Genomic DNA, 125,302 nt, shown 5'->3' on the forward strand with positions numbered 1-125,302 from the left:
TTCTTGTTTCCTGTCTGCCCGAACTGTAAAAGTAAAAGCAAAAATCCTATAAAAAAAGACTTCGAACACTTTACATATAAAATCCTAATGTTGTTGTTATACCCGATTTTCCGAAGTCTTAAATAAGAAATTCACAAGTTATTGCGGTCAAATTAAATTTGGCCTTTTTGTACCTTGGTATATTTTATCTAATTATGTAAAATGACCCCAGCTTCTCCTTCGCTAGCACCTTCAGTGGTATGTCCCATGCTGTTTTCCTTCATTTATAAAAAGTTTTTCAATTGGTTTATTGGGTGATTATGGCTAAGGAACCTTTTTCCACAGGTCATTTGGCCTATAGTTGGTAGCATTTTATTTCCTGTCTGCCCGAACTGTAACAGTAAAAATCCTACAAAAACACTTGAGATATAAAATCATAAAATGTCGGTGTGATATCACTACCCTATTTCCCAAAGTCTTGAATAAGAAATTCACAAGTTATTGCGGTCCAATTCAAGTTCGCCTTTTTGTACCTTGGTATATTTTATCTGCCACATCTAACTATGTAAAATATCAAACACACATGGTCTGTTTTGTACACCTCTCTGCACAGATCTCTGCTTTGTTTTAAAAAATAATAACCTAAAGAACAGGAACTATGACCTGCTTTGGCTCTGGCACACGCACCCTCTGGAGCTGTGCTGAGTAGGTTAAATAGTTCTGGGTGTTTCTCTCTGAATGTCATTAGGTATTTGGTTTGTGAAATATGGTTGATTTATTCCAGGGATCCTGGGAGCCTCTGAGGCAGGAGGTGTATCAGCCCTCTATCCCAGCTTCCTCTCTCTGCAGCTGCTTTGAGCATCAGCATTTATCCCACAACGCATCATGTTTGGCAGGAAATCATTCAATTAGAGCCAAACACTCACGCAGTTTAGACCCCAGTAGAGACATTCAACACATGGACAAAAGACAGAACAATACTGGAACGTCCTTAGGCCTGCAGAAGTGTATTGTAGATAACTAAAAGACAAAAGGACATTTTGGGAGAGATTTGAGTTTTTTTCAGTTCAAATGTAAACTTTCAAAACAAAGAATGTGTAAACGCTGACTCGGCAGATTTGTTGGCCTTGTCAAAGTCAGCAAGGTTTTGTAAGATGATCGGACCTTTGGAATTGAACCTCCTTAAAGAACTGCTATCTTCAGGATTTCTGTTTCCGTCTCTGACCGTGAACACTGACCTCTCTATAGATTTCCACTCTTCAGGGATCAATGGTATGCAAAAAGCAGACACTGTAGAAAAAGATACACGAGTCGACACAAATACAGACACAGGCATAAATATAGAGCTTAACCAAAAAAATATATATATCATAAAAAAATGAAAATAGAGAGGCCAAGAAAGAAACAGTAAACGATGATGAATCAAGCAAATAATGATTTCCTCTTCTACATTTCGGGATCCTCTCCCAAAAAACACAAAGCTGTCATTACCAATTTTAGAATCTATTGTGTGAACATGACGTTATGTGTGTGTGTTTTAGTTTTAAGGTTAAAGAAGGGGTGTGTGTGTCTTACTAATGCCTATTTTCTTTTCTTATGCCGTAAAAGATCATCATCATTTACACCAATGAGGTCACTGTCTGTGGTCAGATGTCTTGCTTCATTGGTCACTGTGTTGGGAAAGGCTTTCACTTATATCCCTAATAATTCTTCATTATGTGATTGGTGTTGTAGGGATTTCCGTCTTACCGCTAGCTGGGGTTGCTTTCTTTTCTAATGACGGATTACCCTGGCTGCTTTAGGTTTTTCCAAAGGTTTATTTACTGTACTGTATATGCTACAGGAAAGATTGTATATCTTTAGGCCGGAAAATCTATGTTCTGAGTTGTTGAAATTTAAACTGAGTCTATGCTTATGGTCTCTGTGGAGGATGTACTGTACGTGTTTGAGTTTCAGATTACTCTCCCGGTGTGCTTTGAATTGGTTTCATTTCCATTTCCTCTTTCCTTCCATGCTTCATTTGCTTCTACTGCAAATCCTGTTTTCAGTCACCCATGATTTCCCTATTGTAATTATGTGCCAATCTTTTTATTTATCCCTAATCCGTTTCCTTTATTGCTGCTGTTCTTTACTCTGCTGTATTGACCCTTCTTCTCCGTCTCCCTCCACCTCTGTCATTGCCTCTCTTCAGGTGGGGAGCTGTATACTGCACTGACGGCAGACTTTCTGGGTAGGGACTCTGTGATCTTCAGGAGTATGGGAGGTCGCTCCACCATGAGGACAGAGACTGACCAGAAACTTCTCCACGGTAATGCTTCACTGTTTAATCAACCTCTTCCATCAATCATGGCATCTTCATCCCTTTGCTCAGACCACATGTGTTCTCTTCTTTAAATAGATTACTTTAATACTAACGTCCATGTCTCTTCTTCCTCTGCAGACCCTAAGTTCATCGCTGCGCACCTCATCCCAGACAATGATGACAGAGACAACGACAAAGTGTATTTCTTCTTCACTGAGAAGGCCACGGAGGCAGGGGACAGGGAGGGGGCCATACACACACGTATTGGACGAGTGTGTGCGGTGAGATACTTTATAAACACTTCACAGTATACACATTTACTTTGCGACCTGGTGGTGTTTGCATTAAGTCTGCAACAGGTATCTAGCCATGCAGATACTTTTACGTATCAAAGTTATTATTGAATCTCTTACCGAGCCTTGTGCTGTCAGAAATGACACATAACTAAACAGAAAGTGGAGGAACTTCTGCAGTATGTAAATGAAAAACAATCCGTTATCAGTTATAGAAAATAATTAAATACCCCACTTGTACCAGTAACATATTATAGTCAGAAAATCAGGTTAATACGGGTATGCCGGAAAAGATTGAGAGATGATCTGTTGTCAGGTGGGGATGAGTGAAGCCAGATGGTCAGGTGAGTCACGTAATGCTATTCCTCATGGCCTGACAAATATCCAGTCCAATATATGAGACATCTGCAGGCGTGTTTCATTTGAAGAAGAAGTTATTATCTGGGAGTCTGGGAGTCCTTCTGGGCTCATTTGTTTTCTGGAGAATTCCGTTGGTGTTCCTAAATCTCCAATCTCCACCCATGCTTTCAGTCTGATGATATTCACATTCTCACTAAAGTCCAATGGACGAATGTGATATGAAAACACAGATACGGGTAAAAGTGATCGAAAAAGACATTTCACGGGTTTATATTTTTTCCCTCCTTGAAAGAGACAAATGTCTTTCAGAGCAATCACATGTTAACATTTTCCCAATGGACTGTGAAGGCATCATGATATTCAGAATCATATGAGTTCTTTCTCCTCCTAAAGCTCGTACAGCTGTCAAATAAGCCAACTGATCCCCGTCTGCTCTGCACGCTCTCTCACGCTCTTTCACGCATTGATATGTCTTGGAAAACCATATGTGTGCTGCGTGCACCATACACAGAAATAAGCATGAATCGAAGAATATGCACGCACACAAACACACACACACACACACACACACACACACACACACACACACACACACACACACACAGCTACAGGATTTCCTTAGCGTCTGTTTGACTGTGCCAGAAAAGTTTGCCAAAACTTCTCGTACAAAATCCCACCTAAACCTTCAAATTATAGCTTTATTTGTCATCCTCGTCTCCCTGTATCCTACTCCTCTTTCTCTCCGTCTGTCACTCATTCTCTCCCTTCACACATTATATTGTTTTCTCCGCAGCACTCTTTTCCTCCCTCAGGCAAATCCGAATAGTTGTCTTCACTTCCCCCGTGGTGTTCGTGCCAAGAAGCTCATTATCACCGCCGATCCCCATCTCACACACACCCTCCCTCGTGATGTATTGCACACTAATTCTCTGCAACAGACAAGCGACTGTGTTCTGGAAAGGTTTAAAAAGGCATACTTTAGTGTATCCTGGTTGTGTACAGAAGTATTAGTCTATTGTTAGGTAGTGTAGGTTTTGTCAGTGCCAAAATATTTGAAAAGAAAACAGTGATTACAAGATTTGAGTGCTGACTTTCATCTTTCATTTGATGGCTTTAACTACTTAAATCAGATATACTGTACAGCTTCAAGTCGTGTATTTGTAATCTTTCAACAAATCAAAAATGTGCATCAAAGGGCTTTATAATCTGTACAGTATCTGTCTTTAGACCCTATATTTTGGATTAGAAAACGTCTCTGGTCGACAACATTCTTTTATTTCGGTTTAGGTTCATGTTCTGGCTCCATTCTCCTAAGGGGACCATGTCCAAAAAGAAATCCAGTCCTGCACTGTTTCACCCACTCCAACACACCTAAAGCTGCTCTAACCTCAGCGTTTCAATCAAAATCCATTTTGCTAGAGTACAGAGCCAAACAATGAAACTGTGTGTGTGGAATTGAAAATGCAGCTGTGTTTTATAGATTATATTTCTCTCTTTTTCCTGCCAGAACGATGTTGGAGGTCAGAGAGTGCTAGTGAACAAGTGGAGTACCTTCGTAAAAGCCAGACTGGTCTGCTCTGTCCCGGGACCTCACGGCATCGACACACACTTCAACCAGCTGGGTGAGATACACACAAATATTTTTTGTACACACTCTCATCCTAATTTAACATGCATTCTTGGACACATTCAAGCATTTTACTACAAAGAAACACACGTTCTAAAGGGGATTCTTTGTTTAACATAAAACAGAGGATGTTTTCTTGCTGAGGACCAAGGATGAGAGGAACCCAGATGTATATGCAATCTTCAGCACCATCAGGTGAATAACCATGAAGCATGCTACTCAATGTGTATACCGGTTATACCAACACATTAACAACTCTACCTTATGTAACTGATGTCTTATTAAGCTTTCCCTTTTCTTATCATCCAGCTAGTACTTGTGAAGTAATTTGTGGAAATGTTTCCCTTTTCTCCTCCACAGTAATGTATTCCAGGGTTTTGCCGTGTGTGTGTACCGAATGGCTGACATCAGAGAAGCCTTCAACGGACCCTTTGCCCATAAAGAGGGCCCTGACTATCAGTGGGGGGCCTATGAAGGCAGGGTCCCTTATCCAAGACCAGGCGTGGTGAGTGAGGGCTTACAAAATATATCACCCTCTAACCCTGACTTTACTCAAATGCTTCGGTTTCAAAACCCTAACTGTACCTCGACCTTACTGTACTTACCATGACCAAAATATGTCCCATAATACATTCTGTTCTTCTGTTCAGAAACATTATGAAGAAACATAAGATATCCTACACTTCATATGCTGATGACACACAGTTGTACAGTACTATAGCTTCTACTGATTTATGTCCTATTAACTAGCTGGCAAACTATATCAATGGCCAATTATTGAAAGCTTAAGTTTGAAGATAATATTAAGACATTTACATCATAGGTTTTGAATAGCGACAGAAAATTAAATACCGTAAGTCGGTACACTGAGCTGTTTTAAATGCTGACCTAACCTTTAGATACGCATCTTACTGTAACTCAATCAACTTTAAGACATCTTATTACATAACATACATTTCACATAGATGTGTCAGATTTAGCAAAAATGCAAATGTTTCATACCTTTTAAAAAACACATCTAACAGAAACTGGTCAATGCATTCATTTCAAACAGTGCAATGATATTTTTGTAGAATACCAATAGGTAAGCTAAAGGCTTTAGCTATTAAAAAACACAGCACCACAAACTACAGCCTCAAATATTAACATAAAATTGACAACTTCTCAAGCTTATTGCCAAAGCCTTGATTACGGTATTTATTCCTGAATGGACATGTTATGACAGAGAATGCAATAGTTCAGACCCAACAAGCCCACTCTGAACAGAGAGGCAGGAACAATATGAAAGGTGCTAAAAGCATAAGAAATGAGGTGTAGAAAGTTCCCTATCAGTAATGTTAACTACTGTATGTTGCAGTGCAGCTGTGCATACTTCTCCTGGTTTACATCCTGACTCTCAGTGGTGCTCTGTCATGTCCTCTCAACCACATCATTGTAATCAGACTTGTTTTACACACTTACACACACAAACGGTCGCGCGTTTTATTCCGCCTCATTACCAGACTGCAGAATTGTATGGAGGAAGAAGGAATATGAATAATGTGAGAACAGAGCAGACACCTCTGTGGTTCCACTCCACTGACTCTCTGATTAACAGGAATGTCTTGGCCTGAAACGAGAGAGAGAGGAAACAGGAAAAAGGGTGATGACTTAAGTTAGGCTGATGAAAAGGCACAGATGGGAAGGAAAGAAGTAGATATTCATCTAAACTAATATGATGAAGAACAGCTTGCTGGATGGCTGTGGATAACATATTCTCCCTCTTCTCTAGTAAAACAATTATAATGACCTACTTTTTTTTTTGTCTCACGCAACAGACAGAATATTTTTAATTTCCTGGAGTTTTCTTTGTAACAGATTCCTATTGTTACACTGTGTAATATCTATCATGTCTGCTTTCACACCTGTCAAAACTCATCCTGGAAAATAGAAGTGCAGTATGAGAGATTTAGTGGATTTATCCTCCCTGGATGTTTATTTTTGGATTGTCATAGCACTGCACATTGTTTGAAAGTCTGTAATAATCTATTCTGTGATAGAAAGAATTATAGGATAGTCTGGTTTCCAAGTTTCCAGAGCTTTAATCCTACTTGGACTGAGCCATATGAAGCTTTTCTCTGCCTGCCTGTCATTCATAATCATTTGACATAGAAAAGTGGTAGGTTTGATACTTCAAACTCAAGCTTTTGGCTTGCTACCAGAATAATTGTATCCATGATGATCCATGCAGTCTTTCAAGTAACTAGATGTTTCTCTTGGATTGATTTCTGACATAAAAATCACTTCCATAGTCTGTTTTAAATCAATAGAAGTGTATCATGCTGTCACATCGATAATCAGAGTGTCATCTGTATATTTTTCTTCATACTTTCACATGCATTTGTTCCCATAAAAAACATACATTGGGGCATTAGAGCTGCTGGTAATGGGGCTTAGGACCATGTATAGCATGTCATCCCCTTTCATTTTAGAATAAAGGCACTGGTTACCCAAAACAAAAAAAGACTTACATTTGATTAAAATATACTTTATCCATTACCTCATTGTGTCAGAACTCAACTATCTGTCAAGGGAGTGTACATTTTGGGGTTTGAGGCTTCTGCTAACTTATTTTTGCCAAATCATGCTCGTTTCTTTCCGTTGGGTAGCTTCAACTGTACATTTTTAGTAGGAACTAGATGATACTTTATTGGTACCTAATGTATACAGTACGTCAAAATAATACTGTAAACCATGGGCTGTATTGAAGTTTTACAGAAAAGTGATTTTCTTGCATTCTGGTCTGACATTGAAAGATTTCAGAAACTTAAAACCACAATTTGAAAGGTTGATATGGAAATAAGTCCTATTCCATGATTTGAACCTGAGCTCTCCTTATGGTCTGTTGCATGCATTAACACGCATGCAAACACAGTCACATACACAGTAAGAATGGGCGTGAATAGAAGTCTGCCAAATATGCTCACCTCTCCTCGCTCGCATTAATCCTAACTTGGCTCACTGTTGGTGATTGAAAGCAGTTGACTTGCTACAGCAAAGTTTGGATGAGTTGACAAGAGATTTTGGAGCTGGCCCAGTTTTACGTGCTGTACAAACAGATGAACATAGTATTTCAGTGAGCCGTTTAAAACGCTGACATATCAATGAATTGTATTGGCAGCTGCACAAGTATGAGTGATGGGGAAATCTTTCATAAATAAAATAGTGTCTTGCGTTCTGAAAGATATGTGAAAGTATGTTCTTTTTTTACATGTTAAAATGACAGTTATATTTATTTGAGCTTGAAGCTTACCAGAAGATAAGGTAAAGGTATGCTTGGATCACATTTTGAGTTATACCTGAACTTCACAATTTATCGGCTACTAAATCAAAACATACTGTTAAGAAATATACAATTTTTCAAGTCAGCATGTTTTGGAGTTGGATTTGCCTCCACATTCTGCACCCTCTGTAATAAATTGTAATTGAAGCCATTTAGTAAGTCATACTCGGAGGAATGTCATACATCAATACAGTAGTTTGTTCAGATTCCAGTCTGAGGTCCCCGCATAGTTCAGATCCACCCTCTGAAATAGAAACCAGATCATTATAGAGCTATTTTTGATCAGTAACTGTTGTGATAAGCAGAAATATCAATAATGCAGTATGGAAGTCTGGAATAGCAATATCAGGGAATGATTTCCTGTGTTTAGACTATATTCTACCCTTTTCTCATTTCATTTATGCTTTTTTGTCAGACTTTGACATATGCTTTCATTTAAGTCAGTCACTGTTGCTGTATTATTATCTTATTCACATCTTTTTGTCATCCCAACCCCAAGATGATAAAATGACCAGTTTGTCAGGCCCTAAAGCAACTTCTAAATATTTCAAAGCTTAAATGCAATGATTATTCCCAACAGAGCTTCTAATCTGATTTTGAAGCTCACTGGTACATTCAAGTGACACTATTTGAGTAAAATGAACCCCAAAAGCACCTTTGTATTGTGCCCTTTTGTGCTATTTTGCCAAATAAGCCTACATTTGAGTCTTGTAAACCCAGACACTGGCCTTCGCCCCATTGCTGCCCTTATTGATCTTAATTGTACAAAACTGCAAAGCTTCAGTTGAAACGCAGGTCATATGGTTTGCGTACATGCCTTTACTTGGACTGTGTTCAACCCTCTTGATTATTTGATTGATACAGTATCTCTGCCAAGAACCAGCACATTCAATTTGTAATTACAGTGACACGAATGGGAGAGTTTTGAACTAACAGCACACTCTGCCTCTATAAAGCTGGTTCCAAACCAAGGGCTTTACAACTATGGTTTTGAACTTTCATCCAAAGTTTTCAGGCACAATAAAAGTGCTAATGAGGGTTAATTGAGAAGTCTTTAAGACCATAATTATGCCACATTGCTTTTGGAAACACACCTAAAGTGGTGGAACATGGTGGGAATTAAAGTCGGGATGGAAAACGGACAGAAATAGGCTTTCTCATTATTAATTAACCAAGGATTTTGCCAACATCTTTAATAACCATCTCCTTTGTTTCTCCACATGTTTCCCACCTCCAGTGCCCTAGTAAAATCACCAACCAGCCTGGCAGAGAGTTTGGCAGCACGAAGGACTTCCCCGATTCAGTGCTGCAGTTTGCCCGCAGCCACCCATTGATGTGGCGACCGGTGTTTCCCGCTCTGCGTCAGCCTGTGCTCGTAAAGGCCAACTTGCCTTACAAGCTGAAACAAATCGTGGTTGACCGGGTCGAGGCGGAGGACGGGCAGTATGACGTAATGTTCATTGGCACAGGTAATATTGATGTGAATTTAAAGGTGGGGTAGGTAAGTTTGAGAAACCGGCTCGAGATATACTTTTTGTTATATTCCATGGAATGCTCTTAACATCCCAATAGCAATGAATATCTTAAGTGCTTTGACAAAAAATCCATTAAAAAATGTCATCTGTGGAAGCCGTAATACTGTAAAAAGCACGACCAATCATTTTAGCCGGCCCGGCTCAAATAACTGGATGGCCTACCTGCCTGTCAGCCTTCCATCTGTGCACAAACTTATCTCGTGCCCTCATTGGTCATGTGCGCGTTCGTGTGTGTTGGAGGAGGGGCTCTATAAGGAAGTGGCAGATTTTTTCCGGCTGTGTATTTTCAAATTCTAGCGATCTCGAGCCGGTTTCTCAAACTTACCTACCCTACCTTTAATATTAAACATATTACATATTGTGGGAGAGAATCATTTATATGTTTTATTCCCTTTTTTTAACTTTGTCATTTATCGGTTTGTGTCTTTCAGACGTTGGCACAGTATTAAAGGTCATTGCCCTACACAGTGGGAACAGCCTGGAGACAGAGGAGGTCACACTGGAGGAGCTACAAGTCTTTAAAGTACGTTTTACTCTGTCAGGTGTCCTATCAATAATGCTCTCTGTTATCTGACTCATCGTAATATATTATATTCATCGTATCAACTAAACCCTCTTTGTAGTCAGATAAGGATACACTAACATGGCTCTCAAGAAAAGCTGTTTCCTCCCTTTTCGTTAACAGTAATTCTACTCTTGAGCTTGCCACTTTTCTTATTGTAAGCTTCTTCACACGTAAAAGTTCAATCATTTTAATTATTGCAGGTGCCAACTCCAATAACATCGATGGACATATCCGTGAAAAGGGTAAGAGAAGATTACTATTATGAATGCTTCTAACCAATTCTATGATCAACATCATGCCTTACTCCCTTTCTTCTGTTCTCATTGTTTCCAACAGCAAGCCCTGTATGTGGGCTCCCCAGCAGGCGTAGCGCAGGTGAAGCTGCACCGCTGTGAGACTTATGGGAATGCCTGTGCCGAGTGCTGCCTGGCCAGAGACCCTTACTGCGCCTGGGACGGATCAGTGTGTGCCCGCTACACGCCCAACAGCAAACGGCGCTACCGCAGACAGGACATCAGGCACGGAAACCCCGTGCTGCAGTGTGTGGATCAGAATCTGAGTGGTAAACAACTAAACCCTTTATTTTGTAGCCTTCATGTTTGTTATGCACAACTACTTTTTAATTGGTTGCAGTGACAATCTGGACAGCACCTGGTCAAGTTTTAGTACCTTGTAAAAACTTGAGACTTTTTGGGCTGCCAGTTTCTACAAAAGTATGTTTTTGTACAAATTAAACAAATAATATGCACTGTTTTACCTAGCAAGCTTTAAAAGGGGAAGATACAAAAGGAAACGTTGTGTGTGTGTGTGTGTGTGTGTGTGTGTGCGAACTTATAGATTGACAGATAAGCAGAAACTGAGGTTATCTAAAGCCATCAGCGATCATATGAAAAGAGCAAACAAAAAGGGAAAGAGAAACTGTGGCTAGAGAGGGATGTTTGCTCGCCTGACGGAAGGTATGGTGGTGGCGAGGTGATGACATATACCTTCTTCAAGGCCTTTGGATGAACCCGCATTTTATAACGTTTCTTTGTGCCAAGGTGTCAAGTAGTTGCTGAAGTCAAACTCCCTGAGGCCTGTGTTTTCTTTGCTAGGATTGAAATATCCTCCCAACGTGAGACGTCTGCTATTTGTTAGAGTTTTATTCTAAATAACGAGTGAACTTTTCACAAGGTACTGGCAAAGACACTGCGATTTTTAACAAACTTTGTTTTCAAATCACTGTTATATCAACCGACATCCTCAGTATTTCCTGTATTTTGCCATTTAGATTAAAGCTTTCTTTGTTGCCAATACGTTGAGTAGCATTTTGGACTGACTAAACTGGCTACAATGTTATTGTTATTCAAAACAATCCCTCTTTCATCCAGAAGACCTTGACGTGACAGAAGACAGAGTGGTGTATGGGACCGAGAACAACAGCACCTTCCTGGAGTGTGTCCCTCGCTCTCCACAGGCCACAGTTAGCTGGCTTGTCCAACGTGATGACCGCAAGGAGGAGGTAAGATTATAATTAAATATATAACATCAACACCAATATCGTGATGATAAAATACCACCTAATCCCAATTTATAGATGATGGGAAGAAGGTTGGTTAGAATTTGGAGACAGATGAGTGAAGGAATTACATTTCTGGCCAACTGTGGCTGAAGTAACTGCCTTTAACTGCCGGACTAAATGTATTTTACTGCGGGAGTTTCTGCCTTTAAAAGTGAGATTTGTGTGTGAATTTGGCACATGGTTGACACATTTGACAGCCATTTGACATACGGTTGAAATTAAGCAATTATATTTCAAAGGAAAATGCACAAGTACTCTTTCTCTTAGATAAACAGTGAATTCCAAAATTGACCGCCGAAATCTGAAGTGTCACTCAATGTCTGCCTGTCACTGTGACTTAAACAGTGTTGCAAAGTCATTTAGAGCACTACTTATAACATTCTTTTTCCGTGTGTGCCCACACCCACAGTAATCGTTCATTTGTTGGAGAGTTTGTTTCTCCAAGCTCAACCGAGCATCTCGGGCAGCCGTGCGAGTATTAAGGCATTACCACCCCTATCCATTTCCCTGCAAATAAACATTTGGCTGCCACTTCAGCTGACAAGGCTGCCATGTTTGTGTTGGCACAGAGGGATAGTTCGACAAGCAGAGAGATGGAAGCCGAAGAGGGGGGAGGGAAATAGAGAAAAAATAGTCATAAATGAATAGAGGAGAGACTTTGGGTTGAGGTAGGTAAAGAAAGAAAGAGAGAATGAGAGAAAAGAAAAAGGCGGAGAAAAAGTACAAAAGAGCCCTTCTTCTGTCATGCTTCAAATTGGATTACATGCTCTTTGCCCAAATATTCCAGATTGCATTTTTCTACCCGAAAAAGACGTCTACGATAAATAAAGATGCTCTAGTCTCATGGAAACTACAAAGGCTTTGAGTGGCGTAAACTCCCATTTTTAGCCCTTAGACATTTAAAATCTTTGCAATTATAGTCAAAAGGTTATTGAACTTTGTTTAAACACTGCAAAAGCTAATTTGTTTTTTAGGAATCGCCATTCATAGATTCTTGGCAAAATAATCACATTGATCACTGTCCAATCTGAAATACAATTGTAGTTTTCAATTGTAAAGGTCCCATGTCTTGGCCATTTCTACTGATCATAATTCCATTGTCGTTTCCTGGTTGCTGCCTGGGGTCTGCGAGACAGCGAGACACCGCGTAGCTCGGACCCCATTGGTCTCGCAGACCCTACGCAGCAACCAGGAAACGACACCAGCTCAGCCTGAGCCCGCGGAGCTGGGGCTCCAAAAAAATGGAAAAAGGAAAATCTCCAACGAGGCGTTCTGGGGCAGCATAGACACGTCTTTTCTGTGTTAGAGTTTTACTCGCTACAGGGTGTACTTTGAGGGTTTGTGACTCTGCAGACCGTTTACATGCATAAAAAGCTACATAACACACAAGGGGACGGGTAATAACCAGAAAAGCATATGATGGGACCTTTAAGAACAAAATGATTCCCCAAAATCTTAATTCCGCTGCATCATATCTTAAATGTAAACAGTATGGTGTTATATCATGTATAGGAGTTAAATGTTGACACATATTATCCCTCTGCCCCATTCAGGTAAAGCTGGATGACCGTGTGATGTCTACAGAGCAGGGCCTCCTGTTTCGTCGCCTCTCCCGCCAGGACGAAGGCGTGTACATCTGCCGCTCCACAGAGCACGGCTTCACACAGACCCTGGCCCGCCTCAGCCTCGAAGTCCTCCAGGGGGACACTGTAGATGAGCTCATGGCACGAGACAACGCCGGCCTCTCTGATGCGTACAAAGACCGGTCCACAGGAAGCTACCGAGCATGGATGCCTTGTAGCACATACAGCAGGGGCGGCTCATCAAGCCAAATCGGCCAATCGCGTACATGGTTCAAGGATATCATGCAGCTGATTGGGCCGTCCAACCTGCCCCACGTTGAGGAGTACTGTGAGAGGATGTGGTGCAACGACAAGCTGAGGAGGAAACACAAAAGCATGCTGGAGAAAAACCGCCAAGCGCAGGAGAGCGCCAGGAAGGCTCGTAGCAAGAGCTCCGGCGAACGCAACCGGACGCCGAGGGATCTTAGCGCATGGGAGGAGTAACTGAAAGAAAGTGAGCGGGGCATAAAGTAGGAGAAAATGAAAGACAAAAAAAGGGACAAAGATTGCAGCAAAGGACAGGATAAAATGGGCAGCAAAAAGGCTGCTATTTGTGGAAACTCTAGCACTGAGATTTGTATTGTAACGACTCGGAAGTGTTTGGTTTTCTGGAATGATGGCACAAAAAGAGACTGTTACTGAACAGGTTGTTATTGTGAAGAGGAGTGGATGTTTTTTTAAATCTTGATATCCATGGACTTCTCCTGCTTTCACAAGTTTGCCCTTGTATACTTTCATGCTTTGAAATGACAGCTTTCATTTTATCAAGTCAAATAAGACTTTCGCAAAGACAGACAACGCATGCCTTTGGAGCAACTCTCTGATGATTTGTGTTAGATCTTGGCGAAGTGCTTCAAAAGAGAGGAACATTTACATACTTTGCATGCTTGGAGTATAGCAAGCCTGTCAAGGTCAGCTCTGAGACACAGACACATACACTTATTTTCCATTTGTTGTTTTCGCATTTCTCACAAGGCAATCACTGGATTCATCTCTTTCTCAATTGGTATTTAAGTGAACACGTTTCTTGCCCTGCTCTGCACTTGGCTTTTTAAAAATGAAATATTCATGTGTGACTTCAGCCAAGAAATAACTTGGTTTGCAGTGTATTAGTTGCAGCTAATGCTCCCAGGGTAAGACATCTGCCGCCTTTTAAATGCAATGTATGGTATGGCTCGACTTGCTTTGACTGTTCTTTTTTATTGTGGCAAAAGTTGTGGATAGCACCTGGTACTGTTTTTGGTTGCGCCTTGGTTGAGGGTCCAAGTGAACTGAACCAATATTAGAAGGCGAAGTTAAGTCATTAGTTTGGTTTCATTTAAAATGTGTTCCTTTGTTTGGTTGCCAATCGATCCAGCAAGAGTGGAACAAAGCACTATTTCGCGTTGAAGAAGAGGTTGCGATCATTTGAGGAACAGAAAATTGAGAAAAGCATCCATTACCAAACATGAGTCAAGTCGAGCCAAACCATGCAGTTCAAATTAGGCATTTCTGTATCTGATCTCTCCACTGTACATGCACACACACACAAACACACTCTTACATAAACGGAAAGCCCACTCACCCATCACACTGAATGCATAAGCTCAACTAGCTCAAACTGGAAGCTACCATGAGACGACTGTTGATGGTTCAACAGATTAAAGGCACATTGCTTTATTTTTAGTGTTGCGGGTTGAACTTTCCATTAAAACCAGCTACAGATCAAGATTCCTCCCTCACGACCCTTAAAGGGATATTTCACAGCGGTATACTTTCACGCTTTTGGGCACATACCATAACACCTACTGGAATGTACCTAATGGCCACAGTCGATCGCTGATAGTTGCTTCCCTGGGATTACTTATAGATTGAACCTCAGCTCAATGAAACTCAATTGGGATTTAAACACCAATTTAGAGTGCACACATTATTGTTCAAAATGTTATGTCTTGAGTAAGTGTCATTTTCAAATATCTTTTTCAAAAGACGGACCTCTTTGTCCTAGCCTCACCTCACACTTCCATCATCCCCTAAACTCATTTTCTCACAGTTCCTCTGTATGCTGTAGCTCGCTACTGACAAAAGAGGGAACAAAAGAAGGGGTCAGCTCTAATGGCTGACTCCTTGTGCTTTCTGCTTTGTAAACACTGGTTTTATGACGGTTCATGGTTTGAACACATGATACTCCACATTGTTATTCACTTCAGGTTTTGTTGTTAAAATAAAATATACTGTAACTTTGACCGTAATTGAATTTTTTTTCACAAGGGACAGGGCCATGGAGTTAGGGTTAGGGTTAGCATGGAATTAACTCTAATTTGTAAAAAAAAAAAGAGAAGAGAACATGTACAGTAAAGACAGGTCGCAAGATTATAAGATAAATGCCAAGCTTCAATTTCAGTAAGGGCTGTGTGTACTGAAGAAGACTGAAATACATTTTAAGAGTTAATTTCAAAACTATCACCCATGTAACAATTATAATATATTAATGGCGGCTTTGCAGGTGCATCACACATTGAGCAGCCCCTCCTGGCCACATCGATGAGGGCGAGTGGAGAGTTGTGAGAATGATGGGTTGGATATAGTTCACAGAACAAACAAAGTGTGTCTGTAATATGTCTTTGGTTCAAAGTTGCCAGATGATACCTTGGAACTTTGTCCCAATACAAGTTGATGTACGTAAGCAATCAAAGCTGATATTATCCACATTTATACTTTGATTAATCAAATGTTGGCTGTCAAGCGGTGAAGTAAGCAGTTTCCAAAGTATGAACTGGATAAACGTAAGCATTCTTAAAGGATCTGTTGAAAGACATATAAAGAAACACAAACAGATGTTCACAAAAAGCTGAGAAGAACGGAGAACCTACACCAATATGTCCGCTGGAGGGTAACGTCCCTGTAATGTGTACATATTAAAGATCGCATAGATATCCTGGGAGCCCTCTCACTGTTTAAAATGATCCAGGAAACAACATTAACACCAGTGAACTCGGTGACCCTTTGTAACCTTCATGGCGTGTGAATGGCTCCTGAGAGACAAATAAAAGGGAGAGTCGGTAATTGAAAAGAACAAAGGGGAGAGATCTTCAAAAAGTAAGGTACTTTGAGCATCTTGTGAAGGCATTATTTGCCTTTATAAAATACTATTACCTTTTTAAAGCCTGTTTCAAAAACATTCATCAGTATAAAGTGAGTATTTAAGAACAAAATCCCCAGTTTGTACAGCACTCTTAAACACACATTTTACTCTAGCAACGTTTATTTTCCTAGTTAGAGGATTGGGAGACCGGCTATTAGAGTCCACTTATGGTGTTTCCTTTACAAATATTGCTTCTGATGTATATCTATACTGGGGGATAAAAAGTGATAGAGGGAGAGGAGCATGGTTTGCACGGAACCAAGAGACAGTTAGCACGGTAACAAGAGATACAAATGTGTTTTATGTTGTAGATAACCTTCTTGAAAGTTTGTTTTCTAATAAAATTGTCACTTAAGTTTAGATTTCAGTCTTGTCATGATTTTGGTGAAAAGAGCTACACAATTATTTTGTCTGTTCTGCTCTTGTCTATAACAAATATGTTTTTGATGTGGTGGCATCATTGTGACGACCCCTGCTTTACTCCTCCCTGTTGTGTGTGGGGGGGGGTGTACCTTTTGCTCACGTGGGCCCATGTTGACCCTGCATTACTGTCATCAGGAATTAAAAACAGTTTAAGGTATTACTTGTGTTACTATGATTGCAAACTAAATGTGCAATTGTATAAAAATACAATTTTCCATTTTCAGCAAATGACATGAAGGAACCACCAAAATAAAGGCTGACACCACTTTTGCTGCAAAGTGATTTGATAGTTAAAGTGACACAAAGATCATACTAAAGGTTCATTAGTATTTATGTTTTCTTGCGAGGTATGGAATTTTTAGTTGCTGACCAAAAACAACTGGTCTATGTTTAAAACACCCATTGTAAATCCTTCAAATATATTAGTTGTTGTACAATTGTACAAAGTTTGATGTGGTATTTAATCTCAAACATGTTTTTTAAACTCTTGAACTGTCCAACCATCTAGCTAGTTCAGTGTAGTTTAATACTTTTTACATTTTATTTCAAACACATGTTAAACTTGCAGCACCTTTACTTTTTAAATATTCAACTGTTGTATTTTACAGTGTTGTAGAGAGAACACTTGATGGGTTTATAATTTGACAAAAACTCGACTATGGTCAATACATTGTGATAAGTGGTCACCTGTGGGCACCTGTCAAACTTCACCAGGTGATTTCACTAATTACTGATTGTCTGCACTTCGCTACATGAAGCAGATACATATATTTCGTCTGGTTCGCTTTGTGAAAGCAGATACTGCAGCAAACACATTTAGGAAATACATCTTATCTATCTCAGGACTATGACATCCAAGAACTTGGAGGGTCAGCTGTCCAATAGGCACAATAAAGCCATCATGAACTCAACACACATGGGTTTCCTACTTACTGAACATACAGGCAACAACACTCTCAGTGTCCCTTTTATTGTACTGTAAAATTGTGCTGGTTTTGGCGTCTATGACTTTGAAACAATATTTATGTTTTATTTAAGTGTCTTTGTACCATGCATGCTATGTACTTGTATGCTTTTTAACAGCATTAAAAGTTGATTTTCTAACAGAAAGTTATCCTTGACTGAGTGTTTGAAGTAATTACACTTAACGTTGTTTTAAGTGCAATGGCAGGGCAAGACTATTGGTGCCAGTGGTATAAACAGAAACAAACAATAATGCCCTGAAATGAACCACCTTTATAAAATACAGCATCGTCTGCTTTCATTTATTATTTATATTTGTTTATGTGTTTTTGTCTTTCTTTCTATACACATGGCCCACAATGTGCATCGCTAAACAGCAAAAATCCCTTTGGCAATTAAGGGGTATTTTAATGTTAAAATCAGAAACACTTTTGGGGGAACCTAACCTTGAGGTCAAAAATAAATGCTGGTAGTGAGTACTCCCCATAATGAAGTTACAACGAAAAAGGTGTATCTGTGCAACAGCTGTGGTATTTCCTCTTTCTGTGAGTGCTCTCAAAAGTGTTATTAACCAGGAGGACATGTGCCTGCATGAGCGGGTGATTGCAGATTTACAGACCGAGTGTCGGCCCATTACGTTAGCCAGTGCCTGGGTCTGGCCATGCATATGATTGCAGGGTAATTGGGCAGCCAGCATCTGTGGAAATGTGCAGTAACAATGGCTGCTTGTCGCTTCAGCAAACAGACCATCTCATAAAAACTAAACCTGCAAACGAACCCACTAAACGACTTCACACCCGGACAATTACTGCAGCCACATAAACACACATAAATGCAGGATGAATATACGCACATACATGGTCATACATAAAGACCAAACACACAAATGTTCACCCACGCTGCAAGGTATAAAACTTTCGGTGTCATCCACTACAGCAGGAATTCAGGTGGCCCTAGTGTTTATGTTATCAACAGTTCAGCTTTGTACGGGTCAATCCTCAAGAAATGCATTTTAACACTGACTGCTACTAATCAATCTTTTTATCAAGAGGAAAACACACACTAGAATAGAATAGAATCCTTTATTGTCATTATATACAATGAGATGAGTAGAGCTACTACTCCATTTTTTAAGGTGCCATCAAAAATACAAAAACCAACAAGGGACGTACAACATTCAGGAGAAGACAACATACAAACAACAAGCATTCATACTTCAATATTCAGATAAGTTTAAAGTGCATGAATATATCGGTTTAAGTAAAATATGTTTGAGTGTGTATACAAATATATATATATATTGTTTCAATGCATGCTGGAGTTAAGTGCAATTATTGCTCTGGGGTAGAAACTGTCTTTAAGTCTGTTTGTCTGTCCTTTAAGACATCTGTAGCGCTGTCCGGACGGCAGCATGTCAAACAGCATGTCCTTCACAATGTTCTTTGCTCTACTGAGGCAGCGGGAATTGAAGATGTCCATCAGGGAGGGGAGAGGGCAGCCGATGATTTTCTGCGCTGTGTTGATCACTCTCTGGAGCCTTTTCCTGTCTGCCGCAGTGCAGCTGGAGTACCATACGGTGATGCAGTATGTCATCAGGCTCTCGATGGCTGAGCGGTAGAAGGTCTCCAGCAGCTTGGGGTCCAGGTGGTTCTTCGTCAGCACCCTCAGGAAGTGCAGACGCTGCTGGGCCTTCTTGATGACTGCTAGGAGCCATAGTAACAACTTATTTCATGACCCTCTTATTAAAGCCTGTAATTTGTCAGGAAGTCAGAAATCCGTTTGAAATGACCTGCCATATTTGGTTATAACAAGGCTCATGTGATAGTATTTTCAATTTCCTTTCCATTTTTTTCTGTCTCTTTCACTGTTGACGATTATGGAGGCTGAATTGCCATTCAACATTTTGACAGCATTTTAGGTGCAATTTCAGGGAGCTAATATTGCTACACAGTATGAACGCCATAAAGCATTGCTTTTTAATAAAGACAAATGTAACGGCTCACATACAGTATTTAAACTCATTCATACACAGAAGAACACATCTCATGCTTCAGTACCAACTGTATAGAAACACTTATCTTCAGTGTTTATGAGAAATCAAATACACTTAAACAACCATGGCTAGCACAGCCCACAGCTGTCAGGAACAGAATACCACAATCCTTAACTCTGTAAACGGTTTTATATACATTCACAAGCACATGTATACAACCACAGACACATAAAAAAAACCTGCAAACAATTTTATCCAACCAAGTTTCAGACAAACAAACCCTATAGTTAAGTTACTTTCGGTTATGGTTGAGCACAAACTTTGTCTTTTAACTAATTTAGAATTTGAATGTTGATGATTAATGACCTTTTTATGATGCCCAGCACTACAGGACAGTGTAGGTTCATTGATTGCGGTTGACATTCAATAAAGTAAACCACCTTTGATGGTGGCAGAGGCAGATTAGAGCCCAGTTAGGGTTGAAAGGGGGGTTTCCTGACCACAGTATAGAGGCAATGTAAGGATATTGTTGCCTTTATTTTTTAAATATTCCTCACCACTAAAACTGTCTTTGAAAATAGTAGGTTTATAGGTCCATCTTTTACCTGCAAAATCTACTGATAATGTATTCCGCGTGGTGCAAAAAGAATATACTGTATGAAAATTGCAACTTGGCAACACAAAATGCAAAACAATGAAATGACTCAGTGGGTATTGGACATATTTCAGTCCCACAGTCTTAGCTGGACAGAAAAGCCATTATTTCTGTAGGAATATGACACAAAACCACAACTTTGTTATAGTTGTAAATATTCTAAAAAAGTAAATATGGATCTGTGATTCCAGTGTGCGGGGTCCCTCTTTTATTGCAGTTTTATTTATCTTTTAATATGAAGTATCACTTTTTTTGTGTAGATGTTCACATGTTAACTGTTTAGATTGAATCATTCTTAAAAGACGAAGGTTTATAAGACAAAGTAAAGCTTTGATTTGTCTCCAGTCTAAGAATACTAACAAACTTTGATGGCTTCATGTACTTTGTTTGCATTATTTATTCTTAGTATTGAAGGAAGCCAAATTGTTAGTTCTTTCTATTAAGCAGTTGAGTTTGTTTGTAATGACATATATACATTTCAAAACTTGTTTGGACTTTGAAGGAAAGACTAACTCTATTGGTTCATACATTACATAAGGGTTTTATTTAAAATCCTTATGTGGTAATACACAGTCCTTTTGTTGCTGTCTAAACACACTTGAACTATTTAAAGCACAGTAAGTCAGCAAGTCTCATTTATAGGTTTAATGGTATTAAATAGGTCCATTTGTATACATTACATATACATAATGGCCCTGAGTGACTTTTGGCACATAAATAAACCCGATAAAAGAGGATTACATTGTTTGTATAACAACACTTGACAGCAAAAGTGGTTAAATATGTATAATGCTATAATATCTGCTAAGAATGCTGTTGCTGAAACCTAGATGTTCCCAGGATAATAAACCCCTTTTAAAAGTTGTATACAGTAAGTGAGAAAACATACAATTCCAGCAGCAGTTCCCCGTTTCTTATTTTTGTACCTCTTTTGCTTAGACTAAAAATATGTTGTGTTCCTGTCTTGCATGAGTTCCCAAGACGAATGAGGCCACAATCCTGTGGCTCCGTGTCAGTTAAATGTATTCAGATTCAGCTGTGGGACAAAGCCACTTTATAACCTCTGATTTAGGTTTATTGCAGCACCTCACAGCAGTGTTACGCAGTTCTTCCCAGGCGGTCTCTGTTGGTCTACTTCATTTCTGCTCCACTTCAAACACATTCCCTCTGCCTCGTTGATCCTGATTGGATGCATGACGTTTCTCACACTTGCTGACTGCAGAGCTTACATTGCCCTAAAGTGTTAAACATTTTTTTATTTGTTTTGCTTTTATTTGAGCTTCCCAATTTTGACATATGAAATGACAATTGTCTATTTTGTTACACCTTTTAGCTTTGTCTCTAAAGTCTGGCAATATACCCACAATTACGCTTTTTTTAAAGTCAGAAAATGACCAGGGTAAAGTATTACACATATGATTCAATTCAAAACCTGCTTGGACATTTTCCATCTTGTTTACTGTAATCATTGTTAGACATAATGTTCAACACTTCCATATTAATTAATGTGCTTTATTTTTGTTGCTCCCAATGCAGTGATTAAAGAAAAGTGATTGAAGCTGCAGGAAATCTTTTGCTGATAGAGCTATTGTCGTCCCAATGCAAATAAATCTCATAAGGCAGTCAAAGTGTTCCTCCATATTTTCTCCACTCACAATGGTGCACATGGTTCAACTCATCCTTTCTTCCATTCTTTGTTGTGGATTGGCACTTTCTCAAAATATCAGTAAAACATTTTTGAATTGATCAAATGGTCCAGACGGAGACTCCGGGAATAAGACTTGCAGTTTGTCAAACAATAATTTAGACACAAAAGGTTTACATTTATCTAATTACAGCGCATCTCAAGTCTGACTCACACATGTATTTGTAGGAAAATGATGAACTGGATGCCATTAATCATTCTGTCTGCATTCTGAATCCTATTGTTGTCTTATGAAATGTTTGTGTGTTGGTAGGGACGGAAGATTTCCAAGGCATCCATCTGTGTCAAGTAGTTTTTTGGCTTCTTCTGTTCTTTTTTTGACCTTGGATAAGACCTTATTAAAAACCATGAAAACTGTTTTTCACTGAAACCTTCACCTTGAAGCAAACTTCTTTATTGCTAGCAAGTTGTTGGTGGAGAGGTTAAAAAAACAACAGACCTTTGGTGTTAGGTTTTAGGGTTACTGTTGTTTGTGTCTACGCAGACAAAAACATTGTGACACGGTATGCAAATGACCTATACTGTTGCTTAACGTACATTTGCAAAGAATGTAACTAATTAGGTAGCTTTACATATTAAAAAACCAAATGACAAAGATAGTTGATAATAAAGGTGTAGCACATCAGATTTTATCATTATTGTGAAAAACAAATGAGGACAAGCAGCAGGACAAGGGAGCAACACAAGAGGATAAAAACACTGAAGTGGTGGATGAAGATAAAGGGGAGGGGCTTTGGTACACAAGGTGGACTGATGAACAAAGGAGAGGAAACAAGAATGAGATAGGGATAAAGAAAGGAGCAGTAATGTGTGAGTAAAATGTTGAAGAGAGAAGGAGAGGGAAAATGATGATGGGAAGTTAAATGTGATTTTAGGACTGATTGGAGATGCAGAGATGCCTCAGGGGGGAGAGAAGGAGAGTTTGGTCATTAATCTCTCGTGTTCAGTCCCACTCATGCTCTGGGGAACCAAATGAACAATTTCTTGGTGCGTCACAACCTGTTTAGACTCTGAGCAGGGGCTTTTAAGGCATATTTTCCTGTCTTGATAATGCAACTCATTAGTCATTAGAAAGATAGTGTCATTGCACAGCAATCTCAAGGGAGCCACAGTCCATGCACAGGTTCATTACTGACCCACTTCAGGACTGTACATTAGACATAACTCAGTTTTCAAACCAGCATCATTTTTCACTTGCTGAGCTTGATGTTCCAGAACAACCACACAAACCTCACCCTCCCTCATGTTGAACGTTTTTAAGGTCATTCTTCCTCGAGGCTTATTCCACAAAAATACAAAATGATTTTTCACTGCAGCTTGGAACAATGCTTTATTCAAAACAAGATGTGTATGTTTTTGTTAATCCACCCTGAAAGGAGATTATCTGCTTTGTTTTTCAATCAAATGTTCAACTTCATCCAAGGTCACAGTAGTGCAGAAAGTGAGAAAACAGTCTAAATGGGAAAAAATATACAAAATACTTTCCACATGTGAGGTCCGTCAACAGTTGTTCTCCAATGCTAAACTTCTATTTAAACTGAAATATTGTATGTGTTGGCTATAAATCTATCTTAACAACAACATCTTTCAAATGCGTACCCTCATTGTAAAAAGGTTTCCATTATTGAAAAGAAACCAATCACTTCAACTTTGCTCAATAATAATAACTCAAATCTGACCAGACCTGTTAAGCCCCAAGCCTGTTTTTCAGTTCTCAGGCTCAAACATGACATTCCCAGAACAAATGACCATACCTTCACTTCTAAAAGGGGTAAATTAATAATCTTTTTTCTCAAAGCAATGATAAACCTGTGAGTTGGATATAGAAAAGTCAGAATCAATATAGAATCATTAGTATAAGTAAATTCAGATTGAACATAGTAAAAGAAATTAAATTATAGTGTCCGTCCAAAAAAAAACATTACTTATAGTGAAAGCCACACTTGGATGATGGGATAGTAGACTAAAAGCTTTAAGAATCCAAACTATAACATATAATAAGTACCCTGTATCAAGATTGATGCAAAACAAGTGACCTTTTTAGCGAGGTTTAGCAACAAAAAAAACACCTCCGGGGTCATTTGGGTGGATTTTCCATATCTCTGGCCCCCCTTGGTCGATTTTGATGATTGACACCTCTTTTGAACCGTTAGAGCCAATAGAATCGAGAGGGGGTTCCTAAATTCACCTACACGTTACCATAGAGTGGCGAAGTCCCTCCCACTTACTTCCGGGGTATGGGACCTTATTTCGGAAAAATTATGCATTGAAGTCAATGGGGAGAGAAAACTTATCTTTCGATCCCGTTTGAATTGTGCCATGAATTACACATATGATGTTTGTCAATCTTAAAAAATCATTTCCATGTCAAAAAAGTCACAGTTTGTCGTAAAACTGTTGAAATATAAGACTATGAAAAATACGTAACTAGAAAGACTACAAATCCCAGAGTCGCATAAGTGATGTCACAATTGTTTACCTCCACCATTCAGATACCTAAGATCAGCGCAATATAGATATAATCTATCTATATGGCGCTGGCTAAGATAAGATAACTTTAACAAGATGCCTGTGTGCTTAGTACCAGGTTGTTATTATACCAGCAATGGGTCTTGCTCGTTCTTTTGCTTCCCGTCTGATGAAACGACCAGGAGTGGCTTGATCAAGTTAGCTACCTAGCTAGTAGCTAGCACGTTAGTTAGCATTACAGCCTTGTCATTTTTATTAGCCTTAACATGAAGTAACATTAAGTAACCCAAAATGTTAAACAGTAAGAGTAGTAGTCATATTTCGTGAACCCTTTGAATAGTACTGTCACCGGTGTGATCATTCTATAATACACCATTTAATTCCGGGGGAGAAATGCTAACGCTAACGTTAGCCTCGGCGATCTTTTCTACTTCATGCTATCTGCACAAATGGTTGACATTAAACATTAAAACGACCAGGCAGTTCAGAGAGAATCAAATGAAGGCAGGCAGGCAGCTTTGCATGACATTCTTCAGGACGTGTTTCATTGTGGTGATAGTCAATCGTTTGTTGACAAGACAGTAGTGACGGCCATCTTGGTGACGTGTGTGGTTGACCAGAGATGTAGTTCATTTAGCGTTTCACACAAACAAATGTGTTACTTCACAGTTTTACGACACATTTTTTTTTTTTTTGACTTGCAAAATTATCTTTTAAATTGACAAACATCATATGTGTAATTCGTGGCACAATTCAAACGGGATCGAAAGATAATCTTTCTCTCTCCATTGACTTCAATGCATAACTTTTCCGAAATAAGGTCCCATGGGCTCAACCGGAAGGGGAGGGACTTCGCCACTCTATTGAAGAATGAGAGTGATGCGCACGCAGCTTGCCCAAACCGAAAGCTATGTTACGCTCTGAAAACTGAAAACTAGGTTATAGCCATAAATATGATGATGGATTATCAGTAATCATTTCAAATCATTTTTATCGTTTTAATGCCATTGAACACAACTTTTGATCAGAAAAACAGCAAAGGTAAGACATATTGGCCGTTTTGGCTCCGTAAAGCTACGTGGTGTGTTGTCTGGATTTGCCTTCGCTGCCCTGAGTTTTGGTTGTTGTTTTGCTTCGGTAAAAATTGTTCATATCATCAGTTAGCTGAGTTTCTTCCCGTTAAGTGGGTATGACACATTAATAGGTTGTTAACCTGTTACGCACCTTCCGCCCGGTACCGGGCGGATAAACGCGTCATTTGCAGGAAACAACGTCTAAGGAATCTTAATATTGAATAAAACTATGAATGTGTTATATCCATGTAATGGGAAGAAACTCAGCTAACTGATCTTTTTAATTTTTTTTTTCAAAAAAAACCCACAATGCTAGCACTCAGCCTCTGAATTAGCCACGAGCGAAAACATGTAACGTAAAGCGACACCTAAACTCACAATAACTCCCTTATTACTTATCCTAGATGCACAACCAACCACTCGTTTTTGGTGTCCTGGAGACACTGAATCTAACGGTGACCTCCTCATCACTCAGTGATAAACATTTGCGACGCTATAAACGAAAGCGTACATCATAACATGTGGAGCTAAGTAGCTAGAAACGCTAACATGGTTTACCTTGGTCAAAACTGATCTTCAATGGCATTTAAACGATAAAAAAACGATACTGCAGTTAATCCATAGGTTCATCCTATGTATCTGTGCCTTCTTTGAAATTATTTCTGATAATCCATAAGCAATAAAACGGCTTTTTAATTTCCAAACTCCAGAAGGAGAAAATCTGCAAAACTAGTTTCAGTTGTAAACGCTCAGCCCCCACCTTTTCTCTTTACAATGAGTGTGTGTGTGGGCCTCCCCCTTCGATTCTATTGGCTCTAACGGTCAGAAAGGTGTGTCAACGATCCCAATCGAGTAAGGGGGGCCAGAGATAGGTCAAATCCACCCAAATGACCCAGAAGTGGGGGGTTTTTGGCTAAATCTCTCTAAAAAGGTCAAATTTCACTTGTTTTGCATCAATCTTGATACAGGGTACTTATTATATGTTGTACTTTGGATTCCTAAAGCGTTTAGTCTACTAACCCATCATCCAAGGGTAGTTTTCACTATCTGTAAAAAAAAATGTTTGGACGGACACTATAATTTACAGTTTTTTACTATGTAAAATCTGAATTTTCTTTAAAATAAAAAACATTTATATTGATTCTGACACTTCTACATCCAACTCACAGATGTAACCTTGCTTTGATAAAAGAAATTATTCATATAACCCTTTTAGAAGTTAAGTTGTATTCATTTGTTTTGGGCATGTCATTTTCGAGCCTGAAACATGAAAAACAGGCTCGGTGCTTAACAGGTTAAATGTTAAGAAGCCCTCAGACGCTGTTTCTTGCAGATGTTGCGTTTTTGCCCCCGCCTGCGTGGCCGTGGCGCTCAACAGGTTACAAATAGCTTGTTTGTTGTCCTACATTCCTGTTGAACTCACTCACAAATGGCAAAGGGAAAAAAGTTGATTTATTTTCCATATTTCATATATTGTTTTCTTCCTTTGATCTGGTAATACAAAACCCACAACAAACCTCTCTTGACTGTAAATCATGTCACTGAAGGGCTCCGTGTCTTTAATCTTTTCCCAAACTTTTAGCGAACTGGCTCACATTAAAAATGGTTCCATTCTTTCAGGATACCATCAAACTTTTTCCTTTGAAATCCATGCTTCCTTTCAGAGTTTTTAATGATTGCAGGTGTTTGCAGGGCAGTGGATGAACCCTTTCAGCACCCTTCAGATAAAAGGAACCCTTTACTTGGCAAGCTGGAGCCACACACAAACACCCACACACACATAAAAGCCAACATTACTATACCTCTTAAAAATAAATGATTAGGTCTGGTTTTCTTATCAAAAGCAGACAGTGATCTGGTTTTTAGTCGGAGTAAATGGCATACAAGATTGCATTATCAGTGTTAATCATCAGATGTAGCACTGTAAGTTCCTTTTTTTATAACGTAAATGGAAGTAGGCCAGACAATAATCCCTGAGGGACACTTTATCAAGCATTTGGGAAATGTTTTGGCAAATCAAAAGCATTGAAAATATATACAGAGCGTGTGAACACACAGTTGCAGCAGTTATTGGATAAAGACCTGGCCAGACTGCTGTGGATACGAGTTACAAGCTCTTACGGTTTGGAAGTATATTCTTTAAAGCCATACAGAAGATTGTTGTTAATCTGGGAACCAGACTGAGTGTACTGACCTTTCCCTTGTGTGCCTGATCCTGAGCATCAAATCAAATCAAATTAAATCAAGTTTTATTTACATGTATATAGCACATTTTTAAACGATTTTTGGTCGAGCCAAAGTGCTGTACATATAATAAAAATACCCTACAGTAAAGACACTTTACAAGCATAATTCTTACAGCAATGAAGCAACTGGCGTCAGTTTATTTGCACTCGCGTCTACCATTCAGTTGATCCACTGTGTTGTCATCGTAAACAGTAGACAGCCTGTCATCAGGAACCGCAGCTGATAATGTTAGGACCTGTTATTTCCTGACATTAGCAAGATCCTGTCCAACAAATACAAGTACCTCCTTCAAGCTGTAAGCAGATGTTTGTTGCATCGGAGAACATGTGTTTTCAACTGGTCTTGCTGACGGAGTCATCCTTTAGGTATTAGAAACTGATGGAGACAGAGACAATGAGGTGCTGTTTTCACCCAGAGCGGAATAAACAACTGAGAGGAAGAAGAACACCTGGTAATTTGAGGTGGAAGTAAACACTTCGCCACAATTACAAGCCAAATGTGAACTGAATGTTGTCGGGACCCGGGTAAATAACTTGCATACCACTGGTTGTTTACTTTCTCACACACTTATAGTTCAGTTCCTGTCTTTTTTCCTGTTAAGGAAGAGTGCTCAAGCTGGATTTGGTCCATTTCCAGATTGCCTTGATTATGTCAGAGGTAATGACCTGCGAATGACTGGCTGTGTTTGTGTGTGTGTGTGTGTGTGTGTGTGTGTGTGTGTGTGTGTGTGTGTGGTGTGTGTGTGTGTGTGTGTGTGTGTGTGTGTGTGCGTGCGTGCGTGCGTGCGTGTGTGCGTGCGTGTGTGTGTGTGTGTGTGTGTGTGTGTGTGTGTGTGTGTGCGTGCGTGCGTGCGTGCGTGCGTGCGTGCGTGCGTGCGTGCGTGCGTGTGTGCGTGCGTATAGCTGCAAAGCTGTACTGGGTAAGAAGCAGGCACCTCTGGAACTGCCCACATGAGACCAATCCTTTTCTTACACTCTTGCCATTAAAGTTAATGTTGTTCCTTTCTTTCATACATTTCAATGAACCTAGATTGGCATACACTTTTCAAAACCGTGTAGTCAAACATTTATATATATTATATATGTGTCTAATGAGTCTGTGTATATAAATGACAACACAGAAAAACAAAAATGAAGAAAAACGATAAAAGCTCATTTTATTATCCAAACTTCTCTCTCAGTTCTCTCATCTCATTCCATCCCTTTGACTTGTGTACAGTTTCTGTCAAACACATATTGATTTAATCAATTGTCTAACTTGTATTCTTTACCCTCTCTCTATCTTCCTCCACTCACACATACACAAATCTCACTGCTGCAGCAAAGAAACAACTTTGTATTCGAGTAAGGTGAAGGGCAGTCCTGCGGAAAAATGTGTTCATTAAATATTAACCTCAACTTACTTTGTTTAAGCACGTTAATTGATTTCCCAGATAAGAGTAGAGAGAAGTGTGTGCGCGCTGCAGAAAGAGTCCTGTGTGAAAGGCAGTGGTGCCAACTTCCTTCCAAAAGGTGCGGTCATACGTCAAGCAGCAGGAAGTCATGTTCACATGAGGTCTGACTGAGTCATTGTCAACAGTGGGACCCCTTTTCTACTATATCTGTGTATTTTTGTGTTACTAAATTCCTGAATATAAGCTTGATTTCTATTCCGAAAAGAGCTGTATTTTCAATTTATTTTAAAATTGACTGATGCAAGAATGAGACTTATATCTGCTTTATTAGCCTTACAAGATGCAAGTTAAAGCATTTGTACAAATTAGTCACCTGTTTTTACTTGATGTAGAAATAGATGTTTTTTTTATACTATTTCGAAGTGTCAGATACAAATCAACAAGTTTTGGGGTTTGGAGAACAATGGTTAATCTGATAGGAATACATATATCTATCTAATGTAGTCACATGTTTGGGAACATTTTTGTTTTAAGGTCTAGCTGCAACCATCTATATAATCTTTCACCTCTTCAACAAGATAATTGTGGTTGCCAACTTTGCTTAACCATAAAAGTGGCACAAAACTCTCATATGAGTCATTTGTGGGACCATGATGAAGGAAGCACAGAAAAACACATTTTGTCATTTAGCTTTGAGGCATGAACTCCTCATTCGACCCCAACTTTTTCTGTCTAAAGAGGTGATTAAATGAAGTGCGATTCAGGGAAACAGCCGCCCTTTCGCTTGCCCAGATCATTAGATAACCTGATTTTGCTCAGGGGATATGTCACTTTGGCAGAACATGTATATTATTAGACCAAAAACCTTTTTTAAACAGAGCTCTATACCAGTCTAATAATCTAATTGCCTGCACATTACTTGCACACGGTATTAGCCTACACCTGACATAACAGAGACAGGGGGGCGTTGGTATTAGATGAGCCAATTCAATAAACACTTTCTTAGTCTTTGTAGTACAACGCTATTGAAACTCTAATAAAATGACTTGGCCGGCGGTATAGTAATTGCAGATAATTTAAGCTATGTAGTAATTGGAGATAATTTAAGGTATATTTATGTCTGTGTAGGATAAACTGTTCCATTCTGTCACCTAAATGTCCAAGCACACCAGGTCAAACAAGCCTTTAAACCCTTTCCTCTCAATATCCTGTTCATCCGGTCTTATATTTGTCGAGTGTTTTCTTTCTTTCCTTTCCTTTTGTTTTTTGTATCTATCTTCCAAGCTATTTGTATTCTGCCGTTACAATATGAGAGCGTATTAGTAGTGTGAACGTAGCTTTAGAAACAATTTGCTGTGGGAGTGTTTGGGTTTTCAAGAGCTGGTGGGCTTCCATCACCGTGTGTGTGTGTGTGTGTGTGTGTGTGTGGTGTGTGTGTGGTGTGTGTGTGTGTGTGTGTGTGTGTGTGTGTGTGTGTGTGTGTGTGTGTGTGTGTGTGTGTGTGTGTGTGTGTGTGTGTGTGTTGTGTGTGTGTGTGTGTGTGTGTGTGTGTGTGTGAATGAGTGACTATAGTTAGCAAGTGGGAGCCCTGTCTCCTTTGTGTCAACAGGCTTTCTGACTCGCTAAGGCTAATCACCGAAGTAATTACTGTTAAATTGGCTCATTAATCATTTGACCTGTCAGACTGCTTTACTGCCTTCTAGCTGGTGTGTGTGTGTCTGTTTACTATGCATCTTGTATAGGTGGGTAAAAGACTGGATAATTGGAGTTAATCCTTTTTAAACCTTTAGAAAAAAAAAAGAGTTATTAAAGTAAAGTAAAAGTAGCTAAATCCAGAGTTTTCCATTGCAAAGCTTTATATAATTATTCACCACCTTTTATTGATATATTGGTATCCTTTCAAGGGGCTTTCAAAACAAAATCTCCAAGGAAGAATGTGTGTCGCTTGAATGTTTAAGTTGAAAGATGGAAGCTTTAATGTGACTCTATATCCCCAACATGTATCCTACAGGGGGAATATAATGGAGAAATCATCTAAATGCCCTACAACTAAATGAGCCAAATCACTTCCAAATCAAAATAATTAGTGGCAGTGTTGCGGTTATGCATTCTATTGGTTAATTTAAAGTGCTTTCCATTTACCATACCATGTGTTTATTGTACAAGGCAGTGATGTAATCACAGGGATACACATTCTCCTGTTTCTCATTTAAAACCCAACATAAACAATCCTGCATAAAGTGGAAGAAAATTGTTTATTCATACTCTAAATGCAGTTGAAGCCTCTGTGCAGCTTTAACTCCAAACATGCTCTCATATTATTGAATCAGTGATGGTCACGATGGAAATTCAGAATCTGTGTTAGATATCCCTTTTTGTTTACCCCAGTCAGTTTCAATACTGAATTTGACAAAAACCTTGTATTTGAGATCATTTGAAAGGGGTAAAAAAGTTAATATATTCCCTTAGATCTTGTAGTACAGAACCTTTTTTGTACACAATACTTTTTTTGTGAAGAAAACGTATTTAACGGTGGCTTGAAGGCATTTTTTTATGTTTTTGAGCAGAAGAAGCACTATGGAATAAAGCACCTTCATTCACTGTTAGGTTTTATTAGAAAGTACACTTTATTTAACATGAAAGACAAACTAACTTAATATAGTGGGAAAAGAAAACCCAAGAATCTAAATAAATAAAAGTAGGAAAAAACTTGGTTGAAAGCAGCTGACATCGAAAAATGCTGAGGGGTTTGTTTCAGATCTTTTACAATACCATAGTAGCATTTCATTACTTTGATAAGGTTGCGTAAAGTGAATGATGTGTCAGAAATGAGCCAGGTTCTGAGTGCACTTCAATACCTTCCACTTAAGAAAAAACGGTCAAATATTCCAACAGCAACAAAGCTGTGTCTCATATTGGGTCAAAATGGCATGTTTGGAATCTAAATTGAATCAGGAGCTCGATGAGAACTGTAGCATTTAACCGGCTCCATATATGTCTATGTTTAATATAGTATTGAATAGCATTGGAATGACTTGAATAAGCTTTGACTATTCTACTTTACTTGTGCAAAACATTTAATGTAAACTGGCTGCTGTATACAAAAAGGGCTTGTGTGTGTGTGTTGAGGTCTGTGTGATATCATGTTTCATACAGAGGCCACTTTGTGCCAAAATTACATTTCCTCTGTTATGAAACACTCAACTATAAATGGAAATGTGCTTTGCTTTGAGAGACACCTGCATCAATGTATGTGAATTAATATCTCAATTAGGATGCTTAAAGAAGATACATTTACTTACACACATCTTTGTACTTGAGTACTTGTGAGGACCGTCACTGATGCAATGGCTTCACTTTCAGTATCTCAGTGTGTGTCTACTGCCTCCTGTTTGTATGTTTTAACTATAAGATTAGTTCCAAATGTGTACCGTCATACAGCCCTTTAGAGCAAGAATTACTTAAGGTCCTCACTTTAAAAAAAGCTTAGTCCTCACAAGTACGCACAAACAAACATACACACACACACACAGAAAGGCAAGTGGTCCCCTGTAAAATCAGCATACGGAAATGAGTCCTCAATTGAGACCCCACGGACCATTGGAGACCAATTTAACACACACGCACACTTACACAAAATACAGAAAACTGAAGGCCATTGATAACACTAATGAGTTGCCAGTTTGAGTAAAATGACTGGTGACTGCATACTGCATCAGTGTGTGTGTGTGTGTGTTTATGACCGGTGACTGCATACTGCATTAGTGTGTATGTGTGTTTGTGTGTGTGTGTGTGTGTGTGTGTGTGTGTGTGTGTGTGTGTGTGTGTGTGTGTGTGTGTCTTACTAAATACTTAAACATATGTGAATGTTTTCCATATGTAAAGGAATGCATGCGGCCTCACTTTGTGTGTGTGTGTGTGTGTGTGTGTGTGTGTGTGTGTGTGTGTGTGTGTGTGTGTGTGTGTGTGTGTGTGTGTGTGTGTGTGAAGTATGTTCCTTGGTGGATCTGTGTTCCCAGTGCTGAAAGGCAGCTCATGATGATATAGGTATGAAGAATGTGGGTCTTCATGTCAAAGATAGAGACACTGATACACAGATGGAACAGGGGGAACAGAGACGGATGTGGGTCTTTGGATTTCTTTTGTTCACTTCTTTCTTGAAAACCTTTGTGAGTGACAATTATGTTGTAGTATTTTTCATTCTTTATCCGTCCACCTCTGTAACCATCCATGTCTGTCTGACTTTAGGAGGATAAACAATAATTTGATGTACGTCTGTTGTGCAGGTTTACGTCATCTGTCAGATGATCCAGTGATGACTGTTTCAAATGTATGACCATTTACATTTGACACAATTCTGTGCAGAACTTCATCAGAAGAATCCCAACAAAAGAACAACAAATATATAAAGGAAATCAAACAAACTGCACTGTAACACCGTAGCATGTGACACAAACACGGTGTCATGTATACAAAGATTCAAACTTAGACTATACTTGGATTTACACTTTGAAGAATTTATACCATTTCTAGAAAGACCCACTTTGCTTGTTAATATGAATATGTTGAACCTGTCTAGATATCTTTTTTAAACCACCTGAGCAGGTAGGTTCCAGAGATGACAAACTGGCCTTAATAAACTTACATTATTACTTAAGCCTCCAAATTGTTGAATGTGAAAAGTTAAATTCTTTATTGAGATATCTCATGTATTAAAGGTAGGGTAGGTAAGAATGGAGAAACCAGCTCGAGTAAGCTAGAATTTGAAAGTACACAACCGAAAAAAATGTGCCCCTTCCTTCAGACTTCCTTACAGAGCCCCTCCTCCAACAGACACGAATGTGCACATGACCAATGAGGGCACGAGATAAGCTTGTGCACGAGATGGAAGGCTGACAGGCAGGTAGACCATCCAGTTATTTTAGCTGGGACGAGGCAAATAATTGGACTTGCTTTTTACAGCGCCACGGCTTCCACAGATGAAATATATATATATATTTATTGTCAAATCATTTAATGTATTCATTGCTATCAGGATGTTAAGAGCATTCCATGGAATATAACAAAAAGTGTTTCTGAAGTGAATTACCTACCCTACCTTTAAGGAAGTCTCATCATAGCGTGACTGCCACCATGTGGTCAAAACGCAGAAAACATAATTTAGAATCTGGAGTTGCAGTAGTTGGTCTATCTTACTTTATTTATGACATCTAATCCTGGAATAAATTAAACACAGAAATGCATCACATCCTAACATTGTCATGACTGTCATGACTTAAAATATGACTCATTATATTTGTTAATCATTAATAAAATAATGTTATACTGTTTTCATGATCCCCCTCCCAGCATAGTACGGAACAGATCAGAAATGTTTAAGTAACTGCATATTTTTATTGTGTTAATCAAAAACAATCTGACATGACATTTCACAAAGACCTCTGGGAGTATTACAGTGCACCACGTTAACTTTGGTCTTCGACCTTCGACCTTTGAACTCTCACCTACAGACCGCTCTACACACACACTGTTCCTTTGCCATTATATACAGTACAGAGCTCTGCTTTCCCCAAAAACTCTTTCACACACACACACACACACATACAAACACAAGCCTCTCCTTGTGAGCTATCGTACAGGGGTGCGTCACATGGCATGGGATACAACAGGAGTGTTGATTGGAGGGCTGTGTGAACAACAAAGACTAACTGGACACTGGATGAGGTTTTTTAACAATTGGCTGCAATGTCCAAAACAATTGTTGAGGATGAGTCATTTTCAGCAGAACATGAACAATACAGATGAAAATCGACATTTATAACAAAAAATAAAAGAATCCACCACAACATATCAGCTTATCTTTGCACATAAATACATAGGAATAATATTAATATTCAACTTTGTGCTTTCTTTCTCTCGCTCTTTCTCGCCGCACCATTGTCAAACGCGTTAGCCACTAACATTGGTCATGCAATTTCAAAAGAGCACAAAACAACAGCTGGCTTAAAAAGAGAGACTCAGGCAAATTTGACATCACTACCAATCATCTATTATTAAAGAAATAATACATCACTAATAATATCCATTTAGTTAATTAGTAGTCTAAATTAAATTAGTTCTGGGGTTTAAATGATGTCAGCATTTAAACAGTTTTTTTGCCAAAAAAGGATGTGGTGTCAAAATGCAGAGTGTCCCTTTTACAGTCAGTACTTTAGAGTCAGTCAGTTCAGTTCGGTTAAAAGAGTTAATTACATCTCTATAAAGAAGGTATATAAATAACAACGATAATGATTCCATACATCTAAAATCCACTCGCTGACTTAATTTGTGCTGCCTCCTGCTATCAGGGCCTGTGTGAATTAATGACCACACAAATAGTAAATAGTAAAACTTCAGTAAGCTGAAAATCTTTGAAACCTTGATATTTCTCTGAAATGTGTGGCAGCAACACAAATTAGACTATAAATTCATCATTAAAATCATACGATTTCATGAACGCAAAACCTAAATGCATGATGTGCATGACCAGTTACATGACCAGTGGCTTTCGTTCATGTGGATAGACTATGATATGATAAAGTATGGTACCACAGATAGGCTCCTCATCTGAGCCTGTACACACAATGGACACTAAGGGGAAGGCTACACACACCATGTCAGCACAGACAGCAACAAACATGTTTCTTTACAGATAATACACAGAGAAAGGGAGGACTAAAGACAGGAAGTAGGAAGACCTTATCGTACTAATTGTACATCAGGAAGATATGACATCATTAAGCAGCAAAAGTCAATGATATTAATGACTAACGTTGAAAGTGATTCCAACGGTGTATAGAGTCAGATGGAATTTGTTTTGTTTTTGCAAACAGTGAAATGCATTGTGGGTCGCGCAGAACAACAGCTTTCTGAGCACTTTTCGTGCTGGAGGAGGTGTCGGCATAACACTCATCTCATATTATTTGCATATATGTATTTATCACAAACAACATATGCAAGAACAGTGTAAAAGAGCAAGGAGTAGAAGTACCTTAGAATACAAAAAACAAAATCATAGTTTCACTCATAAATATCATGCTAATATATATACTGTACTGTAGCCCAGAAACATGGGTTGTCATACTAGAGTCCACTTCCCTCTATCTCCTCATCATATTAATGCTTTTCACCCAAAAACCACCATTTCTCCTTAATGTTAATGCACAAAACATTAAACACAGCCAAAAATAAAAACCAATAAATAGTGGATTTTAAAGGAAGGTATTTGGATTTTGTCAAAACTGTTTTATTTATGCACATCTGATGCTTATTACAATAATTTTGAAACTTGCTTAGACGTAATCCACGTATTATTTGGGCTTTAGTCACTTTTGAAATTGAACTTCTTTGAGCTCAAGCTTCATCTGCGTACTGTAAACTCATCTTTCTCTCACATCATGGAATGCCAGTAGTTTTTCCACCCCCAATTCTCTAGTGGTTTTTACAACACAAGCAGTGTAATCATATCTTGCCAGATTCGACGGCTCTCTAACCATAACTGCGTTGAATTGTGTGATTTATTTTTCTGCAACATGCCTCAATGTGCCTAAGGAAACCACAAAAAACCCAACTATATAATAAAAGCAGTTTTGCATCATGCTGATCTGTTCCACAGGCGGTCCCACAGAGCTGGTATCTGTATCTCTTCTGTTACTGCAATGTGTTATATGTACACAAAACCATGAACAAATTGAGGTTACTGTAAATATGTGCACCAACCCCACCTCAGGAGATTGATAAATGTGTGCTTATCATGTTCTAAAATGTTTCTATTAATCTGCATCATTGTGGAATTGAACATAAATAGTTAAACGTGTTTCCAGTTTGAGACCCTTACTAAGCAGAGTATTCCAGTTATTCCATTCCCGCATTTTACGCAGCACTCAAGTCCGCAATTTTTCTTCACTACTATGAAATATCCAGGTATGAAAAGCCATACGGAGAGGTCATCCAAACTTTGGGACGTTGATTTTGTTCAGAGTGGTATAGTCCAGAGAGTGGGTGTTCATACTGTGAGCCACATAGAGTATGTGTAGTAGGCCAACTTTAATTACCCAACAAAAAATGTGGTAATCCGGTGTTTCCATATACAGTCAGTGGCAAAGGGTAAGAAGGGTAAGTGTGTTTGTTGTCCACGGATAAAGGTAGGTTCACTCCCACATACCTGTTTGTACACTCAACTACGCTAATGGAACAGTGTAAAGGGATCGTGCAGAATCAATTTGGACAGCACATGCATCGGCTGGCCAGTGGTACCGTATAGTGGGGGAATCGATAGATAAATATACACAATGGAGGAGGTGCTGTGTGTGTGTCTGCATGTGTTTTTATGTGCATTGGTGTATTTGTATGCATGAACACCTCCAAGAGTTCTTTGTTTTCTCAGTCTCGTTCTATCATTCTTCTCAATTTTTTCTTGTATCAGTCATTCTTTTCTCCCTCCATCTATGTGTTGTTACAGCCCTGCGCTGCGAGGAGCCCGGGGGTTAGGTTTCCCGTCGTGGGTCCGGCGGTTTCTCCCCTTCCTAATCTCTTGAAGATGCTTCCACTTCTTGTTAGCTGGGCGGACAGCTGGGCCCAGAGGTGGGACTTCCTTCCCCGGAGTAGGAAAGGTTTTATCCGCTTGGTCAGCTCCGGCATTCTTTCGTGCCCACACTTGCTCACAAATCTGGTCGACGGTGCTCAGGTTAGGGTGGTCCACCAACTGCATGAAGTCCCGGTACCAAAGCTTTTGGTTGGTAACTGGGGGGCCACCTCCGCTGCGGGGTTCTAATCGGACAGGGGCATCGGAGGGTAGGTTGGAAACTGATGACGATGTTGAAGGTACCACTTCCAAGGTGATGCCTAGTAATGTTTGGGTGAAGCCGTGTTCCATGGCATGGCACTGGTAGAGGCCGACGTCTCTCTTAAGGACACGACGAACCAGAAGCCCTCTGTCTGTGTGGAGGACGCGGTCATCGAGACGCACCTAGAAAACATAAATGAATTGAAATGTCTGCACTGAATTATGTGGACTAATGCCCTTCAGTCTTATTGTTCAAGTTTGTTTTTGGCATAAATGTAACCTAGCAAAGTTGTATGTGGGCTACTAGCCCTAACGATGAAAAAAGAAAAAATCACACCAATAGCACATAGCAAAATAAGGGCTTTCTGGTTTGATATACACTATATATATACTACATTAACTTTGGCAATGTCCTTGTCAGTGTTATTGTTTGTAACCTCTTTCCTCTCCCCGCCATCCCTCTCACCTCTTCCCGTGGGTTCTGTGGATGTTTCTGGAAAGTCCATGTGACCTTGGCCTGAAGGGATTTGGGGATACACTCCAAGAAAGTGCTGCTTCCCTCAACTCCATACAGCTTCCTCTCTGCAATGCGATGCTTATGGTGGTCTGAAGGGGGCAGCAAAGACAAGGACATTATGGGGCGTACTGTTACTGACAATACAGATAAGGCAAGGCTTGAAAAGGCAACACATTAGGAAAGAAGAGGGCAGGATGACACGGGACAGGAAAAATAAATGTCAGGAGTACAAAAGGTCAAAAAATCCTTGACAAAACAAGGGCAGGGCAGACCAATAAATGATTGGATAAAACAAAAATACATAACCTGCATACTACTTAGCACAATTGACGTGTTAAAATAATAGTCACATATAACACTGAACAAAAGTCAATGTTGGCTGTTAATAGGACATTGTAATACAATCTCGCATAATGAGAGATTATCTAAAGGGGGTTGATTCAAACAAATGTTCACATGTTTGATGTTTGAGAACTCTTCTGGTCTTAACAACGACTCATAGTCTTGCATGTTGTCAATATGAGTGGTGAGTTTTAGCAATGGAAAAAGATCCAACCTCAAGACTGTGATTTGTTCAGAAAAATATCAGTTACTAACTATTCAAGCCACCAGCACCGCATACATAATTGGGGAAACCATAGTTTCTAAATTGCTAAACTGACCTCTGATCAGCGCTTTTGTGCAATGCCCCTCTCAGCAGAGACAATCACTCCAAATGTCATTAGTTTTTCACAACCCGGCTTGCATGCCATAGGATGTAATCGTATTACTCAGGAGCTGCTAAAGTTTGAGCGATTAGCTTTATTCAGTTTTGTGGCAGAAAGACAGATAGCAGCAGAATGCTGGTATTGTGGTCTGGGAAGACAGAGGTCACCAGGGGTGAAGGGGTGAAGGGTTTGGGCTTTTTTTGGCACAGGGACAGTGAGATGTCAGATGCCAAGAGTCTCTGTGAGTCAGAGCAGGATCAGAGTAAAGCTTAGATTGTTGTTTTCGAATAAACCTCATCAGCAGTAGGCCTTAAAAACGTTCATGTTTTGAACAACAAATCAAAGCAATTGTTTTGTAATCATACCTCCAGAGCACAGGGTGTTGGGGTCTCCGTTCCTTACATCCTGGCGACGGAAACGTCTGCAAAATGAGTATGTGTTGATTATACTAGCAGTCTTCTTCGTGTTATCCATGCTCAGTAAAATGAACTATCATCTGGTGAGTGCCATTAGTGCTCGTGTCACATACCTCTTGGTATTTGGCAGGTAGCGAGTACAGGATGTTCCATCCCAGGCGCAGTATGGGTCTCTTGCCAGGCAGCACTCAGCACAGGCCTTCCCATACACACTGCAGCGGTGCAGGGGGACCTGGGCAATGCCTGTGTCTGAGCCCAGATACAGCTGTTGCTAAAAGGACACAAAGTTGAGGGACAAAGATTAAAAGGGAGTTTTAAAAAGAATACAAAAAACTGAAGACATAATGTTAAAAACAAAACATTTATTTTTTGTATAAAACAACATACCCGTTTTGAAGATATCTGCATGTCGATGATAGAGGAGGCATCCTGAAGAGCAGAGAGATAGAGAAAATATATTACCATGCTACATAACAAATGAATTTGCATTATTAGAGATCCATTTAAGATGAAAGAATAGCACTGTATTGCCCCTCAATACAATTCACTTATTAATGCTTTGTAAACTACAATAAATGGGCTTTATCATAGTTTTCTTACTTTAAAGACCTCCAGCTCCTCCAGTAGAAGCTCCTCCATGTTGTTCCAGCTCTCCTTGGGGATATTGATCACCTTTAGTACTGTCCCTTTGTCTGAAATAAGAGATGCGATCCATCAAGTCACAAAACATATTATAGTTTAACTATTAACCCTCCTATTGTCTTCGTTTTCCCCCCCTTACTTTGGTGTTCGCGGTCAAATTTGACCGGTCCTGTTTTAACTGCTAACAACACAAAAACCATTTGTGTGTGTGTGTGTGTGTGTGTGTGTGTGTGTGTGTGTGTGTGTGTGTGTGTGTGTGTGTGTGTGTGTGTGTGTGTGTGGGTGTGTGTTTTATCTGATCCGGATGGTTACTAATTATTTTTCTTTATGGCGGTGTTACAAAGTTGACTAAATCATCCAAAATTCAATGAAAGTGGTGATCAGCATTTGTATATGTTCAAATGTCTACTGTGAAGGATATCATAAAGCCTTAATGCAATCGAATGTAAAACAAAAAAGTTATGATTGATGAAAGTAGTAAATCGGTCAGATTTGACCCGAAGACAACAGGAGGGTTAAGATAAGAGCCAGAATTGTATTTTACCTGTGCCAATAAACATCACATCATACTGTCCGTCCGCAGCGTTGACTTTGTCCACAGCAATCTGTGTGAAGCTGTAGTCCACGTTGGTTCTGACGAATACTGGACGTCGGCTCATAGGGTAGACCGGGTTATACATCAGAGGGTGGTGACGCGCAAACTGGATCACATCATCTGGGAAACCCTTCGTGGACTCAAAACTGCCAAATGTCTTGCTGGGACACTAATGGAGGGAAATAAAATTAATTAATATTCCAGCAAAAGGTCATATTTATACAAACTTGCAAATCAGATACATCACAAAATTATTAATTTGCAATAATATTTTTGGTTGTTGCGTAACTTTTTAGATTTGTTGTTTTTTCAAGGTCGCATTTTGGTTCCCTTGTGGGATGCAAAATGTTAAAAGAAACTTTCAAATATTCAACTTTAATACTGATTAAACCATCAAGAGTTAAACCATTTTATCAGTGGGAATGTACATAAAAGGATTTGGGTACTACCCAGCAATTCAAAGTACTTTAATAATTCAGCCAATCTACTTCTACTGTAAGGGATTTGTTTAAGCTCTGCACGACAGGCCTGCGAGTGCAAAACAGCTCCAGCCTTTTTGATGAGCAAGTTTATTTTGTGTATATAAACTGTGTCAGTCCAGCAGTGAGGTGATTTGATGTAATGGCTCACAGGAACGTGAGAGATTATCTCCAGGTCAGAGTCCAGCCTTCCTCTCGAATTAAAATTCCAGTCCAGTGTTTCTGTACAGATACTCAAATGTTACTTAAATAAGCTGTAACATCATGCAGTATTAATGCTTTTTATGTTGTGGACAGAAGATACACTTTCATCATATAGTGAAACACTTTTTATCTGGTTTCTGCATTTTAAACTCTGAATCAGCTTTTTTTAGGCAGCTTTGCATAGTTCACAAGTAAGCATGATCGGATTATTTTAATTGGATTCGTCCCGCTAATTTTACAACCCAGTGAGGTGATGATGGCGTGAGAGAGAGTTTACTGTGGGTCAAATACAATTACTATTCTGCAGTCATACAATGGGGATTGTTCTGCTTTGGCAGTAACAGCTGAAGCTATAACAAATCTTGCTGATGCCACGCTTGTGTGCTAAGCAGAACGTAAGAGCCCTGATAAGCACATATTGATTGGGAGGGCTGTGGAGTGCTTTGGATGAAATTAGGTCTAATGCTGCAAGTGTATGAAGTGCACAAAACTGAATATTAAAAACCTGGGAGCATAAGTATTCAAAGGTGCTACTTAAGAATTACATACAAGTATTTCAGCAATAAAAGTGACAACAAATGAAACTCTAGACCAGGGTGGGGAACCTCCGGCCTCCGGGCCGTATACGGACCGCGACACCATTTGGTACGGCCCTCGAGGTAATTTATAAACACACGCAAAAAAGAAAAAAATTAAAGAAATCTAGACCGCAAAAGAATTAAACAAGGGAGTTCCTGTTTTTCCTGGCCAAGGTCAGGGTCCTTGAACACAACACGAGCTTAACGTGTCATCACGTGGTATATGTCTCGTCTGACAGGGGTGTAGTGCTGACGGAGAGTACCGGAACACCGCTCCGGTGTAAGTACCATGGGTGTTTTTCAATCGCGAGTACGCTTGCTTGGTAGCACATGTCTGCCGGGCATCTTGCTTCAGAAGCGAGTCAAGAATACTTCCTGACATTTGGAAAACAAAGAGTAGAACAGGCTAGCAAGTGTGCAGGTGTGCGTCATATGAGAGGCCCCGCCTTGCATGTTCCGTCACAGATTTGGGGAAATTGGTCCGTGCGCAAAGCATTGTGGGGATTTTAAGACCGCGGAGTCTACTCATGTGCAGCCTCGATATTTCTCCAAACGGAGTACGCCGGGCTCGGTAGATTTCCAAGTATGCTGGAGATTGGAACAGTACTTTGGCGGCACTCGATGACGTAGTATGCTTGAAATAGTGGCTCTGGAGCAGCTTTACTCGCGATTGAGAAACACCCCATATGTGTTCGGCCTACCAGATGTGTTCGGGGTCCGTTACGCTTACCAATGACGTCACACATTGGCTGTACGGTAACCCAAGAGGACATTTTACACGGTCAAATTCCGAATGTATTGAAACTCCAGACTCAACGTAAGAGCTTGAGCCTCTTCGGGGGGTGCTAACATTTAAACATACACTTCATTCTTTACTTTGTCCGTTATTATATGTAGAAGATATTACTTTTTTCTCCGTCATGTTGTTTCCATAGCAACAACTTCAAAATAAATAAATCTAAATAGATGTGTGTTCTACACACCAAAATACGTTATTTGAACACCCCTCTCGATCGATTTACAAAAAAAAAATAACTGGCCCGCCCTAATACACCAACGCAGTTTTTAAAGATATACATTTTTCAACACAGAATCATTTACCAAATTACACCATATCCGTCAGAAAATGCTATCTGTTCATTGCAGTTATTGTTTATTGAATTAGATTACCATGAGCTCAACATAATTATGTAGAGTACAAGTCCACAGCCAAGAAAATGTTATTTGCATATCATTTTATTTATGAATATGGAATTATGGAATTTTAACACTGGAGTTTGTTATTATTTACTATAACTTTATTATAGTATTCGGGTACAGCCCTACTGTACCCGAATATCCAAATATCTGTTCGTTGGAGTACTATTTCGGGTTTCAATTTCGTTATTCGGATATTCGTTTTGTTTGTTTTTTCCCCGTTTTTTTTCAAATTGAATTTATTGAAATCTCCAATATCAACGTAAGAGCTTGTGCCTCTTCGGGGGGTGCTAACACTTAACCATAAACGTTATCGTTTACTTTCTCCGTCTTTATATGTAGATATTACTTTTCTCCGTTAATCTCTGTCACGTTGTTTCCAAAGCAACAACAACTTCCTGTCAACTGCGCTAACTCTCCTTCAAAAATAAAAGCATGTCCATAAATAGGAAGCCAAGCCAAATTACACTTAAGACGTATACAACTGCAACGAAAGTAACAAACACAATGCGATATCCTTTTCAATTTCAAAGAACACAAATTGGGTTACATTAACAAATAACTATAAAACAACAATACTGTAGAATAACTAAATGAATGCCGTGAATACACCGAAATACACGTGTTGAAGCAGTTCGCCGCTGATTACTACGCCCCCCCGCGCGGGCCGAATATTCGAATATTCGCTGCTGATTACTACCGAATATCCGGAGCCCGAAAAATGGCATTCGGGACAGCCCTAGATCATTCTGCTTCAGTTTGTTGGCTACAGCCAGTTTATGGTAGCAGCACGTTAACAGCTTCATCCTTTGATCAGACCCCAGGTATACCCTAGTCAGCGCCCCTAGTTACACCAATCAGCGTGCGATTACCGTACAGCCAATCACAATGCGTGACGTCATTGGTAAGCGACGGACCCCGAACACATATGGTAGGCCGAACACATATGGTACTGACACCGGCACTTCAGAAATTGCAGTACCCATAAGGAGCCGTACACATGCCGCAGTTTTTGCGTGGCTGTGTCTTTAGTTGAAAGCCCAGTGGAGATCTGTTCATCTGTCATACTGATCATACAGGCAATAACTTTGTTATTAGCATCTGGTTAGCTAGCTATGCTAACGAATATAAGAAGCTTTTTCTACAACCAGTGAGGTAAAGGCACATCTTTATATGATCATTATAGTTGTAAAAAAATAAGAGAATAAAGTAAACGGGTATAAAATACTATATGACAGTAAAAAAAAGTTGTTATTAATAAACAAGAATAAAGTTTAAAAGGGGAGTGATTTGTAAAATATCCATAAAGAAAAAGAAAATCTGCTTACAGTTCTGTTTCATATGGATGTTGAGAGATGTATCCATAGATCTCCTAATGTTGCTCTCAAAGTGCACCAGAATAAAAAACAATCTTCCCGGGGGAGCATGCCCCCCGGACCCCCCTAGAGGAGGTTAGGTCCCCCCCCACTTAAATCATGTTCACATGAATAGGAAACTAAATACATTTGCACACACCTTGTGTCCATGTCTTTCTGTTTTGGTGGTCATGCCACAACCGTGCACGTGAATGCATGCGCGAGTCATGGTAAGATATCTGGATTAAGAGGTTGCTTTTTCTTTGCACAGCATGAAAGAAAGGCCAAATGAATGGGCTGTGATTTTAGTATTTTTAAGCAGAGGTCAATAATTTGTACGGCCCTCGGAGGATGTTGAAAAAATTCAAATGGCCCTTGAGAGGAAAAAGGTTCCCCACCCCTGCTCTAGACACTACTTTGTACACAGCCCTATAGAGTTTTGGACATACCATTCCTGGGCGTGGGTAGGGGACTTTTCCCTGGAAGGGGACCCACTGGTAGTTGGGCCCCTCTTTGTGAGCGAAGGGCCCCAGGAAGGCCCTCCGGATGTCATTCATGGAGTAGACACACACGGCTGAGCCTTTGAATACACTGCTGCTGGGGGACAGGGGAAGCTGTTAGAAACATCAAAACACAAATGTAACACACTCTTGTCTTTCTCTCTCTTGCACTCGCTGACACACACATATCTACTTGCATAAACACACACACTATGAGTGGACTCTGACCTGGAAGTAGAGAAGACAGTGTAGACCAGAGGGTTCTTCCTGTCACGCGTCTGCAGCAGAAACACGTCGCCTGAGGACGGACACACACACGTACACACACACACACACACACACACACACACACACACACACACACGCACACACACACACACACACACACACACAGACACAAACTGAGGTCAGGTTGTGGTAGTCCAGAGGTCAAAGGTTGAGAGAAAGATAAGCAAAGCTTTATTGCCATGTCAACTTTAAAGAAATGTTTCTCTAATAACTCAAGCAGCTTCAAGCAGTGGTTCGTATACATTTTTTTATTTTTTTAAATAGTCTCATTTAAACATTTTCTTTTTGTAGAATCCACCCTTCCAACTGGTATCACGTGTTTCAAAAGTTATGTAGTCTAGGTATCTCAGTAGAATAATTCCAATGGTTTAGATACAAATAATTCTACAGGGAGGTCCTTTAAAAAGATTTAGCCTCAGGTATGGTCAGAAAACTCTTGGTCAAGAGATAAGGGGCTCATTGTTCATATGAGGGAATGTGACGGACTGACTTAGCCTCGGGTAGGGTTAGGTTTTAGATAAACTCTTTCTCTGAGATTGCCTTTCACTGCGTCACAAGATAAGCACACAGACATATCATATTATGGCCCACAGATATGGTCAGAAAGATCAATCAAAACCATCTTGATAGCTGAAACCGCTCTGTAAACCACATGATTGGAAGGTTTGGTGTTTTTCCTTTTGAGACATGCTATTTGGTTTAGAAAGAGTTACTAGCCAAATGGTTTCACAAAAATATGCACTCTATTTCAAGTTTACAGCATATCAGTAAACAATGATAATGATGAAAGATCTACATTTTTCGTAGTTTGAACAAAACAAATTGAAGCTTGATTTCACACAGCAGCAGATGTTATCAGGGGAAGCTAGTTTACAAGTTAAGCTACTGCAATGTTAACTCAATGCAGAGTTTTTAATATTTCCAGCTGGCTCAAGCCAAAGCCGCTAAAATAAACTGAAAAAAATAGTAGCCTGGCTTCAGGGAACATGCCTAATAGAAACATGATGTTAACTTTTGTCATACGAAGAATCACCAGAGACAAGCCTGTAACTGTCTCTGAACTCACAGCAACAACACTGGCTTCAGATCAAGCCAGGATATATTACCAATTAATCTTTTACTCATGCTTTTTCCAAGTCTGCAGGAATGTGGGTCTGAATGATAATCTACAATTTACGTCAGAAATCCTTGTTAATTTATTATGCTTTCCTAGACTTTCTCTTCCTTTGCACCCACAGAATGTGCTTCTGTGTAAAAATCGAACAAATCAAGTCAAGGATGGAAAATCATACTCTTTTTTGCCTTTTTCTAATTTCTGCAAAATGGGATTTCTTTATCACACTGATTTGATTGAATAGATTCAGAAATGGGGATATAAGGTAGCCCAGACGAGTCAAGCGATTTATAAGTTCACTGGACAAGGCAAAATTGTACTTTCTTCAAACTCAGGTTCCTACAGGGCTTTCACCTCGACACAATTGATGTGACCCAATGCTTTTTTGTAATCGTCATATTCATAAATGACTTTATATACAGTACAGAATCTGTCTGCATGCAAAGAAAACTTACGCAGCTCGTCAAAGTATGTGTCGCTGCCGTCTGCACCTGGCACCGAGCAGATCAGACGGGTCTTGAGGAATGTCGTCCACTTGTTCACCAGACTCCGCTGACCGCCCATGTCATTCTGATTTCAAGATAAAGTCCGTCAAGAGTTGTTAAACAGGGTATTATGTGTTAAAGTGTGAAGGAAGAGAGTATGAGCTGTATTAAATATTGGGCACAAACCACTTTCACAACCATCTTTAATTCCTAAACAGAAAATGACCTCATTTTTGTTATAGTATCTGTCAAATAACCAGGTTGAGTAGGCCTGATGCAGACTTGAATTATAATACTGAATTTAGGGGTCGAAACTTTCTCTTACCCTGCAGAGCTGTCCAATGCGGGAGTAAGTGGACTTTCCCAGACCCTGGGCCTCAACCGCCGTCTCACGGAAAAAGAAAAACACCTTGTCGTCATCAGGGTTTTCACTTTCTGGGACCCAAAAGGAACCAACAAACTTTGGTTCTGAGAGACAGAAACAATCAGGGAACAATGTCAGTTTCTGGAACAAAATAGAATAGAGCATTAGCTGACACACAAACACACACTGACCATTGAGCCAGCGGGAGTCGTGCTGTTCGGTGCGGATGGAGGGGCGTTTCCCCAGGCTTCTGAAAATGGTGAAGTCCCGTCCCATTAGGTCTGTAGCTACGCCTGCATATAGCTCATCACCTAAGAGACAGAACAAATCAATTAGTCCGTGATTGGTAATGTGACCTTAAATGATGACTGGATCTTTGTCATAAGCCAAAACCAGCTGAAAGTATGGCATGAAAATGTTTGAAAATTAGAACAACAATCAGTTAATCGCTCATTAGCATCATCAGCTAACATTAACATGAGTTATTTACCGACGAGTACAGATGCAGCGTTGTGGCGAGGATCATATGGACTCTTCCCTTTCCCGTCCTCCACCTTAGAGGGGTCAATCCTGAACACGTGGTCCTGACGGAGGGAGAGGACAAGCAGAAATGGATTTAAAAAGTGAAAAAACATACAATGCAATGGACTCAAAACTAATTTGCAACTAAGAACTTGACCTATAATGGAGTTGTCTGCATCCAAGGTTCAAGGTTCAAGGCTTTTATTGGTCATACGAACATAGCTACAGTCTAGTTGTGACGATGAAAATCTTAGGTCACAGGCTCCTCCAACAGTGCAACACAATAAAACAGATAAACAGAATGACCATACATTGTTAATTTGCTATATACTAAGCTTTCCAAGCATGAGCAACTGCTGCATTTTGTTAAACACATACATCTTGTGTGTGGAGGTATTTGCCTGCACTTTTTTCAGATTATGTTCTCACTTATAATTAACAGGTTGGCCAACCCTCTGAGACCCACGGGGCCGTATACGATCCCAAATGTCACGTTGTGTTCAAAGCGTCATAACTTCTCAGCTGTTTCAGCCAGAGACATGCCGTGTTTTTCCTCTTAAACTACAGAAACGGCAATAAACAACTCCATTAAGTTTTTCATTGAGAGGCGTTTACTTATTTCGGTGAAACTAATGTGCGTAAAGTTTTAAAAGATGCGGATAGTCTCACCTTGATTCTGACGCATTGCTTATCGTTTTCTGTTTTATAGATCTATTCTCATCCACCATCTTTGTTTGTGACGTCACGTTTCTGAATCGGACACTGTGGATGCAGTCACAGCCAATTGGAGTCTGATTCAGAGGGTTGCCCGTCAGTTCCGTTGTTATGTGTACTGAAACGAGAGCCGAGGCCTGTACGACGAAGCCGGTTCAACATAACCTGGATATGTTTGAGTTAGCCGGTTGGCCTAATCCAAAACATACGCGCTCTCGCCAAGCGGTCCTACGACGCGGGTTATCAAGTGGATCGCTCAAGCCAGCCGTGTCCTATCTAGTTAGGTGCGCGTTCACATGAAAGGGGTGGTATTTGGAGCATTCAACCAATCACAAACATGGACAAGCGTACTGACAGCGCAGCACGTCATACTTCCTGAATGAAAAGTCAACTATAATATTAGACAAATATGAAGACGTTAAACTTTAAACATCCATGACTTAAACACTTTATCCAGGATAAAAGCCACATAGCTGCACCTGCAAGGTGAATACAGCTGGTAAAAGAAAAAGTGTTTGAATGCGTACATTAACAGGTTTATGATATCACTGCCCCGTAAGACACGAGTGGATCTGACTTTAATTAGTGTTTCTTCAACTTAAAGGTAGGGTAGGTAAGTTTGAGAAACCGGCTCGAGATCGAAAGAATTTGAAAATACACAACCGGAGAAAATCAGCCACTTCCTTACAGAGCCCCTCCTCCAACACACACGAATGCGCACATGACCAATGAGGGCACGAGATAAGTTTGTGCACAGATGGAAGGCTGACAGGCAGGTAGGTCATCCAGTTATTTTAGCCGGCCCGGCAAAAATGATTGGTCGTACTTTTTACAGTATTACGGCTTCCACAGATGACATTTTTTTATGGATTTTTTGTCAAAGCACTTAAAGGTAGGGTATGGTAAGTTTGAGAAACCGGCTCGAGATACGCTTTTTGTTATATTCCATGGAATGCTCTTAACATCCCGATAGCAATGAATATCTTAAGTGCTTTGACAAAAAATCCATACATGATAATGGGACACATCGACGTCTGTACTCACAGTGCCGCGGACTGTACGTAATGTTAATATGATCCGGTTACTTGTGTTGTGGCAGATATTTAAGTAAGCTTTCTTAACGCTAATGTTATAATAGTCAGATTGCTCTGAAGATGGGAGGTGATATTCTATTAATTTTCACGTTCACACAGTCGGTGATTTTTGCCGGCCGTCTTTCCTGCAACGGCAGTTTAAACTATTTAATATTAGTAAATTTACTTTCTCCTGTAATATGACTTGATCGCTTTAAACTCCGCACACTGAGCTCTGATTGGTCAGCAGGCGGTGCTTTCACTGACTTGATTTCTTAGCCTGCAACCTAACCTGCTCCGGACCAGGTTAGCCGCTCAGCATAAGTTACCATGGAGATCTAGCCCGTTAAAAAGAGAACCAGTGTCGTAGGACCGGAAACCCCGAGTTTTCCCTGAAGTTAGCCCGCTAAGCGAAAATCCGGCTTCGTCGTACAGGCCTCCGGTATAATTCCACGCACGAAAACAAAATAAAAGTTGGAATACGTTCTTTTAGTGTTTTGAAAGTAAACTGAGGTATGGCAAGGAAGTTTACTACAGCTGAGGCTTTGGAGCTGATTTTTCAAGGGGACGATGTTGATGAAAATTCAGACGAATCTGCTCAGCATGCCATGTGTGATTGTGGACATGATATATCTCATGTGTACTCTTCAAAATTGGCAGGACAAAAAATGACAATTCCTCGCAAAAAAACGTTTCCCTGAGGGAAGATTACGCAAATGAGCCGCTGACGTCACTTCGTCTTCTTCTGCTTTGGGTTTACTGGCAGGCCGCAAACAACTTCACGGCGTATACTGCCACCTGAAGTCCCCGGCCGGAAGTCCCCGGAGTTGGGGACTGGCTTCAGTAGAAGCTGCTGGGACTCCCATCAGCTTCTACTGAAGCCTTCCGAGTAAATCGCCAGAACGCCGACACCTCCTCATCACTCCACCGCTCCCATGTTTTTTTTTGTGTTGCCATAAGTTATTCTCTCTCCGTTGGTGCGCGGGGCTAATGCTAATGCTAATAATGCTAATGCCAGCAAATACAATGGAGGCTTCAAAAGACTTTTCAGAGTTTTACGGGGCGTCGTTTGCAATTCGCCCAGCCAAAAGAAATTGGTACTTTTTTGGTACTTTTTTGGTACCACCTCTCTAGCAGGCACTGAAAATGGGGGTAAAAGTTCCCGGCACTAAGTACTCTTTTTGGTGTGATGGCGACATCAGGGGTACTAACGGAACTAAACGGGAAAAGTATGGGGTAAAAGTACTCCGGTGTGAACGCGACTAATGAGCACTTTCAGGCATTTGAACACTGTTTCTCTGTGTGTGCGCATGTATGGGTGTGTTGTAATACATGTTTGTTTAAGCAGGTGAGAACAAGCAAAGTAAGTAGTGATTCAAGTACTCTTTGCACCAAGTTTAGTAACTGATTAAAATACCAAGGAAATTGTTTTGCGCAAAATATTTGAACTGTCTGTGCACCGTCAAGTCTGTTAAATTATGTTGTACACAAGCTCTTCTGATACAGTTCAGTGTGAGTTATTTCATTTTTTATATATTACCTCCATCCTTTGTCCCACCTCCACGAAGGCACAGGTAGGGTGAAAGGCCCCGGTCCCACAGGCGTACAGGTGGGTGCGGTTAAAGTGGTGCACAATCTTCACATAGTTCACACAGTCGGACTGAAAGAAACACAGAACGACAGTTTCAGTTTAACTATGAAAAGCAATTTGAAGTGTTATAAATTGATATAATGTTTTGTAATGTTTTTCTTAAAAGCTTTCAAACAACAGAGGTACAATTCTGGTGAGGAAATGCTGTTATATTAATACACATTTTTGCGTTTGATGTCACTTCAGGTCACTAAACCCTTCAGAAATTACCAGAAAAATACCATGGATGTGACCTCAGTTGGTTGCAGCCTAGTTTCAAAGTGTAAAAACAATTTAGCATGACAACACAAGAAACAAAAAACCCTCAAAACACAAATCCAACGGACAAAACTTGGACTCTGTCTCTATTTTGTTTTGGTGATGTACATTCCTCACATAGCTCCTTTCACCCTGTCCGCCTGTGACAACACTGTTGAGTCCCCAGCTCACTTCCAACAGCCTGTTGTGACAGCCTTTGTGTCCTGGTTCTTCAGACACATGCCTTCAATGTTATTTTGTGTGTGCGTACTTAGGGTGAAAATTGTTATAAACCTTTATGTGAATGCATTAGTTAAGAAACCATTCGTTTTAATGCTGAACTAAGCTAGCTGTTAGCTGTAGCATTTCAGCCTGAACATTTAGCTTGCAGTTATTTGACTCTTGACAAAAGAGATAAATTGTTTTAAAATAACTATATTTTACAACTGTGTCATACTACTTACCTAGATTACAACATGCCTGCTTGAAATGTGTCTTTAGGAGCCATCTAACATCAACCAAAAGTATAAGAAATTACAAAAGTAAACTTGTGCTTTATTATTTTACTTTTAGCGGAAAAGGGACCCTAACTAACCCTAACCCATGTTTATTTCTTTACCTCCTTTTTTCTCCTTTCTTGCATCAAATTTCAGGACGCTTATCCCTTTTCTGTCTGATCCCTCCTCTTATTATCTAGACAGCAGGTTATTGACCGGCAGTCACATCTGTCCATCTGGGAGTCAGGTTACAGAAAGCTTGATCTCATGAGACAGCTGTAGAAATGATTTACTGTACACTATTAGCCGGGATAGAACACATTCCTTTTCTGTTCAGAGTACCGTCCTAACCACAGGCCTTGATGTGATTGGCCATTTTGTTCAACTACCCCTTATGGAGAACATGAATACCATGATTATTGGTGCTCCTCTGCCCTTGGGCACTGTAATATATGATGAGCTAATATTATGCTTTTGAATGTCTGGGTTGTCATTCCAGAAGTACTCAATATCCTAAAAAGAATACTCTACTAAATAAGATCCCACTCTGAATCCCTCCCTTTCCCCCTTTGTCTACTTTTCCCCAGACAGGCCGCTGTAACATCTGTCTGTCGATCAAGTTACAGACACTGTTGAACCCCCGGGGGCCTCTGGAGAAGAGGTTTTTAGAGTCAGGAATATGACTGTCAATGAACAATTGCCCTGTGCAGGTTTTTCACGATTGGATTTATTAATCTTAGGAGAAGAAGTTATTTGGTATTGGTATTAACCCTCCAAGATGGTAGCACTGTTAATATTTGCATTTTATATTGATGTGTTTTAAAAGATGCATGCTGTTTTTTGTCATTGCATTTCTTTGATTTGAGTGTTTAGGGCCGAGTGCACACCAAATGTCCTTCAAAATGAAGATTGAAAAATTAATGGATAACTGAAAGTCTATGGTATATATTTCCTTTGTTTCCATCCCCCTCTTATCTTTTTGACTTTCTTTCTTTCTTTCTTTAAGTTAATGTCTTGCTTTATCCCTCTGTTTGGTCTTTCGCCCTCATCCGAGGGTGACAGACAGACAGGACTGGTTGTGAAAACAGCGGCAAGCGGAATTGTGGCTCATTAGCCCTGACATACACACACAAGCACACCCACACACACACACACACACACACACACACACACAACCCTCAGTGATTTAGAACAAAGGCCTGCTTTTCAGCCTTTGAAAACCACTAGGAGGGTTAGAGTTTGAGTTGTCGGTGTGTAATACACAGATGCTTAGATGTGTGTGTGTGTGTGCATGTGTGTGCATGTGTGTGTGTGTGCACATGGGAAGGTGTTAAACCTATCTACAGGCCGATTAAGCTATTGACAAACACAGGAGACCTCTGTTGGCCATGAAAGAAAGGTAAACACCCACTACACTTTCTCAACCCTTGGGCTGTAACTTTAACACAATCAATGAACAGGTAGACCCTCACACAGCTCACTAACTTCCGTACAACCATGCTCCTCCAAAAAAGTCCTGCCAAGTTTCAACAGCCTTTCTCCAATCATTCCTAGTGTGTGTATCTGAAATGTATAGTTCAATTAGTCACCTTTAATTTGTCTGCTTGATAATTGAAGGTGACATTTCTGTTTATCTCCACTACAGGAATACTGCCTGATTTGTTTTAAGTTCTGTACAACCTTCAGAAAGGGTAGTCCCCAAAATCAATGTTCTGTTCTGGCGCCCCCACAACCCAGGAAAGACAAGAATGTATGTGTGGGTATGAGGGCAGAGGAAGGTGAAGGAGTCAGCTGAGTAGTTTGACGAAGTCAATTCTTTGATGTGACAAAAGAGAAGGAGAGCAAGAGGAAAATAAAAGTTAAGAAGAGCCAAGATGCTTCAAAGACCTAACAAAGATCAGAAAGGAAGGAGGAGAACAACGGAGGTGAATTATGCCAGCCTTCAGATTCCCTTAGTGTGTGTGTGTGTGTGTGTGTGTGTGTGTGTGTGTGTGTGTGTGTGTGTGTGTGTGTGTGTGTGTGTGTGTGTGTGTGTGTGTGTGTGTGTGTGTGTGTGTGTGTGTGTGTGTGTGTGTGTGTGGGTTGGTGTGAGTGTGAGTGGTAAAAGGTTCACCGGCTAACCTTTAACCTACCGCTGACTCATTAGTCGAAACAGTGAGCAAAACGCAGGCTATGACCTCACTGCGGCCTGAGCTTTAGGTCTTGCCTTCATGTCTTATAAAGCTGTATTGTTCCTCAGGGGATGTCTTTTTTCCCTTTTCTTTTTTTATCCTTTCTATTCTAGAAATGATTAACCCAATCGATCTATTTATAATTTCAGGCATTATCTATCCCTGGGCCACTTCCCTATATTCTTGTTCGTCTCAAGCATTTTGTTTTGAGTAATCACAGCTAAATCCATAGATAAAGATTAATTTGCTCTACTTCGTAATGACTTTTCATGATCCTATTTAAATGTTCAATTGTTATTAGTTAAATGATCAGGTGATTATGATTTATCACACACATTTTTAAGAATAACCCCCCCCCATTTTTCCCATTTATTTGGGGCTTACATTTTTTAACATATCCAAACATTTTAGGCAATCTTTTGTATCCTTATTAAAGTTTAGTTAGAAAACAAGCCACTGTTTATATCACTCTGCTTTGATTGTGTCTGGCAGCTGAGAGTCCCAGTGGTCAAGTAAACTTTTAATAAAGTTAATGGCTGAGAGCCTTTGACTGAACACACAGAGCAATGGCTCACAGTAGATGGTTATTAGATACACAATACGGCACAGTGTAATATCCCAGGAATGCCTTTGATAGCTCCAGCTGAACAGGACAATGAAGCTGCATTGACAATTTTCTGACATATTCATACCGTGAAAGAATAATTTATGGACTCTCCCTTCTCAAAAATATCAGTTAGGAATCCATCTATGATTTCCTTTTCTTTAATTTAATAGAAATGCTCAAATATTTCTGCAAATGTATTTTCAAATGTAAACATAGTGGCCACTCAGCTGTTTTAGGATTTTGAGTTTCAGGATTAAGTCCATTGCTCATGATCACTTCAGGTCCTATGAAATAATTAAATATAGGTTTTTTGGTGTGCCTCCCAAAACGTAAGTATTTAGCATACTAGTAGCTAGTGACATTTCTTATCCCTAAAGGAATATTTACTTCGCACCATGACCGGTGGAATTAAACCATTTTATGATCAATTGTGTTTTGTTGTAGTGAGGACAGTTTCCGTTGGTTAACCTCAACATTAACCTCTTTTCCTAACCAGTCGGTCAATCCATTTGAACAGCCGATCATCTTTTAACATGTAGTAACACGACACAAACACAATCCATCACTTCTGAAGATTTAAATATGGCTCCCGCTCTACACTCAAAGTGCTGAGTCAGACTGAGTGTCTGGATGAACTGTCAACTGTTTACTGCTACTGTCTGACTGTGTTTATGTACATGTGTCTGTGTTTGTGTTAGTGTGTCTGTGTGCATGTTAGGTGGCTTTGCTTTGGTCTATGGGTGTCTGTACAAAAATCATTTTGAGGTAGCTAACAGTGAACTTAATTAAGAGAAAGGTGAAAATGCAATAACCCTACTGTTCTGTATAGCAAAATGTAACTCATAAAAAAGAAAGATTTACACAAACAAGTACATAGAGACGGTGGGAGGACTGAGAGGGTCGTAAACAACATGAGAAACTTCTGGTTCCCAGAGAACCACTAATATGAGATAGGGAGAGAGCATGGGAAGAGAGCAGGAGTAGAAGAGAGCGGTAGGGAAGCCGGAGAGAAGAGATGCAGTGGGGGAGAGGGATGTTGGCTTCTTCCTACGGAGAAACACTTCTCTGTAATAAGGGTCAACGGTGTGAGGTCAGCTCAGTTCTCAGTGTGTGGGTGAGTGTTCAAAAAGATACCAAAAGTAACAAGGAAGAAAAGTCAGAGGGGCGTAAATGTTTAACAAAGGTTAAAAATAACATTTCCAAGGCCAGAAGGGCTGGAATAACAACTCATCAGGGGAAAGCTCCTTTCAATGCAACATTTGTCTTTAAAATTCAGGTTTTCTTTTGTTTCAATCAACATTTGTCTTTAAAATTCCCCCAGAATTCCCCCATTTTTCTTTTCTTATCTCTTTCTCCCTTGACGCCATCCCTTCTTCCTTTGGAGCAATTTTACTAACTCTCTCCATTACCCCTGCCTCTGTTACCCGTTACCCTCTGTTTGAAACACACACACACACACACACACACACACACACACACACACACACACACACACACACAAACACACACACACACACACACACACACACACACTCTAACAGACTCCTGGTCAGGTGAAACTGTAGCCTGGGGTTTTCAATGAATGGAGCCCGTTGTCTGTCTGCTACAGCTGTGTAATCACACTGATGAAGGGTTTGTTTTACACACACACACAAGAATTACACACACACATCGGATACTTAAACATACGCGGACAAACATATGCACATGGTTAAACTTACGAATACAGTATATAAAGGCATATGGGGAATGTCGCCATGTGCATATGTGAAGTTCACACACTCACACTCACACACCTAATCACACACACATATAAATGAGATCGCTAATTGTGAGTGATGTAATCCTGGGTGGTCTATAGGCTCCTGGTGGCCTTTACATGTCGGTAAAGCTGAGCCACACACATCATATTTAGACACATAATCAGCACATTCAATATTTACCTGACATATTCTTAGAAATTAAATGTTTCTCTTGTGTCAAAATAGAAAATCTTGATTTTCAAACCAAGCCGATAAAAAGAAGGAAGTAGCAGGGTGGCTTTGTTCAGGGAAATAGTCCTAAAAGCACTACAGGTCATTAGTTTAATCCTTTGAACATGTCTATTTTATATACAATTTATAAAGGACATATTTAACCTCAACTAGAATCGCACATCAAGAGTATCAGTGTGTTCCTGTGTTCCTTGGACTTTCCAGTTACCTAAGTTGTGCAGTTGAACTTCCAACTTAATGTGTTCAAGGCCTCTGATTCTAATTGTGGGAACAACACGGAAAAGGAGAGATGTGCTCAGAGTGTTTAGCTGTTTCTGAGTTGTTCAAACTTGAGTTATGAGATGTACAGAGTTGTATGTAGGGGCATAGGAGCCAGAAAGAATATTTTCTGTAATCCTGCAAACAGACAGACAAACCAAAAAACCAGAGACTAAAAAATAACCTCCTTGGTGGAAGTAATCATGCCTTCCTTGTTAAATAAAGGTTAAACATACACTGCATTCTTATGTAACCTAACACATGCAGCCTCCAAATTAACAGATTTCTCCCAAACATCCAACCTTATTTTGGAACCACAGCCTAATCACTTTGCTTTAAGTTTATTAGTGAGACAAGATACTCTGTTCAGCTGTAAAACTGACCTCTGGACACTACTTAGTTCCAATTCAGAATAAGTTGTAATGTTAACTAAATCATTCAAGGAAACACCTCTTCCTGTCCTTCCCTATATCCCTTTGTATTGCTGTCAAAGCAATACTCACCATCTGTTAAGTATTTGTAATGCACATGCTCTCTTGTTAAAACTCTGTAATGTGTTTACAACAGATCAGGTTCCTAAGGAATCTCGCTGTGCTAAATGGGTTTATCTAATTGTTTAACTACATTTGGTCACAGCCAAATCTTTGCCCCTTTCCACACTATTCCTGTGTCTTCCTTGCCTATTTGTGTGTGTGTTCCTGTTAGTGTGCATCTTGTTTTCGTTTTGCTAATCACCTTGACCCTGCCTACCATCATACTTGCCACCAACCAGCTGATCACCTCTCCTTCTTATCAACCCGACACTTCTCCACACTGGATTTTATTTCTCATCTGTGGTAGTTCCACTCAGGCCACTTGCTTATGAATTTGTGTGAATAGTTGTTCTTGTTGTCTGCTACAGGGTTCCTGTTTGACTGTTTTTCTCTGCCTATCTTGTTAATGTAACATTACAATAAACTTGATGAACTTATTTACCTCTGTGTCTCATTAATATTACATTTAAGGAATATATTTACTTCATAAAACCACAGAATGTACACTAAATCACTGAGTGGAAAGTGCAGTGGAAAAACACCTTAGCATTTGACTGACTAAGAATCGTACATATCTAAGATAGGGTTTGAGACAAACAGATATTGAGGAAATGATCTCACCAGGGCAGGTCCAAAAGTAGGAGTGTTGCTCCTATTATTACATGTTATTCATTTAAACATGGTGTTTCTGTCTTGTGATGACTCCCATGACTGCAGTGGATTAAAAGGTAGCATTGTGTTGTTCTGGGTAGGAGTGGACCGTCCTCCTCGAGGAGCTCCTCAGCCCTTCTATTTAACTCTTAGCGTTGTATGACGTCTGGGGGCCGATGAGTGATTATTAGAAAAGGATGTACAGTCCGCTTGTTTTGCTGATAGGTCGTGGATAATACAGTAAGTGTGGTCTGAATTCCATGAACCAATAAACAGCTTAGGTTTGATAAAAGGTGAAGGGTGTTAGAGACTTACCGTGATATCCTTGCCGGCCCAGTTACACTCCTCCCTCCAGTCGACCGGAGCGGGCCAGTAGATCTGAAACACAGCAGACAAAGGTCAGATGATCCTGTCTCTGAAATAAACATTCTAAATCTGTCTTAATTTAATAATTTTCAATCTGCTTGATTAACATTTTGAGAAATGATTTAAAACTTAAACTCGCTTCATCCCTCTCTACATCTGGTACTTTCCCATGTATTATATGGCAAAGATTGTTTCTTTCTATGGATAAAACTCAAAGATTAGAGCTCCAACCTTCTGTTATCTTTTCACCGTAATAGTAGATATAGTCTGATAACCCTGGCCAGTTTTATTTCCTTTCTTTTCCATCATCGCCTCCTCTCATCCTCCCTTCTCATTGTAAAGAAGGATGTCTTGAAAAACAGCTTTAAGTATTGTGAAATTGCACACACAGGTCATAAATCAAAGTCATCCATATAACCAAAAACTACAGCGGCTTCACATCTAACGCACCAACCATGTAATTTTCTCCAAACAGCTCTGAACAGATGTCCTGTATTTTGTTAGTATGTTTTTTGTGTGTATCTATGGATTGAAGTGCACTTGTTTTTGCCATTGAATACATTTTTGTGTAAATCTATTATCAGCTCCGGTGTATGTAATCAAGTTTCCGCAGGTGGGCCATGTCTGTGACTAATATTCTACTCCAAAGGTTTCAATCAAAGTACGTCATTTGGAAATTAATGACAACGTTATTTTGGATAAATGCTCTCTTTTCATCTCTCTCCATCTCTTTGATGTTCTACCTTTTTCTCTATTAATCCCACATTTCTGTTTCTACTCTTCTTACATGTGAACCCACACAGTAAATGGTCTCATATGTGCAAGATATGATTCAGTCGTTTTCAAAGGAGCATGTTAGTTCAAAGTTTCCACTGTTTCAAATGTTTCTCTTTCTTCATGCCTTTGGGTCCACATGAAAACAAAATCATAAAGTATCTGTGGCCCGAAAACATTTAGGAATTAGACAATATGGCAGTGGTTGTAAATGAAAAGGTATTTTAATTTCCATCCCGTGCCAGTATAATCTCCTCGATCTAGTTTGTCGTAAAAGTAATAAAGTAATTTTATGATAAGAGACCCATAAAGTCTCTAATCAGTGCAAAGTTCTGGTACTCTTCATTAATACAAAATATCGCCATGAAAACGTAAGTATGATTCCCTACGATGAAGAGTAATTACTGCTTTGTTGTGAAGATAAAATACACAATACAATCAAATAATGTTTAGAAAGTCGTTAGTAATCAACAGCCTTTCCAGACAGCCACATATTTTATGGTGACTGATTTTGTTTCTGACCAACCTTGTGTTCCTGCTTGGCGATGTTGTCCAGTGATAGCGACAGCAGGAAGTTCTTGGCCCCAACAAAGAGGCGGCCTCTCTCTTCGTCCAGCAGCAGAGCGCTGAAGCAGCAGGAACGCTCCAGCTCGAACCGGCGCACTCCATGAAACTGCTGCAACTCTGAAATCACAAAGAGGGTGGCAACTTTTAAATGTGCATTGTGTGTATACATACATGGATATACTGATGGCATCCCATAGCTTTACAACACAAAACTGCTTTCAGTTATTATGGTTAACGGTCCTCTGCAACTTCCATACCAACAGAAATATACCAGATGCATCCAATTAAAGCAGAGTCAAGAAAGATGAAGTAAGTCAGGTTTTGTCCAGTTTATACATCAGGATGATTGTCCTTGACCTAAGAAATACTTTGTGATCAAAGCTTCAATACAAGAACAACCTCAGGTCATCAGATTATTCAGATACGAACCAGTTAGTTGCCCCAAGGGTGCAACAAGTCATAAGGTTGATCAAGAACTGCTTAATTTTAGTATTTACATTTCTGTGTCCTAAGGCCATGTGACATGTTAACAGGCAGGACAAAGCCCTGACAGTAATGACACTGCATTGGGCTCAATGGAAAAATTGAGTGTCTTTTCTCTTTCCAACCTGGCAAGAAGTCATTCTAGGGAAACATTGCCCAGGAAAATTCTGCTTGTATTTGTTAACTTAAGCTATAGTTAACCCAAGCCAGTGGAAAAAGAGAAGTCTGAAGAAATAAAGGGACTGCTGCCCTGCACTTAAACCAGGAACTCACAAAAAGAGCAGGGCCCTCTCTACTCCGACTTTTAAATGGCTTTATTAGTCTGCCATTGTTCTAATGGCAATTTATAACTTTTATTAAGCCTCAGACGCCACCCAAAAGCCGCCTGCATGACATCAGGGGCTGTAGGTCTGCTATTATAAAAGTGCCATTTTCAGCAAATGTATTACTTTTCAGTTCCACCCTGATAACATATTGTGTGTTATTTGATTATAATAACCTTGGGGGCAAAGATACTGGTACTGAAAAGGACATTTCGTTTTTTATACATTTTAAAATAATTAATATTGCATTGGCATGTTAATTATCGGCATGATCAATTCCTTATGTTTACCAAGACAACTGACCAACTAACAACGTCATGCTAGGGTAGCCAGTTCTTCTTGGACTTGAATAACCACATAAAAGATTGTCTAATGAACGCAATATCATGCCTATTTAGATGATTGCAAGACATGACCTACAGTATTCATCAGACAGACATTAATTACTGTACTGGATAAATACATTAACTGCTGCTGTTTTTCTGCTGATTTCAGACATTCATGAGGTCATTGGGATCTCTTCTTGTCCTTCATGTGTCAGCTAAAACTAAAATATTCTGCTTTCTTTCGATCCAGCGTGCTTCTTGTTGCCTTCAGCCTAAATTAAAGGGAGCACATATCCCAGCTGGGCAGACGGCCTTCGACGAGCCTCACAGCCTCGGTGAGTTTGTTCAGCCTGTAATTGCCATCTTTCAATGATGGAACACATCCCTGGTTTATGTGGTTGTGTTGGGCATTGAGCTGCCTTCTTCTCATTTACAACACTCGGGATGAAACACAAAACCCTGCCACTAAGCTGCATTTGTGTGTGTGTTTGTGTGCGCATCTGTTTGTGTTTTGTTGTGAATCCGAGAGAACCACAAATTACAGCTGGCTGCTGTTCAGGACTGTTTACTTTGAAAAGGATATGATGGAATATCACATGAAACAGAGAAAGTGTGTCTGTGTGAGGGTGTGTGTAGACAGAATAAAGTACACATTATGTGCAGTGGAAGAGACAAAACTCCCCCACACACAAGCCAAATGTGCCTTATTACCTTTGTATGAGAGCTTCATGCGTGGTGAGGAGGAGGACGAAGAAGAGGAGGATGTAGAAGATGAAGAGGAAGTGCGTGTCATGGTAGGGGAGGAAGCGTGGGCGGCGGCGGCCAGACCCAGCAGGAACAAAGAGCTGCAGGTCACCATCATGGCCGCCATCATCATCATCATGGTCATCATCTTGGCACACTTAGAACAAACTGTTTCCTTTCAAAAGTGACAGTCTGGTAAGGGACTTTCAGCTGGATTATGGCCTAGTTTCCACTTAATGCTCAATATTTGTCTTATTATCTTTTGTTCGAGTCTGGTTCTGGTTCAGAGCAGAACGATATCCCTTGGACTTGTTCTGGCTTAGTCGTTGTTGGTGAGGATTCAGGATCTGCTAAGCTCTGTAAACCCAACACAGATTCTCCCTCTTGTTGTTTGCTTTTGCAGGAGCTCCTTTCAAGTTCTTGATATTCAGTGTAATCGTTATAAAACCCTCCTTGGTTCTGAAGAGTCTCTGAAGAAGCACTACTCCTCTGGTGAAGGACGACCAAGTTCACCTTTCACATCCAAGACTGGATAAAAACTTCACACATGGGAATAGAGACCTAAAAATAGGGACAGAAAAGGGAGAGGATTTAGAATTGGACACTACTAGCATATGTTTGCAAGTACCAGGGGAGGCCCTTGCACGCACGTACACGTACACATACACACACACACACACACACACACACACTCACACACACACACAAACACACAGCACTGGCGTCTGAAGTATATTTAGTCAGATTGATGCCACTGCCAGGCGGTGTTAATGCCAACCTACATTATGGCAACAACACTATAATCTCTTCACATTACAGAAATACTCGGGGACAGCTCCAAAACACACACACTGACCATGATGATGGTGTGTGTGTGTGTGTGTGTGATAGAGATATGCCATGCCGACTGCCAAGCCAAGCATAATCTCACCATGTCTGTGGCACTGCCAACTCAAAGTAGCATCCCTCTCTGTCTCTCTCTCTGCCTCCACAGGGGCAGACGGTGTCACCAGATGAGATCTTTTCATTGCTAATGAACCGACAGTGACGTGGATGGATGTATGAATGGATGTATGTGGATAGTATGTCAATTGTAATCCCTGTAATGCTACTGTATGATGTCCTTCTGTTGTTCTGTTTATGTTTTTAATGTTTCATGTGGAACCTACTTGAGCAGGTCTCCCTTGAAAAAGATATCAATGATCTCAATGGGATACAACCTGGATAAATAAAGGTGTGAAATGAAATGAAATGGATGTATGAGAGCATTGGTGCCCAACAGAAAGTCGCTTGTGAGCTAGTCCATTAAAAGCAAAAAAAGTTGCTTTTTGAATGAGACTTGGTGTAAATATTGAATTACACAATAATATAAAAATGACATTTCAAGTTATCCAAATCTTAAATTGTTTTGCTTTTTATAGTGTTTGCACACAGCTTCTGTGTATGGACAGGGTGTATAAAAAGGAACCTCTATAAAGTTAAAGAACTGGAGTTGAATTTAAAGTGACAGATCTGTTATTGTTTCGGAAAAATCCCCAATAACTTTGTGCCTGGGTTGTGAGCGTGTTGTTGTAAACCACAACTTTACCACAGCAGGGGCAGGAATGAGGTCACTGGTTTGAAAGCCTACATATATATGAATGTTGTGTAGTAAAAAGAGTGCATGCACGGCACAGACACACACTCACACACGCCTCTCTTTCAGTACTTTGGACTCTGTGGTCGGTCGTAACAATAAAGCCTTTCAGGAGAAACAGTCTCCTTTATTATATTACACCTCACAGTTGGCACTCAGTCAGTAACAGACAGACAGTCTGCTTTTTGCTTTCACAAACAATTACCTCTATCACTGTTATTCAAACTGGATGTGTGTCAAGGACTGTCTGCTGCAATTACAGTTAAATCATTTTTATTTGGCTTATAGTCTATATATATATAAGAAACTTCAAAATGTTTAAGGAAGACAATATGGAGAAAATTGGCACATCTGCTACCCCACGAACATATCCACATCGTGCAGTCATATATGGCGAGACCCATAAATTGCATTTGGACTTCTGGTGAAAGAACCAGCCAACACGCCACTGCTATTATTTCAACTCAGCTGGTAATGTTTACAGCCTCTAGGATACTTCCTACCAGCCAGCTCAAAGCAGATTTAGGATTTTCTAACTGTTTTACAAGTCTGAAGCAAAGATTAGAGCTAAGTTATTAGTTGAGTAAATATAATAAATGTTTTTAGTGTTCTGTTTTGTATTCTTTTAACTGGCTTTCTTTGGAGATTATCTTGGTTTTGATCAGTATGTGCCTTGATTTAGATTGTTACACTCATTCATCTATCGCTTTCAAGCACACATGTGAATACTGAAATATGCAAGATGACCATGTACACACAGAATCAACATACACACACACACACACAGACACACATACACACAAATGCACACAGAGACAGAGCCGTCGAGGCTGTTGGCACAGTGTTTTATGAATAATGGAGCTATTGAGGCGTGGAGACAGGAGAGCTCTCATAAGCTCACGGCTCCCAGGCCACAACACAACAGGACCGAGCTGAACAGGAACATAAACTCCCACATACCCTGCAGTATGTTAACACACACACCCCCACATACACATGTGAATGGACAAAAGCGGACATACAAGCTTCGAACAGCACAATACCTATCATCTGCAAGAACTCCCTAAATCAGAATTGCACTAAAAGGCGTTGTGAGGTCTGAATTGTCCTGGGTTACTTTTATAGTTCTAAACTGCTAAATAAGTTGGCTAATTTGTGATTATTAGTGTGAAATCCATTAACAAATGTGTGTGTGTGTGTGTGTGTGTGTGTGTGTGTGTGTGTGTGTGTGTGTGTGTGTGTGTGTGTGTGTGTGTGTGTGTGTGTGTGTGTGTGTGTGTGTGTGTGTGTGTGTGTGTGGGTCTGAAGCAGAATAAAACGCCTTAAGGTTGTTCATGTGTGTGTCCAACATTCTGTTCTGGGCTGCAAAGACACTGCAGTATTTCAAGGAGTAGGACGTCAGCGCACTTGTCAGCTGCAGTGGAAATGACACACACACACACACACACACACACACACACACACACACACACACACACACACACACACACACTGTCACAGTCCCTGGGAGTGACAGGGGGCAGAAGTGAATCTCCTGTCGGCTGCTATTAAAGGAATGGCCGGTCCCATTGTTCCTCTGAGTCTCCCCGAGCTGTGTGTGCGTCTCAGCGTGTGTTTCTATGTCTTCCGTCATGAGTTGAGGAGAGTTTTATTGTTCCTTATTGCACATCCTCGTCCCATCCCAGAGCCCTGAGCGAGCACACACGCACATTTATTGGCAAATGTGCTTATATACTCATCTAGTAACTCAGCACTTACCCCTGCAAACACACACACTCACAAATACACAAACTCCTTGCATGCTCCATAATGCATCTTAATAAAAAAAGCCATTGGGCCCGCTGACACTTGCATTCAGTGCAGCTTCAATAGACATGGAGGAGCGGCTTGCCAAGAGGGAGTGGATTAAAAATAAAGAGAAAGACAGAGAGAGATTCTTAAGAGGGGGGTGGAGGTGGGGGAGGCAAGCCATCCTGTCAAAAACCAGCCTAAATAGACACAAGAAGACAAAGCAGCGCGCCTCCAGGGTGAGACGTGCTTTTGAAAGGGAGGTTAGAGTGCAATCCTACAGTAGAGCACACTATAATGAATGAATGGATATCAGCAGTTTAACCTGTAGCCCTCATCTACCACAGGTTAGAGAGGAGGAGATGGGAGAGACACAGAGGCTCTGATAGAAAGGGACAAACAGAAAGGAGATGAGAAAACCATGATTGACTATAAAAGAGAGAGAAAGATAGAAATGATGCATGATTGGAGGGGGAGGAGGACATATGAAGGGCACTGGGGAGGAAAAGGAGGAAAGGTAAATTGAGATAGAGAGAGAAAAAGACAAGTAGGAGGATTAGGGTTCATGGGGGGAGGTGAGACAGTACAGAAGAGAAGAAGGGAAGGAAAAGGTGAGAAAAAGATGGAGAGAGAAAAGTGGGAAGAAGTTGGGAGACAAACTACAGTATGTATGGAGTAGTAAAGGGAGAGTGAAGGAAAGAGGAAAGGAGGAGAACAAGAGGTTGAGACAGTAAGGAGAAAGGAAAGCCCTGTCCCACGGAAAAAGAGAATACGGAAGAGGGAGGGAGGGAGGGATGGAGGAGAAAATAAGCGAGGCGAGAGTTGATGGAGAGAAAGGAGCCAATTGTTTCGCCTGCAGGGAGAAAAGAGTTTCCCTGGCCTGTGACCAACAAGTCTAAGCCTCCCTGCGACGGAGAAATTAAAGCAAGGAGGGATGGATGGAGGGAAGAAGAGGAAGAATGAGGTGGAGCGGGTGAGGAGGAGGGAGGGTTCGCAGCTTAACGGAGCAAAATGACTGAGACAGCAGGTTACTGGTGGCTTTTTGCACCAGCGAGTGTGATATGGGGGAGAGAGGCAGGGAGATTAAGCACAGTTTTGAGAAATGCAGGAATACAAAATCCAATTCACCTCAGGAAAAGTAATTGGCCCTGATGATCTGATACCTCTTTATCTTTTGCGTTATGTGTGAAACTATGAGACAAAGAAAAAACCTCAAAAGTACAACCCATGTGAAAAGGTGAAGACAGGTGACGTAGTATAAACAAAAACCGGACTTCACCCAGAAGAACGCTGTGCGTGTTCTATGAAAACTAAACTAGATGTCTTATTTTTACGGACGTAATCTAAGTTCTCATCACAGCATTCGTTTCGATGCCGAACTATGGGATGCGCCTCCGTGCGTAAACCTCGGAAGCATCAATCTAAATAGGCCAATCCTGATAGGCTGGTGATCATGGCGGCCGTGTCAGAGAATCCACCCATAAGCTTGTGCTACAAGCACCATTCGAAGACCTGTTCTTGCTTCGGACCTCAACTCTTCATGTAAGTAAGCTGGCTAGCTTAACTGTCCATAGACTGGAACTATTTTAAGCTAACATTCCATTGGCGGGTGTTAGATAGCTTGATGCGCTTTGACTTAAGGCGCATTCACAGCGCAGTACTTTTCCCACAAAGGTTAATCAGAACTTAGTTGATGAGAACTCTTTAGTTCTCATCAACTACTGTAAGTACAGATCGCGTTCACACCGGAATAAGTCCCTGGGGAAGGATTAGGCAAATAAAGCCGCTGACGTCACTTCTTCTTCTGCTTTGGGTTTACTGGCAGGCCGCAAACAACTTCACGGCGTATACTGCCACCCGAAGTCCCCGGCCGGAAGTCCCCCGAGTAAATCGCCAGAACGCCGACACCTCCTCATCTCCACTGCTCCCATGTTTTCTTTTGTGTTGCCATAAGTTAGTCTCTCTGCATTTCTGCGCTGGGCTAATGCTAATGCTAATAATGCTAATGCGAGGATAATAAAATGGAGTTTTACGGGGCGTGGTTTGCATTCCGCCCAGCCAATCAGACATAGGAACCTTTTTCTCGCACGAAAGTACCTGCTCTCTAGCAGGGATGGAAAAGGGGGTAAAAAAGGTTCTGATTAACTAATTTTAGTTCCGGCTCTTTTTGGTGTGAACGCGACATTTCGGAACTATATCGGAACTAAAGTGGGAAAAGTACTGCGGTGTGAACGCGCCTATAGACTGGAGGGTTAATCATTTTGTTTATTAGCATACCAGCTAATGACGTTCCCCTCCCTATTGGCCCTCCAGCTAACCAGGATGGATTGGACGCTATGAGGAGATAGGGGCTCCTGGTCTCGACTCTGCATCTGCAGAATGTTTAAACATATCCTATAAATGGTCTTAATGCCTGGTTTTAATTCTGGTTGCTTTATAACAAAAAGTTAAACTATGAAAATGTCAAAGAACTGTGTTATTTCAATGCTTGACACAACACATCTGAAATACTTTGGAACAGGTTTCACCAACTGTTTTCATTCTGGCATTTGACTGCCTCTATCATAAAAATTGCTCATAATATAAAGCATATCAGAACACAGAGGCGTATTGGTGTGTGCGTGCATTCTTTATACTCATCACAATGTCAAGACTAACCCTAGCCCATCTGCAGACCATTTTTATTGGAACCACCAGGGTTAGCCGTTTATCTTACTGTTAGGAATTGGTTTTAAGAGTTGAGGTTGGAAATAACAACAAAAAAAGGGTGGTTGTTCAGCATCTAATTGTGATGGTTTGGGAAAAGCATTCAGGGACTGAAGTGTCTTCACAAGTACTGTAGCACAAGAGCACCAAGCATGTAAAAAGTTGGATCCATAACTCACAATATTCCCACTTTGGCTGAGGAAGAAAATTCCTCCGCAGTGGTACCATTTGGTGTTTTGATTCAGCTCAGATAAAAATGTGCTCATCTTGCGGGTGTGATTGCTTCATTCCCAGAAAAACATACACAAAAGCACGAAGCCTTAAATCTACAGAGAGATGCAAGAGAGGAAAAGCAGGTGATGCATAGCTGCATGTCAACATGCTGCAGACTTTCACAAACAATCTCTAGAGGGAGCAGATGCGAAGTGCAGCGAGCATGCAAACAGGAGGACTATCACAATGACTGCAGCTACGGCATTTTGGTTTTGCAGAACTGACAATTGTCTCATTTCCCTTGAAAAGCGCAGGATTATATTGTTGTGAGTGTTTTTAAGTGGACCATAAATGTTATTCATTTTGGAAGTCAGGGCTAAGAGTGGAGATGAAAGGGAGGTTAAGAGAAGGCTTAACAATGATTTGCAGGCACACAAAAAGTAAAAAGCTCATTACAGAAACACTTCAGAAACAGTGTGATGTGTATTGTGGCTTAGACGTACAGTATTGTTTCAGTGGAGGGCCTTGGGACAAAGCTGGCTCCAGGTTAAATGGCAGTTTCACACACACACACACAAGTGAAGCAGCTACAAGCCAAAAGTGACTACGAGTCTTTATGGGATTTAAGCTGAAATAACAAAGTGAGAAAGCGAGGCAATCCGGGGCTAGAGGCTTAGTTGTTCTGAAAGAAAAGGAGTGAATGAAGGAGCCGGGGAGGCTACGGCACTCTGCTGGTCGCTGGTACCGAGCCATCTGGCCCAACATCATTAATGGAAAGTTTCCCAGCCTGTGAACCCGTGGCTAGTGTTTGTTCAGTTTGGCTAAATTGTTCTTACTCGTCAAAGTGTGAATGGGAAAAAGCAGAGTCAACTAAACCTGATTGACTGATGTCCAAAATGCAACCCTGTGCACCCTGCCACATCTCACCTGCTTATTCCTGATTATTTATATAATAAAAGGAATATTTATTTAAAAAATGTCTTTGGAGAACTACTATCCTTCCTCACAGGATTATCTGTTATAACAAGTTCTGAACAAATGAAGACATTAAGTAGACGCTAAGGCGAAGGCAGCCTGCTGGTAGCTGGTGGCCGTCCATTTGGCTGAGGAGCAGCAGTAAGTCAGGACCTTACAGAGCTGCCTCTGGTCTGCTGACTGGAGCTGCTCCAAACAGCTCTCCTAGGGAGGACAACTCACTCTACTCTCTATGAAACGGAGCCGATTTATGAAGAAGCCCACATGTGATCATCTTGATTTGTTAAAAGATACTTGACTTTCTAAAAAGGCTCAGGCACTGCTGCACAAGATCAAGTCACAAGCATAGGAGGATGAGCAAAACATGAACAAGACGGTTTTTTAATCAAGATTTCCTCTTTGGAACAGAGGTTTAAATTGTGTAATTTAAAGTTGATCCCCAAAACCCCAAATTCTTTCTTGTGCCACATCATCATCTTAAATATAACTTGTTAGGGATTCAAGCAGTGACCACAGTCAAAATGAACTCACCTGTCCATCCGTTTCCAGGGGAACTAAATTCCACAGGAGTTCAGAACATTCCAAGTTGGGATCAGCATCCACCTGAGCCCAACATGCCTCCGACAGCACTGACCATCTCCATAGTTACTGAACAGCTTTTTCCTGTTTTACCTCTCATAGCCTTTCTGTTGCAATACAAATCAAACTCACATGTCCCTATGAGCCTCTTGATTATTCACTCACAATACAGAGTGCATTTCATTCACACATAAATGCATTCACTGAGTTCTTGTTATATGCTTGCAAAGCACCCATTCTGAGGCTTGAGCATGTTAAAATTCAATGAGAATGCACAGAAAAGAGGAGCTGAATCTCAAAAGTTGAATCCAAAAAGTTTAAAGCAGATAGAATTTCTATTTAGAGATAATCCAAAACGTGCTTTAAATGATTTTCAGAAAGCAGTGGAAAAAAAACCTTCAGTAATTCCAGTGATGGGAATGATGGGAATGGTGCCTGGTGGGCAGAAAGAGAGCAGCGGCAAAGTCCCACTTTGGTGCAAATAGTCCAGGGAGTCTTAAAAAGAGTCCAAAAAGCAGCCGGTGTGTGAGTTAAAAAGCGGCGCAGTGAGATCTGAGTATTCCCCTGTCTGCAGTCAGCTCCACTGATGAACGGCTGCACTCCGGGTCCACTTAGAAAAACACACAACCCCTATGCACACACATAAAACTCTTCTTAACACACACACGCGAGGAGTTCACACACACACATTCAAAGAGTTTTCACAGGAACTGAGCGGAGTAGAAGTGCTCAGAGGGAGAGCAGGCAGGAATAATGGACTTAATTCAAGAGGGGAGAGAGCAAGAGAGGGAGGGAGGGGTTGCACAGAGGAGGTGAGAGGAGGGGAGTGGAAAGGGGCAGGCACATGCTGTGTTCTCAATGTGTGTGTGCCACTGTATTCATTTGCATTGGTACCTGTATGAAACTTTTTTTCTGTTACTCTTCATCAGCATGATCAGTTGATTGAGACTAGAAAACCTTAAAACAGCACTCTACAGACTTGTGACTTGGACTCGGGTTAGTCTTAAAGACCTGTATTTACTGTTTCTTTTAGGTCCGTCCCTGTTCAAAATTGACAATTGTGAGAGAACGTTGTGTTATCTTTGGTTGTCGATCCAAAAAACTCATCTTAGATCTCACTTTGAGAAACTGAGAGACAGACTTTAGACAGGCTTCTATTCACATTTTCAATTTGCACAAACAAAAACTTGTGAAATTGTTCTCATGCTTGCCTGAGGAGAAAACAATAAAATGCTAAAATGAACTTAAACCATTTATTTTTCAGAAATGGTTTAATGGCACTGGACTAGAAAATATTTGCTACCAAATGGCAGATTTGGTATTAAGTATTAAGTACAATCTGACATCCCCCAGATGCACAGTCTGATAACGATTGCAAACACATTTTATTGGACATATCTTGCACATCGTGACATGGGATGAACTTCTGTGGATCACTGTGGTTGCAGTGGGTAGCCTCAAATCACAAAAATGAAGCCAAACACTTGGATGTAACTGATCTGAGACGTGACTTGAATCAAGGCTTGACTTGGATCTTGCTCTGACTCATGACTTTACTCAGAAGACTTAAAAACAGGGTTGCAGTATATTGATGTATTATGATAAGACAGCAGTCTGGATAAAGGTCACTGCAAACACAAGCAGAGAGAGAGAAAGATTTCTAGACACAGGGAAAAGACTGAATGCTGGTGTGGACAGCATGTAGGCTGATAAGCTACTGAAAATACAGTAAGAGGGTAATTGGCACACATTTATAACATATGAGGGATGACATCATCCTCTGCAAGTTGAAGAATGGGTCACCTATTCATGACAGCAAGCCTTTGAACACACCAATGTATGAAAAGCACAGAAAGTAAGGACAAAGTTACAGTTTTATAAAGTTTAAAAAGTGTAAAAGTGATATAGTGTCCCTTCTCATGTAGAATTCCAGAGTTGATCCATTTAAGTGCCAGGCGAAAGATCAGAATCAGATCAGATCAGAATCCCTTTATTAGTCCCACAGAGGGGAAATATACGTTGTTACAGCAGAAAAAGAGCCACAGACAGCATATGTTGTAACATATGTTACATATGTTACATACTGTATGTTACATGCATTAAAAAGTATTAAAGTCAAAACAAAAAAGTTATAATATAATACAAAATATAATACAAATTAAAAGTTACACAATTTACAAAATACACATCCTGTAACAGTTCTTAGGATTTAGCAGCCAGGTATATATTGCACAGTTATTAACGGCATATAAATATATTGCACATATAGCACATATTGCACATATTTGGTTGGTAATTAACAGCAAGGGGTGTTATAGTCTGTGTTGTTGTGTGTGTTGATAAAGTTGAAACATTTTACCTCTTAGAATGGTTGCTAAAGGGATATTTTCAGGGAAAAGTCTTTGCTTTCTGATTTTAAAAAGAACACGTGGAATGGTTAGCCTAAAAAAAATCAACTACAATGTATTCCTTTGATGAAAAGTTTTCATGATGGAAAAATGAATCAAAGCATCCATTCAACTTGTTAAACAACTCCTGCGGCATAATGCTCTATCTTCTACTGGTGTGCGTGGTACTTTTCTGAGAATAATAAGTAGAACTTTAACAGATATGGTTATAGTTTATAGATAAAATTATCTTTGTCCTGGCCCTACTGTAGCCAAACCTTACACCTAAGCTGCATTCACATGACAAGCGGTAAAGTGGCTCTGCGCTGATGTTACCGTTGTGTTTCTATGGAGAGTGTTGCCGCTCGACTAAGTGGAAGTGTGACGTTCGAAATTATTTAAACTTTGATCCCATTTACCACCGACCCTTCGACACATAACCATCAGATGACAGCTGTATGTAGCGCCGCAAGCTAGCCGAGCTAACTGGCTGTTTTTCACCGAAAGGCTCGGTGCCCAACCTCGCAGTGAGCAAAGAGCAAATTGCAGAACATGAGAATGTTTACATTTTAAGCCCCGCTCTTATAGGGGAGAGAGCATTACATTACTCACATTTTAGCTAGCTTACGTATAACTTATGCTACATTATGTTACCTATTTCGAAGTTAACGTAAAAGAGTATATGGAAGACAGAAACCTTTGTTTCTAACACATCTTATGATAACATTAATTACCGTTAGCCAAAAAAGATTAAAGCTAACATTCCTCTCTTTATATTATCTCTCTTACTGTTGGTGTTATGTATTTGGATATATTTGACATTTAGCATGCCAATATGAGAAATCCTAGTCTTGCTGTCAGATCATTGAAGCTAATATTTCTTAACTTACACAAACTGCGGCACGCAACCAAACAGAAACACACAGCTAGCGCCTGAGATTTTAGAGGTGCGATTGATGTACAGTGCTTCACTCGCGTCACAATCACGATTATAATGTTGTTTGTGTTTGTCCATCTCTTCCCCACTTGCCCAACTCCTTTAGTCGTCATTCCAATGGCAGGTGCGCCGCTGTTCCTGGCAACCCCAACACACACACACACACAATCAAACACACTCTTACCAGGGTAGGGTCCACATACAGAGAGGTCAAGGGTCTCACTTTAGGGGGTTTACTGCAGTATGCATGTGAGTGTGTGTAGTATGTTTTCAGCCCACTGCCCGCCCCCTGCTGACCTGTCTGTCATAAACCAGTCTGATGTCTCTACAGACTGCAGAGTGAGCACTGTGATCCTGACAAAGGCTTTTGTCTCAGCTAAAGCCTCTGTGCTTTTGAAACAGATGAGGGCTCAGTTTCCTAATAGCGTCTTAGTGAATTTGAATTTTTATTGCAAGTCAATGAACCAAAATGATCTTTAGACCACAATCATGCTGGCGTCTCCCACGTTGGAGTCTCCCCCTGTGGTCCTTTTCAATTAAGGTATTTTAGAAATATATATACAACAGAAAGCAAAAGATAAAGGTTGAAATCTGATATTTATATTATTATATATTAGGGCAACTTCACATTGTAGCCTACAGCAGGCCTATATTATAATGAGTTAGTAATTAATTATGTTGGGCAGGTCAAGAATATTTGGTTGTGATAGAAATTATTATATCTTTCTTAGTGTCCTACAGTGTTTTGGTAAAAAAAAAAAAAAGAGGGGTATGTCAGGCTGTAACTCTCTTGGTGTGTGGATAAGCTAGAGAAAAAAATATATAATTTGTATATTAACATCACAGTGTTGACTACATTTAGATGTATATGCTATACCCCTATTGTTAAAACCAAACCATTGGGTTGGGTTTATTCCAATGATCAGAGTTAAATGTTTTCATGAAGTCATTCTTTTTTGTCATGTGATTAACATGCAGGAATGCTCACATGCCAAAACTAATTTCTGTACTTATGACTTACAGTATTTCAACTGTAGTATTTATGTGAATTCTTCAAGAAACATGTGATCAGGTCATTGAGTGTATTTTGAGTAAATGTAGATGTCACGTCTTGAACTGGTACATGATGTAAATAAAACCAAAGAATGTTGGTCTCATAAGATGATTAACTTAACCACATAGATGTCATATAATTAAGCAATAGCTCACGACAGGCCGTGGTATATGGCCATTATATCACAGTTAAGGGGCGTGGTTCGGCCCGACGCGAAGCGTAGTATACCGTAGTATACACTCAGTATATCACGGCTAAGAACCAATCAGATTGCTTGATTTGACTTGTCCGTTTTATAATGCTTAATATGTATAATGTACAACGACGTCACACACCAGCACCACCGAAACACAACTTCAGGATCATGCTGGATTACAACAGTCCTGCAAAAAAACACTTGAAATGTTCATTATATAAACATGCTTCTATAGTGCATGAATGTTCAAGACGATATGCAACGTTTTTTCCAGGAGAACTGTTATTATCTACTCAGCAGCTACACTAACCTGAGCGTAGCTGCACGATGGCAGCTGCCAACAATCTCAATTCCCTTCTACTTCTGGTACAAATTAGAAATATTCGGTCAGACTAGAATCTTTTTTCCAATCCAGAGTAGGTCTATCATGTATTTACAATTAGGTGTTCCAACTGCTAGGGCTTATTATACTAATATTAATGTAGCAATTAATCATATCTGAAGGCAACCTTGAACAAAACACCCAGAATAAAAGGAAAATACAAGTGTTTCAATGTTAGGAGGCCATGCTTCATTGAAGTTAATGATACCATATTGACTTTGAAAACTGGACCTATTAACAGTGCTGGAAACAGAGTGTTATTGTTGTAAGGGAATCTATGAGGTAAATATTGGCTTCGAATAGTAACTTCAACATCTCAAGATGTGTTCTGGTGCGGAAGTTGAGTTTTCCAGCCTCAAGCTTGTGTCCCTATTGTAATGCGTAGTGCACATAACTGATACTGTCTTCAATTTTAGTTGCTACCTCTTTCTGAAGTGGTAGACAGCAAATGTGTGGCTGTCATTGGATGAACGATGGGTAGGCTGGGCTACAGAGTATTTGCCATTGTGTCATCCCATGTTCTACCCTCATACAGTCAAGTAACCATCATTTTGGGATAGGCACTGGAACATGGCTTTTGACAATGTCAATTGATTTTTAATGGTCATAATTTGCAGCAGAAGCCTCAGGGCTTACTGTAATGGAGCAGAAAAAGCTGAATGCATAGTTTGTTGGCACAGAAGCTTTGTGGGTGGCTAATGTTGTGAAAAGTTCAAGGATAATGTTTAAACATATGGTTAACCATGTGAAACGGTTACATTTAGGTTAAACTGTTCATTTCAAACTGGACACAAGCGCGGATCATCTTGAAGAAATTCCTGTGTTTGTTTGACCCATAGACCAAAGCAGACTTTTTCAGTTTTAATACTACATCCTTTCCTCTAAACGTGTATTATGAATCAGGATGTTGTTGAGAAACCCTTTAAGGAGGCAACAAACACCACTTTTTCAGTGTTCACTACAGCTGTGATGTCCCTCCTTCAGGGCCAAACTTTCTCTGTTAAAGACTCCATACTTCCAATTTAAAATTCATGATAAACTCAGTTAGACCTAGTAGAGATGAATAGCTGACATAAATCCACAGATGCAAACTACATTGTTGCTACACCTCAACGAGGAATCCCAGAGAACAGATGCAATGCCGGGCAGATTCTTCATAACCAAGGGAGGAACAAAAGATTCAAACAGCATGTAGTTACAGCGGGCCAACAATAGCAGTTAAACAAGTGTGACGTTCCAGTGAAGTAACACCTGCCAACATTACAAGCGTTGCATTATAAACATTTGCTCAACAGATGCGGAAATATCCAGGCCTAGATGCCATGTCTATAAAATGAGCGGCATGAAATTCCATTGAGACAACCAAGAACTTTTCTCTGTCCCTGTGTGATATGAGAGCTCTGTGGGTGTTACACACTGACCCAACATAAAACAAATACCATTTTAAGTGGATCATTAGCATCATTGCAACAATGGAGCTAACTCTACCAGCTGTAACCACATGCTAATCTAATTGCACTTGTGTGTTTGTGCGCGTGTGAGGTCAATTCGTCTATACATAGCTCCAAGAGAAGGGGATCAGGAGCTGAGTTTAGATGGGGACAACAAAAAACATGTTGTGTTCTTTCGGGCTCTATGGTGAAGTAGCAGAAACAATTCAGGTAGTTCTCATTCACTTTTCATACTTATTCCTTAAAAAGCAATGCACTAAAAATCCTATACAATGTAGTCGTGATTCATGACATTTAGATGCCATAAAGAGCAAACAACTCCGGGGAGGCTGGGGTGGATGGACAGATCAAACAAGAACAGGACTTTCAACTTAAAGACCATTATTTACTATGTCTCCTGTGAAACCTAAAGTAAGTGTTTACTAGTTTTATGTACTTTTGTTACATAAATTATATTTAACTGTATCATACGAAACGTAAATTACTTACCAAAAGTACTTATTTGAACCCAAACAACAAACTTCTTCTAGACCTAACCAAGAGCATGTTGTTGCCAAAATAGGTTCTGCACTAACATATCTTAGGATCCGTTGGATGAGGGCAAGTTGAACATTGAAATGCTGCTTTGGTTGCAGGACAGAAATGCAAAGTGGAAAAAGAAAGAGGAAGAGCAGACACAAACAAATACATAAAGGAAAATTGAACAAAAGACATCAACAAAGAGGGGAAAAAAGGAGACATTGAAACATCAACGAGTCCTTTAGTCTTGTCAAGTCTCTAAGTTCAAGCTTAGCTAACTAGCAATCTATATCCAGCTGTACTATATGTGTCCTGACGGGTCGTCTATGACACGGTGCCCTGACCCCTGACACCACGGGGATTAGAGGGGCCCCAGTGGAGAGTGGCAGGAACCAGAAAGAGAGAGAGGGTGTTACAGTTTGAGAGAGAGAGCTTGGGAACCCTGGAGGCACAGGAACCTGTAATCCTCCCTGTTTCACTTTGATGTGATCACACCCAACTGAAAGGATGGAGGATGAAGGGGAGGGGGGGGGTGGTCAGGAGGGCAGCATGTGTGGGTGGGTCGGGGGACTGACTGCGGTGCCATGGGGCTCAAAGTTGGGACACACACTCTCACACACTCTCACAGGCACGCAGTCACACACCATCTGGCTCTGAGGGTCAGCGGGTATGAGACCACCTTCAAGCATAAGCTTCAGTGACACATTTCACACACATACACACCTCAGAGCAGGTTCTGAAGGTCACCAAGTGGATTACAGCACCTTGCATTACCTCGGCTTTGTTTCTTTCACACACACACACACACACACACACACACACACACACACACACACACACACCACACACACACACACACACACACACACACACACACACACACACACACACACACACACACACACACACACACACACACGCACACACACTTGCAATAAACCAGTGTTTCTCAGTGGAATGCACATTGCTCCACTAGTTCCCACCACCATTATATCTAGCGGACTGATTAGCAGATAACGAAGGCCTGTATGATGTAAGCAAAACATTTGAAGTTACTAAAGTAGGCCTTAATTAAACTCCCGTCACAAATTTATTAAGAGAAAAGTACACTGACAAGACTAAATCAATCTCTTTTCGTTATTATTATTATTTTTAATCAAATATGGACTATATGTGATAAGGAATATGAGAGTAAGAGTATAAAAGCAGATGCTGGTTTCGAGCCAGAAGCTGAGTGAGGGCCCTGTAATTCTGAGCTTCACTTTAATCAAACCTGGGCTGTAACACTGCTGCTATTTCTGAGAAAAACTTAGGACAGATCACAGTGAGGATGGATGAAAGACACAAAACTGGGAAATCACCTACTAAAAGACAGAAGCTTCAAACTTCAGCCCGCACACAGACAGCACACTCAAATCTAAAGATTTTAGAGGCCCACACACGCATCAGTTCCTGCATGCCACTAAATTAGCCATGTTCTTCTTTTTGTTTCATACAACAGGTTTAAACGTATTCCCTTAACACTTTAAAATTATGTTTCACACGTAGAATCACCTAAAAGCTTTTAAAATATAGAGCATAGCAAGCTTCTCAAAAATAACCATGACTCTGATTGTTACTTGTACATATTTAACATATATGTGGTTACTGAGCTACTTGCTCTGCTTTAAATGCTAGTTTTATCAATCTAATATATTTCCAAAAAAAAAAATGACATGTATAACCTTTCTGTGAAGCCTATTTCTCTAATTAGAACATGACATGTATTTGTGTTAATGTATGCCAGGAGGAATGTTCCTCATTTTATATTGTGCATGTGAACTTGTGATGTTTGAGAAATTCTTGTTTACTTTAGCTCTGAATTATGGGAGATTGATGCCACCTGGGTCAAAGTGGCATTACTCCAGAGCTGCTCCCTGATTGGCTACAGGCAGCATGGTATAAAAGGGTTTTGAAGACAGCAAACTGGTTGGTATTTTCACTCTCCAGAAACATGGAGGAAGGCTGACTTGTTTACTGAACGTTTATTTTCCCTTCCCGGCCAGATTAAAACCTAAGAAATTGTTTATATTTCTAGATTTGGTGTCTTTCTGATTACTTTTTCATTATTTGGAAAATCAACGCCTGCAAGCTGGTCCATTGTTTCCACTGACATTTCCAACCTTCCTCAATTACAAAGCAGCGTGCTGCTATGGCAGACAAAGTCATCCAAAGCCCATACTGTATGAACAGCCAATTTGATGTTGACACTAGGATCATTTGAATTTGAAATGTGCTTACTGAGAGTAATGCTGTACTATATACAACATGGAGAGTGTGGATTTAAGGATCTAAAACGAGTAATGTAAACTGACAGATATTTTTATTCTTTGATTTTAAAGACATTCTTTAAATCCAAACTGTCTTTAAAACGTTTGGATTTAAAAGTCATTTTTTGCTGAAAAGTAGGCAGATAAGGCGTATGTAATGGAACACACACACACACACACTGCTGTGCTGCTTCATTAAGGCCTCTGACATGATAGCAGTGAGCAGACCCGAATAAATGATTCCTGATCCTGATGGGCACTGATCCAACCAGACAGGCTGCTCTCAGCACCATCGAGGATTAATAACACACACACACACACACACACACACACACACACACACACACACACACACACACACACACACACACACACACACACACACACACACACACACACACACACACACACACACACACGAGCACACACTTCCCAAGGAGCTGTTGAGACACTGGATTTAGTAGTTATATGTAAATCTGCGAGCGCACCCTCTGGGAAAATATAACACAAGCTCAGCAATGAGCAGATTTCATGAGAACATTAGTGTTTCTGAGACACAGGTAATTCCATTGCAACACACACACACACACACATACACACGCACACACACACACACACACACACACACACACACACACACACACACACAGCCTGTCTTACACTACCTGCTCCTGTGTAAGAACAGTGTGCTTGTGTTATGTTTTGAAACATGCTTCCCCAAGTGTTTTTTGTCTTTTTAAGTTAGTTTGTTGAGTACCGTTTTTGTGAGCCTGTTTGTCAGCAGGATCACTTAAAACCTCCTTACCAAATGTTCATAAACCTGGTGGACGGGTGAAGCATGGGTCAACCAATTACATTTTATAGCAGATCCAAATCAGTGGGCAGAACCCTTTTATTGTTTTACTTATGGAACAGTGCCACCCTAAATTCATCTTCAAAAGTAAAAAAACTAAACCTGTCTTGAAAAGTGTGACCATTGCTGAATGTGTAGATTTCGTGGGGGATATCATATTTTTTCCAAGCCCCAAAAGTGCAGATACTGTACGGTCCCTAAAAGTACGGATATGGTTTTTGGACTATTAGGATTTCGGAATAAAAATATATAACAGGTTGAATTTCACAGGAGGTGTTGAATGAATGAAGAAGAGGAGGCAAACGAGCTAGTTTAATAAACCTCTGTGCTATTGCCAAAGGAAAAAAGGCAAATCTATCATTCTACTGCTTGAGCTTCACACACTTTTCACATTATTGCAGTATCAGACATTAAAACCCAGTTGGTAGAACAGAAAGCTCACATAACTTCAGTTTCATCCTGTCAAACCAAGGGGTGGGATTTTTCCTGGGTCCATACTTCTGTTTTATAAGGGTAAAGATAACGTTGAGTTGAGCTGCATTTATTAAATTATTTTTAAATGTTATTATCTAATCAGGGCATTTTGCTAGTATGCAATATTTTATATTCTCTTTTTTTTTTGACATAAAGAAAAAAAAAGCTTGAAAATCAGACCTCTTTCAACTCCCAATACAACATCTTTAAATAAGAAGTGTTTTCAGTTTAAAAAGTGTCAAAACAAAAGCTTCGGAGATTTATCACACTGGTGAGAAGAAATTACTACCTATTTTGGCTTCTTTGAACACAACACGCTATCGGCAAGTAAACATTCACAGACCATGTCAACCTTCACTTACAATCACTTTCCCAAAGTGAGGAATGCAAAAAATGCAACTGCCCACTTTGCTCTGCCAGACACACACACACACACACACACACACACACACACACACACACACACACACACACACACACACACACACACACACACACACACACACACACACACATACTGTGATCATAACTTCTACAGCAGATTACAGAAGTGGTTGAAGTACTTTGAGCTTTGCCATAATTGTGATTTCACTTTTAGATTTAGGTTGTCAAAACAGCCGCTCCCACACAAACACTTAACTCTCGCACACACAGACACACAGACACACAGACACACAGACACACAGACACACAGACACACAGACACACTGACACACAGACACACAGACACACAGACACACAGACACACACACACACAGACACACAGACACACAGACCCACAGACACACAGTCACACAGACACACAGACACACACACACACACAGACACATGCACGATTTCAAACATGTGCACCTATCTCTCAGGTGCTCTGAGTGCCGTCTCTGTCTGGCGGGCAAGAAATCCCCACCCCAGCCTAGTAATTGAAGACAGTTAGAAATAAAAACGGGGGTGGGTGAGTGGAAATTAAGATGCTTCTGTGGATATGATGCAGTTTCAGGACTGCTGCACATGGGGTTTCATCTCCTTATGTACAGCATCTCTGGATACAATACGTTTAAGAGCCTGCCAATTTAAAAGTTTAAATTCCCACTGAAACCACCCATACATTTCTTATTACCTAACGTTGAGGCAAAGAACAGAATGATGATAAATAAGTGCTACAGGAAATCTCATAAACATAACACTTTAAAGGATTAAATGATGAGGAGAGGGCACGAGAGAACAGGATACAAAGAAAACCACAGAGCCCAGACACATTCCTTCCACCATCTTTCTTAACTTTGACTTTGACTTTGATGCAGACCTTTGTCCCTGTCTTGTTCCAATTTAAAATCTCCACTTCCTTCTGGACTGCTAACGTTGCTGTTGTCCTGGTGAATGCTGCAGAGAGGCATCAATACGTCCATGACACATGCACCTGTATTTCACTTCAGCACTACATCTCAAAGCTACCTACAATGATAGGTGCGAAGGTGTCACCAATGCATTGACAATAACTTGATCGCTCACTTTGCTTCCCATTCGCAAACTCACAGTTATGTGTTTCGTGGACACAGACTTTACTTCTAGAACTTCCTTTGGCTTACATTTACTTTATTTCATTAGGTAATCCACTAATTGTTGACCATGCTAAGGTGGCAAAATACAGTTCGGTATACATCCTTTGAGCAGGATCACCAACAATAGATTTATTGACTCCACAAGACCAACATTTTATTATTAAACAAATGCGCCTTGCTGTTTTGTTAGAAAGTATGCTCCCATGACTACCTGATCAAGTAAGTTAAGTACCTTTAACAAGTTTCATGTTCAATTGTGATTCCTAGGAACAGATGCAATTTCACATCTGCTCATGTTATGTTGACTTGTACTGTCTGGGACAAATAACTACTTTTTACAGGAACATGGGATAACTTACTGCAAGATTGAAATGCTTATAAAGTTCAAAGAACTTGTACAAATTGGAGAACAAAGAGGTTTTAACAGCAGCACTAAGCTCAATGGCAATACAATCGAAGAACATTCAAACCCGAATTCATTCCAGAAACAAAGCAGAGCAAACACCCAGTAAATGACAAAGGTTGTGATTTTGGGTTGCCAGGGAAACATAGGAAATCACCTCCTTATCATAGAGGTATAGCTGTTATTAACATTGCCCTGAAATGAAAAGGAACAAACACACTAAACATTTCTATATCCATTGAAACAAAATCTGGATTCTATGATTCTTAAGGAATTATGCAACAACTTTTCATCTGATGCCAACCTCGGCTAAAGATAGAACAATGCTTTCGACATCTCAAGATGTCCAGAAACATCTGGCAGACGGGAGAGATTATCAAGGCAATCTGGAACTTCTAAACCTTTGTTTTCTCCTGCTTATAAAGAAGTCAAACGTTGGCTTTGTTTTGACCTATAAATGCTGCTTTTTTGGTTGCTGTGTTTATTTTAAGGCGGGCATTTATGGAAATGTTATGCTGTGCCTATTTGAAGAAAACCTGGTAGTTTATTCTATTTCTGGTGCTAAATTTGGTTCAAATATACAAGTTAGTCCACAGATATAATGAAATCATTTCCAAACCACAGCCTCCCTCTCCAGGCTCCCTCCATCCAGCCTCCCTAATTGAGGTTACAGGTAGTCGGCCAAGTAAAGGAAGATTAGAGTGTTCAAAGTAATAGGCTGTCCTGACCAAACACACTGTCATGTCCCTCTGTTTTGGCTCAGCTGTTCTCCTCCTTCCTCCCCTCCTTTCCTTCCGTCCTTCCTCTCCTCCCCTCTTTTTAGAGCCAACGTGTCAAGGGGAAAAAAACAAAGCTGTTTAAACTCTGCGAAGCATTTAAACCTGGACGTAGGGAGGAAGGGATAAAAGTACAGAGGGGAGGTTGAAGGAGACAAAAATAAGAGGAAAAAGGAGAAAGAGCCAGACTTTGTTTAAATGTGCAGCTGATGTCACTTGATTTTAAGATAAAGAAAATAAAAGTTCTTTACCACACGTGCATCCAACATGCACCTTTGGGGATTGCCCAAATCTGAATTCATACACACAGTTTTGGAGTGTACTGGACAACCGTCTCTGGATAAGGAAAAGAAAGCTGCCCTATGGATCGGTATTTGGTGAGCTTCCATGAAATGGACATATGACATTTGTGGAAACCTATTACTTACTGAGTGCATCGTGCTTCAACGATAAAAAAATCATTGTCTTACAGTCATTACAAATCTTTGAAAACATATTTCTTTCCTGCCTGTGTTAACAAACTGCCTTTGTCTTTATAACTATTAACTTGTCTGAAGTTATATCTCTTGTGTTCTAATAACTTTCACTAATTTCCTGTTTTCATATTAATGAGTATGACAAAGTGATCAGTTGTATGTTTCTGTTTTAATATGGAAAATTGGTCCAAGAATATTTCCTTTATTGAGTTTTTTGAGTGTTTGTCTATCCACTAGACTAAAAAGGCAAAGCTTGCTAGAGCAACATAGAATATTTGTGCTGCTGGGTTGTTCAAGTACAGGACATCCAATCGTGGAGGGGACACACTGAACCTGGAAGACAGTGCACATACTCACTGTCCACAAGAAGATGGATCATGGTAATGTTCAATCCAGGGCACACACACAAACACACACTGTCTCTTTGCTTTGAGATCTTAAAGAAGATTAATTAGACTTGTCCTTTTGACTTTAAGTTGATTCCATAATTAGCTCCTTGCAGTATAAACATGAATAACTTGTGGGCTGTATTATCTTTACTGTCTATCTGAATGTGTACAAGGCTTTTTTTCATTTAGCTACTGCAGTAAAAATGTTACCAAAAAGCATGAAATCTATCTTTACATGATGACACCCTTTGAGCATGTCGGGGTCAGAAGACTAAATGCCAAATTGGGAAGTATCAAAGAGTGAGATGAGTGAAAAACTGAACTCTTCTTGCTCACAGTATTGAATATGTCTTCCTAGAAGCAGTGACCCTATTTTTACAGGATAATCCACAGAATATATTTGTAGAAAGAAGATTCAAAGATCCAATGAAAGCCCTTAAACAGTGGTTTCCCTTTAAATCTGATTCCCCTTTACTCCAGTTTCCCCCATAATTCCTGCAGTAATATAAGGATGCATCAGCCATCGCTCCCTCCGATGGACACCTGGTTTTCACCAAAGGCTGTGATTAATCACAAGGTCTTCCAGCAGTGCTGATGTGCCTCAAACGGCAGATATATAGGCACATGGTCCCTCTCTCTGTGTAAATGAAACCACAAGGCCATTGATGCCAAGACGCTGTAGCCAGCTTGGCTAACGTGACTGTTCCTGAACACATTACAGAAGAAGCCTGCAGACTCTCCTGCAACCGCAGCACACCCGCTTCAATAATAAATAAAAAACAGACAACAGTGTACTGCTTCTCCACATATGTTATCACTTGAAGATGAATTGCTATGTTGGCTGAATCACATTATATTTGTCCTCTAAAACGGCATGAGAGATAAAGAAGAGGTGGTAAAGAAGATATGTATGTGTGGGCATTTGTATCTTTTGGAGGACCTTTTGGACAGTTTTTATTTTTTAGAATAAGTTAGTTTAGGATATGGTTACATAATGGATTTTATAAGAGGGACATTTGCAAGTATAAAAGTATGTGTGTACTTGATTAAACACATTGTAGGGATGCTTCTCCCAATAGTGGCTTTGGGGCATATTAATGAAGGAATATACAGAAATGTTGAAACCATTTGGGGCTGCATAATTAAAACGGGGGGGTGAATACTGGGCTCTTTTGCTGATAAATGACCACTATGTTTCCTAGCTATTCCTCTCTTTGCGGTTTTGAGCATGACATAAAGCATATGACACAATGCCTGAAACAATGCTCATAAAAGCAATGACAGAAGAAAATAGCAAAGTCGTAGAAAACTAAATCAAGCTGAAAGCACCATGACCCTCTGCAGAGCATAGGGGAACTGCAGTGTGATACTTTTTCTTTCTAGATTTGTCAAGACCAGTACACAAGTTCAAGTTACAAGTAGTCAATTGATCTATTATTAGTTTGAGACATATTGATATATCAATTTGAAGCAGTATTTGCAAGATAACACTTGCTTTGGTCAAACTTTCACTTGTTTCTGAAAATAGTTACTCGATACAGCTTTGACAATAAAGGGGAACAAAAACAGTGTAGCAACTGAAGCAAACAACATTGTGTAAAAAACCATCTTTCTATGATTTGTTTACTTTCAAATCATTAAAGCAGTTGTACTACACATGCTGCTAGTTAGTTTCAAAAGTAGCTTGCTAATAGTACGATGAAGGACAAGTCGGTAGCACAGAGGAGTTATACTTGTTAAATAACTTTCCCCTGTTTGTGTCTGTTTCTGACTGTTGTCAGTATAAAACTGAGCCGAGCGTGTGTGATGTCTCGTACATCTGTTGATCATTAGTGGGATCCTCCCTCTGAAACATTCTGTCTCGCTGCCTGACATTTCTTCCTCGCTCTTTATCCTCACTTTCCTCTTTGGCATCTGTGCTTATTTATTACATTTAAATAAATTGATTAATAGATGAAGTCATATTCAAAAATATTTACCCTTCTCATAAATGTTTCTTCTCTATTTGACCCCGACCAAAACCTCAATCTGTTGTGATGAATTTGAGGATAGATTTGGACTTAGGAAATGAAGATAAACTGCACCAAGAGGGATAACATCTCAAAGCCGCCTGACGTAGCTGAGCCCACAGAGAGTGAAATGTGATGCACAAGATGACTTTTTGATTTCCCATTTCAGGCTTTTTTTACTTGATAAATAATTGGCGGAAACCTGGAGGTGGTCATTTAAAATTTTCCAGTCAGGCTTTTGGAGGATATTATGACATACAACATGCAGCTCTGCTCTCGCAAATCTTATTCTACCATTAAACTAGTGTGTGTTTATGGGTGTGTGAGCTCTTACTATCAAACACAACCGATCTGGAGTTTCCAGTGACCAGCGGTTTGTGTGTGTGTGTGTGTGTGTGTGTGTGTGTGTGTGTGTGTGTGTGTGTGTGTGTGTGTGTGTGTGTGTGTGTGTGTGTGTGTGTGTGTGTGTGTGTGTGTGTGTGTGTGTGTGTGTGTGTGTGTGTGTGTGTGTGTGTGTGTGTGTGAGTGTGTGTGTGTGTGTGTGTGTGTTTTGCATGCAACCTCATATAACCCTATGGGCTGGACCAGTGTATTAGGATATTGAAAGAACATTGCCTGTGGTTTACCAAAGCTTGGCCAGAGCACTTGAAAGAAAAATTATGAATTTTAAACATATAAATAATCGGCCAACATGCTGTTCATTCTTCCTTCCACCACAAACTTTTTGCTACACTGGTTTGATCAAGTATTTGAGTCCTTATTTCAGTTCTTACATGAGGCTTTACAGTCAGTGTTCCAGCAGAAACAAGTGGTTTGACTAGTACCTTTTATAAACGGTGAGTAATTATGTTAGCATGTTAATGTTTTTTTCCCCTTTTTCTTTCTTCCATCACATCAGTGTATCACTGGCAAAAATAACACAATGGGTTGATTCCATTTAAAACACAGATGCATGATAGGATGTTTGTCAAGGCCATCACAGTGAACCCGGCATTGCTTCTCTTAGCATGTGTTTTGAGGAAGGATTGTAAAAAAGGTGGTGCCTTTCAACATTGTAAATATGCGGTCAGGAGGACTTCACCAAGCTCTGGTTAGAGGAAAGAATGAGGGAACAAAGTTGTGAAGACGTTTTTCACTGGTCAGGGAAGCCACACACACACACAAGCATAATTTGGCAGCAGTTCACGACCACGAGAGCACGCTGACATTTTGAGGCGCTCTGAAAGGGATTGTCTCCTTTTTAATTCCTGCTCCCTTTCTATTGTTTTCCTTCTTATTCATTTCTTTTCCCTCCTCTTTGTGAACTATCCGTTTACTTTCCTTTATGTCTTTCTCATTTTTTCCTACCTCTAACTTCCTCATCCTTCATAATCCTCCTCTGCCCTGACTAATAATCTTTCCATCCTTCATGACCTCTATCTCCTCCTTCTCATGTCTTTTCCACTAAAACAGATAATAAAATAATAAACCGTAAAATATGCCTGAATTAAACTAACTGCGAAGGCAGCCGTACCCATTGCGGTCAATTATTTTTGTCTTTCTCAATGCCACGGATTTCCCCGACTGCAGCCTCCTGCCAACACCTCCAGTGGATCCCTCAGATGGGAAACACATCAGACGCCATGAGATCATACTGACAGACGTTTGTAGCTGCACTCCCTCTGAAGCTGGATAAATGCAACGCACCTACAGCAGAGATCTGTCAGGAAAATCAACACAGGATGGACGGATTTCACAGTAATTCAGCTCAAATAAGTGTCTGATTTGTCTGACTTCCATACTGGTTTAACTGTAATACATTTTAAAGGACACAAGGTAAACCATTTTATTTGGAGAATTATTATATGGAGAATGAAGCATTTGCTGGGCTGTTTGTGCTTATTATGTGAAGGCTAAACTGAACCCAAATAGTTGGATATTCAGTGGATATTTAGTGAAGACAGCTGGCTCACACACACACACACACACACACACACACACACACACACACACACACACTCCATTGCAAGTTTCGATGAGCTTAAGCAACTCGAAGTATTGTTTTCAAAAGATAACTCTAGTTATTTGAGGTACTCAAATATTTGAGTACCTCAAGTGTGGTCACTATGACGGCTCCCAAAGCAAATACACATCTTTTACAGTATATAAGTGCAATGTCATTATTTTTTAAGTAGTGGAATCGATCATTCCCTAAGAGTGAGCGTCACCTCTTTCAGTTGTAGGCCACTGTATGCCGTAATTATTTCCTGAAATACCGATCATTTCTTTTCTCTGTAATTTAATTCCACAGGCCTTTTTGTAGTGGCTCATGAGTGATATCATATAACTACTATGAATACTCACTCTATGTTGCAAGTGAAATCTGAGCTGTAGGCTAGACGCAGTTAATAAGGTTAGAATAAAAACACTGTGTAGACAGAGACGACAACATTATGGAAAAGAAGACAGATAGACAGAGGGCGAATAATAAAACCAGAAGAGGAAGAAATAAAGAAATAAAAGACACAGAGGCACGAGCCAGAGGAATAACTGAGGAAAGAATAATAATGCCTGCTCATAAATCATTTCCTTTTTCTTCCCCCCTGACAACACTTCTCACTGCTCTGCCATACTGCCAAATGCCAGAGTCCCACTTGGAACGTCACATAATTACACCAATTACAGTAAACATCTGTGACATTTGACTGTACATTGTATATGTCTGGATTCCTACTTTCTTTCACCAACTGGTAGAAACAGTGATTGACTCTAAACCCAGTTCATGGCAGCTTTTAAGTCTCATTGCCCACAGTTTATTGTCCCCAGTGGTGAGGGAAAATGTCACACACTGTCACTATCAAAGGACATTTGTAATTGTAGTATCTTGATAAGTGTTTTACCAGTGTCTAGTACCGCTGCTGCTTTACAGTCAACAAGGTGCAACATTGTCCACACATGTGCATGCCAAATGATTCCTAGAAAGTATTAAAACACCACAAAACTGTCTATACAAGACATTTCCAGCATACCAGTTTATCATTAAAAAAATGTCAGCCCAAGGTTTCTGAAAGATGCACAAATGTGCACATATTTCTGGAGCATTGGTTTCCTCAACTCTTTCTAGTTTTATGTTCCAGTTTGTACTTTGTTCATGAATGACATCAAAGCATTTATCACAGTTTCTTTTGTGTTCCTTGATGACATTAAGTGTATTTATCCCAAACACTCAGAGCCAAGTACAGAGAGGAGAAACCCAAACATGACCTGGTATGGCTGAACTGCTTTGGTGACCACGTCATCTTTGACTAATGAACTGCAGCCATCCCACACAGAGATCAGAGCAGAGCACGGTCAACCTCATATTTCTCTCAGGTTTCCACATGGGTAGTTCACAAAGAGACTTACAAAGGAGTAAATATGTTCAGAAGTCAGAAGTTGATTTTTGCAAACTTTAGGTGCTTTCACACCGGAGTACTTTTCCCAGTATAGTTCCGATAAAGTTCAGAAAATGTGCGTTCACACCAAAAAAATCTGGAACTAGAACTTAGTTCATGTGAACCTTTCCACCCCCTTTTCAGTCCCTGCTAGAGAGCAGGTTCCCATTTCTGATTGGCTGGGCGGATTGCAAACCACGCCCCGTAAAACTCCCAAAAGGTTTTGTGAAGCCGCCATTTTATTCGCTCGCATTAGCATTATTAGCATTAGCATTAGCCCAGCGCACCAACGGAGAGAGACTAACTTATGGCAACACAAAATAAAACGTGGGAGCGGTGGAGTGATGAGGAGGTGTCGGCGTTCTGGCGATTTACTCGGAACGCTTCAGTAGAAGCTGCTGGGACTCCCATCAGCTTCTACTGAAGCCTTCCGAGTAAATCGCCAGTCCCCAACTCCGGGGACTTCCGGCCGGGGACTTCGGGTGGCAGTATACGTTGTGAAGTTGTTTGCGGCCTGCCAGTAAACCCAAAGCTGAAGAAGAAGAAGTGACGTCAGCGGCTTCATTTGCCTAATCCTCCCTCAGGGACTTATTCCGGTGTGAACGCGATCTGCTCTTCTAACATCTTTGGACTGTGTTGGAAATACGTGTTTTCACTTTAATATGTTAATCTTTGGATACTTGTGTTTATTTGTCTGACAATTCATTAATATAATTATTCAATTAATCAATTAAAAACCTGTTTGGCCAGTCTGATCAAAATCAAACTTATAAAATTATGAGCATTTGTATTTAATGTCCAATTACTGAAACATTGCTACAGTGTTCAAAAAGATTGGGGAACATCAGTAGCCCTCGAATAGTAGGAGTTGGTACACAAAGAAACACAAGACACCCTGTCTGCTGTTTGTACTTGTAACACAAGTCTCAACCCTATATGCTGCAATCTTGGCTAAAAGAATCCAAGAACAGAAAGGCCTTGGTGTTCTCAGGCAGATGATCACACAGAGCAGTGGGAGGGGAACACTATTCGCCCTGCCTAATTAATTAACACACTTAACGAGTTCATACTTAACGAGTTCAGCCTGAACACTGCCACTAATTGGCCATGTCAAATGCATGTGTCCCATGCTAATTGGCTCTTTGATTGGGGCTTCATAGAGTTAATTAGCCAATTAAACACTTACATCTGCCAGCTCGGTCTCAATCTGGCTCTGGCTCGGATTTTGGGTAGCTCGGAAAGTACACCAATTTTTGCCTGCCAATGTAAAGCTACAAATAAAAGGCAAAAAAGAATAATGTGTGTTCAAAACGAAACAACTACAGTTTTATGAACTTAGTTCATTTGTTTTTGAAGAGCATGGTGGTCAATGAGAGTAGTCTTATTATGTAGAGGAGAGAGAGAAAGGGTAATGGGGAGATAAAGGAATGGGTCAAAAGATAAGTGAAGCAGTCTTTGTCTTTTTAAATTAACGGTCAGCAGTTAAAATCCTCACACATCAAATATTCACATTTGTTTTCACATTTTCCTCTAAACATTATCAAGATTCCTTATTGAAACCAAATGGGACAGCTAGAGGCTAACACAGCCCAACTGTCCCTTTGGTCTCCATGAGGAATGTGAACAATGAGAGCTAGTCTTTGCATGCGAACTGAAGGTCAACTTTAGATATGTGGCCACAAGTTCCACAATGTAGAAACACATTGTGAAATGTGTGTGATCTCTTTCATGCTGAACACACCCCTTTAAAGATTCTCCTACATGTGGCCTTCATCCTTCTGTGGCTGATTTTGCAACACAATATCGCAAACTGAGTTACAATTGGTGCATAAACAAAGTTCAAAATGAATATATAAGAATGTGTATTTCACAATAAAATAACATAATTCTTTATCAAAATCCATTTTCCTTTCATAATTAAGTAAAGAAGTTTCTGTGCTTTCTACTTTCTCAGCAGACATTCTACTTGTCAGTGTCTGTTCACCTTTCAATACTATGACAGTGTATTTGTTCATAAAGAATTCCTTGTGGGGTTGATGCCAAACAGGTGCAGCAGAAAACATGCATTAAAAAGTGATTACACACTGTATGTCCACAACTATAAAAAGCATCAACAGCAAAATCACAGTTCTACATTCACTACATCATAAAAGTGTAATTACTAGCAAGGATCAACAGATTTGGATTTCAACATGCGTAAGAAGATGAAGACTGGGATTGATTACAAATCCAAGGCAGCTTTGGCTCAATTCATTTCCTTAAGTGACAACATGTTTGAGGAATTGTGTGACCCAGGAGTGAGATGAATTAACAACTGTCACGACGTAATTCGTTTTCCAGAGAGTGAAGTAATGCATGCTGCAAATGTTGGAAAATATGCTATATCAGTTTCAAAATAACCTTTTCTGAGTATTTTCTGATGGAATTTGAGCATGTTGTTTTATTTAGATGATGAACAATGCTGGCCAAGGGATGTTGTGTGTGTGCCAATATTTTGCATATACCTATGAGCTGCTGCTACACTTTGAAGCTAATCTACAGTAATACTTTGCAACAAAGCTCTTAAATGGCTGTTAAGGTTTCTCTTGAAAAATAAATCTGTCTATGAAGCCAGAATTTAAATAAAACCTTTACCTGTAAATGGCTTCAGCCTCACTGCAGCTCATCATCCTCTCAGAGGAACGAGCATATAATCCACAGTGCAAACCAGGATTTGAGACCATTTAGGAAGATGACAGATGGGATTGGTAACAAATCCCCTTATCCTCAGCTCAATTCATTTCCATAAGTGTGAACTGAAGTCTTGTGGTGAGACAAGAAGTTGCAGCCAAGAGAGATTTGACGCAGGAGTGTTGTGAATTACACAAAAATCATGAAACCCTCAAGGATGATCAGTCAGTGTATACTGGAATATTCATACCGCAATGAATATTGCAAGGCAGCCACTTGGGAACATGGGAGGCAGGTGAAATTACTTTTAAAGATAAAGTCGCCTTAGTCATTTAATGTGAAGGGATCGGAAATCCCCTGCTAGTTTGTGCATACATGCAGTGCACAAACACACACATACACACACTTCTTAAAAGATGCATTTAAGCAAAAAAGTCGCATGAAAAACACCAAGAGAGTTAAGAAGCAAAAATGACACTGTGGGTGAGAGGATACACACACACACACACACACACACACACACACACACACACACACACACACACACACACACACACACACACACACACACACACACACACACACACACACACACACACACACACACATAGGGGCGCAGGGGAACAGATTAGAGGATATTAGGTGTCACATCTACTCTCATTCTCATTGCCAAAGAGAGTAGAGGTTGGACAAATGCTTACTCTCCACTAAAACAAGCTAAACTGAGAGTGTGAGACAGAGAGCCAGATCATGAGACAGACTGACAGTTTAATTTGCCAACAGAAGAGTGTGAACGTGTGAATGAGAGACCGGGGGGACCACGTAGAGGAAGAGGGGGCCAGAAAAACATTGTTGTGTACGGGAGATTTTCATGGGAGAAAGAATGCAGTCAGGAATTCTTTTAATTGTCCAAACTCCGCCTTGATGCTCAGCCTACTCACCCGTCCTAGGACACACACACACACACACACACACACACACACACACACACACACACACACACACACACACACACACACACACACACACACACACACACACACACACAGATATACACATCGTAGATACATTCACATACCAGTAACTCTGTATGCTCCACGGCCAACCTCTATAATAATCCATCTCTTGCTGATTTTCCTGGCCAACATTCACTTTCAGTTCAGGACACTATTAACAAGAATGACACCATGGATATTTTTTTTCCATTTCCACTTCCAAGTTCAGCAAAACCCCCTTTTTTCAACCCTCCACACAGGGAAGATTTTAGAAATGCATCTCAACATGAAACCAACTTCTTTCTTTTGTTTAGGTGTATTGAACTCCAAAGTGTGGAAACATGTTTTTACAAAACATTTGAAAGACCAATGTTTTAAATGTTTATATCTTTGATAACATTGGCTAACAGTCTTGTTCCTTTTCGCCTTCAGCTGGCTGCTTTTCTTGCTGCGTTACTGCCACAAACTGTTGATCACTTTAAAATAAAGTGTTTGCAGCACTGGATAGAAATGTGTGTCATGTCATCCACATGCCAACCCTGTCTCTTACATAATCACATACCCATTCAACTTTACTGCATTCTGGAAAATGTGTAGAGGGAAAAGTACATTATGGTCGCAATTTTAAACGTGGTTATCATTGTTATATGAAACAAAACTAAACAAAAATGCAAGAAATCTACATGGATAGGGGAAGTCAAAGATCATGGTTTGTCTAACAATGGTTGTGGTATTTAAATTACTGAAATCAATTAAAATGATTGATTACATATGAGACACAAGTCCTGGGTAAAAGTTGGGCTTGTTTGACATAACTTACCACCATGTCTTGTTCCACAGACTTTGGTCGGTGTAAAAAAATCTAAATATGTATAGTATGATACATCTAAAATAATCCTAATCAGAAAGAAAGAACGTATCCTTTTAGTAGACCAGGCTGCACAGGCACATGCATGTGAGACCTCGTGCATTAGCACAAACAAAACAGGGACATGTTCCTCAAACATTCCTCCAACATGCCCCAATTGCTCAGACAGCTCCACAGGGTAGCTTTAAGTGGTTTAAGTGGTGAGCAGTAAAATATTCTTGTGCCATAAATCCGAACTGCGCATTTCCCACAAAATCTGACCCAATGGCACAGATGTGAAATTCAATGTGGATGTGTTCTTTAAAACAAATACATCTCAAAGAGAATTAGCCTCTTTAATTAACTTTAACCACCAGTTAATGTATTCGTGCTCTAACCATCAGTGTGTGTGTGTGTGTGTGTGTGTGTGTGTGTGTGTGTGTGTGTGTGTGTGTGTGTGTGTGTATGTGCGTGCGTGCGTGCGTGCGTGCGTGCGTGCGTGCGTGCGTGCGTGCGTGCGTGCGTGCGTGCGTGCGTGCGTGCGTGTGTGTGTGTGTGTGTGTGTGCTACAGAGGGGCCAGTGAGTACAGCTGTCTCAGATCTGAGTGAATCAATGAAACGCAACACTGGCATATAACTGACACTTTCTGTTGACACACTGTCATTATACACTGTACACTTCTACACATATTACTGTTTTTAATATACAGTTGCAATTTATTAAAAAAAAGGGAAATATAGTGAAACAACGCCACACACACGCAACATACAGACATGGAGGCGACAGTCACAGTAACCTGACATCAGATGTCACCTTGTCATGTCTTTCCCTCCTTTGTGTCTGTTGCTTTCCCATTTCTTCCACCCCCCCCTCCTCCTTTCTCCCTCGTGTTTGTCGCAGGAGTTTGTATCAAAGGGGGAAATTACCTTATTCATACTCAAGACACACAATCCCAACAAACCATCAGTTATGCCCTACAGCGCTGCTTTTCCCTCACCGCCTCTATTACCTCCGCTCCTTCTCGTAAGAAGAAGAGCTGCTACCGGTTGGCATTGCTCTCCAAAAGCAGCTGTGAGAACGAGTGAAGATTTCTTTATGAGTGGAGGAGAGATACCATAAAGTAAGGACACTCAGAGGAGAAAGTGATGTTTAGTGTTTCAGAGATGAACAAACTGCACTTCATCAGTTCAGCTATCTTTTTGGCCTAGTTTCCTTTTCCCACTTTTTTTTTCGTCCTCCTGTGCTCCTTCTTCAATTCTTACCTCTCCAAGTCTCTTCTTCGTGTACCTCTCACTTGTCTTTTCCTCTGCTCTTACTTGTTCTCTACGCTTATATTATTTAGAACCTGTCGGCCATAGAACAGGAAATCTTGTCATGCAAGCCATCTGACGTAGCATCACACACACACGAGCACACACACACACACACTTCCCGATGCTGACGCACACAGACCTGCATACATAGGGTTCCAGATAGTGTACATGAACTGCATACATACACACTCCTGGCGTTTCTGATGCACATTAGCTAATGTGGAAAGACGGCTGGGCTGAATTACCACTAAACCTAATGACTATTTCATGTCAGGATGAGAGGAAGAGCAGAGAGGAAGATGAGAGGCCAGGAACTGAGCAGGGATGGATTCAGCAGGACTGATTCTCCCTATTTCCTTTTCATCCTATTAGTCTCTTGTCATAATAAATGGATTCAGGGTCTATGGATGAAATGCTATCGTCTGACAGATTTGATGGTATTGATACTCTAAATCTAGTCAATTAAGATATAATCTTAGTCTTAACCATCTAAGTCTTATCCATGGTTGATTTGTTTTTAATCTAACAAGATTTTAAAATGTATTTAAACCAATTGCTTTCAATAAAAGTGTTTATTGCAGTTCAAGCAACTGTTTGAATTCAATATGACTAACTATTATACTAACTAATATAATTCCTTGAAACCTTGCAATACAGTGTTTTTTAACAATAAGATAGGATTTGCACTCTTTATACATAAGATTTGCACTCTATGTATTATGCACATATGACTTTCACCTGCACACATACATGTAAATATATTTAACATTCCTAACTCATAATGTAAACATGTACATTCAACTGATCAGTGTTTTACCTTGTTATTGTGATATTTTTTATTCCAAACGTTACTTACATGTCTAATCTTATTTTACATTTCATTATCCTTGTGTAAACTCTTATCTGTGGTTGCTGACACCTGAATTTTCCCTACGGGGTTCAATAAAGGTCTATCTTATCTTAGCATCATTTCGAACAGAGAACAAGGGACATACTTGTTTCACACACATTTTACAAAGTAATATATCATTTTTACCCATCACGTTAGAATTCATGTATGGTTTACAACAATTGTTAACTTATACATTTAATTAGGACAGTGGCCCCAATACAAAGGTACCTTAGGAGCTGTATCACTGTTTAGTTTTTTGTACTATACTGTGCTTGTTCTGATATGTTGATTAATTTATCTCTGTAGATGTATCAAGGAATGTGTTACTCCATGGCTATTTATAGATGTTTTTTATGCATTTTGAATACCTCTTTGAAACTGTGATAAGACACATCCAACCTTTAAAGCCCTCAAACCGTTGTGTACATGCAACAAATGTAACTTCATTAACTGTTAGATCATGAATTCAAAATCATTAAAAATGAAACCGTGATGCAGAAGGACTAAAATGCAACAATGAATTTATTTGTTCAACAGTAATAGAAATGAAATGGAAAAACAGGAAAAGAAAACTGAGGAACATTCTCAGTCTGCGTCTTCAGGCAGGCAGCAGCATCAGACTGTTTCTGAACCAAGAAGGGCTGGACTCGTCTCTTCCTTTTGACCTCACGCTTCCTGATTGTCCGTTCATCCTGCGCTGCAGTCATGACAACAGGTCCATCATGGGGGGTTGGAAGAGCCAGAGTCACAGCAGGGCCTTGTTCTCCGCTGAGCTCCACATCCTCACAGTCTGTCTCTGGTGTACACAGCTCCACTGGATCAATCTGGCTGGTCGTCAAACCATCTTGGGTGACAGTGATGGCAGGAGGCTCATCAGCAGTGGTCACAGAAGAGAGCAGAGCTGGAACCACAGCAGAGTTGTATTCAAGGTTTGACGCAGAGGCAAATGGTTCTTCCTCCAAGCTGACTTTGGCAGAAGGTCCAGCACTTGGTGTCAGAGGAGTAGGTGAAGGAGAAGAGACAGGTTCCTGAATTGGTTCTCTGTCTTCCTCCAGACCAAGCTCCTCATTCAGATCTCCAGCCAGGGTGTGAATGGTCTGTGCACCATCCACTACATCTGCTAGATGGGTGCAGTTGCTTTCGTTGCTTGAATTTTCAACCTCATGTGTGTTGCTCTGAGGCTCAAACAGCGCACACATCTCACTCACTGCAGCATCTGCAATGGTGTTCAGTATTTGTGCTGCAAATGAGTTAAGCTCCCTCCTCCGGATGTCTTGAGCCGGGTACATCTGTCTAACCTTTTCCTGGATAGACAGGACCATGGCATCTCTGATGGAGGAAGAGAAGGTGACCTGATGGTGCATATTGGACAAAGCAGTGGAGAGTTTGTCCAAAACACACTTAGTAACCCCAACAGCCATTTGATTGAGCTTCTGCGAGGGCATGTTGAGAAAGGTGCTTCGAGGAGGTGACCAGAAGCCTTGTAGGACTTTTGGTACCACCTGCAACACCACATCTCGTGGGCCGAGCAGTTTGGAGCTGGGGGCAGACTGCAGTCGCTCTGTCAGTCTCCTGCCGTACTCCTGAGCCAAGTTCATCAGCTTTGGGTGACGAAAACCAGCAGGGATGTCACCTGGGGACATGAGCAGCCTTCTGGCTTCAAACACGATGTCTCGCATTTTCATGCTGTTGATCACCTCCCACAACAGATTGAGAAGAGGCTTTGCAACATCTTCATCACGGTCCTCTAGTTCAAAGTCCCAGAGCTGCACTCTCAGTGAGCTTTTGCTTTCTTCTCGCAGCAGGTCTGTCATGTCATCGACAGTCACCTCAGATGGGATCATGTCTTTCTGCTGAAGCCGCAAAAGTTCTATCACCAGGGCGATCTTGGTCTTGTAAGAGCTGATATGCCAGCAGATCTGCAGAGCCCGCTCATATATGGGGGTGTCGAACAACACCCTGATGGGTCTGTAGATGCCTGTGCTTCCTTCAAGGAAATCCATGGACATGTTGTCGCTGGATTTCTGAATACTCTCGCTGACTGTTGAACCATCCTGAATGGAAGCAGGGGTAACAGAGCGTGGAGTCGTTAGAGCCATAGGAGAGTTGCCTCTGCTTTCTTCAATGGACTCCATTGATATTGTGTTTCTGGACATCAGAAAACTCTCGCTGACTGTTGAACCATCCTGGGTAGAAGCAGGGGTAACAGAGCGTGGAGTTGCTGAAGCCATAGGAGAGTTGCCTCTGCTTTCTTCAATGGTCTCCATTGATATGCTGTTGCTGTATATCAGAGTACAGAACAGACTTAAAAACACAATTACAATTTTCCAACGATAGACTAGAGAGTAGTCAAGCACAGTTGATCAGTTGATCGCACAGACAGAAGTGAACAGTGTGTGTTCAGGTGGCTGAATGTGGCTGGAAGGAAGGAGGCTGGAAGGAAGGAGGATTCCGACTCCTTGTCTTGGAAATTCTGTTCCGTAACCCTTGGTTTTTGGAACTCTTGTGGAACTTGTTTTTTTGCAAAACGTACTGCGTGACAACCTGTTTAATTTGTGAAACCTTTGAATGCACCAACAAGCATTTTCACACAAACTATGACAGTTATTAGCAATGAAACTGACGACAATATGCTGAGTTTTTATATTTTCACATTATTGCATGTATAACCCGAACAATAACATTGTTCTTTCCAATTATCACAACAGGGTTTACATTCACAGAGCATATTCATGTTTTGTGTTGTTGTAATTGTTTTATGTTATGTTTATGTACACAATCCCATCTCAATTGCCTCCTTAAGCCACTCTTTATACAGCTCATTAGAATCAAGACAGATGATAAGAAAAATCAATTTTGTTACCACACTCTGCAGTGTATTTTCAAGCTCAATATCTCTTGGTGACAGTGGTGCAGAGATGAACTGACAACTTTACAGGGTCTTAACAGACTCTCAGAGTTCATATGGAAGATGGATGACAGGACCTCACATAAAGATCACTGCGAGATCATAACACACAGCATGGCACCAAAGTGGTTTTACTTTTACACCCTAGGGTTCATTGGCTTTGAGAGAGGTCTCGCTTACTCGGCTAATAATTGTGCTTGAATTTTTTTTGTATCATTCCAGGAAGCAAGCATCATCCTGTCAGTGTGTAGCTGTATCCTGCTGTTAAAGCTTGAGGACTGACGACAGGGATTAAAGTGTGTGTGTGTGTGTGTGTGTGTGTGCTTGCGTGCGTGCGTGCGTGCGTGTGTGTGTGCGTGTGTGTGTGTGACACTTCCTTCTAAGCGGAAATTGTAATGTTAGAGGATTTAAAACTCTTGTTATCTAAACTCTCACTGACATTATTTGTCATTTTTACCCTTCCCAAAATAATATTGTGATCCAGTATTCATCTGACTGACTGTTTTTTTATTGCAGTTATTTCTGTAATCTTTAGTAGTTAAACATTGGCAGCAAACATTTCCAACTACGTTTCGGCCAACTACAAATACATCAATAAATAACACACAAACTGGTTTTCACAGGTACACCAGATTTTGATAAATGTTTTTTTCTTTCTAACTGGTGGATTCACAAAAGTTAACTGGTTAAAAAGTTAAAAGGTATACATCTTTTCTGTATGCTGAGTTTAGGTGTGTCCAGGTATGTAGGTGAAAACAACTGTTGTTCAGCATGTCACAGCCTGCTCTTTTCTTTCCTCCACTTGTCTTTCCAGCACACAGACTAAACTCCCTGCAGAATGCTGGTCACTCATTATGTCTCTGCCTTTCATCTATCACCATTACTGTCAAAAGACAGACGGGGCCATTCATGAACACAAAAGAATACACACTCAAACACACACTGAATACATCAAATACAGGTGCTTTTCAGGTGTTGTTTTTTGAAGTTACAACTTATATCTTTTCATAGACCACATCTTGAACTGCATATAGACGTCAAATGCATAATGGTTACACAAAGGATAGATTCATAGCCACAAACTAGATTCAATAAACTGCATTTTTCCCTAAAAACTAAAGGTAAAAGGCTAGAAAAAGCAGCAAAATGAGGTGCAAACAAGGTAAATGGGTGTGTTTATGTTGCCCTCAGGGAGATACTGTCATCAGCTACTGCCCTCTGACTCTGACCTTATCAGCTAAAGGTTATCAATGCAGAGGCCAGTTGTACCTGCCTTATTGCCAGCTCTTTTCATCCTACTTCTGAAACCCCAATCATTTCTTTAAATCTTCCCATCCATCTTACATTATGGAAAAGGGGTTTGAAGAGAAATGATAAGTAAAAGAATACGAATGAGAGATGAAATGAAGTAAAATAGAAGAAGTTTACTTCAAGATATTTCGTGGGAAGAATGTGGAGAGAAGAAAGCTCTAGGGAGTAAAGCGACCTGTTGCCTCCTTTTCTCTAAGATCAGTAACTGTAATTACACTTCTGTCTGTCTTCATTACCTCATGAAAATGACTAATTACAACCTGATGTAGAACATGAATCAGTCTCCAGAAACGTCCTCTTCCATTATTCTCTTCAAACACCAAATTTCCTTTTTTCATTCTCCTTTTCTTTATCTGTCAGCCGTCACATGTAACTAATCTATCAAATGTTTTGTCCTCCATCTCAAAAAATATCATTAAAATGCTGTTTATATACAGTATATGCATGATCAAATATATAAATGCAAGATACAAGAATACACTCTCCCTCTTTAATTCACAGGAGAATTGCCATTTTGTGGTAGTCATCAAAAGAAACACACACACACACACACACACACACACACACAAATATGGCTAATGAGGGATGCAGTTTGCAGTATATAAGCATATGGGGTCTGAAACATGAAAGACTTAGCTGTTTGAATCCCCCTCACCCACACATAAGACACCAGCCGATTCTCTTAGTTCCAGTTCCTTATTTATCTCTACTCATTTGAGTTTTTTCATGGCATTTCCAACCTTTATAGCGACATAAGGAATACAAGTTGAAACATTAACCGGCAACGTCATTATAAATGCCAGAATATTTTGTACAGGTGAGACTCCAGCAGTTTGTCGGCTAATCATGGTCTTTTGCTTGCATTTGAGCCAGAAGCTATCATAATCAGATGCTAAACCAACTCAACAGTCTCCTTAATATGTAGGGGTGACAATCTAATACAATTCAAATCTTCCGAAATAAAATATGTTGTCATATGTCTAGCTTTTTTGTTGCATTGTTCCTCTTTTGTCCCAATTTGGTGTAGCTGCTATCTCCCCCTCTTGGCCTGAGGTCCAGGTACAGGGGTCGGCAACCCTCTACTCTGGCTCCCTTGAGCTTAGACAAAAATAAGAAGGAAATAAAATTAAAATACTTGTAGGACTATTTATATTTTGTTGCACGGTTGAAAATGTTTCGTATCTTGTATTTTGAGGTGATACTGTGACACATACAAAAATAAAAGAAACGGTTTTAATTAGGTCAACTAAAATATGCGTCATATCCTGCTACGGTTCCGCACCAGCGCCTTTTCTTGCAGGCGAATAACCTGACCCCCGGCTCGATGAGCGAACTATGGATAAATCAAAGAAAATAAAAGTATCTGAGGAACACAGAGGGTTTAATTCTGCGTGGAGAGAGTTATCTGCTTTCACAGCAAACGATGCTGGTTTACCGGTATGTTTGATATGTGGAGAGAAGTTGTCAAAGGTGCTGCAGTCTTTACGTATTGGAGGAAAAACACGGAAGAGGAAGACAGCTGAAGATCTTCAGTCATAATTCAATCAGTAAACTCTTTTTAGGGTGCAGCTATATGTTTTATTTATTTCAAAGTGGGCCCATTTTAATTATATTCATTTTCTTCAAATGTGCAGTGGAAGTGGAAGTGCAAGTGGTGTGTTGATTTATTTTAAAGTAGGCCTGTGTATTTCTTTGTATTCTCCTTATAAGAGTTCTTTGTTTATTATTAGAAGTAAACAGTTTTCTATAATGTAATAAATAATAAATGCAAAAAAACTGTAGTTTTTGTCTATGATGTAACAATATATACAACTTTATAAGCTATCAAGCTATCAAATATGTTTTGATCCAGACAAAAAACTGGTGAAAAAGGGGGCAAAATGGCTCTTTTGGTCGGAAAGGTTGCAGACCCCTGTCCAGGTAGAATGCTGATTATTGGCTTAATGCCCGCGGGCCACATAGGGTGCCATGTGGACCACCAACCACTTTTGTTATTAAAAATGCATTTTTTTTAACTTGTAACTATGGGTATCGAGAACCGGTACTAAGTCAGTACCGGTACCTGATTGGACGGTATTGGTATACCGTTAAGCCGCTGGACAAACGGTGCTGCTATCCAATTTCACTGTTACGCGGATGACACCCAGCTCTATTTATCCACCAAACCCACTTCCACTCTCCCCCCCCCCCCCCCACTGCCCTTTCCGACTGCTTACTGGAAATCAAATCCTGGTTCTCATCCAACTTTCTAAAACTAAACAGTGATAAAACCGAGTTTCTTTTAGTTGGCTCCAAGTCCACTCTGGCCAAAACTGACAAATTCTTCCTTACTATTGACAATTCCACAGTCCCCCCCCTCCCCCAAGTTAAGAGTCTGGGTGTCATCCTCGACAGCACCCTATCTTTTGAAGCTCACATCAACAACATTACTCGATCTGCCTACTTCCACCTCCGCAATATTAACCGTCTCCGCCCGTCACTCACACCCAACAGCACCGCCATTCTCATCCATGCCCTCGTTACATCCCGTATTGATTATTGCAACTCCATCCTCTCTGGTCTTCCTCACAAATCCCTGCGTAAGCTCCAACTGGTCCAAAACTCAGCCGCCCGTATCATTACCAGAACTCCTTCCATTGATCAAATCACTCGGGTTCTTCAACAACTCCATTGGCTCCCCGTTAAATACCGCATCGACTTTAAAATGTTGCTCCTCACCTTCAAGGCCCTTCACACTCTTGCACCTCCATATCTCTCTGAACTCCTTCACATCTACACTCCCTCTCGTGCTCTCCGATCCTCCTCTGCCTTCCAACTCACTGTACCTTCTGCTCGCCTGACCACCATGGGGTCAAGAGCCTTCAGCCACTCTGCCCCCCGTCTCTGGAACTCTCTCCCACAAGACATCCGCAATATGGACTCACTCTCAACCTTCAAATCCTGCCTGAAAACCCACCTTTTTAAACTGGCATATTCAATATCTTAATTCTTCTAAACTGATTGTTGTTTTTAAGTCTTTGTTTTTTAAGTCTTGAATTACTGTTTGATCTTCTTTGTTGCTTGTTTTTAATTATGCTCTGTAAGGTGTACTTGAGAGCTTTGAAAGGCGCCCAAAAATAAAATGCATTATTATTATTATTATTATTATTATTATTATCGGTATATGAATTACGCCACTTCCTTAGTTTAAACAATTCTGGTTGGTTGGGAACCCTCATCCTGTGTGATGTATCCGGTTTGAGTACCACTGATTGGCCACTGTGAATGCCACTCGTCATCTCTCCTAACAGCTCTCTTATTATTGTGAGGGGGAAGACCATAGGGGCAGACGCAATATCTTGCAAGAAACAGCGTCTCAAGGCTTCTTAACATTTAACAACCTATTAATGATGCATACCCACTTAACGGGAAGAAACTCAGCTAACAGACGATATTAACCATTTGACCACACGGAACAGAAGTCCAACACCAAGAGTCTAAAATCAACACTTAGAAAAACGGGCTAACGGGGCTAACGGTTACTTTAGCACATCACTGGCAAAAGCGATTTCTACATCATTTTATCTATATATCACATGAGAGCTGAGATTCCACAGATTCCATTGGATCTACGACCAAAACTCACTGAACTAGCAGCCAGGAAAGAGCGAGAAAACAACTTCACTTTACGTAGCCATGATGATAATTATGTCTTACCTTTGCTGTTTTGTGATCAAAAGTTGTGTTCAAGGGCATAAAAACGGTTAATCCAATCTCTCTGTGTAACTTTAAAATGATTACTGATAATCCATCATTACAATTATAAATAATAAACGCAATAAACGGATTATAATCAAGCCCCCAGGAAGTGCGCCGGACTCTGATGAAAATATTCGTTGTGTCCAAACGGCGGTACTACAATTTCCGTATCAGTCCGTGACGTCACTGGGCCCAGAAAGACTTTTTCCCATTGACTAACATTGGGAAAGAGACGTCTGTAAATCAGTGGATAATTTTTTTTAAACTGAACTATTTTATAGCCCTTATTATAATCATTAGGTCCTCAAAGTTGTAAAATGCACTAAAAGCCGAATCTAGATTTATTTTCTGTCTCCGTTCATTCTACTGAGCCGAGAGTGGGAGCTCTGGGGGGGGGGGCGGGGCTTAAGGGGCGCATGCTCTGTGAGCGCACATACGGGTTCTTCTGCTCTGACAGCCAGGCATGATGGGTAATCTGTGACGTTTCGCTCTCTCAAAAGTTGGGCCATTTTGTCCTCATGCGCCAATGAGCAGCTCTCATAGGAAAGAACAAGACCCCGCCTCCGACGCTGTATCCAGTTCTGATTATACATCCATGATTATAATGGATAGCCGACCGGAGCTTCCGGTTTAGGAGGTGCGCACGCAGCGTCTCGTTTTAACTGAATAATGGTCATGTTTACATGGATTTATGAACTGCCCCTAATTACCGCCCCCCTTCCAGAGACACACTGTCAAACACACTCATAGCTGCTTGGTATGACATTGAAAAAGTTACATTAAAGTGGACCTATCATGCTATATTTGAATAATATAGTGTAGGACCATACCTATATAAGGCATATTTATACTTTTTTTTTTCAAAATACCAAACAGATCATGCATTTTAGCCATGCCTCATTTCGCTCAATTTGAAAAATGTTAGCTCTGTTTTTGCAAGGGCTGATTCTGTGAGAACAGCACCATCTAGAGGCCTGGCATATGTACTACAGCGTCTCCAGCTCTTTCGAACGGCAATGGCCGTGGCTGTCTCCTCCTGATTGGTGGAGTTGGCCCAATAGCCGTAGCGCTACCGTCCTGACGTCAGGACAGTGTTCAAATCTGGATCAGTTTTTATCAGATCCGTTTGCAGCCCCTTTTTTAGAGATTTGGGTATGGAGGAAAATAGAGAGGGTTGTGTTTTCTGACACTTGGTGAGTTCCCTGGAACACCGGGGACACATATTCATGTATAAAAGACGTGCAAAAGTGCATTTTGCATGATAGGTCCCCTTTAAATAATAAATACAAATAAATTACAATAAAATGACTGTTGTTTAATCTTCACATCTTGTAATCATGTCTATAATTTTGAGCACCAAATTATTGAAAAGTATCGATAAGAGTATCGAAAAATACCGGTATCGATAAGCGGTATCGGTATCGGTATCGGTATCGATAAAATCCTAACGATACCCATCCCTAGTAACGTAAATTATCTGCCATGGTGCATGAAAAAGTCAGCAAAGCTGGTTGCCATAAAAAATGGTTGTACTCAAAAGAAGACATGATCTCGGTTCCCACCCATAAAAAGTACCGGAATTGACCCTTGGCTTATACAGTAGTGTTCAAATGCAAATTACCCTTCACCTTGTGGTAAATGTAGAAGCCCCTGGTATGAATTATAGTGCTTTATCGTCCAAAGAACAACTTTCTACCATTATGGTGATTCAAAAGTTAAAGGCATATGGGGCCCATTATGGTACATCTCTAAAAACATAATGCAAAAATGTTCCTTTCCTGCACATCTGTTTGAGTAAAAATGCAATAGAAGGTAACTTCAGTTAAACATGGTGTCATTTGTTCAGGACCGGTTTTTGGCATAGGCGACATACAGTAGGCGGTCATACTATAGGACAGTAAACCAAAAATATCATTTAAAACTGGAGAGATAAAAAAATATGCATAAATAAATAAATGTTAACTCGGTAAAATAAGATATGAATGAACAACAAAAATAAAATAAGTTACATTTATTTGTTATTGGCTATGGTAGGTTATTGGTTATGTGCACATACTTATTTGATTATTAAAATGTAAACCGATCTTTTTCATATGGGTGTTTTAGAGTTGTACCCCCTAGATCAGGTCTCTAGTAATTGTGTGCTCAAAGTGCACCAGATTGAAGCATTTTACTTTCAAATAATAAATCTTCCCGGGGGGGCATACCCCCCTAGAGGATGTGATGTCCACCCCCCAAATCAAACATGTTCATACAATACTGAATACATTTGAAGCCTTTTTGATGTAACCTATGTCAATACGTTTCTGTTTTTGTAGTGTATTTGTCTTTTGTAGAGATTTTTCATTTATTCTTTATATATTCTATTGTGTATATACTCTTTTGATCTTTATCTTTTCTACTGTACGATTCTCTGGCTGGGGGGGGCGCCAGATAAAATCTCGCCAAGGGCATCAAATTGGCTAGAACCGGCCCTGCATTTGTTATTTGAAAATATGAATGTGTTTTCCACTCTTCCACAAATACGAAAAACAGACTTCAAATCTTTCCACATACTGTACTGTCGGTAACAACTCTCCACGTGTCAAATGTCTTTTCCACAAGACAAACCGACCCCGAGCCTCCAGCTAAAATACCTTATCTGTCCAGCTGAAAATACCATTTTACTAATGGCCGCAGCTACTGCCCTGCACAGAATCTTACTTGTGTGGTTTTACTGAGTGCATACTCACTGTGTGTCTGTGAGTTTGTATTTGTTTGCTTAATTTCAGCCACTGTATCTTGAAACTCCTCCTTGGGTAAATGCTTTTGAGGTTTAATCCTCACCTCTCGTAGATATTAACACCTTAAATGTTTCACGTAACTATATTACTGCTATCTTTTAATGACACATACACATTTTAACCAGTTTTATTATGCATTTGATTTGTAATGCATCCAGGGAAACTCACACAACCTGTCAAGATGTGTAGTACAAATGGCAGTGCAATATGAATACATGAATAATCTTTATAGGTTCACAAAGAAATCTCTAGGGGAAGTAAATTCACAAAAATGTTTTATGTTGTTTGGTTTACAACATTTTTAATTCCCAAACTGGGCACGCTGGAGACATTTTAGATAGATTTTTCTGATTCTGAAGTGTGATACAATAACAAAATGTCTTTGTTCTCGGTCTTTCTGCTTGTTAGTGGGATGAGGCTCGATTTGAAGACACACACACACACACACACACACACACACACACACACACACACACACACACACACACACACACACACACACACACACACACACACACACACACACACGCACACACACACACACACACATATTGAGACACGCCCATTGTAGTCCCCAGGTGCGGTTTGGGGAGATGGAGGCTCTCTGAAGGTGAACCCCATGGTGAGGAAAGGCGAGGTGCTGTGCACTGTGAGCGTGTGTGTATCTGTCCTTTCATGTACTCACTTGTCTATTATGTCTGAATTTTGGGGTTGGCAGTCATGTAAATAGCCCGCTAAAGAAAGAAAAATATATATCTATGAAAGAAAAATAAACGTCACATTTTTAACATATGAAAATGTAAAAAAAAGTGAAACATTTTTAATTTTTTTTAAAGGGGATGAATTGAATAGAGGCCGAGGGGTTAGAGTGGGGGGGGGGGGGGGTGAAGGATGGAGGGATGTAGCTTTTATCTGGAGGAGGGGAAGCCAAATTAGAAATGTGGCATGATCCCCCCCTCCTGGGACTGAGTCAATTAGCCTGCCTAGAGGAGCTGCCAAGAGGCTAGGGCTGGGGGATGGTGCCGGTAAAGAGGGTGGTGGCGGTGATGGTGTTGGTGGTGGTGGCGGGGGGGGGACTGGTTGAGATAGGAGAGGCCTAGGGCGTAGGCAAGAGGGGTAACACTGCCTACAGGATCGAACATGAGGCTGTTGTGCAAAATATTACTTACAGGATCAGAATATAATGTCAGAAAAGGTGAATGTTGTAAAATGTCCTTGAATGCACAGATGGAAGATGTAGGCACACCAATCTTGTCAAGCATGCTGCAGCAGTAGGCCTGTGTTTATTTGACATCAAATCATGACTCAATTAATAATATAAGATAACTCTCGAGAAAAGTGACAAATATTTGTTTCTTTGGCTCAGCATATAGCGCAGGTCGTCCACTTTAACATTGTTGACATTTAAATCCCCCATGGTTGACATTTAAATCCCCAGTCACCTCTGTCCACACTTCAAAGTGTCAAGAGGAAGTTACTGAACCCCAAATTGTGCTTGATTGTCAGGCCAACATCTTTGTGTGGAAGTTTACTCCAATCAGCAAGGTGCCAAATAAATGCAATTTATTCTCAAATATTGAAAGTTTTTAAATCATTTTAAATTCAACTCAGTTTGAAGACACCATTGACATGGGTTTTTAATATCACTGTCATCTGGGACTTATTGGAAAATACAGGATGATAATCAATGGACTGAAGGGCTGTTGGTGTACTGTACACAATTTAACAGGAGTGGGTAGAGAGGATGCTGAGGAGCGGGAAGCACTGGCAGGAAGCCAGTCTCTCACCAAGCAGCTCATCAATGAAACAGACCAATAGTTACTGCACCAGCTTAGCCAGCCCCAAAAATTGGCCTCAAACTAAGACATCAAACAACAACATTTTGAAAAAAACAGCAACAGTGCTGCTGCAATAAATGTTACATTAAAATGTTCTCTCTGCTTTCTTTAACTCTTTTTATTTTTTCAATCTGTGATCCTGAGCAGCTGCAGAACAGCGGTATAGCAGCATTACAGGTGGGGAGAAGAGATGAAGATCAGGAGGAAGAGGGGAACAAAGAGGGGGGAAACAAGGGGGGTACATAAGGGAGAGGAAAGGTGGGAGGAGGCGAGGAAAGCGAGGGTGAATACAGAGTTGGGGGTTGTTAAGAAAGGTGGCGGGACGAGGTTAAGGAAATAAAAATGAGTAGGGGAAGATGGAAGTAAAACAGTAACAAAGGAATGACTGTGTGTGTGTGTATGTGTGTGTGTGTGTGTGTGTGTGTGTGTGTGTGTGTGTGTGTGTGTGTGTGTGTGTGTGTGTGTGTGTGTGTGTGTGTGTGTTGTGTGTGTGTGTGTGTGTGTGTGTGTGTGTGTGTGTGTGTGTGTGTGTTTTTAAGTTTTCCAAATGAGATGCAAGATAGTGTCTGTGTGTGTCTGTGGTATAATTTCCAGTGGCAGCAGAGGGTGGCATGTGACTTGAGTGACAGGTTAAAGAGGGACCGGGAGGTAGAGGAGGCTGTACTGCACGCGCTCAGTAGCGTGTCACCAGGCGGGCCTGCGTCTCCTTCCTTATCTGACAGGCACACTGCAGAACAGCAAAATCCCCTGCATAAGCCCCTCGAGCACTCCTCTGGGACACGGTGTGTGTGTGTGTGTGTGTGTGTGTGTGTGTGTGTGTGTGTGTGTGTGTGTGTGTGTGTGTGTGTGTGTGTGTGTGTGTGTGTGTGTGTGTGTGTGTGTGTGTGTGTGGGTGTGTGTGTGTGTGCGTATGTGCATGCATGTGTGCATGTGTGTGTGCGTGTGTGTGTGGATGTGCGTGTGTGTGTGTGTGTGTGTGTGTGTGTGTGTATGTGCGTGCGTGCGTGCGTGTGTGTGTGTGTGCGTGTGTGTGTGTGTATGTGCGTGCGTGTGTGTGTGTGTGTGTGACAGGGATTGTGAGAATCTCGTTATTTTCCTATCTTCCTGTGTACATCCTCCTAATTCCACCTCAACTCCAACACTCCATGACTGCTCAAGGTGAGGGGATAGGACGTACCTGGAGTCCCAAACTCACACACACATAGACACACACACTAACACATGCACGTGTCTGCACGAATCGAGAGTGCAATTACAGGTCAGTCTGGCAAATGAGAGGCAGTTCTGCAACACCGCTGGGCAGAACGGAGCATTAGAGGAAGAAAGATCAATTAGAAACGACAGGAAGGGTCTGCTGTGTGTGTGTGTGTGTGTGTGTGTGTGTGTGTGTGTGTGTGTGTGTGTGTGTGTGTGTGTGTGTGTGTGTGTGTGTGTGTGTGTGCGCGTGTGTGTGTGTGTGTGTGTGTGTGTGTGTGTGTGTGTGTGTGTGTGTGTGTGATATTTGTAAACATGTATACTGTATGATTGACTTGTTTTTAGTCATAGTAGACAGAAAGAAAAGGGGCAGCCCTAGTATATATGCACCATCCTTAATTTCTTCTCATTTAATTTGAGACTATGCACCAAAATAAGGAGGAAAAAAACTGTAGCATTCCAATGGGAATATTTGCACAGTGGACAGTAAAGGAAGATCAGGAAGTTAAATAAGAGGAAATCTGCGGTCCTGAGCCTATGGTCGGCTGCCAGTGTGGATTACGTTTTCAAACAGATTCAAAAGCAGTGTTGATCTTTGTGGTTTATAAGTTACTCTTGATAGAAATAACCTTTAGATCCCTCTGAAACATGTGCACATTATGGGTCAATGTTGTCCTATTGTAGCATCGATAATTAATTCTTATTTTGTAAAAGAGTCAACTGAAGTTTTAATAGTTTAAAAAAACCTCCCTGATCAGGCTACAAACCAAACCCAGAGACCAACAACCTGATCACAAACCAGTTAACCCAGTGGTCTAACAATACACATCTATCCATTCAGTGAGAACAGCTCGACGATGACCTGAGATCGAATGATAGTCTTTACTCCGGGCCATCAGCCCGTTCGAGTGATCTGCTTTTATGTGATGACATGGAGCCTCATTACCATCAACCATCCCGTATCTACGCCATCTGTGCTGATACGTTGATCCTAATTAACCTCATTACTGTGTTTTGGGTCTCTGGTTTAATCTGTTGACATCTTGATCCATCCATTATACTAAGATCAGTACGTCTGTTAGACCGACATCATCACTTAGCTTTTCACTTGTGGAGCCTCAGGGCGTCTGAGGAATTTATTTTATTGTTTTGGTTGGTCAAATGTCGTCCTTCTCATTCTTGGAACAGTTCTGATAATTTGACACTGTGCAAATTAGGTAGAAACCCTGTTTTGCCTATGTACTTACAAATCACATTGTAAAGAGAGGAAGACGTATTCTAAATAAATACTATAATTTATTGTTCTTTCTAAGAAATCTTCAATACTGATCTACTCTTGTGCAGTTTTCTCTTTATCTGTTGTTTTGAAGAACTCTTCACCTTAAAAGGTTGATCTTAAACACCGGTAAAGTGTTATCTAAAAAAAGCATGCTCTCTTAACTTCCCTTATTCCTTTTGTAACACAGTGATGAATTAGGGAAACCAGCTTTGCTGACCTTAGGTTCAACTCGTGAGGAGGTTATCTACACATATCAAATGACACCTTTAAAACATATCTATTATCTTCCATCGTATCCTATTACCCCTGCAGTGACAATACTTGCCTGTGGGTCATCATGCATATCTATTTGTCCAATGTTTTATGTAACAATCAATAAATACAGCACCAATATTTCAAAAATAGTTTAAGGACACCTGCTAATGAAACACATGCATATGCACTAAGGCACAACTTTAAATAGTAAAAGGACTGTTCAATTATGTACTTAAACTTGATCATTTGTTGATTAAGTTTAGTTTTTGCAGTTTTTGTTTTAATTTGTATAAATAAAGAATCTATTCCTTTGTATATATACTGTATAGGGATATAGCAATACAGTTAATACTAGGTACAATGTCTCCATAATGTGTGCATGTATACTGTAACGCATTCAGAAAATCTACAGTTAAACACCCACTCTCTCACACACACACAGACACACACACATACACATTTTACCCATCATTAGCCGCGACCTACAGATCAAGGGCAAGTATCAGGCATCGAAAAAGAAAACAGAAAATAAATAAATAAAATAAACTGATGAAAGTTTGATGTTAACAGCCTTATGCTTTTTATTTGAATAAGGGAACAACCTCTGCTACTGTCTGTCCCCTCTGGCTATATAGGAAAAAGTCAATATTTCAAGAGAGCAGAGACACTCGTTAAATATTTCAAACAAAGGAATACTGACATCGCTGCCCAGTATCTCCACCTCTCTCTATACGTAGCCTCATCATTTCTCTGTGGCTTATCTTCTTGACTCCAGACACATGTAAAGACAAACATGACTTGAAATTGGAAAGCACCAGCTGATGGACCAGCCCTGACAGTTCAGAAGATTATATATCCTGTGCTTTACACAGTATGCACATGTATATAAGTTACCCTACTCTCCCGAATCTCATCAATTGTTATCTACTGTCTGCTGACCTGGTAGATATTTCAGGGTTAAGAGGAAGGTTAATGGGTTTTTCCGCAGAGGAAGGGTTTAGATGGGGGTTAATGGGTTTTAAGGTGTGGCAGTGGATCAGTGTATAGCCACTTTAACCATAAAGTTACCTTGGTGGTCTATTCATCACTAGGCAATCAGCAGACCCACCTTGAACCCACAGGAGCTGTTAGGTTAAATAAATGTCCACTTCGCTGCTCTCTCATGTCAAATGATTGAACACACTTCAAGAGCGGGTGCAACCTGTGACCACATGGTGAAAGCGGTTATATTTATGCTGTTCTAAACACTTCTGATTGTCTGTGCTGGGAAACATCTTCTGACACACAGGAAGTGCTGTGTTTCAATGTGTTTGTATTACTAAGAAAATTAGCGGGGTAGTTAGCATGCTAGCAACAGAGGGGAGGGGCAATTAGGTAAACTGACTTCTGTCTAACCCCACACACTTTATTTTCACAATTTTCCACTTGTAGACTTCAGTCCAAACCTGACACTGACTCAAGGGACATCCCTTGAGGAAATCTATCAGAGTAACACAGTTTCCTTTTAGCCAAAAAGAGGCGTTATTGTAAAAATCTTTATATGATAAGATGTTAAAACTAGGGCTGTCAAGTTAACGCGTTAACGCAATTGTTTTTAACGCCACTAATTATTTTAACGTGCGATTAACGCATGTGTATTTGTCCTCGGCCCACCCCGTAGTTTCAGAGCCCAAAGGCTTGACATTGTTGTTGTTAGTTGGATGGTGGGAGATTCTAGCGAGAGATATGGATACAAAAAAAGGTGTTTTTAACAGCAAGCCAAGCACACAGCTGATGCTGACAGCCCCGCTCCTGCCGCTCACTTGCGGCAGACCACGCTTGAAAGTTTGCCGGGGAGACGCCCGAGGCCTGTACTACGTAGCCGGATTTTCGCTTAGCGGGCTAACTTCAGGGAAAACTCTGGGTTTCCGGTCCTACGACGCTGGTTCTCTTTTTAGCGGGCTAGATCTCCATGGTAACTTATGCTGAGCGGCTAACCTGCTCCGGAGCAGGTTACGGCCTGTCCACACGGCGGCATGCGTTGTCGCTTGCCGGCGGGGGGGGCTGAAACTTGACCAACAACCAATCACATGAATCTCCCGCCCCGGACACACAAGCACGCGGTTTGATTGGCTAGAGCTTGTACTGGCATATGATTCGATTGGCTGACGCTTCCGCCGAATCTTCAAAAGTTGAGCATTGCTCAACTTTCGTCGCGAGCAATGCGAGCAAATCTACGCTTCGCTCCCACAATGCAGTTCGGCGAAACGTGACGTCACCCCATTCAAAGTGAATGGGCAGAAGCGTTGAAGCTTCAACGCACACCGCCGTGTGGACGGGCCGTTAGGTTGCAGGCTAAGAGATCAACTCAGTGAAAGCACCGCCTGCTGACCAATCAGAGCTCAGTGTGCGGAGTTTAAAGCGATCAAGTCGTATTACAGGAGAAAGGAAATACAGTTTAAACGGCCGTTGCAGGAAAGACGGCCGGCCAAAATCACAGACTGTGTGAACGTAAAAATGTATAGAATATTCCCTCCCATCTTCAGAGCAATCTGACTATTATAACATTAGCGTTAAGAAAGCTTACTTAAATAACGAAGTAACAGTACAGTCTGCGGCATATCACATCATAATGTATCATATATTTCCTTATCTGAGTCAGCTTCTTGAGCCGTATCTGGCCGTGCAACACTCACGGGCCGTCTCCACGGCAGCGTTAAAAAAATCTTGGAGGTGGGCGTATCTGAAGCTTGGGGATTTTTTTGCGATCAACCAATCACATGAATCTCCCGCCCGCGACATACGAAGCCAAAAAGCCCGAAGTAAACTGGATATAAACTCCCCAAAACAGGCGAAAACATACCACTGTCTCTGCCACCTCCCTCCATGCCTGGCTCCTCCGGTTTATATCCCGGTAGGTCTGGTCATAAAGCACCGGGTGATTGATTCGCTACCGCTAATTTCTCCTCCATTTTTTGGAATATGAGGAAATGATCTGCGGTCTGGCTCTCCCAGCATACACGCCGTTTGATTGGCTAGAGCTTGAACTGTCAGATTTGCGTACACGGGATTTGATTGGCTGACGCTTCCTCCTCAGCTTCAAAAGTTGAACATTGTTCAACTTTGGATCTTGAAAATCCTGAGAATCTCCGCTCGCCTGCCCACAATGCATTTCGGCGAAAGCGAAAAAAAGTGACGTCACTCCATTCAAAGTGAATGGGCAGAAGCGTTTCAAGATTTTTTAACACTGCCGTGGAGACGGCCCGTCACAGTGTCACATATTGTATGCAGAAGTATTATTTTAAGCAACACATTAAGTTGACGAAACACTCGAGTCAAATGTAATTAAAGTCAGATCGTGTCTTAGACGGGACAGTGATATCATAAACCTGTTAATGTACGCATTCAAACACTTTTTCTTTTACCAGCTGTATTCACCTTGCAGGTGCAGCTATGTGGCTTTTATCCTGGATAAAGTGTTTAAGTCATGGATGTTTAAAGTTTAACTTCTTCATATGTCTAATATTATAGTTGACTTTTCATTCAGGAAGTATAATAATAGCTTGCATTTATATAGCGCCTTTCAAGGGACCCAAGGTCGCTTTACAAGTAATAGGGCAAAAACAAACATAACAAAACAAAAGTCAGACAGACAAAACAACAGATCGATTAGGGGCCGAAAGCGCTGCGCTGTCAGTACGCTTCTCCATGTTTGTGATTGGTCGAATGCTCCAAATACCACCCCTTTAATGTGAACGCGCACCTAACTAGATAGGACACGGCTGGCTTGAGCGATCCACTTGATAATCCGCGTCGTAGGACCGTTTAGCGAGAGCGCGTTTGTTTTGGATTACCCCTAGATTCCACCGGATCCGTCTGCGGCGCGTTACGACCGCGCCGCGGCGCGTTACGACCGCGCCGCGGCGCTCACAGCGATCGCGGCCACTCTAGTCAATGGGTGCTATTCCACCACACGCGGCGCGTTACGGCTCAGAAGCGTCCCAGAAGCGTCCCAGAAGTGTCCCAGAAGCGTCCCAGAAGCGTCCCAGAAGCGTCTCGGCGCAGGGCTCCTATAGGATGAATCCTATTTTTGGCGCGGCGCAGCCGTAACGTAAGGTCGGGCAGGCAGGAAGTGGAACGTTCAAAGCATATATAGCATATATATATATATATATATATATATACACACACACAAACTAATTTTGCAGACCCTATCCCTCCGTAGTCTTTCAAGTAGGAGGAGAAATGCCAGCGTTCTCCTCCGGTTTACAGGCACTGTGTAAATTATATATATAGAATAATTATGATGATGAATGCATTTTTTTACCACTAAAATACAGCAACACATCTTTGATTCATGTCGTTTATAACTGGAATATTACAGTTATTATTAACTTTGTCTGTACAAAGTAGCCTGTCCAGGAAATATGCCCAAATCAACAAAAACTGCGAGCCGGCAGGCAAGACGCTCCGCTTCTGAAATGCTTCTGAAACGCGCCTGGTAGGGTATGACGCCGGAGGAGGCCGGACCAAAACCGCGGCGCAGCCGTAACGCGCCGCAGACGGACCCGGTAGAATCCAGGGGTTAGGCCAACCGGCTAACTCAAACATATCCAGGTTAGGTTGAACCGGCTTCGTAGTACAGGCCTCTGGACACGGCGTCTACGAGCAGCAAGCTTTCAACAGCGATAGCTAAATGGTTGGCGGTGGCTACAGCTTGCAGGACAATTAACATTGTGGAGGACGAGGGGCTGCGTTAGATAATTCGGATCGCATCCAACGTGTCGACTGCACATCACAGCGCATTATTTTGACCCACAGTGGGAACTTCAGTCTCATGCTTTGACTGAAGATGAAGACAGAGGAGCGGCATTTCGCCGACAACTGTAAACAGGTTTGTCTGTTTGAGCAACTGGCTCAGTGCAACTAAGTAGACAGGGTTGGGAGAGAGTGTAAGAGAGAGAGAGAGGTTCCAGGTTGTTATATTGAAAATATTTAGGAGAATATTTGTCATTGTTCCAATGATAATAAACAAACATTTGCATAAAGCATATTTGTCCACTCATATGTTGATAAGAGTATTAAAAACTTGAAAAATATTCCTCTAAGGTACATTTAGAACAGATACAAAATGTGCGATTAATTTGCGATTCATCGCGATTAACTATGGACATCATGCGATTAATCACGATTAATTATTTTAAGCCCTAGTTAAAACTATGGAAAATTCCCTTATTTATGCTTACAATACTGTCCAGTGAGTGTCCATTAAACTAGCAAGACACTTAGGTAAGCTTTAACTAAACTACATCTCAAAAACAACCAACATGAAAGGCCTTTGTGGATGACCACATTACAATTAACACAACACAGGATAAGTATCATGTTACACCATGTTGTACCATCCTCTGCACCCTGACCACTCCTCACTGCAAAGGTAAATTAAGGGTTAAGGTAGGCTTCAATGGTATGGTAATGGAAGGGTTACTTTGCAGGTTAAGGTGGTTTTGAGGCAGAGGGGTAATAAAGACTTGGATTACTAGACTGAAAAGGTGAGATGACAAATGCACACCTGTGAGTCTAAAACACGTATACACCCTCTCACAGACAAAACATGCTCGTGATAGCTAAAAAAAGAAGATTCTACAAATAGCATAAAAGAGAATAGATATTTAAAGCTTTATAAAGGCAGTAGGATTGTCATAAAGAGGATGAGGAAGAGAAAAGAAAAGGGGTGGGAGAGAGGATGAGAGAAAGGCAGAGTGGCATGGGATAAGCCTCTGTCATTAGATGTGGGATTTTAGCAAAAACCTGCAGCGAAGGCAGAAGTAAATGAGATTAGAAAACAAAAGTGGCAGAGTGTGGCAGGATGGAGAGTCTCACAATAACTGCAGGTGGAAAAGGACCAAAGACTTCTAATCTTCATTATGTCCACTGGTTTCTTATTCACATCTGATCTGACTGGTCTGTTAACATTCATAGAATGCTTTATTGTGCTTCTGCGCCTTGCACAAAAGCTTTTGAAACTAAAACAGGTGACATTTCAAAGATATAACACAAACCCTGTGTTCTCAAACTGAAAACATAACTCTTGTGAGACTAACCAATACCAACTGAAAAAGATTTTCTGGAAAAGCAATACTAATTTCCTCCCAATCCTCTACTTCCACCATCAGGAAAACAACACATCCAAGACACACATTCAAGACACACATTTCCCCACATGCACGCACAACTCTTTCAACATTTTCTCCTTTCCTGATGTATGCCCAGATGAACAATCTGTTAATCAAATCCAATTGAGGGTAACCCACAAAATGTTCTCACTTACATGTGCTCCCTCTTAAACTCCACTCTCCATCTGTCCAGCCAAGCTATTATGTTACTCAAGGAAATCACTCTAATGATCAGCACAGATGCTAAACCACAAATACAGCCGAGTTGACACAAAGTCAGAGCAAATCCAACACAAACACCTACACAGGGTATTCCCCAGCTCCAGTATGACTTCCAGAAACTTAAATCATGTCTTTAGGATATTGAATATTCAAATATAACAGAAAAACAGAGCATAGACATTAAGTCACATTCACAATGTTAACCCAACACACCAACTACTTCCTACATCAGTTATTTATTAACTTAACCCTCCTATCAATATCTGCTCACAGATTATGGCACAAACAGATACTATAGGTAATGTCAGGAAATGTAAATCTCACCTTCATCCGCAGATTCCTCCGCCTGCGTCCCGGTTCAGTCCTCAGCCCCTCCTAGACACTTTCCCCCTTGGCAGGTGCCATCATGGTCAAATAGTCCACAGGAAAGGGCTTTAAAGGATTCTCTAATGTCCCCTGTCTGTCTCTTTCTTTTACTCCCTCTCTGAGTCCTCCTGAGATTTGTATCACCACAAGAAAAGCAGCATGTGTGTGTGTCAGTGTATGTGTGCACACAACTCCAAAGGTCCTGGAATTCCTGAGTCCTGCGCTAAAGAGCGAGCGTGGTTGAGCTCCCTCTCCGTCTCTCTCTCTCTCTGCACTGCTTTTCTTTTTCCTCTCGCTCCCGGACGGGCAGAGAGGAGGGAGGACAGTCAGGGGGTGGGAGGGAAGACAGAAGCTGCTTTCAGCCAACTCTTTCTCTATCTCTTCGTTCTCCGCCTCTGTCCTTCTCCCCGAGTCTTTTTGCCTAACTTTTACTTGTTCTCTTTGGGCTTGTTCCTGTGACAGATACTCTTTCACTGCTCAGCAAGGCGTGAAAGCAAAGCTCTCTCTGTCACACACACACACACACACACACACACACACACACACACACACACACACACACACACACACACACACACACACACACACACACACACACACACACACACACTCACACCCTCCTCTTTCTTTCCACGCCACTCCCTCTGCCACAGTCCAGAGGTAAAGTCACTCCCTCGCTGTGTCACCAGCCGCAGTGTCTTTCTTCTGCTGTTATGATTCAACATGCTTTATCACCCCAGATGTCCTACTTTGTTGGTCCAAGTGTCTTCGTGATGCAGAAAATCTTTTGGCCGATCTATTTGTGATAAGGATCAGGGTGAGACTGGGATAAGGGTAGACTTCACACTTGGATTCTGTTTCAGTTTAAAGTTCACACATTCTTCCAAATGTCAACTCATCCATGAGTCCATTGTTCAAGACAGAAAGTGTTCGCATAAACTTCTCTTCTGTTTAAAATATATAGATTGATTTAAGTGGTTGGGTTCAAGGTTCAGACCATAACAATAAGCCCTCCACTCTGATACCCTTAACCTTTTCACCTCTGCTTTGCAACTTAACAAAACAGATTAGGGATTTAGGGTATGCTTGTTTAACATGTGTTTGCTTCTCTGATTTGAGCTTGTCCTGGGAAAACCCGTGAAGGTTTGATAGAACAGACACATTTCCTCCCTTCAGCCATAAATGCATAAACAGTACAATAACATCAATTGACGCTGGGGAGTATAATTTTGGGACTAGCTTTTTAAATCTGTTGTTAAACAATAAAAGGAAAGAAAAAGAGATTGATCCTCTGTGTCTAGATTTCTAATGCTGTGGTAGAATCCCAAATTACAAACCTCATCGCCAGCCAAGAACCTTGATATAGTAGGACTAGAATCTGCACTTGGTTGAGGGCCAGGAAAGATTATTGTCATGGAAAAGAAATTATGGTTTTGGCAACTATAAGAGATTGTTAGATTGTCTTAGTATGGTGTAATGTTAGACAACTAAAAAAACTTGATTAGGGTCTATGAAAGATTGTGGTTAGGGTTATAGGAGAACATTAAGTGGGGGTCTGTATTAGGACCACAAAACACGTCCACCAGCTCCCCAATCTTGCGTTCTGCCTTGCTACTACAGTACTTCCTGTACTGGCACTCAATGGATGTACCAGACGTGAACCCTACGGTATACATCGTTCAAATGACATCCCCTTATCCTCCTTGTAGGGAGTGGTGAGCAGACCTGTGTCTGAGGACTGGGGTATAAGGGTGGATGAGGTCTGATAGTACTGACAGGAGAAGGCATGAAGTGGTTTGTAGGTGAGGAAGAGGATTTTTTGGGATGCAGGACTTGACTGGGATCCAGTGAAGCTTGGTGAGGGTGGGGGGGATGTGTTGCGGGTTATCTCTGGCAGCCCATGTCCAGGGCTTTGAAGGGTACCCTGGAGAGGACTCCATTGCAATAATCCAGACAAGTGGTGATTGGTGGAAGGTCAGTCACAATAGCTTTTACTTACTTTGACACTGTGTTCACCATTGCACACCTTTGCCTTAAATAAAAAGTGATTCAAGAAGGGAAAGAAAACAATTCTCATTGCTAATGACCTCGCTAATACTCCAACTTTTTTTGTTTAGTTTGTTCCCTAACAGGACATAATTAGTACCGACAACTGCTGTTGATCATAAGTGCACATAAACATGTGTTAACCCCTCAAAGGTCAGCTTTGTCAAGTTGGTGTCAGTTAGTCAACAGTGTGATTTGTATGTCAAAGTTCATCAAAATTGCAAGGTTGGATCATTTCAGTTGACGTCATTGTGGAATGTATACCAGTATATTACTTGCACAGCTGACCTGTAAATGATTTACTTACAAGATATCGCAACTCTGGTAAATATAATGCAATGTATATGAAGGTTAATCCATTAGACAAACAAAGGGAGAGAATGAAACAAAAGGAGACCATACATCTACAAAAATCAAGACCTTCTGTGGCACACTCACACCAAACATGGACTCATTTATCGTTTTTATAATCAGGTCCCAGACAGCGGGGCGCAGCACAGTATCAGCAATGCACACACACACACACACACACACACACACACACACACACACACACATACACACACACACACACACACACACACACACACACACACACACACACACACACACACACACACACACACACACACACACACACACACACACACACACACACACACACACCACACACACACACACACACACACACACACATGCACACACAAACACCTGCTGATGGTGTGCTCATGTAACACACACTCACACACAAACACACTGTGTCTGTCTGGCGTCTAGCTGGCACCATTCAGACGGACATGTCTAGAGGATGCAAAGGTAGCCAATCACCACTGCCAGTCAGCAGCGGTTCATTATCACACACATGTACACCCACAGGGTTGGTCCTTGGGGGGGGGGGTGTGTGTGTGTGTGTGTGTGTGTGTGTGTGTGTGTGTGTGTGTGTGTGTGTGTGTGTGTGTGTGTGTGTGTGTGTGTGTGTGTGTGTGTGTGTGTGTGTGTGTGTGTGTGTGGACTACTGGTGATCTGCTGCTGTATGTGTCTTCCTTGTCTTCCTTAAAGTGACAGGACTAAATCATTTGACATATTCGGAAGAAACAGAAAGCAGTTGTTTTATAAAGCTGTATCAACAGATGTGCCCTCTGTTGGCTGCTGTTGTGTGTCTCCTTCTGATGTGATCATATTACAACCAGCAGTTTGGACTAAAGCTGCAATGTCATCTAAATGGACAGTTCTTCTACTTCTTTTAGTTTTGTTTTCTACAAATTAAACTCCCATCTCAAATGTCCCTATCATCATTGTATTCAAGAGACTACTCCATTGTAATCATGTTTTATTCATATGGATTTCTTTTTAATTTTTATTCTGAAGATTTTATAAAAAATGTGTGATGCAAAGATTAGGTGAAAATTGGCTTTCAAAACTACCATTTGCATTGATGAGTATTATGTCTGCTGACAATTTATTATAAAAAACATATATAAATCTAAAAATGTTCCTACTTTTCCTAAGAAAGAAAAAAAGAAAAAGGAGACACGCATCCTTTAAAGGTCCCGCCCCCTTCTTCTCCACCATGGTTTTTCCATCTTCATAGTGGATTTGTTTTTGTTTAATTCCTTCCTTCCTACGTCCGTCCGTGTCTTTCTTCCTTTCTTTACATCTGCACTTCCAAGCACTGCCCTGCTTTATGTGTGTCTTTTCACATAAACTGATACCTGACACCGGACAAAAGACTGATAAGCTCGTAAAACCCTCTCTGATGTCACAAACCGGACGTAACCGTGTAAAAATGTCACGCTGCGCTGACAACATCAACACCATCACAACTGATCCGGCACATATTTTCCATTGCAACAACAGTGACACACACACACACACACACACACACACACACACACACACACACACACACACACACACACAGAAATACACACACACACACGCAGTTCTAAACCATCCTCTTTGCCCTGTTGCTTCTGAGTACTTGAATTATTTGTTACTGCTGGTGCCTTTTGAAATTTTGTTGCTTATAATTTATTTATCAGTTATTGATTTGCTACGCATATTACACCAGCACATGCCTGACACACACACACACACACACACACACACACACCAAACTACAACCCCTTTCCCTCCCTTTTCATTCACACAGAATTAGGCAGGCTTGTGCAAAGCTAAGCAAGTTCTCTTGTCTTTGTGTCTCTCTTTCTCTGGCTCTCTCCTGCACACACACATATATACACACACACACACACACACACACACACACACACACACACACACACACACACACACAGACTTGACCCTGTTGCCGCCTGCGTCATAGCTAACCTTCTGTGGTTTTCCTTTTTTATTCATTCTACCTTTATCTTAAATTGCCTTCTCCCCTTTAAATCCTTCCGTCATCCATTCATCTCAATCTCCTCTCATCCAATTCTTCTCCTTCACCCCACCCATCTTTTGTCTCCTCCCTTTCACCGTTGATCCCTCCATCTTTAATCATTCACTACTTCCCTAATCCCTCTTTTTCTCCTTCCTCGCTTCCAATTAGTATTTTATTTATCCTCTATTGCCTTTAGTTTAACTTTTGGGCAAAATGTTGACATACACAATTTAAAAATTCAAATAACAATTAGAAAACCAATAGAACAAGATTCATTGGAATACAAATCTAACCCTATTTTCCTCCATGTTTGACTTAATACACCCCTCTTGTTTTTCTATTCCCACAATTTCCCCAAAATCAATTTTCGTTATTTGTACCTTTTCCCTCACTTTCTCTCCATTTGTTCTCCTACTCCCCACAAAGACCCATCCCTCCCTCCCTCCCTCCCTTCCTCCCTCTATCCTTCCGTTTCTATCCTCTGTTTGTTCAAGGCCTCTTTTAACGAAGCCAGTCTCCTCCCCGATCTCAACAGGCTATTGTCAATACTGACGTCTGGCCTCACACACACAGATACACACATACACACACACACACACACACACACATACACACACACACACACACACACACACACACACACACACACACACAGACTCACGCCTGAGCATGGACTCACAAACCAGCAGACTCATAAACATGTTCCCAAAAGTACACATGGCTCTCTATAAAGGTCTCAGCCTCTTCTGTCCTTTGTCCTGTCCTCTAATCGCTTAGTTTAGCTTTTAACACTCCCTCCAAACACACACACACACACACACACACACACACACACACACACACACACACACACACACACACAGTACACACACACACACACACACACAGTACACACACACACACACACTCACACACACAAAAGGAGTGTCAAGTTCACCAGCTCCACTGAACTCCTTTCAGGCCTGTATTCATGATTTAGATTGACAGGGCATTGTAATACATTGAAAAGCGCAACATTAACAACTCGCGGTTCGCGCGTTGCAGTGGCGACAGATTGCAAAGGTACTAAAAATGGAAACCTCACCCTAAATGAGCAAAATATGCTAAAAAGGAAAGGAAAGACAATTAGATTAGCACCTTTAAGTCTATTGCAAAGATAACACAGATTTTTGTTTGACAGTGTGCATCTGTGCATGTCGTTCTCCTTAACTAATATTTAGCGGGATTGACAGACTGGCAGAGCTTATGATACACATTTGATGACCAGGAACACATATTGAAAGTTACATTCAAAATCCATATAAATGCTAATATATGAGCTGGCTGAGAGGTAGAGGGAATTACATTTGGTGTAAGCAGATAGTGGAATAGCAGCAAGGATGCTGGTCAATGCAAATAGGATGGGCGTCAACCAGAATAGAATGCTGTGTACGAGATTCATACAAGTTAGACATAAAGTAACATGTACATCAAGCTGTTACTTCATTGGTGTTTGTGTGCCTTGTCCCGCCATGTCCTGTACCACATTGTTAATGTTTCTATTAACCAAGAATGTTCCCTATCTTTAACAAAGGGCGGTTGCCGAACCCTTAACAGACATAGTTTCTTTGTCATAATCATGACATTTTCCAAATCTTAAACAAGGCGTAGCCTTCTAAACAAAATCAATATAAATGCTGTTAAATGGCTTAGTTACTGTTCAAAAACTCAATAATGATGACCCCTTGTCAATATGTTATGTATATTCTAACCATCCATCAGGTCTGCAATGGATACATTAAAGTAATCACATGTTATATTTCAACCTCTTAAACTGTAGAGGAACGACTCAGAGGAGGAGGAAATATAACAACAACCATGTTTTTTCACAACCTGGCAACCCTAAAGCTGTTCTTCTGGCTCTTGTCTAGTTTATATCTAATTGCCAAATGTATATCAAAGCTTGCAGGGGCTATAATTGAAAATTCCCAAATAATGTATGGCAATAATACAGATATTTAACAATATGTGATGTGACATAACACAATCTTCAATTGATTTAATATAGACTGGATATAAAAAGCACAGAGGATCTTTACATACTTTTTGTTCAAACCGAAGTTCATCTCCTTTGTCCTCATTTACTTTCCCTTAACTCGCCCTCCCAAAGCAGCACTCCTGCTCATATAAATATTTCACATCCAAAACTTAAAAAGGCATGTTACTTTACACTTCAAAGACCCCAGTGTATGCTTCACTCCACCATACACACACCAACGCACACACACTAAATACAAAAACACATTTGCACAATAATAAACACATAATTGCCAAATGTACACGGTATCACGTCCGACTCACACGCACACATACAAACACACATAGGTGAATAAACGTAAAGAAATACAATACATATTCACACACACACACACACTGCTGTGCACTGCAGGCGAGGGAGAGGTGCAGGCTGATACACACACCTCATTAAAGATTTATTGTGGATGAGAAGAGAGGAGTTGATAGATTCTGCTCTCCAAAACACTCCTACTGTATAGCCTCCTGCTTGACCAAAACACAGATACTGCGGATGGTCTCATGTTTATTCATGGATATATCAAAAGATAAATATTAACCGGCGTGTATCCCTTTATGGAACTCTCCACTGCATTTGTAGGT

At 40.6% G+C, this 125,302-nt stretch overlaps 2 protein-coding genes across 4 annotated transcripts in view; one reads left to right on the forward strand and one right to left on the reverse strand.

Annotated features, from left to right (window-relative positions):
- The window catches only part of sema3bl (sema domain, immunoglobulin domain (Ig), short basic domain, secreted, (semaphorin) 3bl), a 65,321-nt gene extending 47,504 nt beyond the window's left edge, over positions 1 to 17,817 (forward strand). Inside the window, exons 6-16 of one of the 2 annotated variants that reach the window (XM_034145237.1) lie at positions 2,171 to 2,287; positions 2,420 to 2,562; positions 4,442 to 4,556; positions 4,687 to 4,756; positions 4,922 to 5,066; positions 9,121 to 9,352; positions 9,850 to 9,941; positions 10,184 to 10,225; positions 10,320 to 10,545; positions 11,354 to 11,484; positions 13,098 to 17,817. In XM_034145237.1, the coding sequence (XP_034001128.1) occupies positions 2,171 to 2,287; positions 2,420 to 2,562; positions 4,442 to 4,556; positions 4,687 to 4,756; positions 4,922 to 5,066; positions 9,121 to 9,352; positions 9,850 to 9,941; positions 10,184 to 10,225; positions 10,320 to 10,545; positions 11,354 to 11,484; positions 13,098 to 13,610 (1,826 nt within the window). In that variant the 3' untranslated portion in view covers positions 13,611 to 17,817. The remainder of the gene's footprint in view (positions 1 to 2,170; positions 2,288 to 2,419; positions 2,563 to 4,441; positions 4,557 to 4,686; positions 4,757 to 4,921; positions 5,067 to 9,120; positions 9,353 to 9,849; positions 9,942 to 10,183; positions 10,226 to 10,319; positions 10,546 to 11,353; positions 11,485 to 13,097) is intronic. The other variant, XM_034145238.1, reaches the window with a different exon arrangement.
- Positions 17,818 to 34,585: 16,768 nt separating this feature from the next.
- Positions 34,586 to 118,747, reverse strand: sema3b (sema domain, immunoglobulin domain (Ig), short basic domain, secreted, (semaphorin) 3B). Of its 2 annotated transcripts, none has more exons than XM_034145101.1 (18): positions 118,177 to 118,747; positions 61,935 to 62,528; positions 60,051 to 60,208; positions 58,700 to 58,762; positions 51,326 to 51,445; positions 47,967 to 48,060; positions 47,668 to 47,787; positions 47,438 to 47,580; positions 47,083 to 47,197; positions 45,454 to 45,523; positions 45,175 to 45,319; positions 40,862 to 41,081; positions 40,276 to 40,367; positions 40,063 to 40,104; positions 39,789 to 39,946; positions 39,625 to 39,680; positions 38,502 to 38,641; positions 34,586 to 38,218 (listed from the first exon to the last, which is right to left on the reverse strand). In XM_034145101.1, the coding sequence occupies exons 2-18, from the start codon at positions 62,113 to 62,115 to the stop codon at positions 37,706 to 37,708; spliced, it is 2,430 nt and encodes an 809-aa protein (XP_034000992.1). In that variant the 5' UTR covers positions 62,116 to 62,528; positions 118,177 to 118,747; the 3' UTR covers positions 34,586 to 37,705. The 2 variants fall into 2 exon arrangements, with proteins under 2 accessions (XP_034000992.1, XP_034000993.1); XM_034145102.1 differs by lacking the exon at positions 118,177 to 118,747 and adding an exon at positions 69,817 to 70,033.
- Positions 118,748 to 125,302: the final 6,555 nt, after the last annotated feature.

Source organism: Trematomus bernacchii, unplaced genomic scaffold (genome assembly GCF_902827165.1).
Source record: "Trematomus bernacchii unplaced genomic scaffold, fTreBer1.1, whole genome shotgun sequence".
In the NCBI taxonomy this organism is placed as follows: Eukaryota; Metazoa; Chordata; class Actinopteri; order Perciformes; family Nototheniidae; genus Trematomus; species Trematomus bernacchii.

What these genes read in the sequence shown, in the direction of transcription:
- sema3b (XM_034145101.1), bottom strand. Translation starts at nt 62,115, where the DNA reads ATGATGACCATGATGATGATGATGGCGGCCATGATGGTGACCTGCAGC. An exon ending in GGGCCGGCAAGGATATCACG is followed by an intron (nt 51,446 to 58,699) that starts GTAAGTCTCTAA and finishes TGTTTCTTTCAG; the next exon opens with TCCGACTGTGTGAACTATGT. An exon ending in TGTGATGTTTATTGGCACAG is followed by an intron (nt 40,368 to 40,861) that starts GTAAAATACAAT and finishes CTCTTATTTCAG; the next exon opens with ACAAAGGGACAGTACTAAAG.